Genomic DNA, 144,179 nt, shown 5'->3' on the forward strand with positions numbered 1-144,179 from the left:
TAATATCCACAATTTAATTTCAATTTAAAAAGGACTCCCAGAAGACAATATCTAAGGTCTACCTGAAGGAGGAAGAAAAAAAAGTATTTGGGAGGGAAAAAAAATGAGCCTCCCTTATTATAAGCATTACAAAAAACAAAAAAAATTCAGCCTTCAAAAGCAAGCAGTCACATCACCATCAGTGCCATTAAGCAGCATCTTTTCCTTTCACAAAAAACCCTATAAAAAAAACAAAGCACTCAAAGCCCCTGATTAAGCTATTTACTTCTCCCCACTTAGAAAAAAATATATTTTCAAGACAGAGGCAAAAAAATTTAAATAAAAAGAATCCTTCCCAATTTTGCGGAATGAGCACTCTCTCCTATTTATATTACGTGTGCGCACATACTGCGGAACCAGCAGACATGTCATTTCATACATGCTTCTGTTCTCCTCTCTTCCCAGGCTCTAATAAAAAAATCCAAATGAACTTCTTTGGGTCATGTTTCTGTTTGGAATAATCTCAGACATCTGCATGAAGTTAGTACTATGTAGTTGATGGTAGGATGGGGAGAGGAATTGTTTAAAGCAATACATTTCTAAATTAAACTGCTTATTTTTTCCAGAATAGCAATTTATAAAGTACACTTAATTAAAATAGGGGTTCTTTTAACTTCCTCAACTGCAATTTTGATAGAATCAGAGAATCATGGGACTGGAAGGGATCTCAAGAGGTCATCTAGTACAGTCCCTTGCACTCATGACAGAACTAAGTATTATCTAGACCATTCCTGATAGGTATTTGTCTAATCCCTCTGGAATACATCCACAGCTTGGATGGGTCATTCAGTCCTTTGTTCAGAGCTTCAGTTTGTACTAAAGTTCCTCCAGAGGTAAGAAGCAAGATTGAAGACAAAATGGACTAAGAAGGCAGCTTCATCTTCTTTTGCCATGCAGCCTGTGCTTGGAGTGAAAGCCTTAGAGTTTTGTCCATAGGCATGCCCCTGCCTGCCTTGCTGAGTCAGAAGGTGTATCTGCTTTCTTTTAATAGGTCAGTTGTATAGCTGATAGTCCTTAATGGGCCATCAAGCAGGCTAGGCAGTGCTGATGCCAAACTGTCTTGGGGTGTCACCCAGGAGCATAGCACCAGTTTGAAATCCAGACATGCATACATAGCTATAACTCATAATACAAAAGTGATACAAAACAAATACATGAGATTATCACATCTGGCAAAAAAACATTTTTGAAGATACCTTACATGGTCTGACATAACATTACAATTGTACAATATTGATACTCATAATATCCTCAAGGGTCCCCCAGATTCCATTCAGCTTCACACACCCCTATCCACAAGGCTTGTAACCTTGTCAAAGAAAGTAGTCAGGTTGGTTTGACAGGATTTGTTCTTGACAAATCCATGCTGACTGTTACTTATCACCTTATTATCTCCTAGATGTTTGCAAATTGATTGCTTAATTATTTCCTCCATTATCTTTCCAGGTACAGAAGTTAAGCTGATCGGTCTGTAATTCCCCAGGTTGTCCTTATTTCCCATTTTATAGATGGGGAAAATATAGTGCCATTTTCCAGTCTTCTGGAATGTCTCCCATCTTCCATGACTTTTCAAACAATCGTTAATGTCTTAGATATCTCCTCAATCAGCACCTTGAGTATTCTAGGATGCATTTCATCAGGCCCTGGTGATTTGAAGACATCTAACTTGTCTAACTAATTTTTAACTTGTTCTTTTCCTATTTTAACCTTTGATCCTACCTCATTTTCACTGGTATTCACCATGTTAGATGTCCAAACACCACCAACCTTCTTGGTGAAAAAACAAACAAACAAACAAGTCGTTAAGCACCTCTGCCACTTCCACATTATCTATTTTTTTCCTCCCCTCATTGAGTAACAGACCTACTCTGTCCTTGGTCTTCCTCTTGCTTCAAATATATTTTTAGAATATTTTCTTGTTACCCTTTAGGTCTCTAGCTAGTTTGATCTCATTTTGTGCCTTGGCCTAATTTTGTTCCTACATACTTATGTTATTTGTTTATATTCATCCTTTGTAATTTGACCTAGTTTCTACTTTTTGTAGGACTCTTTTTCGAGTTTTAGATCATTGAAGATCTCCTGGTTAAGTCATGGAGGTCTCTTGCCATATGTCCTATCTTTCCTACACAGTGGGATAATTTGCTCTTGTACCCTTAATGTCTCTCTGAAAAAAGTGCCAACTCTCTTCTATTGTTTTTCCTCTTAGATTTGCTTCCCATGGAATCTTACCTACCAACTCCCTGAGTTTGCTGAAGTCTGCCTTCTTGAAATCCATTGTCTTTATTTTTCTGTTCTCCCTCCTACCATTCCTTAGAATCATGAACTCTACTATTTCATGATCACTTTCACCCAAACTGCCTTTCACTTCCAAATTCTCAACCAGTTCCTCCCTATTTGTCAAAATCAAATCTAGAACAGCCTCTCCCCAGTAGCTCTCTCCACCTTCTGAAATAAAAATGGTCTCCAATACATTCAAAGAACTTGTTGGCTAATCTGTGCCCTCCCGTGTTATTTTCCCAATAGATGTCTGGGTAGTTGAAGTCTCCCATCACCACCAAGTCCTGTGCTTTGGATGATTTTGTTAGTGGTTTTAAAAAAAGCCTAATCCACCTCTTCTTCCTGGTTAGATGGTCTGTAGTAGACCCCTATCATGGGTCTATCATGACATCACTTTTTTTTTTTTACCCCTTTTATCCTTACCCAGTGACTTGCAACAAGTCTGTCTCCTATTTCCATCTCAACCTCAGTCCAAGTGTATACATTTTTAATATACAAGGCAACACCTCCCTTTTTTTCCCTCTGCCTGTCCTTCCTGAGCAATATGTACCCTTCTATACTAATATTCCAGTCATGCATATTATCCTACCAAGTCTCTGTGATGCCAACTATGTCATAGTTGTGTTTACTTGCTAGCATTTCGAACTTTTCCTGATACTTTCCCCATTAGTATACAGACATCTAAGATACTGATTTGATTCACCCCCCTTCTCAGTTCTGTCTTTATCCCTGCTATGACAGCCCATACTCTCCCCCAAAATTCCAACCCTTCTCCTAGGTCTCCATGGTTTTGACTTAACTGAGGGCTTTGGTCACCTGCCCCCTTCGCACCTAGTTTAAAGCCATCCTCACTAGGTTAGCCAGTCTGTATTCAAATCTGCTCTTCCCCTTCCTCGATAGGTGGACCCCATCTCTGCTTAGCAGTCCTCCTTCCTGGGGTCAAGGAAGCGGAAGCCCCCCTGACAACACCATCTTGGCAGCCAAGCATTCACCTCCAAGATGCATATGTCTGCCTGGGCCCCTACCCTTGACCGGAAGGATCAAAGAGAACATCACCTGCACTCTCAACTCCTTCATCCTTACCCCCAGAGTCCTGTAGTCACTTCTGATCTGCTGAGGGTCATACCTTGCAGTATCATCAGTGTCCACAAGGGGTAGTAGAGGGCCAGATGATCCTCAACAATCCCTCCATAACATCTCGAATACAGGCCCCTGGCAGACAGCATACCTCCCGGGATGCCATGTCAGGGTGACAGAGGGATGCCTCCATCCCCCTCAGAAGAGTCACCAACCACCACTACACTACGTTTCCTCCTGGGAGTGGTGGCTGCAATGCTCCCAGCCTTGGGGGTACATGGCTTCTCCTCCTCCACCTGTGGGGGTGATTCCTCATCTCATTGCCAGAGCAGCATATCAGTTTTGCATTACCATGGTGGGTGGGTTGGGAGTAGGGGTGGAGCACGGCCTGCTGCCAGAAGTAACCAGGAACCAGTGTCCTCCCTGTGACAGAGCCATATCTTCCTCCCCTGCTGTCATGACAGCAGTCCTCTCTAGCTGGATAGCATCCTCAGCCTTGGATGTCTCCATATGAATACACTCAAGGAATTCCTCGTGGGCACGGATGCTCCTCAACCTAGCCACCTCCTCTTGTAGCTCCCCCACCTGCTTCCTGAGAGATTCCACCAGCAGGCACCTTTCATACTGGATGGTCCCCCCAGCCTGGCTTTCTGTGAATGGGAAATGCAGGCCACAGTCTCTGCAAATCCACACCAGGATCTGGGTACAGGCATCCAGGTGGTCTGTCTGGATATAGGCGCAGGTGGAGGAGACAGGAGTAGCGTTGGCACTGGCAAGGAGGCCCTTCCTAACCAAGGTGATTATATTGATTCCCTCCCATAAATCTCCTCTCAAGCTGCCCTGTTAGCTAGCTCCCCTTGGTCACTTAGCCCCTGGCTTTTAAGGCCTTCCCTTCTAGGTCAGCCTTACCCCCTTGTTAGTCACACAGGGGGATGGTGATCTCAAGGCTGATCAAGGATGATCCAGGGAACAAAGGTTCAAGCAGTCCCCAGAGACACAATCTCAACTGACCCAGTAACTGAAATAACCTGAAAGAGAAAGAAAAACACAAACAGCCAAGCATACTCACTCGCCCCAAGGTTAGTACTCACACCTTATTCGTTCAGCAGGAGGATCTCCTTCTCCTCCTCTCAAACTCCACTGTTCCAGTCCCCTGTTCACAAGCAGATAATGGGGTTAAAAACCTCTGATCCTTCTCAGCTTCTAGCTGGACCATTTATCAGTTTGCATCTTGACTTTTGTCCAACTAACTCTCAATGGGTTTATGCAAGTCAGTTAAGTCTCAATATTACACCTGCTCATGCTGACATTTTCCCCAATATGGTAAGTATTGAAATGAAACATTAGGGTGGTAACTTTCTCCATGCTTCCAATGCACTCTAAGCTTCCTTCCTTGGCTTTCTAACCCAGCCTCTTCTGTAGGTCCCATTCTCCAGCCGTGGCACTTCAATAATTGTTTTTCCAGCAGCTTGATGCCCCTCCAGTCAGACTCTTCATATAAGGTAGCAGAGAGAAAGGGATTAAACAAAAACCCCTCCTCTTGCTCATCCTGTTACCGAGGGAGGGGAAAGCATTAAATTCTGGGCTGCCCAAGACACCTTTGTTCCTCAAAGGCAGAATTAAAGAAAAAGTATTTTAAGGAAAATCATTAAGTTTCTCATGACTGCCAATGTAACAGATTGAAAAAAGATGTGTGTCTGATAAACAGGGTTTATTAACCCTCACTCAGCTATGTGATTTCCAGGTGGACGATACCTAGCTTTTTCCTGGGGCTTGGGACAGCTGTGTTGGGGAATTAGTTTCCAGCCACATGTCAAATAAGGATTATTGTATGGAGACAATTGAGCTCAGCCTCTGGGAACCCACATTCACTTGTTTGTATACCCAAATGCAACCTGTCTCCCCTACTAGCTGTTTTTGACCTAACCCTCAGATCCAAAACCAGGATATAGAGATGATTCACACTGGGAGTTTACGTCAAGGAGGGAACCAGCATGGATTTGGTCCATGCAGGGAGTCTGAATGCTCTGCTTTGTGGGAGGCACCTCATTGTGTTAGGGGAGGGAGAGGGCCAGGATTGAGTGAGTGGTCAGAATTGAAGAATTTACTTTCTATGAGCAAAAAGCTGCCAAATTATTGTAAGACTGAGGTCACGGACCACTTTTTAAAACTTTTTTTCAAATGACAACATATAAAATATAGATAGTGTGGCTGTTCTTAGAGATTCCAGTTATTTCTAGAAGAGGTTGTGTCCAACCATTCATTTATTCTGAATCCTCAAATTACTGTAATATACAAAATGCTACTCTGTACTCAGAATGGCCAGCAAAACTGTCCAAACCAGCTTGGTATCTGCCTAAAGCTAATGTTCTCATTTGTTTTATCTTATAAAAGTAAAATGTAAATTGCTCTGCTCAAATTAAAGCAGAGCATATCTTTGTCATCTGTGATTTAACATTTTTACTGAAGAAAAATTACAGATTCTAGAGATTTTTACAAGATACAATATGTGCCAATGTTAAGCGTGCAAAATAAAATACATATGTAGAGATAAATATTTATTAATATGATGCCTATACCTCTCAGTCAGCATGATTCTCAGACTTAAAGTAACTGAAATACAGCAAAATAAAAAGCATCACAAGAAAGCTTCAGAATAGTGGGAACATGCATTTGTTTGAAAGATTGATGTGGTTACATGGAGAAACATAGGACACCGATTTTGGGGTTCTCTATAGAAAAATCTCTTCCAGACACATAAGTGAAGAGGTCCAAAGTGATGGCTTTCAGGTTTGTTGCAGTGTTGGTAATGATTAAACAGAAATGAATTTTCATATTCAGTATAGCACATTTCCACTTCAATAAACCAAATTTTTGCATAATCACCTTTCAAACTATAGTTGCCACATTTATTTTCTACCACACTAGGAAAGCATGTTTTCTTCTGCTCTAAGATTTAAAACAGTTGCTTTTATCCTAAAATAAACCTCTCTTTGATAAATCCACTTTAAATTTGGGTTAGAAAATCAACTTTGTCTTAGGTCAGATGTGAGCATGGAACTGTCTCACTAATTTAATCAGTAGACTCTTTCCCTAGCTCTACTTCCTCATAAATTTTGTTAAATACTAGAAATACAGAATTTTGTCCATATGCTTTATCAGTACAAAACTTTAAACAGGGAATAAGAACCTCTACCTGAATGGTTCTTGGTAGTTTTGAGCAGCGTTAGAGAAAGAATCTGCCCTCAAAAGTGCACAGAGTGTAGCCTGGAAAACTGCTGCTGTACTTGCTACAAACAAGATTTTCCCCCTCACCTAGGTTTTTCCTCTCCATGTTATTTAAATAATTGTCGAATCCTTGAACATGACACTAAGTACAATTAATGGTTTAAAGGATTTGCAAAAAGTTATGTAACTGGGCACTTCACTTTGTCCACAGACGTTTAGACAACCTGAAAAGTTAAGGATTGGAATATCTTCCAGTTGTTCTATTAAATATTGGTGTGTTCACAATTTAATGCAGTGATCTTTGGAACGCTATTTATTTCTTGCTAATGGGAGATAACTGCTTTTAATGTGTCCACAAGATGGTGCTTCAGTTGTTTTGTTGCTGTTAGGTGTCCTTTTTTAAAAAACTTCCTTCAGTTCATTCCAAATTCTTTTTATTGGACTGAGTTACATGATTTAGGTGGCCAAATCACATAATACCAATGTTTTCATTCAGTGTTTGTGCCCATAGTTGAATGTGCTCTGAATTGATCTTGTTGAAAAATAAATCCTCAAGTTTCCTCAGTGCAGTGCAAATACTAATATCCTTTCCTACAACTCACTGTCCGCTACCTCTTAAAACAGCTTGCCAACAGCTTTGAGAGAGGGATATTTACACACTGAGATTACTCCATCATACTTAGCAGTAGGACCCAGAATTTTCCCTCCCTGGCTACTAAATAATTAAATCTGTATGATAGATCACCTTAGACAATTTCTTGTCTTATACTACTCTACCTCAAACTTTTGAAATAATAATCTGTGCCACCTTCATCTGGTCACCTCAGTCAAGAAACAAATGGTCAGTCCCTCAGATTGGTCACCAAAGACAGTTTTCACCATATAAATCTTTCCAGTGAGACTGAAAAACGTATCTGTTTCACCCAATCATTATTTTAAAGAAATAAAAATGTTTCAGAACAGTCTCTTTTTCGCTTAGCATCCTAATATTAACTACATTGCATTCTGTGTCCTTGTTAGATAATTTCTTATGGTCTATTTTTCCATTCAAACTATAATATTTACCTGATTTCTTATCTCATTTTCTATATGATCAATTTGACGTTAATTTTTTCCACTTCCCATATTTTTTCACATTACCGCTTATCTTGGTAAGTCCTCATTCCTTTTCTTCAAACACAGTCTGTTTTACTGTAGTTTCTACTGTCCATATAACTATTCAATGCAAGGAGCACACATTTCCTCAATGGCATGTTTTATGAAAACAAGATTGTTCTTGCAAGTCAGATCTTTCTTCTAACCCATAGTGAACAGATATTCTTTTTCCATCTATTTCAGTATGTGACACAGCCTGAACAATTAAATATCTATGTGTTACTAAACAGTGGGAAAATAACCTATTTAAAAGATGATGGTTCATTCCACCCTTTCTGGAAAATCTTTCAGTATGCCTCAACATGCCCAATTACATGAATTCTTTTTCATTCCAATTCACTGGTTGGTTTCTCAATACCCAAAGAGTACAAACACAGAAAACACAAAAACATGGTACATAGCAGTAAAGTTACAGAAGGATGTTTTCATTTTAAAAACTCACCTCAGCAATATAAACTTTGGGACAATTATAGGCCATTTTTAGCTTTACCACAGGGATCAATACTCTCCAATATTGATCATTCTATTCTGCTAGGCCTGACTGCCATAAGAATAAGTTATCACAAGAAAGATTTTTCTCTCAAACCCAAAGTCATCCCAATACATTTCTGTGGATCCGTTTGTTGTAAAGTTGCCTCAATCCAAATTATGAATGAACAGGATAATTTAAATGAGATTTCAAATAAACGAACTTTCTGCCATATGCAAAGATAATATCCTCTATTTTTGGGACTCAGGTGGATTTGATGCAACCCATCACAGTATGTCTTGTCATACTTCAAAAAGGTTAGATTGATCATATTCTCTCTCAAAAACCAGAACCAAACTTGCTAGTAGGATAAAGTGTCAGGAGATTCCAGACCTTCAGTTAGCAGAAAGCTAATCTAAGTCACATTCCAAATGTGGATGTAGTCCACATACTTTTCTAGCACATGTGAGTATTAAAGAGGAGGACACACCACTGAGAACGTCGGGATCCTGTGACCTGTACCCTTGCAACAGAAAAAAGCTGAAGAGCTTATGCTGAGCCTCTGAGGGCCCCAGGTGGAACAGTAACAGACAACTGAGGCTTATACTCTTCAGGGCTTTAGAGATAGCAACTTGAATTAAATTCCATTGTGAACCGGGAGTCAATATGAAGTTCAGTGCACAAGTACAATATACTCCTGCCAGTCTGCCCTACTTAACTGTCAAGCGCTCCACACATACTGCACCAGCTGAAGTTTCTGGATAGCCTTCAAGATTAGCTCCAAGTAGAGCTTTGTTGGACTAGTCCCTAGCCTTGAGATTACAACTACAGATAACCATAATGAAGATCCCACCTGAAGGGGAAAGCATACGATCTCACGTCTAGCATCGGAAGACAAAGTATTCAGGAAGTTTGCATAGAAGTCCAAGAAAAAAAGAGGAATCTAATGAGATCTTAAAACTGTGAGCCTTCAGTAGTTGCAGTGGTTAGACTCTTTCCTCAAAATATATCTTTTGTGTCAATCACCATTTCTTTAATGACAGGTTTCAGAGTAGCAGCCGTGTTAGTCTGTATTCGCAAAAAGAAAAGGAGTACTTGTGGCACCTTAGAGACTAACAAATTTATTAGAGCATAAGCTTTCGTGAGCTACAGCTCACTTCATCGGATGCTCCGATGAAGTGAGCTGTAGCTCACGAAAGCTTATGCTCCAATAAATTTGTTAGTCTCTAAGGTGCCACAAGCATTTCTTTAATGTTATCCAGATTGAATTATGAAATAATGAGAATGTATTTCCCACAAAATAAATGGATAGAGTTGTCTGAAACCTGTTTTGCAAAATAAAGGCTGTAAGGGCAAAAGAATCTATAAAAATAATATATTCCATGGCTTTAAGGGATAGAGGAAAATGTATTGAAAAAAATCCTAGAATAAACATTTTAAATTTTAGCTGATTCCTTGCTCCATTGATTTTATCTCTCTTTCAAATCAGAGATAATATTAAGTGACAAGTTAAGGTGTCACATCTATGGTTCATGAAGAAAACGCCCAATTCCTTAGTATTTTGCAAGTTTACTTTAATCCAAAATATCCTACCACGGAAAAGGACTATCCCCAAAAGCTTCCAATCAGAATACCGTAACGAGGCTAAACCAAATCCTGGACCCAGTTCAACCCGTTGTTTAGACCATGAAAATACTGTAGCTTTAAATTTGAGTAACAGTTTTCACTAAAAACATTTAACAGCAATTTAATTAAATGTATTATAATTTAATATATTTTAAATTGTTACCACTTTAAAGTGCAATTCCCTTCTCAAAGTGACTAAAAATGGGGTACCAGGTTTATTATGCCAATTTCTGTTATCAGTCATGCTCAATGTAGAAGATGTTTTAACCAAATGCAAGCCATGAGAACCCATGCTGGGCTCTCAGAATCAAACTGGGGTCTTTCCTCATGCATCGCCACCAATGAAAGTGGCTTTGCAAATAAAATTAAGTTCTTAATGATGCCTGTGCAAACCTACAGCCTCAAAGGGGGTTGCAAAGATGTAACCAATGGGAATTTAGTAAATAAATGTTGATGACAGAAGCCACAGAATCCAGCTCACTTTCTCATAGCACTGCAAAGACAATAAAAAGCAGTACATTCTTATTTTTGTCACTGAAGTAGGCAGATATGAATCAGAATACATGCAGGGAGCAGCTATGATTGAGCAAGTACCATTTTTTACACAAACACTTTTCAGAGTAGTATGCACTTTATAGAGAAACTTAAGCACATAATCTTAAACTAGATTCGGGAGCATTTCAGTACATTTCTAATATTTACTAACCTTTGGGGATGTTTCAGAAAAACAATATACAAACTCCCCTTATAGATTACTGACTCCCATTCACGATGGTCCAGCATACATGTCACTTGTGATGTCACATACACCACTGAAGAGTAATGGCCAGAGGCAATGTTCAGATTCTTGCCCTCCCTTCTAGGTTTTTAAAAGTTTTGTTTTTCTTCAGTAACAGTACTTTATAGCGCTTTATGGGAGGGAGTGGGGGAGAGAGAGAGAAGAGGAGATAAACAGGATTTGCATTAATCAGAGTCAAGTTCCAGTGCTCTTCCTGGATGATTATTTCATCAGCAGAGTGCATGCTGGGATATGGAGAAGACGACTTGGGAAAAAGACTCAAAAGTAAACCATTCAGAATGTGCTAAAGTGTCCCTCATTAGTTATTTGGGAACCTACCCTCAAATTTGTAACATTTTACAAATATGTGAAATTAACTTTAAAAATATCACTTTTTATTAAATACATTTCTAATGATCAGTCTTAAGCATATACTACAAATTAATTAGCACTACAGTGGGAGACAGACAGATAAAAATCAAGTCTTCCCTTAGATTAAGCTCTAATAGGGTATAAACAAATGACTGATGAGAAGAGAAGGAATAGGAATTATAGGCAAGGGTACTAACAGACCCTTCATTCCCAACTATGTAACAAAGTCATCCATTACAGTACATAAAGCCTCATCTCTAAAAACTAAAATTTGGAATGTCATTTTATTTAAAATGCACAGCATGCAGTGTTTTGCAATTGTCAAAAGGCATGCTATTTTAAATTCTCATAATTCACTGGAAAATGACATTTTAAAAAAATACTATTACAAAGCATTTAATCAAATCCTGACATTTTGGTTTCCACCATTATTATTTGCTGCAATGCATATGATTTAATCTTAAATTGATTTTGATGACTTGTGTTCCCTATCAACATTTCTGCCCTCAGTATGTCAGTCACTAGATTACCCAGCAACAGATTCATCAGGATGCTCTTATTGCCACCTCTCTCCCATGAGCAATTTTCATGTTACTAAAACGTTCTAAAGTGCATGAAGGATTTTTCTTGGAGAAAGATTTATCAGTAATTATTCCACTAATATTTCAATTATTAGATTTGCATGATTTGTACTCACTAAGCCTTTATTAAAAGATTATTTCTTACAGAGTCTGCTATGACTTGGATACCTATTGCAGAAAGCCTTATTCTAGAAACCCATTTTGTAAAACACTAGAATCCTGCATTTCAAACACGTCATTCTATGCACTCAGTTTTGGGATTACTGACAGCCATGACACACATTTCAGCACAATTGTTTTACTTCCCCCACACAAAGGGGTTTTTCTGAAGGGGGGGGGGAGAAAAAGCTATTTACAATTCAGATTCATACAAGTAGTGCCTGTGTAAATAAATTAATACATCATCTTCACATCTGTTTAATTATAAATATTTCTTGAATATGTTAAAACTGCTACACACCTCTTGTTTTTGCTAGCAAAGATCATTAGCAGAATATTGCCTCTTAAAAGGATAAAAAAAGCTAAATGAAAAATATCAGAAAACTACTAAGTAAATTTATATCCTCCAACGTTAGCAAGTTAAAGCAACAAAAAGGCATTTGGATGGGAAAAAGTCCGAAGAGAGAAAAACCTACACACAAGACATGGCCAAGATCATCTACAAAAAAAAAAAAAAAAAAAAAAAAAAAAAAAAAAAAAAAAAAGCGCCTGTTGAAGTTTCTACATCCTGCGCAGTAACTCAACGTATTCTAGGCCAAGCCCAAAGCCAGCTGCATTCAAGAGACTGATCTGATCCTCTGAGGTTATGTCAATAATTGCAACACTGGCAGAAGCAAGCTTCCAATCATGAAACTCGAGAAAAGGGCAGTTCTTTTTGGAGGGATTCATGGGGGGGGGGGGGGAAAGAGACCATATAGCTAGAATATAACAACTGGTTCAAGGTTGGCAGGTAGAACAAATGAAACAAAGCCTGTTCTAGCATTAAACATCTGTATCTTGCAAATACCTTCAATGGCTTCTAGAAGGAAGTAGTTAAATGAGTGCAAATTGATGTGTAAGTTGACAAAAAATTGAAATGGGGAAACTATCTTCTGTGTATTTTCAGGCATTAACATTTGCCTTATAGAAACTAAAAGATCTAAATTCCAAGTCCCAAATAAATTCACCTCTAACAGTCTCATGTAGAAATTATGCTAAGCATCTTTTTGTTGAACTGATCTTCCAAACAAAGTTGTTGATTTTGAATCTAAAGCTGTTCTAGAAAACGAGTCAGTATCAACAGTTCAGGAAGCCTACAGCATGAAGTAAATGAGGTATGGTATTGAGGTGACTGCAGTTTCAATAGCTGTTCCATCTCTGTTTCCAAAAGAGAGTACTCCAAGGATTTCTTCTGTCAAGTCTACAATATTTCCAAATCTACATGTCGAACATCAGGATTGCGTTGCTGAAACAAAAAATATTAATAAGCATAGACAATCAAATGTACCACGATAATGCTGACGACAAGACCTGCCATGATGTTGGCAATAAACCCCTACTCATGGTAACATAGCAATTGTTTTAAAATGAAGACAGACTAATACATTTAATCCATGCTTTAGGCTGCTCTAAAGAATTTGTCCACCAAGGAACATTTATCAGCATGTACTAGAATGGTGACAACTTCATAAATTAGTTCTAATGCTTTCAAAAGTATGAAGCAGCTCATGATTTAAAAAAGGTAATTGGTTTTAACTTAATTTAATTTAAAATATAATTAAAATTAATTTAATTTTTAAAAAGGTAATTGGTTTTAAAGGTAAAAATGTCCAAATGAAAAAAAAATTACATTCCACATAGAAGAGGCACTTTCCTGAATGTCAAAAGTGCATGAAAAGAACTGGTCTATACTATTAAATATGTGGTTTGCATAACAGGTGATGTTTGCTTCAAGTGACATGCTTCACCAACATTTCTACAGGTGACTTTAAATGAGGTAAAGCTTTTTCAATAGCAACATAATTACTGAAATCCCTATACACACTGAAAATAGGATTCATGTTTTGAAAATTACTATTCTTGAGTTTGCTGTTCAAAAATCACTAAGAGCCGGCAAGCAAATCCAACTATAGTCAAAACATTGATTTTGATTTTCAATAGCACCACTCTGGGAAGATAAAATTAAAATTACTTAGAATGTTTCTCAAAAATCCTACACACGCTAGAACACGCTCTTGAACAGCACCTTCTCATGGAGGGAAAAGGCAATCACAAAGGCACAACATTTATCTGGCACACTATGGTTATCATCATGGCTCCATGCTCCCCTTGGAAAATACCATGGGATTTACCTATGCCTGTGGAAATATTTGTCTGCCCAAATGCCTCACATCTTCAGACAAAGGAAATGCTTAACTACTCCAAAAGCAGGAAAATAAATGCTTCAGCAGAAAGGAAAAACATTTAAAAAAAATGATAACCTTATAGTACCCACCAAGGAAATGTACAGAATGGATATGTTCTGTATTAAAGTTTCCTTTGGGGCTTTTCATAAATTTGTAATATCAACAGTTTTCCCATTTATTTCATGCAGACTAATACAATTTATTTGTACATATTATTCCTTCTTTTGCTCAGCCACAAAGGGCATGAGACAGATACCCTGTCCACCTTTTCATCCTAGGAGGAACAGACAACTCTGTTCTTCCAAGCACTAGCATTTTCCCAGATTGTGAGATGTAACAGAATGTAAAGCAAGAAAACCAGACTCCAAAAACAGAACTGAATGTTGAACATCTACTGCTTCCCAGACCTCTCCAATCCACATATACTTTTGGGAATTCCCAGCATCTGCTTAAAACTAGGTGATCACACATCAGCACATAAATTAATGATACAAAACCAGAGTCACACAACACAACTGTCTGACTAGATCTCTGTCCAGCTCAACACCACCACTCTAGAATTTGAAATCACAAAAGGCAAAAAGTGTTAGAGGCCTTGTGATGAATCTATCCATAGTTATAAAGTTATTGTTTGGTATAATGGACAGACCACAAGCTAAATGAAAATAAAAGCATGCCACACCTACCCATCATAACTTCTCAGTTAAGGTTTTAGTAGCCACAATGTAACAACGATGACACACCTTTGCTGTTCCAATTGAAAGAAATCTTTAAATCCTAAACTGAAAAAAAGGATGGATGCTTGTTTGTGTGTCTATTGAAGTTGTGTCACATGGTAGAGCAGTAGTCGCAGTGACAGATATTCTGTTTTGCCAAGAGGAACACAAAAAATAAGATGTATGTAATTGGTGCCCTCTTCATATGCAATGACATCACTTTGATACAACATTAAGTGTATGGTTAAAAATCATTTAAAACTGTTTTGCTTCTCATTACAGCCGATATAGAGTTCAAGGGCCTATAAATGACCTGACATTTTGAGACAACTGTGCCATTTTTCAGAAAATGCAAACAGGTAATATTCCATGGGATTGTAATCAGTAAGTTGTAATGATCTTAGAAAGGCAAGCGACTTGGACAGAGAAAACAAACCACCATGCAAACCACACATGTCAAGCAGACCCAGGCCATGATAAATACTTGTTTTCAAGGTCAGATTTGTTCAATGATACTTAACTGAATTTTGTTCCTGCGTTTCTTATAGGTACAACAAAGCCCTAAATATCAGCAAAATAGGAGCATTCAGACTGACTAATCAGTTGGTAAAAATTAATATTACCTTTAGCTCCTTTTCAAGCCGGTCTACTTCAGCTCCCAGTGTGTCAATGATATTGTCTCCATGTTTAAGCATGAAGGCTTCTAATTCCTCAAGAGTTTTCACCTGCTGAATTTCCTAGCAAGAAATGAATTTGAGAGGTTGGAGGGGAAAGGTAAAAACCAAAACCAAAACGAAAAACAAGCAACCATCAATTTTTAAACATTTTCATGTTTCCTAATGGGCAACCATTTGCCAAAGAACTGGAAAAGGCTGGGCTTCTTTATCATTCCTGACTTTTCAGGGCAGTGAGGATGAAGGATGTAAAACATAGATGGGGAGGAAGATGGGCTGGCAATAAACCTGCATTATGTACATACACATTTTCACTTTTTCCTTTATTCACAAACTAGGTTTAGAGAACTGCACCTTGTCTTTCCAAAAAGTCATCTCTTCAAAAAGTTGGTAAACCTCTCCGTTTTCTCCTAACAAGGCAGAGCAGCTTCTCTCTTTTTGTTCTCTCCTCTCATTCTCTCTCAAAAACATAAGGCCAGAATGGACCACAGTAACCATATAGTTTGACCTTTTGCATAACACAGGCTACAGAACTTAACATCTTCCCTGCTTGAATTACAGCATGTCTTTTAAAAAAATCAACCATTCTTGATTTTAAAATGGACACTGATGGAGAATCCACCACAATTCTTGGTAAGTAGTTCTAATGGTTATTTACTGTCACTGTTAAAAATTTATACCTTATTTCCAGTCTGAATTTGTCTAGCTTCATGTTCCAGCCACTGGATCTTGCCATACTCTTGTCTGCTAGACTGAAGAGCTCATTCTCCATACAGGTACTTCTAAACTGTGATCAAGACAACTCTTATCCATTTCTCTGTTAAGCTAAAATAGGCAGACTACTCTAGGAGCTCAAACACAGAAGCCAGGTTTTCTAATCCTTTAATCATTCTTGTGACTTCTCTGAACCCTCTTCAATTTATCCACATCCCTTCTTGAATTATGCCCACCAAAACTTACCACACATTCCAGTAGTGGTCACACCAGTGCCAAACATAAGCAGTAATATAACCTCCTTACTCTTATTGTATATTCCCCTGTTTATACATCCAAGGATTACATTAGCCCAGGGGTGGGCAAACTTTTTGGCCCATGGGTCACATCTGGGTATGGAAATTGTATGGCAGGCTCATGAAATTGGGATTGGGGTGTGGGAGGGGATTCAGGCTCTGGCTGGGGGTTTGGGCTCTGGGGTGGAGCCAAAAATGAGGCGTTCGGCGTGTAGGAGGGGGCTCCAGGCTGGGGCAGGGGTGGGGGGAGTGAGGGCTGTGGCTGGGGGTGCAGGCTCTGGGGTGGGGCTGGGGATGTGGGGTTTGGGATGCAGAAGGGTGCTCCAGGCTGGGACCAAGGGGTTTGGAGGGTGGGGGGGATCAGGGCTGGGGTTTGAAGGGCAGGAGGGGCTCAGGGGTGCAGGCTCCGGGCAGCCCTTACTACAGGTAGCTCCCGGAAGCAGCAGCATGTCCCCCCTCTGGCTCCCATGTGGACGCATGGCCAGGCAGCTTGCCACACCGTCCCGTGCGCAGGTGCTGCCCCTGCAGCTCCCATTAGCTGTAGTTCCCAGCCAATGAGAGCTGTGTGGGAGGCACTTGGGGCGAGGGTGGCACACAGAGCCCCCTAGCTGCCCCTAATGTAGGAGGCAGAGAGGGGACATGCCGCGGTTTCCGGGAGCTGCCTGTAGTAAGCACTGCGCAGCGGGAGCTCAAGGGCAGGATTAAATCTGTTGGTGTGCTGGATGTGGCCCGCGGGCCGTAGTTTGCCTACCCCTGCATTAGCCCTTTTGGCCACAGCATTGCACTGGGAGCTCACATTCAGCTGATTATCCACCATGACTCCAAGTCTTTTTTCAGTCACTGCTTCCCAGAATAGTGTCTCCCATCCTGTAAGTATGACCTACATTCTTTGTTCCTAAGTTCACATTTGGGTGCATTAAAAAGGTATATTTATTTGCTTGCACACAGCTTATCAAGCAATCCAGATCATTCCGTATCAGTGATCCCTCCTCTTTGTTATTTACCAATCCCCCAACCTAGGGTCATCTGCAAACTTTAGCAGTGATGATTTTATTTTCTTCCATGTCATTGATAAAAATATTAAACAGCACAGGGCAAAGAACTAATTCCTGAAGTAGTCCACTAGGAACATACCCACTTGAAGATAGTTCCCCATTTACTATTACATTGAGACCTATCAGACAGTTTTTTTAAAAACTTTTAATACATGCCATGTTAATTTTTTATTATTCAAGTTTTTTTTTTAATAAAAATGTCAAGTCAACTGCTAACAGAAGTCTAAATAAATTATATCAACACCTACCTTTATCAACCAAACTTGTAATCTTACTCAAAGAACAAACAAGTTAGTTTGACTTGATCTGTTTTCCATAAACCCATGTTGATTGACATCAATTATATTAACCTCCTTTCATTCTTGATTAATTAAGTCCCATATCAGCTGTTCCATAATTTTGCTTGGGATCAATGCCAGACTGACAGGACTATAATTAGCCTGGTTGTCCCATTTACCCCTTTTAAATATTGGCACATTTCTTCTAGTCTTCTGGAACTTCCATGGTGTTCCAAGACTTATTGAAAATTCATATTAATGGTCCCAGCAAGCTCCTCGGCCAGCACTTTTAAAACTCTTGGATGCAAGTTATCCAGACCTGCTGATTTAAAAATGTGTAACTTTAGTGGTAGCTGTATAATGTATTGCATCACAGGTGGCAGAGTAAATGTAGTAATATCTAAAGATTCACTATGCTGCCTGCAGGAAATACTCATCCTTGGCCCCCAGAAAGAGCCAAGTAAACCAGCTGTGAACTGAGGCTAGGAGATGCCAACAGTGCACCAAACAGAAGGAAAGAGCTTAAGGAAAACAGGATGTAACACTCTCTACAGAATTACCAGGCAGACCTCTTGTATAAAGAAAGGAATTTTTCACCAAATAATAAAACCCAAGCTAACAGATATATAAAAACCTATAGATGGTATCCCAATACTAACATGAGTTTTTCTTGGCTGTCTCATATCCAAGGACAGAGCTGGCTAGATGCTTCTTAACTTGTAATATCACAGCCACAGGCGATAAGGCTGAAGTATATTTAAGACACACATATTGCATCGCTAATATAGGCATAGCACAGTATAAGATCAACAGTATTCCTTGGATACAAAGCTAACTTGACTTAAATAGTCTTAACGTTTCCTGCAACATCTCTAAAAACGTACGTTAGTTTTTAAAAATCAAGTGCAAGGAGAGAAATAATGTGCTGCACGATCATAAACCAGACTTGGAAACATGCCACCTCTGGTTCTGATCTGAGCCTGCTTAGTTTGCAAGACCTACAATGATAAGTTTTTGGAGAAGAGATTTCCAGAGAAAATTCTAAGGTGTTGCAGAAGTGGTATTGGCATTGTCACAGGGTGAGCTTGCCTAACTCCATCTGCCTGGCCTTCCTCTGAATCAGGGTGGTTTTTAGAAAAAGCTTTTCAGAATAAGGAGCTGGGAATTATACAGGCAAATCTAGACAGAACAACGACTTGTGAATGTTGGGCAATATCCCGATTATTTAAAATTAGCTTTGTAATTTGACCTGGATACTTTTTTTTGTTTTGTTTTTGTTTTTTTAAACACTTCTTGTAGTAAGAAGGTTTTGTAGTGTTGCTATACACTACTGCTGCATTTAAGCACAGAAGTGAAGGCTGATGGTATGATCTTTGGGTATACTTTGTATCAGGGTGTTAAATATGTAAGGCCATCTGGGATTCTTCAGGATGAGGAGCTATATAAATGCAAAACAATATATCCCATCTACTTGCAAATTTTTCTTTTAATATGCTTGATAATGGGAAAGAAAAAAAAGCTGGAAGTAACAATATTGCTTTATTAAACATACTTGTAGCAGCTGTTCAATGTCTTGCTTTTCCAGGTAAGAACGAGTCACAACCCGTCCATCAAAGTCTACTTCTGCCTTGAATCTCACTTTGCTCAATCCCATGTCTGTGGCTTTAACATCATGAATTGCTCTGAAATAGATCATTTTAAAAAACGTGGAACAACGTAAAGCAAAACAATTAGCTGATGTGAATTCTGGTGTTCACTACAAATTGTCACAGTTCAAAGATTTTATAATTACATAGGGGCACTGTTCCCTTCTGTCCCCCATTACAGCCTCTGAATATTTTCAAATCAAACTCTCATTACTACATATTCCTATGTTTAGTACTGGTTTAAATGTACCAAGTTTTACAAATATGACTGCTGAGCCTGCAACAGTGCATCAAGTCATTTGTAAGAGGGATAAAATGGCTGAGAACTGATTACAGGAGCATTAGGATCTGACCTGGTGGCTAGTTTATTTTTTCCTTTGTAGTTAACAGGTAACTGTAGAGACCAGAAATTTTCCTATCTGTAATTACCATTCTCTGATAAGTTAATAGATAACCACTCCTAGAGCTATGCTCAAAGTGAAAGCTCCAAGTTATCTACTACAGCAAGGGAGTTGTGTGTTTTACTTCTGGAGGAATTCTGCACCACTGTGCACATGCAGAAACATGTTGCCCCATAGAGTCTCTTTGCTTTCCTGCAGAAAAATTGTTTTTCTGGGGAAGCAAAGAAAAGCTGCACCACTGCTCATTCTCCCCTCCCTGAAGGGGGAACGGGAAGTCTGGAGATGCTCTGGCTCCAGGGACATTAGTCCTGGCTGGGTGGGAGTGGAAGAGTAGGATGATGACAATGGAGTTCCCCTTTCTCTGCATGGAGAAGACGGGGCTGGGTCAGATCAACCCTGTAGAAACTTGGAGGGGGAGAAGGCGAGGGGGGGGAGAGGCAGAGGCACAGGGGTTGGGCGGACAGGGGGAGCAGCTCCCCATACAGTGATCCTTCCTCCCACTTCCCGGCCCCATCACTCTTCAGCTATGCGGACAGTGGGTAACTGTACATGGAGCTGCTCCCCATCCGCCCAAGCCCCATGCATTTGGGACACACACACACACACACACACACCCACCCACCCCAACCCTACCGCATTGGGAGCCCCTTGTACCCAGAATCCCCCCACCCCTCCCAAGCCTTACCCCCTGCATTGGGAGCTCTCACCCCTGGACCCCCCACTCCACTGAGCCCCAACCATCTGCACCCTACCTCACACCCCATAAAGCCCCACTTTCCCAACACCCTGCCCCCCCCACTGAGCCCTAATCACCTTCGTTTGGACTCCCCTGCATCCAGAACCTCACCCCACCCCGCAACGAGCCCCTATGCATTCAGATTCCCCCCCGCCCCCAACTAAGCTGCCCACATCCAGACTGCAGCACACAGAACCCTGGTACTCTTGAGGAAATGCTGCACCTAAAATTAAAGATTCTGTGCCAAAAAATTGTGCAAATTTCTACATATTTTATTTGTCAAAATAACACTAACACAACATTATAACGACAGTTTTCAATTATTTCAGTAATTATTTTAAAATACTTGTCAGTAAATAACTGAAAATGGTGTGATTATATTGTGTTATTTTGACAAATAAAATATGCAGAATTTTAAAATATTATGTGCAGAATTTTTAATTTTTTGATGCAGCATTCCTTCAGGAGTAGTGTTTGCTCCTGCCTTAAATGATCCTAGTGGCTCAATCACCAGTTCCTTTAGAGCAAGTTAGAAACTCGTACATACACGTATTTTAAAATTTTGACAAAGTGGTTGGGGGAAGTAGCAGTGATCTATGACAACTTATGTCTTCAATGAACAGCAACCACAGATAAGTCACTTCCTCTCCTTGACCGCTACCATTTGAAACATCTTCACTTTTGGAGAATAAAGGATAGATTCTCCCCTGTGCCAAGTTATATTTGATGCAGGAATAAGTGTCCCTCATCTATCATGGACCTGCTTACTTTTAGATTTTCAAGCTCTCCCCGCCTCCCCCAAGATGACTAATGACACTAATTTACCACAGCGGACTACGACCCCCGTAAGGCCATACACCAGATTAAAGTTGCCACTAGTTGAGCTCTGTCCTGTTCCCGCACCAAGCAGACAGGCTACATAGCAAGGGTAGGAGTGAAATTTGTTAAGAAAGCGCTACTGACTTTATGGCAGTTGAGAGGTGCCAGCTGGAGAAGTGCAACCATATTGCATGACCTTTGCTTCAGAATTGGAGCCAAGAATCTAAAGCTCCAGGGACCACAAGGATCCAAAGATTTTATTACATGGTATGCATGACTCCAGTGAAAGAAGTTGGTAGCTGAGCTCTGTAGGTTCTACCAAGGCATGCTCAAAACTAATTTTAGGAAGTTCCCATCTGAGCCTTTGTTAGGATCATGACACCAACCTCTGTCTGGTTTCTTGATAAGAGCATTGACCCAAGTATAGGGTGCATGTTACAACTTGTCACAAGCTTATAATTTCATGGAAAAGTGTCCAAAACAATGTCTGTCTCTGTTTATACAGTGATGGAATTTTAGAATGGCACAGCCCATGTGGATGAACATAAGGCCTGGAACACATACACTTGTACTGACAAAGTAACAATGATCATAATGTACCTAAGGTTATGTAACTCCTGTGACAGATCTTGCAACTCAGGCAGAAATCAGTGCTTTGCCTAAAGACATATGTAGCCTTCCCAGGAGCCCCAGCACATAGGAGAGAATGAGAGCCAGAACTGCAATTCACATAGGTTGATTTTTGTTTGGTTTGTTACGTTTTTTGTTTTTAAAAGGATTTAAAATGTTTTGGATCAGTTAAAAAAACAAAAATATTTCAAGTAAGGTCAAATCATGCCAAAGGAAATATTCAATTTAGATTTTCCTGACTGAAAATCAAAAATTTTGGCAAATTTAAAAATTTTCCCAGGAAAATTCTTTTTCGTACAATTAAAGTTAGTTCCCAACCAGTTCTAAATATTTTACACTAACTATTTAGATCTCTCTCTTATGAAGTCATCAAGTTAATATTGGCCTTGAAACTACCAAAGTCCCATAGGAAAAAGTTGTCAAACATTATAAGCTGTTATAAAAACACGTCTCCCCTCACACCTGAATGCTGCACCACTAGAAATAAAATTTATTTAATAGGAAAGCTAATTTTAGAAGTAGCACACCTATGAGAAAACAGTGAAGGATGTGGGAGCTGATCAGTATTAATTTATTAATACTGAATGTGATTGGGCATAGTTTACTGTACAGCTATATTAGAATGTTTAGTGTGTGCTTCTGTGGGGGGAAGGGGGCTAGTTTAATAGCAAGCTTAACAGGAAAGCAACCCAGTGATTCCAGATAAAACACATCTTGGTAAATAGATCAGGATTTACAAAACAATATCTGCACTATTAACTATGAAACTGCTAATTCCAAGATCTGACCAAAGTTGCAGTTGTTTTGCGAAAGCTGAGAACTAATAGATCAAAAGGACACCACCTGGAGCAGACAAGAGGATGCTGAATACCAGGGAATAAATGTGATACAAACTCAAACTGAAAATTTCATGAACAAATTGAATTGATGTGATGAATAATGCGAAGAGAAATAATTTTTCAGCTGCTTATACACCAATGCTGGGAGTCTAGATAACAAAATAATTGGAAAGTTTCACTGACGAGAAGGAATTTGATAAAACTAGCTTTACTGAAACCTGGTGGGGCAATTCATGACAGGAATGTGAAAGTCACTGGTTATAACTTGTTCAGACAAGATAGAGTAGATAAGAGAGGTGTTTTGGGGTGAGTGCTCTACATTAGTGATACCATCACCTGTATTATAGTTACCGATAACCCAAAAGTGCAGAATCTTGAATGCATATGTATCAATGTGCTAATTAACAAAGCCTTTGTCACAGAATCAAAGTAGAGAACAGGATGAGTTACTTCTTAAACACTTATTATATGGCCAAAAAGCTATGATTCCACAATCGGGAAAGAGGCCACCTTTTCGCTCAAGTCCATCTGGTTCAGTGGCAAAGTGAAGGACGTAAGTAGAAATAAAAAACTCTCTATATATAACAAATGGCAAAGGGGGGAAAAAAGACAGCAATCAATAAAAATCACAAGTTATGAAGTGCACAAAATTGATAAGGGAAGCTGAAAACATCAGGGACAAACCCATGGTCGGCAGGCCTAAGAACAATGAGATTTTAAAGTATTAGGAACGAAAGAAATCCCAGCAGTGGTATTGACCCATTATTGGATGCGACCCATTATTGGATGGAGATGATAAAACTGTTGATGATCCAGAAAAAGCAGAATTCAATAAATATTTTTTTTTTTATCTTTAGAAGAAAGCAAGTTATTATACTCACATCATGAGGATGTGAAAGTGCTTTCCAGGCAATTAGTAAGAGAGAATTATGTTAGATAAAATCCACTAGTATATAAACATTTATAAGTCAGCAGGCCCAAATGACTTGCATCTAGGGTGACCAGCCAACAAGCGTGAAAAATCGGGACGGGGGGTGGAGGGCTAATAGGAGCCTATATAAGACAAAGCCCCAGATATCGGGACTGTCCCTATAAAATCGGGACATCTGGTCACCCTACTTGCATCCAAATTTTTCAAGAGAGTTGGCTGAAGAGATCTCTGACCTTCTGATGTTAAATTTATAATAAGACTTGGAATACCGAGGAAATTCCAGAAGATTAGAGAAGTACTAATGTTGTGTTAATATTCAAAAAGGCAAATCGGGTAACAACTATAAGCCAACTTGTCTGACATCAATCCCAGGCAATATAATAAAAAAGCTGATACAGGATTCGACTGATAAAGAATTTAAGGCTAAGAATATAATTAACACCAATCACAGTGGTTTTATGAAAAATGAAACTCGTCAAAAAATACCTGATTTCATTCTCTGAGGAGATTAACAGATTGGGTGTTAAAGGTAACTGCACATATGTACAATGCTTAGACTTTTATAAAGTTTTTGACTAAGTACCACATGACATTATGAATAAATAAATATGTGGTAAATAATGTTGACAGGACATTCATACAGAGTGTTTTAGATTGAATGGGCTCAAGTTACCAAGCAAACAAAACACATTTTAGTACAGCCCACTGCAAAGTTATAAATCTAGAAACAAGTAACACAGACCATACCTGCAGAATGGGGGTCTGTACCATGGGAAACAGTGACTCTGAATACGACTTAGAGGTCATAGCGAACAAGCAACTCAACATGAGCTCTCAGTGTGATGCTGCGGCAAAAAGGGCTAATGCAATTCTTGGATGTATAAACAGGGAGGAGCGAGTACTATCAAGGAGGTGATTTTACCTCTGCCTATGACGTTGGTGAGACAGATACTGGTATACTGCAGACAGTTGTGGTGTCAACGTTTTTAAAAGGATGATGAGGGCCTCAAGTAGGTAGAGGATGCACAAAAACAATTTGCGGGCTGGAGAAAATACCTTACAGTGAGAGACTTAAAGAGCTCAATCAAGACGAAGATGGAGAGTTGGTAGCTTGATTACAGTGTATAAGCACCTTTACGGGGAGGAAAATACTGAGTACTAAAGGGCTCTTTAAATTAAACCAAAAAAACCAATGGCTGGAAGCTGAAACCAGACAAATTCGTATAAGAAATTAGCACCTTTTAAAATAAAACAAAACAAAACAAAACCCCAATAGTGAGGGTAATTAACTATTGGAATAAATTACCAAGAGAAGGGGTAGATTCTCCATCTCTTGACATCTTCAAATTGAGACTGAATGCCTTTCTGAAAGATATGTTAGTTAAACAAATTATTTGGCTCACTGCAGGAGCCACTTTGTGAAAGTTAGTGGCCGGTGATATATAGGTAGTCAGACTAGATGATCTAATGGTGCCTTCTGGCATAGAACTCTGAGTAATTACAAGGGGGGGAAAGGAGGAAGAGAGCGAGAAAGAGAAGGTGGGGCAGTCGCCAGTGAGCTATTCACAGAAGAATAAGGTAACAGAGACACAGACTGGCCCTGTGAAGAGTGTCTGAAGCAGTTGAAAGAAAAGGAGTACTTGTGGCACCTTAGAGACTAACAAATTTATTAGAGCATAAGCTTTCGTGAGCTACAGCTCACTTCATCGGATGCATCCGATGAAGTGAGCTGTAGCTCACGAAAGCTTATGCTCTAATAAATTTGTTAGTCTCTAAGGTGCCACAAGTACTCCTTTTCTTTTTGCGAATACAGACTAACACGGCTGCTACTCTGAAACCTGTGAAGCAGTTGAGACCTCCTAAGCTTCAAGGGGATAGTAAGTCTTGGGGAAGAAAGATATAGGTGTGGATTGTTTATTGTGTTAAAATCCTTTTTCTCCTATGCTTTGCAGTGTTCTTACTGATAAGATTAAGCAATACTTTGTTTTAAGAAATCTCTCTTTTCATCATATTAACCACTAGCTACAGCTCCCAACGGTAAGCCTTAGAGCCCTATGAGACCTGCTGAGAAATCACAGTTGGCTCACAAAGACCCAGTCTAAGAGTGGGGGAAATTGCAGGATTCCATCTCAGGACAGGTAAAGCCAAGAAGTCTAACATTTAACTTGGGGAGGGTACACTCTGAGACCAGATGGGGTCAAAGGTGCTGCTAGTTCTGTAACTGCCACACAACTGATTTTAACTGTATAGTTAAACCATCCACCACTAACCATATTAACGTGTGGCTAAGAAATGTTTTATAGAGTTAGTACCCGACGTTTGAATTTTCAGAAAGGACCTTAGAGAGGGGGAGATGTGTTGTAAGCTGGGTTCCCAGATCTCTCTGACCGTGGTTTTCATCCTGTGGTCTGCAGACTCCTGGGGGTCCACAGACTATGACTATGATTTCCAAAGGGGTCTTTTTAGGGAAATTTTTTAGGGGTCCACAAATGAGAAAAGGTTGAAAACCACAGCTCTATGACTACAGCAACCTTCGCAGAGCATATTATTCAAATTTTTTGTTTGCAACCCAAATTATACAGCACTGTACTACTGCAGGAGTACTTGAAATTGAAACTGACTCATCTATTTTTAGAGTAGCAGCGGTGTTAGTCTGTACTCGCAAAAAAGAAAAGGAGTACTTGTGGCACCTTGGAGACTAACAAATTCATTAGAGCATAAGCTTTCGTGAGCTACAACTGTGAGCTGTAGCTCACGAAAGCTTATGCTCAAATAAATTTGTTAGTCTCTAAGGTGCCACAAGTACTCCTCATCTATTTTTGTTGACCAAACCTGACAGTAATACATAAAGACGAACACCATAAATATTCCAGCTACTGATACACAGACAGAAAAAATAGCCATGGGTAAAGGATATTGAAAGCAAGGATCAGCTCCTATTTTATTAAAAATTAAAGGGATAAAAGTGCCAGAATTTTAAGATAGATACTGAAAGAGCAAGGAAATATGACTTTACAGTACAAGACTAATTTTATTTGTGTCTCTTTCCCTCAAAATTCTTGTGCCGACTGCTGTAGTTAATAGTATAGTGCACCACAAAACACGTTTGAAGGCTTTATTTTAGCTAAGCTTTAATTCTCCTGTTTGTCAATTCAGTCAGTAAAATTTTTAGCACAGGAAACCAAACCAAGTTTCTGTCAAAACCCTGATCCTGCCATATTCAGACTGAAAAATCAATGCAAGAGAAGTATCTCTGCTCCTTTGTTTTCAATTACTTAATTTGTCTTAAAATGCCCTTGAACTATTTTTCCTTAGACAAATGTTAGTTTCCTGCTTTTTGATCTACTTGATAAGAGACTTTTTATATCACCAAGATCCTCATCTTACCTAACGACAGGGTCACTTTCCAGTAACTCAGTAAGTCGCTGTAATTGCTCAGGATTAATGGATCGTCCCAGCAATGCTTCCGTGTTGGTGTAGATGAGAAAAGCTGATACAGCTCCCAACAAAGTTCCCACACCTAGAGATCCCAGGCTGTCATAGTAAGGGTTGCCTACACACAAAAAAAAACCAGTTGAAATTAAATTTCACAGAATACTTCGAAAAGTGTAAAAACAAAGCCTTTGTAATACTGAAAAGCAGACAGTATGTTGTCTCTACACAGGAATTACTGTTTCTTTAGAGTATGTACTGGGAACCCTGTCTTTATTTCTGGTTAAGAAAATAAAACTGAATAAAGAAAATAGAAGATTTAAAGTAAAATCTCTCATGTCCCAGGTCCTGGAAGCCCCATGCGCTCCCCTTCCCCTTATGAATTTGTAGACTATCTTGTTAGGTGCTCAGATTCCTGGGCATGGGCATCATGCAAGTGAAAATACCATCAGCATAACCAAAATCTTGAGCTGCTTTGTGTTCTATGTAACGAGTAAAACCTTCAAAAAGAATAAATATCAAGTTAGCAGTAGGTCCATCAGTTCAATAAAGAGGGAGAAAAACATTACTCAATCTTTTTTTTAGAAAAACAGGAATCTCTCTTATTTGCCTTAAAACATGTAAGCAATAATATAAAACAGGACAGCAGCAGAAATCCATCTTGGAATACATTACAGTACTTACATAATGGGCATGTTATACATTTATTTATATTCATTTTTCTGTCTGCAACATTGCATATTTTTAAGTAGTATCCTAAATATAAAGTATCACAAAACATTTTATAGAGGAGTCAAAGATGAAGTAAAGCAAATAAAGCTGTGAGGCAAGTAATTAGTAAAGACCTATAAAGAAAGGTACCATGTTTATCCAGTTCTTACTAGGTCAATTCCAAAAAACCAACACCCTTTAATGGGCAAATAACCCTAATCTCACAGGCTATTGGATCTCTCTGACTCTTGCATGGTGGGGAAGCGAGAGATACAATGCAGAGAATGCACACACTCCTTAACACAGTTTCGTTCTGCAGCCCTTGTGCAGGGCCACAAAATCTGTTATACAGACCATTCTATTTTCCTCACCTATTTTGGCAGATAAGGAGTATTAAGGCTACCATGTATCTTTGGGGCTAAAGTCATAACTTCAAAGCTACATCCTGGGGGAAGGAAATAGGATTTCCTCCCTAAACCTTCCCTTCATGCAGAGTAAAACAGTGCACAGCCCAGTAACAAGGCTGTGCGCAGCTTCCCAGAATATGAGTTTATGTAACCAGACTAGAGAGAAAGTGATTTATATATTTGACTACGATAGATTCTCTTTTCGTAAAAAGATTCAACTACAACTTGGGTTAACTCGAATCCAGTTGAAAGGAAATGGCCCATCATACAAACTTTAAAGTCTGCAAGTGGTCCCATTGGCTTCAATGCAACTACTGGAATGAGTAAGAGTGTGAATGACTCAAGCCCTCAACTCTTCAGAACAGGAAGGCCAATCCATATGATCCTTCAATAGCATTATTAGAATTGTTTCAAGCTATAATCTCACCAATAACAGGGGTTTGAAAAAAGGCATTCAAATGTCTCCCAATTTCAAATAGCTTCAAATCAATATACTTGAAATCAGATTAGAGAGTAATATACAACTGTGGAAGCTCACCACAGTAAAAGCTTCCTCCGAAAGATCTGCAAAGGGGCAGAAAGATTTTCATTAAAATATACTGCTAGAAAATCACTCAGATTCATCAGTTCTGACAGATTTTAATGCAAGCTTTTTTAAAGCAATATGAAATGTAATTGAATGCCATCAAAGAGACAAACAGCATTATTGCAGGAATGGGTTGAAAAGCAGATGTATGAATCATAGAATCATAGAATCATAGAATATCAGGGTTGGAAGGGACCCCAGAAGGTCATCTAGTCCAACCCCCTGCTCAAAGCAGGACCAAGTCCCAGTTAAATCATCCCAGCTAGGGCTTTGTCAAGCCTGACCTTAAAAACCTCTAAGGAAGGAGATTCTACCACCTCCCTAGGTAACGCATTCCAGTGTTTCACCACCCTCTTAGTGAAAAAGTTTTTCCTAATATCCAATCTAAACCTCCCCCATTGCAACTTGAGACCATTACTCCTCGTTCTGTCATCTGCTACCATTGAGAACAGTCTAGAGCCATCCTCTTTGAAACCCCCTTTCAGGTAGTTGAAAGCAGCTATCAAATCCCCCCTCATTCTTCTCTTCTCCAGACTAAACAATCCCAGCTCCCTCAGCCTCTCCTCATAAGTCATGTGCTCTAGACCCCTAATCATTTTCGTTGCCCTTCGTTGTACTCTTTCCAATTTATCCACATCCTTCCTGTAGTGTGGGGCCCAAAACTGGACACAGTACTCCAGATGAGGCCTCACCAGTGTCGAATAGAGGGGAACGATCACGTCCCTCGATCTGCTCGCTATGCCCCTACTTATACAACCCAAAATGCCATTGGCCTTTTTGGCAACAAGGGCACACTGCTGACTCATATCCAGCTTCTCGTCCACTGTCACCCCTAGGTCCTTTTCCGCAGAACTGCTGCCGAGCCATTCGGTCCCTAGTCTGTAGCGGTGCATTGGATTCTTCCATCCTAAGTGCAGGACCCTGCATTTATCCTTATTGAACCTCATTAGATTTCTTTTGGCCCAATCCTCCAATTTGTCTAGGTCCTTCTGTATCCTATCCCTCCCCTCCAGCGTATCTACCACTCCTCCCAGTTTAGTATCATCCGCAAATTTGCTGAGAGTGCAATCCACACCATCCTCCAGATCATTTATGAAGATATTGAACAAAACGGGCCCCAGGACCGACCCCTGGGGCACTCCACTTGACACCAGCTGCCAACTAGACATGGAGCCATTGATCACTACCCGTTGAGCCCGACAATCTAGCCAGCTTTCTACCCACCTTATAGTGCATTCATCCAGCCCATACTTCCTTAACTTGCTGACAAGAATGCTGTGGGAGACCGTGTCAAAAGCTTTGCTAAAGTCAAGAAACAATACATCCACTGCTTTCCCTTCATCCACAGAACCAGTAATCTCATCATAAAAGGCGATTAGATTAGTCAGGCATGACCTTCCCTTGGTGAATCCATGCTGACTGTTCCTGATCACTTTCCTCTCCTCTAAGTGCTTCAGGATTGATTCTTTGAGGACCTGCTCCATGATTTTTCCAGGGACTGAGGTGAGGCTGACCGGCCTGTAGTTCCCAGGATCCTCCTTCTTCCCTTTTTTAAAGATGGGCACTACATTAGCCTTTTTCCAGTCATCTGGGACTTCCCCCGTTCGCCACGAGTTTTCAAAGATAATAGCTAAGGGCTCTGCAATCACAGCCGCCAATTCCTTCAGCACTCTCGGATGCAATTCGTCCGGCCCCATGGACTTGTGCACGTCCAGCTTTTCTAAATAGTCCCTAACCACCTCTATCTCTACAGAGGGCTGGCCATCTCTTCCCCATTTTGTGTTGCCCAGCACAGCAGTCTGGGAGCTGACCTTGTTAGTGAAAACAGAGGCAAAAAAAGCATTGAGTACATTAGCTTTTTCCACATCCTCTGTCACTAGCTTGCCTCCCTCATTCAGTAAGGGGCCCACACTTTCCTTGGCTTTCTTCTTGTTGCCAACATACCTGAAGAAACCCTTCTTGTTACTCTTGACATCTCTTGCTAGCTGCAGCTCCAGGTGCGATTTGGCCCTCCTGATATCTTTCCTACATGCCCGAGCAATATTTTTATACTCTTCCCTGGTCATATGTCCAAGCTTCCACTTCTTGTAAGCTTCTTTTTTATGTTTAAGATCCGCTAGGATTTCACCATTAAGCCAAGCTGGTCGCCTGCCATATTTACTATTCTTTCGACTCATGTATGTATAATCTTGGTGGCGCCACTCTACATAAACTGAAGCTTATGTAGTGCTATCATTAAGGCTACAATTATATCACAGAGGTGGCGGAAGTCATGGAATCCCCAACTTCCGTGACACTGGGGGCCCCCACAGCTGACCAGCCACTGTGTAGTGTGAAAAACTGCTGACTGAATGTGCAACTTAGGGTATACTGAGAGCATGCTGAATAACATCTGCTGAAGCCAGTAGTGGGGGATTCCTGTAGCAGCCCAGCCTCCAAGGGCGACTCCCATAACTGACTGGCTGCCAGCGGGGACCCTGGAGTGTCCCAGCTGCCACCGCTGGTAGAGTCCCCCCTGCAGCTGCTTTGCCGTCATAAGTAGCCGGTCCCCACCCCCGCTGCAGGCAGAAGGATCCCAGAGCTGCTCAGCGGCCACGGGAAGGGATCCCCCACAGCTGCCACTGGCAGTGGCAGAGGGACCCCCCCGCAACTAACCAGCCACCACTGTCGACAAGGACCCCTGAGTAACCCAGCCACTGCTGCCAGCAGCAGAGGGACCCTGGAGCTGCTCAGTGACTGCTGGAAAGGATCCCCCACAACTCCGGCCCCAACTCTGCAGAGCAATGGGGACCCTGCAGCTCCCAGCTGCTGCTGGCAGGGGCAGGACAGAGTGCTGGAGCCTCCTCCCTCCCCATTTTGTCAGGAACGTTTTTAGTAAAAAGTCAGGGACAGGTCACAGCTTTTGTGATTTTTTTTTTTTTTTTGTTTCTTGCCTGTGATCTGTCCTTGACTTTTACTAAAAATATCCACGACAAAATCATAGCCTTAGTTATCATACACCAATCATATATCATACAATAGTGTAGTTTATAAATGACTAATCAGTGGATTAAAAAATTTAAAATGGATGATATCAAAAGTGAAATTTTTCTTTTCCTATCAACTGACTTTGTAGAGTTGGAAGATGGGGAGAGTCCCATAATCCAGATGAAAAAGGTGCATACATTTAAAGCGATTAACAAAGGGAGTCAAAAGGTAAAGTCATACCAAGCATACAAAATAGGAGGATAGTGTCTCAAATTGAGTCAGCCTCAATTTAAGATGGAGTTTTTTACCTGTTAAAGAAGTCAGACCCATGCAAGTAGCAGCCAACGTCACACCCAAAACTGCTGCAGCATCCTCCAACACCACCACGTTTGTACTGGGATCACGACTCTGTCTGACTGAATATTTAATAAAAAGTTACACGAATGCTGAAATCTTAGCTTTGGTACATCATTCACAGTGTTTTGTAAACCGTTCTAATTCTAATAATATAAAAAAATGTATTTAGACATATGTAAAAACCTATACTTTACAGCTAAACTCTTCCGTAAGTGTTCATAAATACATATAACACACAGTGTACACCAATTATGGAAGCTTGTCCAGAAGATGTGTAAAACTAATGGGGAATTTATTCTGCGAAATGCAACAATATTAGTACTCAAGTGTCTAAGAAGTATTAAATAAGGCAATAAGTATATTTTACAAACTGGGTGAAAACCTGTTACTAGTATTCATAATCATATGACTCATGTACAACAAGAGACAGAGTTAATTATACTGTTCTTATTTGTATGCAAATTCAGGTAATAAATCCTATTTTAAATAATGACACATGCCATACTGATATAAAGAGACATACCATATTGATAAAATGACAGACCCTTGGCTTGGGCACTCCTTCGAATTTCATTTATAGCAACAAGAAGTGTAGCTGAAACAAAAGTAATATTGTTGCTAAAAATGGTTAGAGGCAAAGTGACCAACTTTCTACTATAGGAAGTGGGGGAGAAACTCTTGCTCATATCATAGCAAACTAATTATGGTGCTCCTACCAACCATACCAGCAATAAAATTTCTTTGATAAATCAGACCCATGAAGTACAGGGATAAACAAGCTTTACACAGAGAGTAGAGTACAATAATTTTTTTTCCTAGAAATACAATGAAAATTGTAATATTCTGAATTTAAAAATTATTTTTTCATGTTTCAAATGTGAGAAAGTATAAATATTTCAAGAATTCTAATCTTGTATCTACACAGCACATAATATCCCAAAACAATAGTTCTATTAAGCAAAACATCAATATAATATTACAATATTGTCACCAGGAAAGTTTTCTGGCCATCAGTATTGTGAGCAGTGGCAATTCATAAAGAGAAGCCCTACCCATACACTCTTCTCTACATACAAGCCAACCCACTGATGAATACTACTGTCACATAACAGCAAACAGCTTGCTTTTTCAGATTGTGTGCCAGACATTCTTATATGTATTGTTCACATCCTATAAGAGGACTATAGACCTAGAATATACATACGCACACAGACACACACCACATTATATTAGTTTCCTTCCTTTGCCTGAAGCAGAAGATTAAACAGAACACAAGTAAATTAAAAGCAATGAAAAAGTTTACCAGGATGTCAAACATCAATGAAATTGTGAACAACAGAGCTCAAAACTTTGCAGTTCTGTAAGCAAAAGCTTAATAAACAATCACCACAGACTTTTGTGCCTGCATTATCAGCTTAAGAATAAAGCAACACAAATATTTCATACCTCCTTCAGACACCAGTGATCCTGCTAAGATACAATAAGCCTGTAAGTATAAAAAAACGAGTATTTTATTATTTTGAATGTATATAGTTTCACATTTATATAGAACCTTTCATCCCAAAATCTCCAAAAGAACTTTACATACAAGAATCACTTTACCCACAACTGCAATGCTGCATCTCTAGGTGGCAGACAGAAGACTGAACAACCAACCAGATTATAATGCACTACCCAGTATAAGGAGAGAGAGGGAAATTTTTGGCTAAAGACAGCAGGACAACCCATATTCTTAAAAAATGGACTAAAGTATCAGTGTCAATGCAAAGCAGAGAGGAAACTGGTTTAAATAACCTCAGGCATATACACTGAGTTCCACTGAACATACTACCTCAGATGGCTTGATTAACCTTGCTAGGATTCAAACATTTTCTTTCAGGATGTCAAGGTATTTCAGATACTGAGGTTTCATTACATTAAACCATCCCAACCACCCATAGTTTTAAAACACAATAGAAAAAAAATTGACTTACCCAAAGAAGAGATTCCATGGGCTGAGGATGAAGTAAGCCTATGATTCCATGATACCAGGAAAGTCCGGCACCCATCATGAAAATGCCAACCCCACTAATTAGGGAGGCAATATAGCGCATATTTGTGAAGCCATACCTGGGTGAAAACAAAAAAAGTCGTTTAGGAAAAGATGCCTGCAACTTTAAAAATATATTCAGATGCTTGATGATAAAGCATAAACTAGAGCTCCTGATAGCTAATTAAAATACAGTTGCTAAAATCAAATCTAATCCAAGAAAATACTGATGGAAAAGGACATCCAGTTTCTTTAAAATTTATATAAAACAATGTAAATGTTATTTAATTTAGATATTTTTCTAATCCTTTCTCCACACACAGGCTATTTAGATTTAGTTGTATTACTTTAATATTATGTACCATGTTTATATTAATGAAATTAATTTAATTTTTTTTTTAAATTCGTTCAGATATTTAATGAATAGGCTAACATTTACACTGCCTTGCAATGCGGCTTCTAATTGAAATCTTCATGTGCAGTCAGTCTACAAATTTCATTTTCTTTAAATTAATACCATAAAACGTAATAGTTCAGCTGACTGCAAATCCCCAATGTTTGCAGGTTTAAATATTTTTGGTAAAATTAAAATGGCATCGTAATAATGCATCCTGTTAAATGCCACTCCTGATTAGCAGCATTGCAAAAAAGAGACGACGGTGCAGGTGAGGGGCATAATTTGAGGGAAAGGGGAAGACTGTAAAGGGAAAAAGAAAAGGAGTACTTGTGGCACCTTAGAGACTAAAATTTATTAGAGCATAAGCTTTCGTGAGCTACAGCTCACTTAGCTCACGAAAGCTTATGCTCTAATAAATCTGTTAGTCTCTAAGGTGCCACAAGTACTCCTTTTCTTTTTGCGAATACAGACTAACATGGCTGCTACTCTGAAACCTGAAAAGGATCCTGATTTAAAAAAAAAAAAAAAAAAAGAAGATCTTATTCTGAGACGGCTGAATCTGGTAAACAAACATAAATCAGAAGCCGTAGTTGAAGCTACTTCAGATTCTTAGTTGAAGAAAATCTTGCCTGACTTTGTGAACCCAAACAAGACAGAACATTTTAACTAGGGTAACTAGATGGCCCTCGGAGGTGAAAAAAAACTAAAATTTAGGCTGGAACCACAGTACATCAGTAAGACTACTTTAAAATTTACAAAGCAGTAAGAGCATAACCTTAAATCCCTTATTAATATACAAATTAAAACTAGTGTGTTTATGCCAAGAACTTCTTGTTACCATCTCAACAAAGGGTTTCCTTCCAAAGAACAGTGTCTTTTGGGAAGGGGGAAAAGGAAGTCTCATTACTACTGTATTGCCCAAATCCTGCCATCCATGCAGGAAAAAAATCGGAACTACGAACAGCATACTGTATAGCTATCTACTGGAAAAGGTGATAGGGCCCATAAAAATGTATCTTCCTAATAGCAATGAAAATGAAATACAAGTTTCAAAGCTTACAATGTAAAAACAACATGCCAAGTCATGATCATTTAGAACTCTTGAAATTTGGTAGGAACCCACATTTTTCTTATTACTTCCACTGTAAAACTGGAAGTTATTCATTTCAGTTTAGAAAAAATGAAAACATTGGATATACATATGAGTACACCATTTTACTTAAAAAAATTTAAGTTGTCTGGATTAATATGATGGAACAAAAAGGAAAACAAAACAAAACAAAAAAAACTATGGTTCATCTCCTATTCAGAAACTACAACAGATCCTTTAAATAAAAGGAGGGTTGCACACAAGAAATAAAAGATTTTAAGCCCATATATAATTATTGAAATGTAATTATTTATTAAACAAGATAAATTCAGTAAAGACAATGGCCTTACGGATGACTAGGATCTGGTGTCCTTGCAGACTGACTGATGCCCAATGCTAGCAAAGCCTGCATAATGCAAAGGAAAAACACATCTGTAGGAAGTCTTAAAAATATTGACAGTAGTTCTAACTTGAAAGAATATGATTAAATAAAATTAGATCCAACTTGCTGATTTTTTATATGTAGCATTAGAAACAAAAACACATTAGCTCAAATTACAGTAACTTCACAAGAAACATCCACTCCCAGACAGGACAATGTCATCCAAAACTAACTCACCTAAACCTGATTAGTTCTAGCTGCAAGAAGTTTAAAGCAACAATTTAAACAGAAGTTAAGAACATGTTTAATATAATAGTATAAATATTTTTGTAGCATTCTCCACTTGGGTGTAATCAGGAAACAAAGGCTGTTTAATTTAAAAAAAAAAAATCTGTCCAAACAGAAGTTTATGAACAAACTATAGCAATAAGTATACTCATCTCCATTACATTTAAGGCAAACTGAAATTAAAATAGCCTTCATTTACATTTCAACTTCCTAGGTATATATTTAGTTGTAACAAGTCACCCCATTGGAAAAAAATAAAAATATACTGTCTGTGCCTACATCTGGAAAAAACTAATTGTCTGAGTTGATATGTTTCTGATACATTGTTTAGAATGGATTCAATCTGATGGTGCAGTCTTTTATAAATCCAGGCCCTGATACTGCAAAGATTTAGGCTTGTGCTTAACCTTAATCACATGAGTAGTCTTACCCTCGTAGCGTAGACAAGGTCTAAGTCGACCTTACGCAACTCCAGCTACGTGAATAACTTAGGTCAATTTACTGTGGTGTCTATGCAATGCTGGGTTGACGCGAGAAACTCTCCCGTCGATTTACCTTACGCTTCTCGTTCCGGTGGAATATTGGAGTTGACAGGAGAGCGATCTGCAGTCGATTTAGCAGGTCTTCACTAAACCCACTAAGTTGACCCCTGGTGCATCAATCGCAGCAGCATCGATCCCCAGTAAGTGTAGACATGCACTTAATCATATTAATGGGTGTTTAAGAACATGCTATATCTTTGCAGGATTTAAATCTCAGTGTGCTTTATCCATATACACAACTCACAAATAAATACTTGAACAAAAAAAGACATCTCCAATGGCATAAATATTTAACTTTTCTTGATAATTTCCCAATTAAAATTAGAAACGCTCTCCTGCATATACATTGGTAAAGAATACCATTAAAGGCAAACTGTCAAAGTCATTTGGCCTTAAAATTGACCTACTTTTAAAAAGTCATCTGTAAGGTCTTGTCTTTAAAGCTATTTCCATACACGTCTTTAAATATTAAACAGCAGGGCAGTAGTATCATTCCCGTTTTACAAATGGAGTACATGAAAGGCTGTACAAGGTCATTTCTGGCAGAACTGGAAATACAGCCTAGGGGGAAGATTCTATGCTGCACCTCTCCACAGTAATGCCACACACAAGGCACAACCTGAGTTGGTAGTGTGGCAAAGATTATTTTAAGACACTTTTTGCATCACTAATTTTTGGCTGGTCTCAGAGCCAGTGTGGCCTTCAGAGTCAGTTAGAGAAAATCCTCGAGGCTGCTCTAATAATTTATGGCAACCTCAAATCGTAGGTTATCCACAGACCTCTCTGCAGTATAGACCAGAATTGTCAGAGGGTTCCAGTCACTCCCCCCCATAATACATGCTTATCTCTGAAATATCCTACAAGTGGGGCTGCAAGGGGGACAACGTAGAGAAAGCATACACACCAGCTCTATACTGCTTCTACACTGGAAGAATTCTCCCTGGAGCTACTCTGCCCCTTTTCTGGCCCCTACACGTCAGTGGAATAGTATAAAAGGACCATTAATCTGGACCCAGTTCTCTAATATGGCAGATCCAGCTCTCATTTACTTTGCCACACTGCCTTTCAGAACAAATGTATCAAATCTATGTGCTTAGCTGTGCTATATGTAGCCACTATCCCATCCAGATCCAGTAATAGAATCCAAGACACCAGATTCCCAACACTCCTCTGCTATCTAGCAACTTGCTGGGTAAGAAAGGAAAATTTGTCACACCCCCTTCTGGTGACTGAGCCATATAGCAGTAGAAGGCTGTTATCCGCAATCAGTTACTCTTTTAGCTAGAGTGGTAGAGGTCAATGATCAAAAAGAACAGGAGTACTTGTGGCACTGCGGATCTAAGCGTCTTGAATTCATAAATCCTGCTGATGACCCATGAAGGTGCTCAGTGTTGTTCCACATAATACAATTTCTTTATTTCTGCTTCCTTTTAAAAAAGCCTAGCAAATTACATTTGAAATATTACATTAAAAAGAATTAAGGTTGCAAAGTCAGACACTCAAAAGATAGAAAATGCCAGAATTACGGTTACCCACTTATCCTTGATTTGGCTCCCCTTAATATGTATGCATTATGAGATAGCCTTCAATTACATTATCATATCCTATTTGTTCTACAGGACTAATATTCATTGTACAGGATGGACAATGAGTGAGGCAGAAGGTTGCCTCTCTTGTGTTTAAGGCATTAAACTCAGACTCTAGAAAACCGGATTCTATTCCTGGCTCTTCCTATGTGATGCTGGACAAGACTTTTATAGCACATACAGACAAAGTGGCCAAATTAAGATTGTATGGGCATTCTTAATTCTGGTATTTCCTAACTTTTGAGTGCTTAACGTTGCATCTTTAACATTCTTTTAACTTTTTTTTAAATGTAATTTTACTTTATTACTTAGACAACTGGGGGAAGATGAACTTGAGACTTTCAGCAATAGACAGGCTGAAGAGAACAAGTTTGAGGTAGGCTGGTCATGTGATAAAAATGGGAGAAGAATGACCAGAAAAGAAAGCATGGGAAGACGACAACAACAAAGGACATGGAAGACTGACGATACTTCTCTGTCAAGAGAAGCATGAAGAGAAAAGAACTCGAACTCCAAGACCTACAAACCCGTGCCAGAAGGAGTGGCAAAGAACTGTGGGCACCTCTAACCCCATGTAAATGGGAAAAGGAGTCGAGAAGTGAAATGTGATGCGACTTAAACCAAAGGAAAAAAACCAGCCTAAGATATGAGGAGGAAACATGACCTACTGTCTTCTTCTTTGCCTCTCTCCATTAGTTAGAGTCAGCAATGCTGACCTATAGAGCATGCGTAGGGTCCTACCAAATTCATGACTGTGAAAAACATGCCACAGACTGAAATCTGATATCCCCTGTGAAATCTGGTACCCAGCCAGGGACTTCTACCCTATGCAGGGCTTCAGCTGCTAGTCCAGACTGGGGATGGGAAGAGAAGACTTCCTCTCCCCCTGCAGGGGCTGCTCCCTGGGTAGGTCAGACACACCTTTGGGAACTTTCCCTGGCTTCAGGAAGCTCCACAGCTCCAGCTATCACCCCACCAGCACATGCAGCGGCTGCGGCCCCAGCTGTGAGCCCCACATTGGGGCAAGAGACTGCCAGGAAAAACGGACATGTGGTATAACCCACCCCCTCAATACCTTGCGACCCTCACTTCTGCGCTGCTGCTGACATGCCGCTAACTTTAGAGCTAGGATCTGGCCAGTAGCCTTCCTTTCTGGCTGCCCAGCTCTGAAGACAGCACCCCTGCCAGAAGCAGGGCAAAATTAAGGGTGGCAATCCCAGACTCCGCTACAAAAGCTTGGCAATCCCCTAACCCATACCACCTTTTGGGTCAGGACCCCCATGGTTACAACATGAAATTTCAGATATAAACATCTGAAAACAGGAAACTAACTTTAAAACCCCGGCCTTGAAATTGACCAAACTGGACCATGAATTTGGTATGGCCCTAAGTATGCATGATTAGCAAAACGCTCTTACAAAACTGGCTGGCCAGGCCTGATTACTTCGGTTTGAAATCGGAGTTTTCCTTCTCCTAGATCAGTGGCTCTCCACCTTTCCAGTCTACTGTACCTCAGGAGTCTGATTGGTCTTTCATACCTCCAATGTACACCTAAGTTAAAAACTACTTGCTTACAAAATCAGGCGACATAAAAATACAAAAAAAAAAAGTGTCACAGCAGAGCACACTATTACTTTAAAAATTGCTTTCATTCTCACTTTTACCATATTATAAAATAAATCAATTGGAATATAAATACTGTACTTATATTTCAGTGTATATAGAGCAGTATAAACAAGTCACTGCCTGTATGAAATTTTAGTTTGTACTGTCTTTGCTCATGCTTTTTATGAAGTCTGTTGTAAAACTAAGCAAATATCTAGATGAGTTGATGTACCCCTGGAAAACCTCCACGAACCCCCAGGAGTGGTTGAGAACCACTGTCCTAGGTGGACTGTCTGCCACAGCTGATGAGCCTCACCTGAGTGGACAGAGGCACAGAGAGGTGAAGCAACTTGCCCGTGGCCACCCAGCAGGTCAGTGGCAGAGCCAGAAATAGAACCCAGGTCTCCTGAGTCCTACCCTGTATTTTCTCCACTGAACCGTACTACCTCACCTGACACATGGTCGATGGTATGGGAAATTATTAATTTAGAAAGGAAGAATAATACTTCCACATATCTGAAATATAGACAAAAACTGAAACACCAGCAGAAGTATTAGTCCAAACTTCACTAATCAGAAACAAGATAGCTACATAATCTCCAGTTTCTCTCCATTTCCAAGGTTTTAGGCTAGAGTGTCAGTATGAATTCATTAATTAATAATTCTGCTATTCGTTTACAAATTGTGTATCAAATTATGTACATCAAAACACAGGATAATATTAAGAGACAAGCTGGCTACAGCAATACAAGGAGAGATCATTAGGTTCTGAGTAAAAGTGCCAAGTAGAGTAATGTTAACATTGTACTCAGAACTCACATTGTTCCTGGAAGGATCACCAACCCAGGGCTGCTTGCTATATGCCCCCATCATTCTCTGACAAGGTTATGCCTAAATCACCATGAAATTTGACAGCAACTATTTAGTTATCCTTTCTTCTTTAAATGAATTTACTTTTATATTGCAGCCAAAAAATATATTCACATATTACAAAAAATTGCATGCCCATACTATAAACAAATGTACCCTTATCATAGATTAGTCATAACAGCATGTTATGGTCTCTAATATGAATGCCTTGCTTTGCAAGGCAGGAATTATTTAGTAACAAGTTAACTGACACTTGAAGGCATTCTCTCCCAGATGTGACAACAGTTTAGGTAAATAAATTCTTAGACTGATCAGCCTTGACACAGCTAAAATGGCTGCTGAACTTGTTGAAATCCAAAGCTATTCTTACTAAAGTGTAACCTGCTGTTCTACTTTCAAATGAAAAACATGCAAAACCACAGAAATTAACAGAAAAAAGTCCACTAAAGTGTTAAAAGAGGCAAAACCACTGCAATATGCAACAGTTTAGAGCCAGTCTGTGGCAAATTCTAAAAATGGAAACGACAAATTAACAACATCAATGTAAACTAAAAGCTAGAGAACCTGAAGGCTCAATTTTTGGTCTCCAGCCTCTCTCTCCAACTGTGTGTTATTTTACACAACATGCTCCAACAAAGCTTCTCAGAGCAGTATTCTGATACCCTACCTCACCTCACAAAACTAAACGCAATGTGCTACTTCCCCTGTACTTGTCATGTGCCCTGTAGTTTTTCCACCCTAATCAAATCACCACCAAGAGACAGCCACTTGATTTCTGAATTGAGAGCAATGTTCCTATCTGCTACCAACACAACTGTTTCCAGGGTCTGCATTCCTCCTTGGAGGCTAACTATAAATCACTTTAACTTAAACAAGGGCAATGGAAGCACTACTCACCTGGTTGCAAGTGTCTGCTAAAGAATGTATAGCTTCTGAAAACATGCTTGCAGAACCCGTGTAAACCCATGCGAGTAGTTTAAAGAAAAAATTCAACCCATTTCTAAGATTGGAGAGAGAAGAAAGCTGAATTAGCAATATAATATGAAAATTAACATTTGGTATTTTAAATCAACACAGTGAAATCACAGATATTTTGTACAACCATATGCTACCATCAGCAAATAAGAAAACTAAATTTCACCAAAAGTCAATTTATCAGTGATTAGTACATATAGTAAATGTATACACATCTTCTGCAATATTTACTAAATTAAACACATTTTCAATTAAGTGTAGTATATAGGGATATACAGTTAGGATTTTTGGAAAACAACTTTTACAGCAGTTGCATATCATAACCTATACTTTTGCAAGTTGCAATCTTTTGGCCTCACCTTCAAGACACTGCACAACTATTTATAAATGTCAGACCTTTTAGTCCAGTGGTTTTCAAACTTTTTTTCTGGCGACACAGTTGAAGAAAACTGTTTATGCTGATGATCCAACAGAGCTGGGGCAGAGGGGTTTGGGAGGGGCTCAGGGTTGGGGAAGAGGGTTGGGGTGCGGGAGTGAGGGCTGCAGGGTGGGTCCAGGGATGAGGAGTTTGGGGTGCAGGAGGGGCTCTGAGTTTGGGGGGCAGGCTTAGGGCTGGGGCAGGAGTTTGGGGTATGGACTTACCTCATGCTGCTCCCAAACAGTGGTGCCATGGGGGTGCTAAGGCAGGCTTCCTACCTCTCCTTGCACCGCGGATCGTGCTGCGCCCCAGAAGCGGCCAGCAGCAGGTCCTTCTCCTAAGCAGAGGCACGCAAGCAGCTCCACATGGCTCTCACCCACAGGCACCGTCCCTCCACCCCTGCTCCCATTGGCTGGGAGCCGGTGCTCGGAGTGGGAGCAATGCAGAGCCCCATGGGCCCCCTGCCTAGGAGTCAGACCTGCTGCTGACTGCTTCTGGGGTGCAGCTTAGTGTCAGAACAGGTAGGGACTAGCCTGCCTTAGCCAGGCAGCACCACTGACTGGACTTTTAATGGCCCAGTCAGGGGTGCTGACCAGAGCCGCCGCAACGCAGTGCCTTGCGTTCCGCGACCCAGCAGTTTGAAAACCACTGTTTTAGTCCATCCTTGCGACCCTTAGCACAATGGCACATGCCTCAGCAATCTCTTTTTCTTTCTTTCTCCCACTAAGATTTGTGTGCCTTCTTGTATAAAGCCCTGTTTCAATCTCAGTGTGCCAGCTGTAACCTCACACAGTCTCACTTCACTAAGTTCCTTCCAAGATACAAAGGGGTGGTTGGGGGAGAAAGAATATTACATTAGGAAGAAAAAATTAAATGAACTCCTCCCCTCTGAGCGTCCCAGGGTGCTTTGTCTTTCTAAAGATGCTTTCTAGATTACAAATTCTCTCGGGCAAGCACCATGTTGATATTTGTGTCTTCTATGGACCAGAGTGCAGCAGTTAATAATAAAAGTAGTATAATCATTGGCAAGTGTATTTCTAAAATATAAGCTTCTTTCTAAAACATATTATTTAGTTCAACCACTAGCTGTTGGAGACACTGGGTGAAATTCTATGCTCTGTGTTATACAGTCAGACTAAAGGGTCATTCTAGTGTTACAACTTCTTAAATTACTGGTAATGAAAAATGTTCAAAATTGGAATTCTCAAAAGGACACTGCCACGTGGGCTTTTTAATCCTTTATAAACAAAAAAGTTAATGGAATGCTATAGTTGTGGTTTTTTAACAAACAAAAACCAAGACACAGATTATTATATTTCCTTCTGAAACCATAAATCTGCCTCTTGGACATATACAGGATTGCACATACTACTGAATATGATGATAATTTTAAGGCCTTATCTAAGGAATTCCTAAGGTGCCTATCATCTTGTTATTTAAGCGCTAAATACATTTTCTTCTATAGTGCTTTTTATTCAAAGATTTCAATACGCTTTACAAACATTAATTTAGTCTCAACAGCCCACAGAAGTATTATTCCACATTTTACAGATAGGAAAACAGACAGATTAATAAATAACCCAGAGTCACAGAGGAAACCTGTAGCAACAGTGAAAAGAATTAAGTTCTCCTGGCTTCCAGTCCTATGTTTAATTACAAGGCTGTTCTTCCTATCCATAGTGCAACACAGTTTTAGCACTAATGAGCAATGCAAACAATTTTCCTGACTTCTTGAAGCGATGTAATTTTTTGCATTTAAAGAAAGAAGGAGCTAATCTGTTTATCTGAAGATGTAGTAAAGCTGCAGGATTCCTGCCTTCTAAAATGACACAGGAGTCCCACCAGGATTGATGACATTTTACTGCACTCCTCCAAATTCCAGGTTTGGATCGTCTGTGAGGACACAATACATTTGAGGGCTATGCAAAAATCTGCATCAAAATTTGAGATGTCAGAGCCCAGCATAATAGCTAAACCTTTTCCTCAAATGTAAAATGCTTTGAGATCTACCTGTGAAAAGAGCTACATAAGATCTAGATATTATTATTGTGCCATCTGGGTTAGAGACAGTAAAACACAGAGTAGGGAGATTCAGAGAGCTACTCATTAAAGAACCGCATGACAAAGCACAAGTATACTAAGAAACCATTGTAACCCTAAGAGCATCATTATGCCAGAAGGAAAGGAGCTCCCTGGTATCTGTGAGTTTCAGCTGACCTGACCAATTCAGTGTACCCCAACTCAGCATTGTTATAATCTGTATCTCAAAGATGCCATTAGACATGTAAAATGCTAACCAGTAAGCATGAGTCTTACTGGTTAACCCACCTTAACCGTTAACAGCTGCACCAGCCAGCAGGAGCAGCCCCAGACACTTAAACGGTTAACCATTTAAATGAAATATTTTTAAATAAACGGTTAACTTTTTAAACAGTATTTACATCCCTATATATGTAATATGTCACTAGAAAAATAATAACTCATTTATCATACATCCATCACGCAAAAATATTAATGATCAACCCACAAAAGGATTACATGGATGTGTATGACTGAAATGCATTTAAACCATGCACGTCAGAGGGATTTGATCAACGGGTTTTTTCCAGACAAAGGAATGTGGTTCCGGCTGCCTGAGTGCGTCTCCCATGTAAATTGAGAAAGATGCGACCAAAGACAAAGAAAGGAACATTTGCATGCCAGGCAAACAAAGCCATCAGGAGAGCAAGTGGGGAAAATGTGATCATTTATAGAGCCCTGCGTAGATACAAAATTTGTATCAGCATCCAATACGCAAACATGGTCCACGGATATCCGCAGATTTACATGGCTGTAATCATTTAACAATCTCAAGGGGGGGGAGGAGGGGATGAAGACTGCACCCTCAGGAAACCTTCCTATCTTTTGAAACAGGGACAATGAACTTTGAGAGAGAGAGAGAGAGAGAGAGAGAGAGAGAGAGAGAGACAGACTTTTAAAGGTTTACTGGACTATAAAGACAGACGCAGAGAACCCTTAATTTATCCTTCACCTGAGGAGACAAGCATCTTGGGTTCTGTGGGGATCCTGACTAAGAGCTAGTCAGCCATTGCTGGAAAAGGAAAAGGAAGACTGGTGAGGAAACTTCCTTAAACAAAGACCGTAGCTTGTTAAGTTATATCTTAGGCAGTAGAAAGAGAGTGTTTTAACTTTTTTTTTGTTTGTAACCCTTTATCTTTATCTCTTATACTTGAACTCACTTAAAACATCTCTTTTGACAGAATAAATTTGTTTTACTTTTTATCTAACCCAGCGGTTCTCAACCAGGGGTCTGTGGCCCCCTGGGGGTCCATGAGCCCTTTCAAGGGGACTGTGAAGCCCTGCAGCGGAAGCCCTGATCCCCAGCGCCCTCCGTGGGGCTGAAGCCAGGAGGCGCGGGGCTGAAGCCCAGAACCCCAGGCCCTGGTGGTCCCTGTGGGGCAGAAGCCCTGAGTCCATGGGCAGAGTTGGGGACATGGAGGGCATTGCCCCCCACCAAAACTGCAGCACAAGAGCAAGGCAATGCTGGGGGCAGCTCCACACCTCCTCCCCATCTCCTCTCCTAGGTCGGAGGCGGGAAGTGGGAGCCGGGCAATGCAGGGCAGCTGCTGCTCTGGCTGGTTCAGATGCAGCGTTCCCTCATCTCCTGCTGGTGCCCCAGATTGAAGTTGCTCCTCAGCTCCCAGCCCCTTTGCTCCCTCAGAGGCAGCTAGTAAGAGGCCCCCGGGGTGGGGAGACCCAGTTCTGTGGCTGGCAGACCCCTCTGGAAACAGGGACCGCAGCGGAGCCCTCCTAGCACATAGCCCCAGCTACCCCCTCCCTGCACACTGAGCTACTCCCGTCTGCACACAGCCCCAGCTACCCTCCTCCCTGCAACCTGAACTACACCCTGCTGGCGTACAGCCCCTAGCCACCCCTCTTCCCTGCTCCTATAGCCACCTCATGTGCACAAAGCCCAAGCTACCCCCTCCCTGCACCTTGAGCTACCCCATCTGCACACAGCCCCTAGCCATACCCTCCCTGCACCCTGAGCTACCACACATGCACACAGCCCCAGCTACCCCATCCCTGCACCCTACGCTGTTTTCAAACTTTTTGAGCTAATCCCCCCTCCTGTGAGTTATAATTTTTGGTTGCACCCCCCCACCCCCACCCCAACCCCAACCGATTGGGTGGCCTGCTGAGGTGAGTCAGGGGGTGAAGGTGGCACTCCCTCTCTGGACTCCACCATGTGGAGGTGGCTCGAGCCCTGCTGGCCCCTGGTCCCCCCCCCGCCCAAAACAGAAGTCCGAGTACTCCACTAGTTTCGGGTTGTGTTTGCCCTATTTCTCAACAGTTCATCCTGAATTTTGCATCCTCAGTTGTGATCCACTAAGGCACGGTTAAACTACTGTTTCTGTCTCTTTAAAGGAGCAGGAAACTCAGCTTCTGAGAGTGTTCCAGGAGAGGGCTGGACACTGCAGGGAGACTGTTCGGGGGAAATTCAGACTGTGGGTGTGTTGGGCTCACTCTGCAAACAGTAATTGGGGGTGGAAGCCAGGGTGTAACCTGCATGCTTGTGTGTTGGCTGTTGGTGTCTGGGCCGAGAGCCACAGCAGAATAGCATTTAGGGCACCCAGAGTTGAAGTACAGGCAGTGACAACCCTTTACTGGTCTGGGTTGAACCCCAAAATGTCACAAACATCAAGAACTGTCTGGTGTTTGTATGGCTATCCAGATCCACGTGCACTTAGCTAGAAAGCCACACAAATTATAAGGAAAACAAGGTACACCACCACTGGCTTTCACTTGTTTGTGATTTGTTTTTCAATCTTTTAAACCTCCATAAAGTACTATACCAAGTACATGGCAAACAAAATCTTAAACACAAACTGCAATTTTAAATAATGCATCTGAACATTTTTAAATGAAAAATTGTGTTTTTCAGTGCAGTGATAATATGAAAATGGTACAACACAATTCCTTCAATCTTTCCAATAAAAGCTTCTAGAATGAAAACACACATGATAAATTTCATCCCAATTGGTAAGATTTTGGAAAAGTTTAGTATACACCACTGTAAATATTTTAGAAAGTGCCATCTCAAACAAAACAGTTAGACTGACAGTATAATACCCTCTACGAAGCCAGATAATGAAAAATTTATTCCCCCAATATTGTTCTTTTCTTCTAGGCAAATATTGATTTTTTTTCCCCCGTGTTTCTCAAATAGAGCTTGAAATATAGCTTTTATTTGCTGTGTTTATGCACAGATATAATTTGCTGTTAGAGGTCTATGAATGTAGTTGCACTGCATTCTCTCAGCTGGGTCTCCCACAAAGTAAAATATTACATTGGGGCAGAGCATCCCAGCCCATGGTAAAAACTACTGGAAGGGGCTCAGAGGAAGAAAATCTCTGTAAAGGAATGCAACACATCAGTCCGTCTAGGGGTGAGGGGCAGAGTTTGCTCTTGTCAAGTAAGACACAGGGCTTGCCCCCAAATACAGCAACTCCTCACTTAACATTGTAGTTATGTTCCTGAAAAATGCGACTTTAAGTGAAACGATGTTAAGTGAATCCAATTTCCCCATAAGAATGAATGTAAAGTGGGGGGGGGGGAGGGAGGTTCCAGGGAAATTTTTTTTTGCCAGACAGTACAGTACTATAGTTGGGAGGTGTCCCTGCCTTACCCCACGCAGGCACAGCCCACTGGCACTGGAGACAACGAAGCAGGCAAGGAGGCTGAAGGTGCTGTAGGCTAGGAGAAGCATGTTGCACAGTAGCAACTTCCCCTACTCAGCAAGCACCTGGGGGGGGGCGCGCGCTCAACCCTCGGCCCACCTCCTCCACCCCTTCCCCCAAGCCTCCACGCTTAACCTGCCGCTTCTTCTCCCCCCTCCCCCTTTACTCCGCACGCCGAGTCCTCGCTCCTCCCCCCTCCCTTCCCTGCCTCCTGTCCACAGCAATCAGCTGTCTTGCGGCATTCAGGAGAGAGTCGGGAGGAGCGAGGACACGGCGTGCAGGCTCCCCCTCCCTCCCCCGCCTCCTGAATGCCGCAAGCCAGCTGATTACCATGGGCAGGAGGCAGGGGAGGCTGCACGCTGCGTCCTCGATCCTCCCCCCTCCCTCCTGCCCGAGGCAATCAGCTAGCTTGCGATGTTCAGGGGGCAGAAGGAAGAAGTTAGGACTCAGCATGCAGCCTCCCCCCTCCCTCCCGCAGCAATCAGCTGCTTTGCGGTGTTCAAGAGGCAGGGGAGGGGGGGAGCCTGCACACTGAATCCTCACTCCTCCCTCCTGAATGCCGCAAGACAGCTGATTGCCACGAGCAGGAGGTGGGGGAGTGGTGGGAGGGCGCTGATCCATGGGGTCTACTGGTGGGCAGGGGGCACTGTGGGGCGGGAGGGGTGTAGGAGAGCTGATGGGGGGCTGCCAGCTGTGGACAAAGCAGGCAGCCAAACAACGTTATAGCGAAGCGTTGCACAACTTTAAATGGAGCATGTTCAGTAATTGAGCAGGGACGCAAGATCAAAACAACGTTAAGCAAGAGGACGTTAAGTGGGGAATTACTGTATTGCTGGGTCTCAGAGATCCATGCTGAGGACATGTAGGAGGATAGGGCCCATTACATGGAAGCCCTGTGCCTCTGGATTGATTCTGGTTACTGGCACGCACCACCCAAGTCCCTGAAAACTACCAGGCTCTCCCACTAGCCACTGCAGCTCTTATAATGCTCAGAAAGAGCACCACATAAGAGATAAGAGCCTGTTACTCAATTATCTTCTCAGGGATTCTCTGCAGGGCTGGAGAAGGGAGGACGCATGTCGCCCTATCATCCATCCCTTCCACCCCACTGCAGACCCCTAATCTGCAAAGGGGTTCCCTCGAGGTCATGAGTGCCATGATCGTGGTTGCGCCCAATTCCAAGGAGGAAGGGCAAGATTTGTACATGATTTCCTGGTGCAGGAAAGAAAAAGGAAGGGTGCATAATACAGGCCACTCTTTCCCCCCCGTACACACATACAGTGGTGTTATTGTACATTTATTTAACAGAGCAAACTCGAGGCTCAGATTAATTAATAGAATCTCTTGAATGATAGAGAAGGGCTATTTTCAGTGAAGTTACTTTCCTGATCCTTCTTTTTTCTGAACAAAAAGCAGAAGGAGCTGTAAACAAATTCAGGGATATTTCCTATCAAATTTCAGCTTTTTCTCTTGGGGTTATAAATTACTATTTTCTTAATAGTTCCTGCTATTTTGCTCATGTATTACCTTCCATTGGATCTGAGGAAATAGTCACACTTTTTAGAAAAATGAAGTGAATCTGTTTAAAAGATCCACTGTGCTCATCTAAAAAGTTTTATTCTTCCGTGTGGTTGTCTTTTCTTTTTTTTTTTGGTTAGAAATATTTAGTCTTCACTTCCTTGTCTTGTGGGTAAACTCTGTGGAAACTAGTGATAGTTTTCAGTCAGGTTTATTTAAAAGGTAGGGTTTCTGTTTGTTTCACTTAACTCAAACTCCTGACAAATACTTGAAGATGATATCATCTTTGTGAAAAATTCAACACTCCTCCCCTTCTACTGATGGGACCCTTAAGGAAACTCTCCAGCAAAAGCAGAAAAGTTAACCCTCTGACATTTTTAAAGTTTACAAACAAAACAAAAATAAACTTGTTTCAAAAGACATGAAGTTATTTTTATACTTCATACAAGAGCAGGAACGAGCACGAGCTATAAAAAATGTTGCTCTATGCCATTCACCTTCAAGAATTTTGGTTGCTGTTTTAACCATTAATTGTCTAGCTGACGAGGTTCGAAAGTCTAGCCTTTCTTTGATCAAAGATGGAACAAGTCTCTCTGATCTCTAAATATAGATGAATGTACTCCTAAAAGGAGCCTAACCTCTGTTTGTCAAGACATGCAAATAAATCTATTAATTTCAACTAAGATTTGAGTCTACAGACTAAACTCTCTCTCTCTCTCTCTCTCTCTGGAGAGAGAAGAATTTTGCTAATTCTTACTATCAACAGGGTGATCCATTACAGATTATGTACATTGGAAAGTAATGTTTTTAAAAACAAAGAATACTGCACTTACTTTGATAATACTTTGTATATACTTTGAAAATACTTTGTTTTTGTTTTGTTTTGTTTTTTTTAACATTTATAATACTCCACAGAATATTAAAGCTGTACTGTAGCATCTCCTAAAGGTAATTAAATCCTAATGAAACCTAACTGCTGTAGTTTGTTTTATTATTTTACAGAGAAAGGGGAGTGAAATTCATGTTTTAGCTGCTTTTCAGGTTTGCTTTATTATTACGTTATCAGTGGCTTCAATGAGAGCTGCTGGAGTCTCAGCACTTTGGAAAGTCATGTCATTTATTTAACTAAATGCCTAAATATGGATGTGGAGCCTAATTTTAGGCACCCATTTAAAAAAAAAATCTGCCCATGATTTCTGTTAAATAAAGGTTGTTTTCTGGGTCACATTGCTGCAGCAATGGGGGCTCTTCAGCAAATTCCATAGCTGCAGAATTGCAGAGAACACTAGGACCTGTAACTCAAATATACAGACTATTTCCATTTCTAGGATATACAATTTTTTACTCTTGCATTTACAAAACATTTACTTTTTCAAACTTACATGCAAATAGCAACCATCACCACCTTTCCTGGTCCTTTGAGCAACATAGCGCCTGTGCTGGAGCGTGGCTACGTACAGAAATGAGAGAATGCTAAAATAAATTGCTAAACTGAAACAATGAAGTAGTAATATAGCTAAATCCTGGTTTTATGAAAGGACTATCAGTAGTCTACTGTACACCACATACAATACCTACAATATCATGTAGTACTAGAATTCCTGTAACAGCTGATGTATAGCTCTGCATAATCCAGTAGTTTATCATGGACAGCTGACTAGATTTACAGTTTGGTCTCATGCAGAACTAAGATACCTAGTTTTAGTGCAGAAGCTCTCAAACTGTGGTCTGTGGAGCTCTTGGTTATCCACATGATACTGACAACTCCCTTTTCAGCTCAATAGACAGTGTAGGAATAGCTGTAAAGGAGGTTAAGCAAGCATAGCAGCCTCCATGAGAGGCCACTGTAACTATAAACAGAGTGAGGAGAGGAACCAGAGTCCAACAGAAAGAAATGTCAGGTATCACCCAGCAGGACTGGAGTTAGAAGCTTTCTGAACTAGGTTGCTTAGGGAGAGGGAAGCAAAAAAGCCAAAACAAGCTGAGGAGATTTGTTCAAACAGATGAAGGGAAAATGAAATGGAAAAAAAGCAACCAATATGATTCTATAGAATTAGCTTTGTGCATTGTACACATTCAGCAAGTTGCCACAGGTCTGGGGTGGAATCACAATGGGACTGTGATTAGATATCTGGCAGAGGAAGAGATCCACAAACCCGCTCATACTATGATCATATCAGAATCCATTTAAGTAGTATTTTAAAAGTTTAAGATTCTATTACAATCAGAATGATATAAAACAGATACATTACAGGCCATTTATAACTTTCACCAAAATCTTGTAAGGCCACCTATACATTTTTTCCCACATTCTTTTTCTCAGAAATATGCTCTAAGCAATCACACATACACCTTAATGGTGATTTTACCAAAGGAATTTAAATGATCTCTTACCTTAGTATCCCCAAGAAAATCTTTGTACTCCTTTAATAGCTTTTGGTTTCTAAATAGATCTGCAATAAGACAACTCTAGTTACATGCAGCACTTAGAAGTTAAAAATAATTTCAGGATTTCAAGATTTTTTTTTTCTTTACACAAAACTCAGGTAAGTTTGCTACTGCATACAAATGCATTTATATTAAACAAGCAGATCCGGTCAAATTTAGATTTCTTAAAGGATCTGTTTCTTAACAGTACCCAGGCATAACATGGTAAATCCTTAGCACTGGAATTTAAATCGAAAATCATCATCTTTACCAAAAAGCTGACAGGTGTCTTAGTTGACTCATCACGTCTTAAAAAATAATTTAAGTTTGGGGTGAGATTCTGTACGTCATCTCTAAGAGGTGCCATCCAATCTACAGGCCAGGGAGAAAGGAACTATGGTATCCCTAGTCATGGATCAGAACCCCATTTCACTAAGCACACAAAAGGAGCAAAAAGAGGGTCCCTGTCCCAAAGAGTTTACGATCCACGTACAAAACAAGAGAGAAGAGACTGGTGCAAACGGGAATACAAGGATTAATGAGACAATATTGATCAGCCTGATAGGCAATTCCCACTTCAAAAGAACAGTGCTCTAATACAGTAAATGTACACTCGTACAACAGCACGGTATCACTGAGATTTTATTCAGTTTTTACAGTCTTGCTTTCACATTAAGATCTGGAAACTTTTGCTAGTTGTTAAGCTTTCTGGCTCCAACTTTGCAATATTTGGCTCAAATCCTTAAAAACAGTTTAAATTCTTACAATCTTTACAAACAATTGCAGACATCTACTCTTCCCTTCCATTGGGACTACACGTATATTAAGTTACAAAGTTGCTATGTGTTTGCAGGACCAGGCCAGCTTTTTCAATGGTAAACTTGTTTCTATGAACTACAACAGACCTTTAATTTTAAAATTGCGTAACTTGAAACAACCACCTCAATAAATATTGCTTCTGCTATTTTAATTGGCCAGTGCTTCCAACAAGAGAAAAATGGAATCTATTGTAAATACTGAATGGATTGAGTTTTTGTTGTAATGTTATGAATACAATCTACAATTTTGTTTTAAAGGAAAGAGTGGATCATCAGATTACATTCTTTTAAAAGCATTAGACAAAAATTACAAAAGATAAGGTACCATGAATCAGTAGTTCAAATAGCATAAAACAAATAAAAGGCAAGGCTTGAATTGGTTTTGGTATTTTTGTAAAGTCTCACGAAGAAAAAAAACACAAAACCAAAAACTTTGCTCAAAAACCTTTCAGGTTGTTTAACAATAGCTACAAATTAATCCACAAAAGCAAGGATACGTTCAGTTAAGATGAACTCATTTAAACACATCACATACACCTCCTCTGTGTACATTAACAATACACACATTTCTCATGCTCACACTACCACAAAAACATACGTATGTTAGACACTCATATAAGGATGAAGAGAATGAGGTGTTATTCTCCCACAGGGAAGTATGAAGTTGAAGTTAACAGTGATTGATAAAGCATTCTGAAGACATTTGAAAATCCAACACTTACTTTCTCTGTATTCTATCTCTGCTTCTTTACGCCGTTTTCTCTCTTTAGCAAGAGCCTCCGGGCTTCCCCAAACTTCAAGAGATCTGCACAAAGTACAAATAATTTGGAAATCCTTTTGATTTCCACACACTATGTGTCCTAAAACAAAATGCTTTTTGACTACGTAACCCAAGCCTTCATTAATACCAGAGTAGCATAATGGTTTATCAATATTTCTTCTGGAAGAAATCCATCCAGACTAATCTCACATGATAAGACAGTGTAGGGGGAGATTTCAGAGTAGCAGCCATGTTAGTCTGTATTCGCAAAAAGAAAAGGAGTACTTGTGGCACCTTAGAGACTAACAAATTTATTAGAGCATAAGCTTTCGTGAGCTACAGCTCACTTCATCGGATGCATTTGGTGGAGAGAGTTAGATTTCAATTTGGATATATACAATGTGACCCTTCAATTTTGTATATTGTACCGAGTTACTACAACAATGGGAGTAACTTTATAATGGAAAGGGCAGTAATATTTTCCTTCTCTACATGCATTTATATACATGCATGTAGAGAAGGAAAATATTACTGCCCTTTCCATTATAAAGCTAACCTTTTAAAATTATATCTTATACCATTCTCTCATATAACCAAAGTTAAATTACTCAAATTACCAAATAATTTCCTTTTAAAAAAAGTTAGCTTACTTTGCCTCTACGTCTGATCTCAAAAATACAGTGAAAGCCTCAGTGTCATCATGGGGACTTCGTCGTCTGATTTTCCTCAGCTGTTCTAGGTCACTGTTGAAAGATGGAAACAAACAGTGCAACAAAAAACATGTTCATACTACACATAAAAGAGTCAATATAAAGATCAAACATACTGATCCTTAAAAGGATATTATGGTTAAAAATCTACCCTAATTTTTTCCTTAACATGGCACGTTTAAAGAAATTGACAGAAAGCCGAGGGTTTCTACTTAAACACAATCCAGTGGCAATACAATCAGTATAAAGTGTTCTTTAAATTGCTCTTGAAGATCATAATGTGATTTGCTTGGGCTCAAAATCCAAACTGTGGGCCCATATTAAGAACATGGGAATGTTATACCTTAGCAACTGAAAGGAAGAAATTCTTTGGATAAATTAACCCATACTCCCTCTAATTCCCTCTCTGGCAGCTACCTACATGAAAATTAGAGGTCATGTGGCACTTTAAGAGAGCCTAAAGGATTACACCCAATACCCAGGTCATTTCCGCCTCTTTCAGTAACACAGGTCTAAAGCCATGTAAAAACTGTTGCTAAGCAGGTATTTGCTACGTTTAGCTAACAATTTGGGGTTTTGGTTTTTTTTAAACTATAATACACTTTATAGAATCATAGAAATGTAGAGCTGGAAAAAACCTCAAGAGATCATACAAGTCCATTCCTCCACGCTGAGGCAAAACAGTCTCTAGACCATCCGACAGATAACCTGTTATTAAAAGCCTCCAATGACAGAGATTCCACAACCTCCCTTGCTAATCTAGTCCAGTACTTAACTACCCTTATAGTTAGAAAATTTTTTCTAATGGCTAACCTAAATCTCCCTTGCTGCAGATTAAACCCATTACTACTTGTCCTACTTTCAGTGGACATGGAGAACAACTGATCACCATCCTCATTATAACATTCCTTCACATATCTGAACACTTATCAGGTGACCCCTCCGTTGTCTTTTGTCAAAACGAAAGATGGGCAGATTTTCTAAACATTTTATCATTTTTGTTGTTCTCCTCTGGGCTCTCTCCAATTTGTTCACATCTTTCTTAAAAAGTGACACCCAAAACTGGACAATACTCCAGCTGAGGCCTCACTAATGCCAAGAAGATCAGAACAAATTACCTCCTGTGCCTTACATATGATATTTTTGTTAATACATCCCAGAATTATATTTGCTTTTTTGGTAATTGCATCACACTACCGGATCATATAATATTTGTGATCCACTATAACCTCCCAATTCTTTTTCTGCAATACTACTGCCTAGCTGTACGGGGAGACTGTGGCAAACCAGTAAAGTGCCTGAAACCACTATGGCTTATTGCTAACAGCAGCCAAGTCAGCAGGCTGTAAATTAGCCAAGTCAGCAGGCTTAGTTTAACCAAGGCAGGAGGGGAGGGGAGTCTTTGGGTGCAAAAGAAAGGGCAGCTTGACCCCGCATCCTTCCTAATAAGAATTGTGTTGAGATAGCGGATACATGCATTTTCGAAGAGCAGGATGTGCCCCAGGAATGTCTATTGGGGCCTCAAGGCTGCAAACTCTGGAAAAACCCACACCTGGTTAATCGATAATCAGAAGGAACCTCTTACTTGACTACTGAAACTGCTTACTTAACCAGTTTTCTTTAAGGGACATGTCATTCTATTACTAATGTATAAATAGGGGGAAAGTTTGAGGTAGTTGGACTCTCTCTCTCTCTCTGGATACATCTTGCAGTCCCCACCGGCAGACGGAAGATTTGGCCACCGGAAGCCTGCCGCTATGCCACTCGAGAGCCACGCTCAGCTTTGGTAATCATCAAGGGTTGGGGTGTTTTTCTAACCTGTTGTGGATGTAACTGCTTCAGACTAAGTAAAGTTTAGCTTTAAGTGAAAGCACTTGTGTTGTCCTGTTTGTGCCAGCCATGTATCAGTAGGATGGCCGTGTCTCCCCCGATTTATTTCCTAACACCACCTTGCACAGAGTAAAAGTTACCAAGAGCTTTGGGTTGAAAGAACCCCGGGTAACAGCCAGTTATTCCCCATTTTGCATTTGATTTTTCCTTCCAAAGTGTAGTATTTTGCATTTATCTTTATTTAATTTTGTCCTTTTAATTTCAGACCAATTCTCCAATTTGTCAAGGTCCTTTTGAATTCTAATCTCCTGTCCACCAATGTGCTTGCAATTCTTCTCAGCTTGGTGTCTTCCATAAATATTATAAGCATACTGTCCACTCCATTATCTAAGTCATGAACAAAAATACTGAATAGTACCAGACCCAAGAGAGCCCTGCAGGACCAGCAATAGATACATCCTCACAGTTTGACAGTAAGCTATTGATAACTGCTCTTTGAGTATGACTTTTCAACCAGTTATGCACTTTATAGTAATTCAGTTTGCTTATGAGAATGTCATGTGGGACAATGTCAAAAGCGTTACTAAAAATCAAGATACATCACATCTACTGCTATCCACTAGGCCAGTAACCCTATCAAAAGAAGGAAATTAGGTTGGTCTGGCACGATTTGTTCTTGACATATTCATATTGGCTACTGCTTTTTATTCACCGTAGCAATTGTTTGCTGTATTGCTGCCCTCTATAGTTCAAATGGAGTCATTCATAGATACCAACAGGCTGCTCCTTCTAAAGCACGGAGAATATTTGACTACTGAGGATGCAGGATGGACAGACTGCAATGGTTCCTTAGTGAGGAATTCTTCTGATTGCCTGATTCTGTTTCATTTTAAAGAACTGGAAGCTAAAGTCTTTCTCCAGTTGTTTATTTTGTTTACTCATGGTCATGATGAAATTAAATACAGATTGCCTGAGGTGCATAGTTCGGTCAAATTGATGGTACATATTTCTCCAAAACTTAAAATTGAAGGACACTGTGTTAGGCTCCAAGAGGGCAAGTTTCTGGGAAAAATCTGGATTGTATAGAGGATTTAGATACTACTTTTGTTCATCCAGAAGAAATGGCCATAGGGAATATGTTCTCTTTCAATTTTAGTTCTTCTTGCTCTTTTTGGCAGTTTCCAAAGAAGTTTCCAAACTGGCATGAATGGACGTGTTCATGGATCTGAAGGAGAAAAGCTTCATTGTATTCAAAGTCTTGTGAAAACTGCTCTGTGAGATGCCACACACCTTCTAAAAACTGAGTGAACTCTCAAGAGATTTCCTTTGGGTCACCATCAATTGATCACATCTGTCAGAAAATTTGCGTCCAAAAGAGCCAGTCCTTCTCTATTAAAACCAGGAAGCCCTATATTGTTCTATACTATACATCCAACAAGAGAGAGCCAAGGGAACAAACTTGGAAAGTCCTGTCCCAGCGATCAGAGCAGTGAACTAGCACAGTTGCATTTTCAACTGCTATTGCTTTGGCTAAGAAGGTAGCAGCATCCAACACAGCTTTGATATGACAGCCAGCCAGAGTTCTCCAAACCAGACAAGAAACTGTTGACAAAGCTTTTGTACAGCTGACTTCTAAAAGTTTCTGCAGGCTGAATCTCGTTACATGAATGTTTTCAATTCCAACAAACTGGAATCTAATGTTAGTATAGTTGTCTTCATTTTCATACCCTTTACCTGCTGCTCCATTTTCCATTGCATTACGCTTAGGTTGAGTGTCCATGACATACATGTAGTGATGAGCAGGGTTGGCTATACTGATTGCATTCAGCATATTTTCATCCTCCAGACACCTGGCACTGAAACTTTGCAGATGCAGTCAGCCTCTTTCAATGGCAGCCTCTTTATCTCTGTGATAATATAACACTGGGAATCTTCCTTTGCTTCTAAATTTGGAGCTACTTATCAACCTATTCTCCTCTAGGTGCTTATAAAAACTGATTATTTAATCATTTGTTCCAATATCTTTCCAGGTACCAAAGTTAGGCGGATTGGTCTACAATTCCCCAGGTCTTCTTTGTTCCCCTTTTTAAAAGGTAGGTACTACATTTTCCCTTCTCCAGTCCTCTGGGACCTCAGACATCCTCCATGAGTTCTCAAAGATAATTGCTAACAGTGCTGAGATTGCTTCAGGTAGTTCCTGAAGCACTCCGAGGTACACTTCATACAGCCATGACAACTTGAATATATCTAACTTATCTAAATATTAACTACCCTGTTCTTTCCCTATTCTGGCTTGTGTTCGTTCCCCTTTTTGTTAATATAAACTATGTTAAGATTCTGGTCATGGTCACAATTAACTTTTTTAGAGAAGACTGAAGCAAAATAGGCATTCAACACCACAGCCTTCTTGGTGCAGTCAATTAGCAGCTCTCTTTCTTCACTAAGTAGTAGACCTATGCTTTCCTTTGTCTTTTTCTTGCTCCTAAAGTATTTATAGAACCTCTCCTCCTGCCTTTTGTGCCCCTTGCTAAGTATAACTCATTTTGTTTCTTAGCCTTTCTGATTTTGCTCAGATTTCTACATGCTTGTGCTATACTTTTGTACTCTCAGTTAGGAATTTGTCCCTGATTCCACTTTCTATATATTCCTTTTTGATTTTCAGGTCATTAAAGAGCTCCTCATGCCACCAAATTGGCCTCTTACTATTCTTCCTATCTTTCCTTCACTTTGGGATAGTTTTCTTTTGTGACTTTAATATTGTCTCTTCTAGAAACTGCCAGCTTTTCTGAACTGCTTATTCCCCTTACATTTCTTACTGTGGGACCTTACTTATTAGTTCTTGAGTTTGTTAAAGTCTGCTTTTTAAAAGTCCATTGTACTTATTCTGCTGCTCTCACTTCCTTTCCTTAGAGTCCTGAACTCTATTTCATGATCACTTTCACCCAAACTGCCTTCCACCTTCAGATTCACAATTCCTTCCGCTAGTCAGAATCAAGTTTAAAATGGCTGTCCTCCTAGTTACTTCCTCCACCATCTGAATCAAGACACTCAGATTATAGAAGATGTTTATATATAAAATAGGAATTAATTTGGTTTTATCACAGTAACTAACCTATGGTCCTATTATTTCTGTCCAGAACTTCCTATGTAAAAGCCAACACATTTTTTTCAAATTAATCTGCCTATAGAGAAAATAAATTTATGATAAACCGATTTCACTTAATTAAGACCTCTGGCTGGTCTAAGATACTGGGGTGATAAGACAGACTCAGAGCAGAAACAGAATTTAAAAGTTTTCATAGTAGCAGCCGTGTTAGTCTGTATTCGCAAAAAGAAAAGGAGGACTTGTGGCACCTTAGAGACTAACAAATTTATTAGAGCATAAGCTTTCGTGAGCTACAGCTCACTTAAAGTTGTAACTGCTATAAAAATCACCAAACTTTCATATTTAATGGAGAGTGAGTCAAGGTAGGTGAGGTAATATCTTTTATTGGACCAACTTTTGTTGGTGGAAAGGACAAGGTTTGGAGCATTACAGTACTCCTCCTCAGGTCTGGAGAAGGTACCCTGAGTGTCAGAGCTAAAGACAAGGTGGGACATGTTGTTAAGCAGAAGGGTCATCTCTATGAGTGAAACCCTTCTGCTTAACAATATGTCCCACTTCGTATTTGTCTCAAGACTCTCAGGTTACATTCTCCAGACCTGAGAAAGAGCTCTGTGATGCTCAAAAACCTTGTCCTTTCCACCAACAGAAGTTGGTCTAATAAAAGATATTACCTCATCTACCTTTGTCTTTCGTATCCTGGGGCAAACGTGTCAACACCAGCACTACTACTGCAAACAACTTATTTAATAAAGATCAAACAGGATTTTATAAATGAGATCACACCTTTGAATTGTGTTGTTTAAATGGATGCCAGCAATGGATGACAGACACTAAAGAGAGTTAAATATACATTTAAGTAACAATAACCATGGTCCAGAATGATACATGTGATTAAGTCAGGATAATAGTGAGAGTTAAGTCTTAATTTGGCAACATATAATAAGCATTTGTAAACAGATACAATATTAAAGTACCTGAAGTTTAAAATGAAGCTTCTTATGGCTTCTAAGTGGGGTTTCATATTTTAGAGATTTGCATGGTTTCTAACTACTGCTACAAGGTTGCCTGTGCCCCCTGTGAAAAGATGGCTGTCCCAGAGACAGCATTTTCTCTTCAGTGACTAATGGGATTTGCACTTCTTGGCATGCAGAGTCAGCACTCTAGAGAACAGGAAGGATAGAGTTGTTGGAAAGAGAACTTAAATGAAGTTCATTTTGTTTTAAAAGTATATATATTAAATTATTACAATGCCCCTTTAAAAGGGTAGGAAAGAGTTTGAATCCATCAGCCACCATGATTGCAATTAGCTTGAAACTTGGTCATTTTCAAATGAAGCATCAGCTCAGTCAGTCTACAATTTATTGTGTATATTGGAGCGGCGCCTAGACATTTCAGTCAGGATTAGTGACCCATGGTGCTAAGCCATTCTTCACCTCTGAAACACATATGAACAAGTCAAAAATATATAGACAATTATACTTTAACTCACTTAAACTACTGTACCTGGATTTAAGACAGAACTCATTTATTGCTCTGACACCAGTGATGAAATTATTTTGTGTGTATTTTGGTCCATACTCTCTCTTTTTAAGAACTGCTTTAACTAAAAAACAAACAAACAAAAAAAGTATTATCAAGTGTAATTAAAAGTCATATGGAGCATGCCCTGAAAGACAATTTAGCCCGATGTGAAATCATGAATTTACCCCATTTAAATGGAGACATGTAAATTCTTCCTTCCTGCTAGGGATTCTGGGATAAAGACATTTAATGAGAGAAATAAAAGAGGAAGGTACTCTGATAGAAAAATTAATAATTTTCTGGACAGAATGGAAACAAACATTGTTAAGAACAGAGTAATTTAACTTAATTTTGACATTTAATATAATAAAATTAGCTATTCTGGCAACAAAAAAAGCAGATATAAACATAAGTTCTAATCAGTCACTGGTGGCCAAAGACTTTGAAAATTATTTTCTAATCTCAGTAGTTAATTTTGCTATTGCTACAGATCTTTTCAGACCTAAACCAGACCTGAAACAGACTGTACCCTCCACTTTATTTTTTAAAATACTCCACCAAATACTTTCCAGAGTTCTCTCTTCAAATTGCCATACTGTGCTTTGTGGATTATAGAACAGTTAAAAGTACACATTCCTTATTTATATGTATGTAATATCTAGCGAGGAGATTCTACTATAAACTTTTCAGAATCCGATGCACAAGCAGGAGACCATGAGAATACATACAATTTTAAATGCAAATTTATCTTACTTCCAGTTATGCCATTCTTGGCTGCTTGTCAGCCAAGTATAATGTCCTTACAGTGATTTTTAATTTTAAAATCACTATTAAGTTTACTTCTGTTAATATTTTAGGCAGGTCACCATTAAAGAACAGTTACAGTTGATGAAGTATAGTAGGTGTATTAAAGGAGAACAGAGATCTTTGAAAATTTACAATTCATAGATTAAGGCCAGAAGAGACCTCTAGGATTCTAGTCTGACCACCTCCAGAACAAAGGCCTTAAGCCTTCACCCAGTAATTTCTGCATCAAGCCCATAACTTTTGCTGGAACTATAGCATATCTTTTAGAAAGATATCTAATCCTGATTTAAAGTCTTCAACTGATTGAAAGGCCACCACATTTCTTGGCAACTTCTCCAATGGTTAACTATCCTCAATGTTAACATTTGTGCCTTCCTTCTGGTCCAAATTCTGGAAGCTTTGAAGCAAAAGGTTTCAGCTGACACTGAGCAACCCACAGGCATTACAGATTTCAGCATTTATTTACAAAAATTCTCGTGTATTTATGGTATTCAGTGGATTTTTTAGTCTACAACACTGTTTTAAAGTAAATGTTCAGCATCTGATAGTATGTGCTGCATCACGATCTACCCCAGATTGCTCTTTGGATCTAATGGACACTAACACAGAGTTTCTTTGGCAGTGGAACAGAAAAGAACAATTGTCAAATAGAGAAAATGGCTCTTGCATACTTTAGTTTTTTTCTTTAAACAAACCCTTGAACAAGTTTAACAACTTTCATATCTTGGGATATGCATTAGCAACAGTTCACAAAGTAATCACTCAATATTTCAAAATAGAAGACAAATTTGAAAAATAATTAGTTTTAAGTTTCCACAGTAATGTAATAAAAAAAAGTTTAAAAAATTATTTAAAAACAACCCACCAAACATCACACAAATTTTAAGGTGAAGAGTGTCCCCTTTTAAGAGTTTTCAGTATTTTGTTATTTCATTACTATTTGTAACAGTAAATATTTAGGATACAATTGTGCCTAAAGGCCTATACAGTCCCATTGAGCTGAGCATCATACAAATACAAAAGAGGGAATCCTTGCCCTGAAGGGCTTACAATTTAAAGACACAAAGGATGCGTCTTCACTAGGAAAAAGTTGTGGGTTTGTTTGCTTTCCAGTGAGTTAGCTATCTCTTTATACAAAAGACACCTTTCCTTAGCAAAAATAGGCCCACACTGAAGGTTAGAGGATGTGAACAGAACATACAAGGAAATGAGTAGGGTGAAGTATTGACACAGATGTGTTAATCACATGTACTGTAGTTGGGGGAAGAGGGGAGAAGTGAGGGTTAATTGGGTTTAAAGTAAGGAAGTAGAAGAGGAGGAGGAGGAGGAACAGGCAGAGTATCACCTGTCTAGCCAGGATCAGCAGCCTGAGTTTTGTAGGTATTGGAGCAGAGGCAAGTCTTAAAAAAGGATTTAAAGGAAGATAAAGTAGCAACCATTCAGATTTTATCAGGGAGTTTTTCCCATGCATAAGGTGCAGAGTGGTTAAAAGCACAGAAAGAAAAGGAGTACTTGTGGCACCTTAGAGTAACAAATTTATTTGAGCATAAGGCTTTCGTGAGCTACAGCTCACAGCTTTCAGAGTAGCAGCCGTGTTAGTCTGTATTCGCAAAAAGAAAAGGAGTACTTGTGGCACCTTAGAGACTAACAAATTTATTAGAGCATAAGCTTTCGTGAGCTACAGCTCACTTCATCGGATGCATTACAGCTACAGCTGTAGCTCACGAAAGCTTATGCTCAAATAAATTTGTTAGTCTAAGGTGCCACAAGTACTCCTTTTCTTTTTGCGAATACAGACTAACACGGCTGCTACTCTGAAATCCATAAAAGCACAGAACTGGTAAGTAGCAAAGGCTAGGAGTAGTGGTGGAGATAAGGCAGCAGTCAACATGACAATAGGTTAGATCAGCTAGGTAGGCTAGGGTTAAGTTATGGGAGGTATTAAAGATAAAGACAAGGAAGCTTGTATGCATTGCAGGTGTAGAGAGGAAACCCCCTGGAAGGAGGGGGCTGACATGGTCAGAATGACAAACCAAGAAGGTGTTTTAGCTGCAGCATTCTTAATAGACTTGATGCTGTTTTTCACCATGGTAAGAGGAGAAAGGAGGGCTTGAGGCTAGGAGCAGGGAAAGAGATCAAAAATCTCTGTTTTGGCCATGCTGAGTTTTAGATGTTGACTGGATATCCCTGAAGACATGAAAGACAGGCTGAGATACTAGACTGGATGAAGGAAGATAAATCTATACTTCAGCTTTATCAGCTTAAAGTGGCAGTTAAAGCCACACTTATGGCAGCAACATTATTTCTAATTATTCGCTCCATCTCCGAGTAGCTCTATTTTCAGAAGACATTCTCTAAAATAAACAGACACCAAATGGAAAGTTGATATGTGAATGTTTTTCCACAAACAAGCAAGCAAGCAAGCCTAAGACATGAACTACCTTACACACTTCCTACTTACTCATGGGCCTCCTAATGTTCAAAGGTGATTTCCTCCAAGTCTTATAACTTCTAAAGTCGGAAAGATACCTTAAAAGGAAACACCACACCCTAACAACTGTAACATTGCAACATAACATACATGTTTACCTTTTATTTGGATTGGCTCTTGCAATAGAAGTGGTTTTTGGCCTGCACTGCTGGTATCCCGTGCTGTAAAAAATAAAAAACCCTCACTTCTGATTCATGTAAACAATTATAATTAAATAAAATAAAAGACTATTGTTAGCAAGGCCAACAGAAAATTGCACAAAGTTATATTATCATCATGGAAATTAAAAAATTGACCACTTTTAGCTCATTGTACTGTATTTGTGAATACTCTCAGATAATGTGATTTAGATAATGTATAGATAATACACATTAATTTACCACTGAAAGTTGAAATTTGATATTCAACAAAGTTGTTGGGGTTTCACTGTATTGTAGGCTATTTGAAAATGGTCACGAATCAAAATGTTTTCAGCTGCATCTTTATAGTTCTGGACAAACTATGCAAAATTTTACCATGTAAGTAGTAAGAATTGAGGTTTGCACCTACTACCCCATTAAGATAATGAAGTCTAAAACGATATATTTTCTGTCTGTAGAAAATATCACAAATGCTTTGGTTTACTGATTAAAAACCATCTAAAGACCTGGAAACATTTTAAACAAAAGAGTTAAGATTTTGAAGAACACAGTAGCTTATGAAAAATCAAAATCCAGATTTTTTTGTGTCATGAATTTCTGTTGAAACTGGACAACAGAAGTATATTAGCTTGTAATTGGAATTTGAAGATATAGTTACTCCTCATCAAAACACAGACAATCAAAAGTTGTTTTACTAAAAAAAGAGAATGGGACACCAAATAGTAAAAGGGAAAAATATGTATTTCCAGATAATAGACTCATTGCAAACTATCAATGTACAGTAATTTGAATGGTTTCAGAGTAGCAGCTGTGTTAGTCTGTATTCACAAAAAGAAAAGGAGTACTTGTGGCACCTTAGAGACTAACAAATTTATTTGAGCATAAGCTTTCGTGAGCTACAGCTCACTTCATCGGATGCATCCGATGAAGTGAGTTGTAGCTCACAAAAGTTATGCTCAAATAAATTTGTTAGTCTCTAAGGTGCCACAAGTACTCCTTTTCTTTTTAGTAATTTGAGTGTGTTCTAATCACAAAATCAGAAATGTTATCAGATAGTTCAAATGCATGTCTGAATATTTATTCTGAAAATCACCATCTTAACTCACTGTAACATCAGAATAAAATCCTTATGGTTCCAAAAAACAGATCTAGCACTGTGTTTAGTACACTAGCACTGGATGTTTGCCACACATCTGCTATTGATAGCAAAATTAAAACTAATTTTATTGAAACTGAAGCAATTTGGAGTACTCAGAAGATCTTAAGGATTCTTCAAATAGGTCTATGTTGCTTAATGAGAAGCTCCTGACTTAACATCTGATTTGAATGATTCAAAAGTCAAATGTTCTTATAGCTTTGGCTACACAGCTACTCTTAAGTCAAGCAAGTAGCCATTAGATATAACAGGAACTACCAAGAAGGTCTAACATGGTCTGAGTATATTTTTTTTGGAAAAAGACAGAAGTAACAGTAAGAAAAACACAAAAACAGTTTCTAACGTATTTGCATTGATCTTGCAGCGAGTGAATTTGGAAAAGCCTTAAAATAACTCAGCCCCTTTCTTCCTGTTGAAAAGTGTTACCTGCTCTCTGGATAGCCTGAAGAACAGCAATGTTAAAAAATGGTTCAAAATAAATAAGATACTCTTTGCTGTTCATTTATCATCACACTTAAAAACAATGGGTATTAACAAACTATCATTCTTTATATGCACAGACAAGATTGTCTGGCATATTTGCTTCCAGAGTTTGCCAGAAGTCACCCTCTGTTGTACAGATAAACTTTTTTCTTGTTCAAAAACGTATCTCAGTGACATTATTTAAGGAAAGGTTATGCCATAAACTTTCATAGGAAAAAAATAATTATACATCAAATGTTAAGATTTATATTTGACTGTTCAGACAGCATTAAGTACCCTTTTAAAATATATTACCCTGCTCTGGAGACTTGACAACAAACACAATGAACCAACAAGAAAAGAATGGAGTATTAGAATTCAGAACTGCTGATCTTTGGGCGGGCAGAGATTGAGATGCCCTTTAAACATTAATAAATTAATCTTCAGAATGCCCAGTCAGGTAGAAAAATATTCCATTTTTTACTTATAGGGAAATGGAGGCACAGGAAGGTTGATAGACTTACCTAAGGACATAATCACTAAAAATTGAGGTTACTTACTTGTAACTAGAGGTTCTTGGAGATGTATGGTCCCTATCTGTATTCCGCATGTGGCTACACATGTGCTCCACATGCTTGAGACAGGAGATTTGTAGCAAGTAGTGTCTGTTGATCCGCACATAAGCAGTTGCTCTCCCTGTTCTCGCAATCAAAGGCATAAAGGGCAGAGCGGACCAATGCCTCTCCAGTTTCTTCTTACCATGAATCAGATAGGATATGAAGCAGAAGAGAAGGAGGGCAGGTAGTGGAATACAAATAAGGACTACACATCTCGAAGAACCTCCAATTACAGGTAAGTAACCTCCATTTCTTCAAGTGCTGGTCCCTATGCTTCTTCCACACCTGGGTGATTGGTAAGCAGTATTAAAATAAGTGGAGGGCATGAGGATGCAGTTGGTATGAATGCCCCCACAGCTGCAGATGCTGAGGAAGTCTAGACCAGAGCATAATGCTTCATAAAGACATGGATGGACCTCCAGGTAGCCGTCTTACAAATACCCAGTACTTGGTACTTCTCAAAGCGATGCCATTGAAGTTTTATTCGCTCAGAGTGGGCCCACACCCCATCCGGGGGAAGAATATGTGCCAACTGATAACATGGAAATATGTATCTAGAGATCCACATAGAGAGTTTCTGTGCCGATAATGTGCCCTCACCATCGCTCTGCTATTGTGACAAATGGTCTTCGTATTTTCCTAATTGCTTCTATTCAATGCAGAGAAGAGGACAAGATCCTTTCGACATGGAGGAAGTGCAGCCTCTTTTCCTTGCTGGAAAGAAGAGGCTTTGGGAAGAATATCAGTAAGCAAAGAGGCTGGCTCATGTGAAACTCTGAAATAACCTTGGGGATGAAAGGAGATCTTTTCTCTATGAAATATGGCATTCTGTAGGTTTAACACGAGTGCTCCCAGTTTGCTCACCGACATGGCCAATGTGATGGCAACCTTCCCAGAGAGGTGTGACATGGACCATGTGGCCATTGATTCCAATGGTGATATGGTAAGAGCTGACAGTACTAAGTCCTATGGTGGTATAGGTTGACACTAACAGGAAGGTCCTAATGAGACCTTTCAAGAATCAAATTGTGATTGAGTGAGTAAGATAGAGTGGCCTTCCACTACAGGATGAAAGGCATTGATAGCTGAAAGTCCACCTGCAGCAAACTAAAAGAAAGCCCTAACAATTTGAAGGATAGAAGGTAGTCTAAAATGACAAGGACACCTGCTGATTCTGGTGATAACTGATTCTGTTGTGGCCAGGTACAGAAACACCTCCATTTAGCTAAACAGCATTTTCTAGTGGAGATTCTTCTGCTGTTATTAAGGATAGTTTGGATGGCCTCAGATCATGAACATTCCAAAACGGATCACCATCCAACTACCAGGGCATGAGATCAAGAAGGTCTGGGTTGGGATGTCTGATCCTGCCCTTGTCCCAAGTTAAAAGATCCAAAAAGGGTTGAATACAGCTAGGATGACATTTGTAGAAATTCCAGAAACCAAAACTGCCTGGGCTGACTGGGTGTGATGAGGACAACCTTGGCACTGTCACGGTGAATTTTGCCGAGAACCTGAGGTTGCAGGAGGATAGTAGGAAAGAAATACCTCAGATGGTCCATCCAGAATAACACAAGGGCATCATCCCTGGAGTCTCGGCCTAAGGATGCTCTGGAACAGTAGAGGTTGAATTTCTTCCTTGATTGTGATGAGAATAGGTCCCAAGATGGTGTTACCCACTTGGTGAAGATTTCCGTCAAGGAGAGAATTGTGTATTTCCCACTTATGGTCTATAGAGAAGGGCCTGCTGAGATTGTCCGCCAGAGTATTCTGCACATCTGGTAGATAAGTCACTGCCTCTATACTCAGAGGAAGAGATTTTGCTCCTCCCTGTTTACATAAAAAGCCCCGTCCCGTTGTCCAATATTAGGTGGAGAGACTTTATGAGGGAGAAAAATGTGTTGCAGGCTAGAAAAACTGCCCTCATCTCCAGCAGATTTATCTGCAATCTGGACTACCATGGGGACCACGTACCACATGAAGTGTGATTGTCCATGTGTGCTCCCCATATTATGGGTAATGCATCAGTGATTAGGATTGTGTCAGGGATGGGTAAAAAAAAAAAAAAAAAAAAAAAGGGACTTGCACTTGCACCTGGTCTGGTTTCATCCACCATACGAGAGAGGCACTAACTTCTGGTGGGATTGTTGCACTGGTATTCATGTTGTCCTTGTTTATTGAATAAACAAACTGCAGCCAGGCCTACACGCAGCAAATGCAGAGTCTGGCAAACAGTGTTATGTATGTAAGAAAAGGCAGACCCTGATTGTGGTGCAAGATTTGAGCATGACTTGATTTATCAGGCTATGAATAGCCTGAAATAGGTCTTTAAGAAGGTAGGCTTTTCCTGAGGATGACTCTAGGTCACTCCGATAAAAATCTATAGTCCTTGTGGGAGTCAAAGTGGAATTTTCTCTGTTTATGCAGACCCCCAGTGATGTCAGAAGGTGCAGTAAGACAAGGATTACCAACAGATCCTCCTGACTTGATTTACTCATTAGTAGCCAGTCATCTATATACAAGAAGATGGTGCGGCCATTGCACCTCATCTGGGCCGCCCTCACAGAGAAGACTTTCGTGAAGAGCCTCGGTGCCGTCACCAGCTTGAATGGAAGTACTCGGAATTGGTAGTGCTTCTGTCCTACCAGGAATCTGAGGCATCTGGTTTAAGACTGAAGAAAAATAAGACCTTAAAGCAACTGTAGGGAGAGTACTCCAGTAGGAATTCCAGGGCCATACAGTTTCACAACAGTACAAGTTGCCCATGGGATTCTCCATCACATTAAATGTTATATAATTTAATACTTGTGGCCATTGCCAGATTAACAGTTCTACAGGGTGAAATCCTCTATACTCAGAATACCAACAGCTTAAACAGCAGATTAAGCTCTCACCATTTTGCCTCAAGCATGAGGGGAAGGAATTACTACTACTCAGCATGTTCAATTTTTATGCCAATTCAATCTTTAGCAACAACTCATTTTATACAAGTAACTAAACAGGTTGGAAGGAGCAGATTGCTAAACTGTAGAGGCATCCCATTATCTAATCCCTTGAGCTATCGAATCCCTCTCCAACATTTATCATTTATTTAAAAATGTATTTACAAAAAGGAAACGTATCTAAGTTTTTACCCATGCTTGTTCACTGGAAGTCTTGATATACAGGAGGAAGGTTTGACTATTTCCAAATTCTGCAGCTTTAGCATAACAATACATGCAGTTGTACACTGTGATCTGTTTTTAATTGCATAAAGTAAACTAAGAATAATTTGCTGAATAAATGCTCTAATATAGCTGCTCCTTTTAAATATAAAACAGGTGAGAACCACGTCCCATACGTTCACACACTACAAGACTACTGAGATGGAAACAAATGTCAAGCACACCAACCTGTTCCAGCTTTGTGCACAGCTCCTTCAGGGCCCAGTACAGGACCTTTTTTCTGACCGTCAGAAGTGTAAACTCTCACTTGACTCAGTGATTGGACTGGTAGACGACGGCACGGCAGTATGCGAGAGAGACTTCCACATTTCATCGAGCCTTGCCATCCTGAGGGGAAAAAAGGTTTACAAATACCAGTTTGAGAAGAAAAGAGAAAGCGTGTGTCAATAGGAGTTGCTCAGATTAGTTGCGGAAGTTAGCTTTTAATAAATATTTTTGCCCATTTCACCTGTGCTCAAATTTCGTAAACTCTATACAGCTAAAACTAGTCCTTTCACCAATTTCCCAACCTTCTCCTGTCTCCTTCTCAAGCATTTTAACACACAAATATACTGTCATATTTTTTGCTAAGTTTCTCACATAGCCTAGTCCTTTGAAACACTGCACGAGATTATTTTTAAATTATCTAACAGAAAGCTACTTTAAGATTGTCTAACTGCTCGATTAAACGCTATTTTAATCACCCTCTGCACAAAACCGTCTTTATAATGAGCAAAATACTTGGCAGTCAGAGAGGATATCACAGTAGAATGACAATGGCATACATTGCAAAACTATTAGCAAGATAATCCTAACAGTTCTGTCCTTTAATCCCACTTCCCACACCCAAAAACAAATATTCTAATTGACTAAATATGTAATAGATGTCTGCAATTCAGGTATAATATCTTAACCCACAACATAAAAGCCACAATTAAAGTGTGATTCACAGTGTGATACATAAATATTACATACAAACATTTTCCTCTGTGTTTGCAGAGAGACCACACTTACTAGGCAATTGCTAGTGTTAAAAGACTGGCCCAAAGTATACCAAATTTACTGAACACAGTTCTGGTCCATCAGCATTAGCAGCCAACTTCTGTTAAGCAACATAAGCCAGCAATCAAAGCATCAACAAAATTAACAGACTCTCTCACACAAAATGCATACATCTCTCCTCTGCAAATATAACTTCATCCACCACTGAAATGCAACCACCTACTTAAAAAAAAAACAAAAACAAAAACAAAAAAAAAACACCTGGTGTGGTGTCTTTGGGAAATACTTAGAAAATCAAGTACTGCTAATCTTACTTGCATTGCATATAACTGGACATTAAACAGAGGACTACATGATTATTACACAAGTCATCTCACAACACAATCATAGAGGTATGTTTGGTAAAAGCATGCACTCCATAAAAATTCCTTACAGTCTTTTACATACATTATGTCCCACTACAGCTAGAACAGGTACATATGAATATAAGTGTACTGTACACAAAATATACATAAGTTATATTAATGTCAAAGTGATTCAGATAATAAAAGGCCTGTAAATACCATGCCAAAGTGCAATATGCTCTGCTAAACATGTATCTAATAAATTAAGAAATTACAGAAACAACACTTTATGGTACTTGACAAATGCATACTTTTAAACCCAACTATATTTTCAATGCATCTACATTTTGGGGGCATTTCACATTCAGTCAAAGAGGAAACCTCTTGATAATGGACTAAAATTATTCAGCCATTACATTCTTGCTTCAAATTATTATCTATTTTCAGAAACTGTCTGTGATATACACTGGAAAGTTTACTCAAGAGTACTAGGCAGCTTTTTATATAAAACAGCAGTACAACATTTCTTTTGGAGAAAATAGCTATATGAAAAGATATGGATTCTACAAACACAAGAAACTAGCTTGTTCAAAGTGCTATATTTAGAGCTAGAGCTATTGACCAGGGTTGGGAGGATCACTCTAAAACGCTACCGTAGACATACCCAAACAAGCTCTTCTCCCACTAACAACCACATGATCATAAAACTGACCAGCTGCAGGTTTTTATTGCTAGTGAACTCAAAGGACAAGCAATTTCTGAACCTTCTGCTCATCATATAAGAATATATATAAATGGATTTTTTGTTAAAAATATTGGGTTTCACAAGCTGCGAATGTGGCCCTAGACATCACAAAGATTAAGTACCTGATCTACAGGAAGTCATCATGTAATTTACTCAATTACTTCCTTTTCATAGAAGTTCAGATACAAAAAAGACCTCTTAAGTCACATTAGTTTATCCCCCTTAACATTCAGTCCAGAACTGTTTCCTCCAGTTTATTATCCAGTACTTTTATGCAGCACTTTTTGCCTCATCCCACACTGATTATTTCAATCCATTTCAACGGGGAATAGGTGGGAGAGGCTGTTAGCAACACAGCACAGCAGACAGGCAATTTTTAAATGACAGAGGTCAAGCTGAGAGAACACTGGGGGTGCTCCCTTCAGCACAGCGGGCAGAGAAAAAGTGAGGCTAAGGGCTGCGGAATACGATTTACGATGGGACCTCGGGAATGCGCTGAGCTGGTGAGAGGGAGCACTGAAGAGGAGAGGATAAGGAACAAAGGGGAATATGGGAGTGTAATTAAAGACCACCAGGTTTTGGCAAACTGGGAGAACATGACGGATCGGGGAGTGGGAGAGACAGAAGGTTTAAAGAGGGTTTTGGAAATGTAAGACTATGGGGGCAGTCTAGGGGGGATAAGATTAGGGGGCCTTTGGGGAGGCACTGCACGGGGGGAAAGTGTGGGGAGCCCAGCTCACGGGGGCAGGCTACGACGAGGGTCCGGCAGCGTGACCGTGCAGGAGGGGTAACGTGGGGCGAGACGCCCTCGGAGAGCCGTGGAAACAGTGGCTCCGGGCAGGGTGGGCGGCGCCCAGGGAAAGGGGGCTGGAGGGCCCCCACTCACCGTGGCAGACCCGGCTGAGCTGCGCCGCCTGGCACCGCAGGTAGAGGCAGCGCCATCCCCGCCTCTGGGCGGCCAGAGCCGGCATCATCCTCGTCCGCTGGCCGGACTCGCGCACGCAGGGCCGGCGAGGCAGGCAGAGGCAGCCTCTCTCATTGGAGCGCCCGGCGCCGGCCAGCCGGCGGGGGCAGCCCCCAGAGCGGCGGGAGCGGGAGGAGTCGCGGGACCCGGATGTAAAACGGCGCGCACTCGGGGCCGCGCCCGACCCCACGCGCCTCTGCTCTCGTGAACGCGCAAGCGCCAGGAAGGGGGCGCGCATGCCCCCAAGGCCAGGGGGGAGGCTCTTTGTGCGGCGGACGGGGAGGCGCCGTGGTTAGCGCAGCCGCCGGGGACGGGCGGCAAGCGGCGGGTTCTAGTCCCGTCTGCCCGTTCGCTCGCTGCCGGGTGGTGGGGAAGGCGCTGCGATCACCTCCCATGCCCAGCCCCGTAGAATGAATTGGCGACCGTGAGGATTTTGTTCGCCGTGGAGAAATTTACCCTGCGGCCCATAATACCCCTTTACACCGAAAAAAAAGCGTAATTCATTAGGGTCTGGAAAGGCCCAGTACCAATTCACACCCTGTCTGCTCCTTCCGTGGGTCCGTCCTCAATAACGGGAACGGGGACCTGCCCGGCCCATAAAATTTGGCAAGGGGTCTGCCCCACGGAGGTCAATGAATCTAATCAGGGGCATAAACTTAAAACAGATGTGGGTGGGGTCAGGCTCAGAGCCCCTGTTAGTAATGGCTAGTAAACAGCTGGAGTGGCTACTTCCCTCATTTTCAGTATAAGTTCAGTCCCTATAACAGTATTAAGACAACAAGGTGAGGGCACTTGATTAAAGTTACCCAGCCTTACACCCTAACACTGGTTTCACGGGTATAGCTTTGTTGTTGTTGCTGGCGGTGGTCTGCCCTCTGCTATGGCCTGCTGTATTAGGACAGGCATTAGTTACAATAGGGCTGACATTTCTTTTTGTCAATTTTAATGTAATGTAGGTTGTTCGTATTTTAAAATTCAAACAGTAACACTTAGTATTCAGAGATATACACAACCTTAACTAATTAATCTTCTGAATGGCAGGGAAGTATAAATATTACCATTTTACAGACCAGGAACCTGAAGCAGCAAGTTTATGGCAAATGCCTACAGCCACAGAGCAAATCAGTGCCAGATACTGAATTCAAAGTCAGGAGTTCCTGTTTCTCAGACCAAATCTTTGTCTGCCAGACTATGCTACTGCAAATAACAACAACAGTAACAGGAATGAAAATAGGTTTCAGAGTAGCAGCCGTGTTAGTCTGTATTCGCAAAAAGAAAAGGAGTACTTGTGGCACCTTAGAGACTAACAAATTTATTAGAGCATAAGCTTTCGTGAGCTACAGCTCACTTCATCGGATGCATTTGGTGGAAAAAACAGAGGAGAGATTTATATACACACACACAGAGAACATGAAACAATGGGTTTATCATACACACTATAAGGAGAGTGATCACTTAAGATGAGCCATCACCAGCAGCAGGGGGGGAAGGAGGAAAACCTTTCATGGTGACAAGCAAGGTAGGCTAACTCCAGCAGTTAACTCTACTTGCGCTACATTGATGACATCTTCATCATCTGGACCCATGGAAGAGAAGCTCTTGAGGAATTCCACCATGATTTCAACAATTTCCATCCCACCATCAACCTCAGCCTGGACCAGTCCACACAAGAGATCCACTTCCTGGACACTACGGTGCTAATAAGTGATGGTCACATAAACACCACCCTATATCGGAAACCTACTGACCGCTATTCCTACCTACATGCCTCTAGCTTTCATCCAGATCATACCACTCGATCCATTGTCTACAGCCAAGCGCTACGATATAACCGCATTTGCTCCAACCCCTCAGACAGAGACAAACACCTACAAGATCTCTATCATGCATTCCTACAACTACAATACCCACCTGCTGAAGTGAAGAAACAGATTGACAGAGCCAGAAGAGTACCCAGAAGTCACCTACTACAGGACAGGCCCAACAAAGAAAACAACAGAACGCCACTAGCCATCACCTTCAGCCCCCAACTAAAACCTCTCCAACGCATCATCAAGGATCTACAACCTATCCTGAAGGACGAGCCATCGCTCTCTCAGATCTTGGGAGACAGACCAGTCCTTGCTTACAGACAGCCCCCCAATCTGAAGCAAATACTCACCAGCAACCACACACCACACAACAGAACCACTAACCCAGGAACCTATCCTTGCAACAAAGCCCGTTGCCAACTCTGTCCACATATCTATTCAGGGGACACCATCATAGGGCCTAATCACATCAGCCACACCATCAGAGGCTCGTTCACCTGTGCATCTACCAATGTGATATATGCCATCATGTGCCAGCAATGCCCCTCTGCCATGTACATTGGCCAAACTGGACAGTCTCTATGCAAAAGAATGAATGGACACAAATCAGACGTCAAGAATTATAACATTCAAAAACCAGTTGGAGCACACTTCAATCTCTCTGGTCACTCGATCACAGACCTAAGAGTGGCTATCCTTCAACAAAAAAGCTTCAAAACCAGACTCCAATGAGAGACTGCTGAATTGGAATTAATTTGCAAACTGGATACAATTAACTTAGGCTTGAATAGAGACTGGGAATGGATGAGTCATTACACAAAGTAAAACTATTTCCCCATGGTATTTCTCCCTCCCACCCCACCCCCCACTGTTCCTCTGATATTCTTGCTAACTGCTGGAATTAGCCTATCTTGCTTGTCACCATGAAAAGTTTTCCTCCTTCCCCCCCCCCTGCTGCTGGTGATGGCTTATCTTAAGTGATCACTCTCCTTACAGTTTTCAGAGTAGCAGCCGTGTTAGTCTGTATTCGCAAAAAGAAAAGGAGTACTTGTGGCACCTTAGAGACTAACAAATTTATTAGAGCATAAGCTTTCGTGATGAAGTGAGCTGTCGCTCACGAAAGCTTATGCTCTAATAAATTTGTTAGTCTCTAAGGTGCCACAAGTACTCCTTTTCTCCTTACAGTGTGTATGATAAACCCATTGTTTCATGTTCTCTATGTGTGTGTGTGTGTGTGTGTGTGTGTATATATAAATCTCTCCTCTGTTTTTTCCACCAAATGCATCCGATGAAGTGAGCTGTAGCTCACGAAAGCTTATGCTCTAATAAATTTGTTCGTCTCTAAGGTGCCACAAGTACTCCTTTTCATTTTGCGAGTACTGAAAATAAGTACATATAAGTGTTATCGATCTTTTCTGCCACAGCTCCACCTTCTCCTGCTTGAAATCTCTCTCAGAACTGACTGTCTTAAGGTTACAGCTCAGCTATAGCTTTAATAAAATGAACAAATGTGTGATGGGTTTAGTCACAGAGACTCCCGTCGAGACTGTCACTCGATGAGCTGGGATACCATTGAGAACAAGCCTCCTGCCAGAACAGGCGTCCCTCCCCTCTTGTCTTGCTGAGTTGGACAGTCCAGTCAGCTCCAGCACAGACCCAGACGTTGGGCTATGCCTCTCTGCAGTTCACTGAAACAGATTCACTCAGCCCAGGGGCTTCTCAGTTAACAGGGACTTTCCAAGCACCCAGTGTTCAGTCTTTCTGGGAGCCTGAACCCCAAATAAATCTGTGTTACTCTGTATAAAGGTTATACAGGGTAAACTCATAAATTGTCCACTCTCTATAACACTGAAAGAGAGATCTGCACAGCTGTTTGCTTCCTAGGTATTAATCACTTACTCTGGGTTTATTAATCACAAAAGTGATTTTATTAAGTATAAAAAGTAGGATTTAAGTGGTTTCAAGTAATAACAGACAGAACAAAGTAAGTCACCAAACAAAATAAAGCAAAAATATATAAGTCTAAGCCTAATACATTAAGAAACTGATTACAAGTTAGGTTTCAGAGTAGCAGCCGTGTTAGTCTGTATTCGCAAAAAGAAAAGCAGTACTTGTGGCACCTTAGAGACTAACAAATTTATTAGAGCATAAGCTGCATCCGATGAAGTGAGCTGTAGCTCACGAAAGCTTATGCTCTAATAAATTTGTTAGTCTCTAAGGTGCCACAAGTACTGCTTTTCTTTTTTGATTACAAGTTAATATCTCATCCTCAGAGATGTTCCGATAAGCTTTTTTCACAGACTAGACGCCTTCCTAGTCTAGGCCCAATCCTAGACCCCTAGACAACCTTAAACCACTACCCCTGGTAGTGGGGTAGATAATAGGGATTCATCAGTGGCCCCTATACAATGTGGAAACGCCAGGTGTTCAGAGCTGTCAGTAACCTCCTGCGCATTGCCAAGCTTTATGACCCAAGACAACAGTACCCTCTCAATAGCAATTCATCTCTCCATGACAACAGCTTTTATTTACCAACACCAAACTGGTTAGCCACTTATGAGCTTCTGCATGGTGATGGCGGCACACTTCTCCATGCTGAGAGGAATTCTCATATTGATGCTCTGCTCCTGCAACTCCAGTGTGAGCGCTGCACAGATATAGCTATAGTCCTAGGGTGAAATCCTGATCCCACCAAAGTCAGTGGCAAAATTCCCATTTAATTTAATAGAGCCAGGATTTCACCCATGATGCTCAACATAAATAACAGTTCTTGAATAGTTATTTTAAGCTTGTATCTCAGGATATGAAAACAGTTTTAGATACCCAAACATTTGTGTTCAAGTCATACCTTGAGCAGAGTGCAAACTGATTATTGTAAAAGATCATTGCAAATGTCTTCTCCATTATGAGATGAGAAAGTGAAAGTTGGACCCATTACGCTACCATCAGAGATCTTCAGTTCTTTGATGCTACTACAGCATTACAATGTTCTAGGTTATTACTTCAAACTACCTTTTGTGTAAAATGTTAAAAATCTGGGTTGCATATGAAGGAACACAGACGTTTCTATTACATTGTGAATTTTGCTTGAGAAAGGACTGCCAAGGAAAGAAGGGCTTGGCTGCATGTTAAAACTTAAAACCAAGGACCAGTTCCACGAAGGAATTTAGGTAGTGTAATGCAGAGTGTCACAGGGCCTAACTTTTAGATGCCTAGAAAAATCACAGGAACAACACTACCATTCACAAAACCTGAATTAGAAATCTAAGATCCATATACAATGGATTTAGAGAGATAGGTGCCTTAAGATGCAATCAACAAAAACCAACATGTTTGGTGGGACTAGCCAATGGGAGATGTTGACAACAGTGGTGTGTGCTAAGCCCCACCCCCTTATGGAAACAGGTGCCAAAGTCTGGACTGTAGTGAGGCACCTTTCTCTGCATAGTGATCCATTAATGCAGAACCCATCTCCTGGAATCAGGTGGCTTATGCACCTAGGTAGTTTCTTACAAGAATAAGTTAGGTGCCTCCCTCACTCGGCACAAAATGGCCACAAAAGGACTTGATGGTGCCCATCTTCTAACTTTTAGTCCAGTGGTCAGAGCATTCACCTGAGATGTCTGGGGTTTAAACAGGTTTTGTAGCTCTGGGCCAAAGATCTGTAGTTACAGAAATCTTATCCACTAAGGGCCTGATCCAAATACATTGGCGTCAGTGGAAAGACTTTCCTTGATTTCAATGTATGTCAAATTAGACCTTAATTGAACTGCCTCTTTGACCATAACAGCAAGAGGGAATCATGGCAAGGAGTGTAGTACAATGGATGTTTTCTTTATGCTACCTATCAAAGTCCTAGATGCCACAATAGATTTCATCAGGGGAGCCCCCTCTCTTATTTCTTCTCTCTTTGCTTTGGAGGCATTATGAGAATTACAAGAATGAGGAGTGTACCCTTTATTAAGATAACAGAATAAAGTAAAAAGATTTTCAAGACAGAAAAAAAATTAAATATAAACCCAAGACAGGCTGTTGAACTGCTGGGTTATAGATAGTATAAAAATTAATACCAGCATAAAACACACATGCAGACAGACGTAGAGATAGGCCCATGAACACATCCCAATATGGTATTTTTCCTAAATTGCTGATATACAAAAGCAACAGATAGAAACGGGGAAGGTAAAAACTTGAAAAGCTAGTCAAGTGGCCCAGTCAAGCAGCAGCAATGCGGGGTGAGCTAGAACTGTGTACTCACACACTGCAGCATCCTCCACCATGGTAGGCTGGGCCAACCCCCACAGCAGCAATCAGTCTCTCTGTTTTGTACAAACTAAAAGTCACCAAAAATATTATTCCAATGGCACTTTAATATAGAATAAATAAGTAATTTTCAGCTAAAAGACTTTAAGGCTATCCAGAGGATTCAAGTAATGTCATAAACAGGAGTGGGGCTTGCCTGGGTTGTGTAATCACCAGAGAGCCCAAGGAGCTCCTTAGATCTTATTATTAACATTATATAGACCTTTTTTTTTTTTTTTTAAGTTGCTGCTTCTCCTTCTTGCTCTTTCCCCTCCTTCATTCCTTCCTTCGTGTCCTATTCCTTCCTTCATCTTTCTCCCCCTTTTTGCAGACTGCTACAGATTGTTTTAATTGCAGTGCAATTGGAGCAACTAAAGTCAATGTAGCTTTGCCAATTTATACCAGTAAATGATCTGGTCCTATGTCTTTATCATCATTTATGATTTTTAACTTAATTACTCAGTGGAGTGATCTGACAATCTGCTGGTGAAAACTTCGCCTATACACTTTTATGTAGAATGTGTTGTATACAGAAGCAATGTGCTGAAATTCACCAGAGTGAACACAAAGTTCTCCAGTGGCTGGGCACTAGTTAACCCCTGTTTATTTCAAAATATTCCTTTGCAGAAGTTTTCTTTAATAATGCTGGCAACTAGGCCCCAAATGCCTCACAACCTAGTAAGATAACTAATTACCTCACTCACTCTCAGGTTGTATGTAAACATGAAGTGAGTTGTGTTTGGGTTTTATCCCAAAGAAATATCTTGCTATCTCTTCCCCGGATCCTTTGATCAGTACTGCACACTAGCAATGTGATCATATGTCAGTTATGATAGAAAAGAATCAACTTGACTGGGGACAGAGATTGAGTGGCAGCCAAAAATTGTTTGACGGCCCACTGTAAATCTGCTAAGGCTGGCTCTTGTCCCCACGCAGGGCCTAGATCTAGTCACATGAATAAAATAAGCAGGATCTGGTTCATAGTCACATTTAACGTCAGATTTGGTTGATATATTTGTTATGGGCAGATTTTTATCTCAGTTACACTGGTGTAAATTCAAAGCAACTTTACTAATTTCAGCAGTGTTACCCCAGATTTAAACCCATGGAAACAGTTATCAGTATTTAGCCTTATTTCATTACTGTCCAATGATCACCAACAAGCAACCTCTTACAGATTTACAGAACAGGACCTTGATCTTGCAAACACTTATACACATGCTTAACTTGAAATCAATTGGGCTACTCACAGTATTAAGGTTAAGTATGTGCATAAGTGTGTGCAGGATTGGGGCCTAAATCTTTAGCTGAGATAAATCAGCATAGCTCCAAGCTGATGATCCAGCCTTAAGTCTTTATTGACATTTGTGATTTTGAACTTAGTTCTTCGTTTCCACCATTAAACAAAACAATAAATTACATCAGTTCCCAGTATCTTGCACTGTTTTGTAAACAAGAGGATATTTTTTATGTAAAGTTTCCAACTAGTAACTCAACTATACTCAAAAGAAAACTGAGTTCTAGCAGCAAGAGTTCCTTTGCAACTAAACATTGTAAGATTGCTTTGAAATCTAGGAAAAAAATTACACGATTTGATTTTGACATCAAATAATACCACAGATGTGACAATAAAGAAGGAGAGAGCAATTTAATTTGTGTTGAAATAAATACTAGACATACAAAGCTCATACAGTGAAAAAGTTGCAATAAATTACAAGTGGAGACATTTTGCTCATTCATTGAAGAAAGCCCTTGATATTTCCAATTTCATAGCATCAAATTTATCATTCTTGCTGATTTAAGCAGAACACAAAACAAATATGGATCCCAGTGCTTACTTTCACAGGTACTGGCATGGATAATTTACTACAGTGATCCAATTTGGAAATCAATAGGGACCAGTAAATCACTGCATAAAAGAAAGAGCGAATGAGGTCCTTTTTCCTTAGTGTCAGCAGGTTGTGATTATTATGTTTATTAGATTTTCTTGAAAGGGCTTCAGATTTTCTCAAATATGCAGGAGAACTTTATTTCCCTTCTGAGCCCTACATTAGCATTTGTATGCCTCAGTCCTTGAATAGAGGAAAACAATTTTTCAATTTATTTTAGAAATTTACATAGAGTGGATAGCATAGATGGGAGCAATGAAATTCTCTTACCTGTACAATATTAGCAATTGGATCTGGCTTTTGCAGAAAAGTTACTAAGGAATGCTGGCATGCTCTAGAAAAGAAGCTTTTGAAGCTTTATTTCATTACATTGATAATGTTCTTATGAAATAAATGATTGTTTAAGGTCCCGTTCTTAAAAAGAAAAAACTTTAAATTGTATGCTTTTCGGGGCAGGGACTGTCTCTTCCTTGTTTTTGGGAAGTGTCTAGCAGTTAGGATACTGTTGCAATATAATATTTCCACAACGATTGTACTCTCTCCACAAATATTGTACACCCCTTTGTTCAAAATGAGCCAGTATAAGTGATTACAGTAAAACATCATGGGTCTGATGTCTCATATTCTTACATACCAATATTCATGGAGTCAGATTCTCTGATGCATTTTGATTCTATTGGAAATAACAAAGAGGGAGAGAAGTCAGGGAGGCAGTTACGATTCCCTTATTTTTCTAGCCAGCTCTGTGCCAGCCATAACCCCTGGGGAATTTAGAACAAGCTGCTCTAAATTCCACCAGCTTGCAGATGGTCGCAAAGTCACTCTATGATATGGTCACTTCTCTCTTACTTTCTACATCAGCTCTGCGGGCGTAGCAGTATTAAGAGCTGGCTACACTTGCTCACTGACTGCTGAGGAATTGCAGTTTCTGCTTCCTTTGTGCTGCTTTCCAACAGGACTAAGATAACGTGAACTAGGTGCCTTTTAGTTCACACCAGCTGCGTGCACATGGGGGGGAAGGGTGGTTTCAGCATAGCATGCCAGTGAGGGCTGCCAAACACACCTGTAATCCAAACTGGAGGACTGCACAGACAAGCCCTAAATCTCAGGTTTAGGCACCTGAATCCCAGTTTTAGGCTTCACTGTGAACCACAAAACTCCTGCCAAACACTAGGTGCACTATTCACTCGACACGTACATTTTTAGGGTAAAAATTCCCAGGCACCTATGTTTCTGCTTCTGAGAACACACACTGTTCCCTCACTCTGGGCAATTTAGATGCCTATCTCCTGCCTGTGCCCCAGAGCAATCCACAAACCAAGAGAAAATAGGCAGCAAATGAATGTCTAATTCACACGCAGAGCACAATCCAGGCAGTAGGCATGCTCAAAGGCTGCCTACCAGATTGAGTCCCATTCAAAATATGGATGATGTGGGGGTGCCTATCATTTAGTTTAGTGCTTAGCACACTCACTTGGGATGTGGGACACCCAGGTTCAATTCCCCTCTCTGCCTGAGAGGGAGCAGGATTTTAACAGAAGCCCAGCACCTCTAACGTGGACGGCAGGTACCACAGGCAGGGGAAGGCTGTGCCTCCCCAAACAGCTCACACTCCACCCCCAGGTCACCTGCTTCCAGTTCCCTCCCTTCCAGGTATGGCCAATAAGCTGAGGGAGCAGGCCGGTTGGGGCTGGGGCCACACCATGCTGCCCATCTGTCTGCCTGGCACTGGAGGCGCTGGGACCATGCTACCTGCCCAGCAGTCCAGGGCTGGGAGTGTTCTGGCCGTGCCACCCGCCCAGCCCACTCAGGCTGGGGGAGCGGGACGGTGGCCATGGGATGTGCGCGCTCCAGTCTCTCGTGAGGGAGGAAGGGTAAGAGGGGAGGATCGGGGGGAAGAGCCCTGGGGCTAGCCTCCCACAAGGGTGGGTTCACCTGCCACCCATGACCTCTCATATGAGTGCTCTGCCCCCTGCGTTAAAGAGTTATAAGGTGACCAGCACCACCTCCTCCAGCCATTGTGTGGAGCAAGGCAGGCATCTAATTCATTCCCACAATAACCTATTTAGGTGCCTAAGCCACCTGACCACATGAGATGGGTTCCCATTCACGGATCACTAAACAGAGACAGGCTCCTCAGCAGCCAGTACTTAGGCACCTATTTGCATGAGCGGACAAGGCTCAGCATTCCCCAATTGTCATCATACCCCATTGGCTAGCTTAGGTGGTTCTTCACCTAGCCTACTGGCTTTTGTGGATTGCATTCTAAGTTGACTAGCTCTCCTCATTCTTTGAAATAGAGAACCTAGGTACCTAAACTCAGGCTTTGCGGATCGGAGTATTGTTCCTGTAATTTTCTACACATCTAAAAGTTAGGCATTGTGATGCAATGACTAAGTCACTTTGTGGATCTAGGCCTTAATGTCTTTTTTAGAACAGGAACAGAACAATCATTTCTGTTACTGAACGGAAGGATGATCCAGTTATTGGGCCACAAGCCTGGGACTTGGGAAACCTGGCTTCAGTTTCCTGTTCTATTACAAACTTCCTGTAGGACTTTGAGAATGTCATTTACTCTCTCACTTCCTCAGTGCCCATCTGTAAGAGGGGAATAATATTTCCCTACCTCAGAGGGTGTTGTGCATTAAAGATTGTGAGACACTCAGACACTACAGTAATGAGGACCATATAAGTACCTAAGCAGCAATTATATATGCACATCATCACAAAATACCTTTAGCATCTCAAAAACAATATGAAGTACTGTTTAGGACAGAAATTGAAAATACATGGTGACTGAAAATAGAATATTCTTAAAGAACAGAATTTAAAATATCTTAATTTATAGTGCTCCCCTTTATACACTGCAGAGTATTTTTTCATTTCTAATGAGATGATGATACATATACAGCTGAAAGTACAAAGTGGAATACAAGTAGAAGAAATCTGGTTAGAGAATAGGAAAATGACAGGTGTTTATACAACACCTATTATTTCGTTTAAAAAAAAATCTGACACTGCTCATTTCCCAACTGTATGTTAGAGACTTCTCCAAATTGGTCATGTAGCTTTAGTTTATGTTTATCTAAAGAGGACTGAAAGAAAGGTAATCTGATGTTCCTCAACCAGTTCTCTCCTCTGTATACAGCCATAAGAATTTTTTATTATGAAAAGCTAAACCATACAAAACTCCATCTGGTTTCAGAAGAGTTATTTACGTTAGCACAACCTACTTGGTCAGCCTAAAAACCTTTTATTGGAATTAGAGGTGAAATTTGTTATGGGTAGTCACGATTGGAACCTGAGTTTCACACATTAGTTGCAAAACTTCATTCTGATGTGTCAGACAGTCATGTGTGATAGGCTCACCTACTCAGTGATGTGAAACTATACCCATGGGTTCAGCAGACAAACTATGATATCCCTGGCACATGATATGCTTAACTTAGTTATAATTTGGAAAAAAGTTCACACACAGGTAATGGTGGGAAACAGGTAGTAAAGGGACAGAGAAGCAGCTTTTTTTAAAAAAAAACAAACACAACAACTTTCAACAAGAATTTCCAACCTTATTTTCTTAATGGTGGGAAAACACTGTGTTTGTCAGATAATAGGTATTATGAGCATTGACAAAGGATCAAGAACACTTGCTGGAAAGCATTGGCTTGTAGTTTGCAAACAAAATGAGGGGTCAAAACAACTGCCACTACTTGGGTGTCCTGCGAGTATTGTGAAACATTGACTAGCTAGGTTGTTCAAGCTAAGGGCAGAACTATGCCTGCAGTTTTGTCCAGCTGTATTTCTGTGCTATATGCTAAATCTGGGTAATACTGTGACAGAGTAATAAGAAAACCTTCTACAAAGCATGGGGCATTAGTCAAAATAAATCACAGGCATGGAAAGTTTAATAACCAATTTCTAATAGTTTACTCACAATTTTATTTTTTTTTTAAATTAGAACCAAACCAACCCAGTTAAATCTTTGAAAGAAAGAATCATCCCTTCCTCAGGCCTGCTAGCTCTGCTCTTTCTAGCCCTTTCATCTGCTTCAAGTTCTCTATTCATTGCAGACTTACTCACTTATTCACCCAGCTACTCTCCCACATGGTACAGATGTTTTAATAAATAGGCTTAATTCACCACTGTTTTACTTCATTTTACACCAGCATAACTCCACTGAAATCAAGTGAGTTACACCCATGTAAAAATGAAGTAAGTGGTGAATCAGGCACGTCATTAGCATATAGTCCCCTAGCTGGTTCAGAATTGGACTACAGAAAACAATGTGAAATGAAGGTTTCAATGAATTTATGCAAATTAAATACCAAGGACCTGAAAAAGAGCTGTCACTAGAAATCTTAAACTGTCGACCAATAAAAGATATTACCTCACCTACCTTGCATTTCTCATATTCTGGGATCAACGCAGCTACACCACCACTGCAAAGGACTTTATTCACCTTTCACTTACTCAAGTGTACATCAGGAGCAATTCCTCTGAAGTCAGTGGCATTACAGTGGTGTAAATGAGAGGCTAATCATGCCTCAAGTATGTGCATGACATTTAAGAATGATATACGTTAACTTTCCAACAATGACATTCAACAATGTCCTAGACACAGCATACTGCTGTAAAAAAAACAAAAACAAACAAAAAATACCAACCCCCCCCCCCCCCCACAACAGCTAGGCTCAAGAGCAGATTTAAGTTTCTATTCTTCTGGCTAGAAGTTCTTGGGTCCAAAAGATTTGACACTTAAGCACCACAATTTAAAAGAAAAACTAACATTTTTCTTGAAAGCTGCCTTCCACCGTTGTGAACACCAGTGCTAATCTTTAAAATCTCGCTTTCTTAGGATAAGTAAAAAGATGGTTCCAAAATAAAGATGGATCTAAGGATGTGTCAGGACTCTGATCTGTGTAGCATTTAGATTAGAGTCAAGTGCAGCAATGGGAATAGATAGAGAAAAGCATGCACACAAAAAATTGCACACTCTGCTCAACTTCAGGACTCGTCTCAGAATATTGTAGTTACTTTACAAAGAAGAAAAACTAGAAAGCCATCTATTAGCAAACTATCTTTTAACATTCATTTTATTGCTGTAGAAATTTTAGTTTTTATAAAAACACTCAGATCACAGGATACATAGATATTGAGGATGGCTGCAAGTCTCAGCAGCTGTACCAGAGTATAGCATGCAGTTGCTTCTGCACAGTGTGTAATAGTTCCATAAATAGCTAATTATGCTCAAAAAGCCAAGGTCAGAGCAATCAAGTAAAATTATTCACATCATTTTTGTCAGTACCTGGAGGTTGAGCAAAAATGTACAATGCATGGCTCCTGACAGAAACTAATGACTGACAAGTCTAAACTACATCTGCAACATATGTAAGGAAGCTAGATAATCACAAGGAAATATTTTGACTTAAGGAGCAAGAGTTTTCCAAATATTTAGTAGAAGGTCTGATCTGATCATGCAATAGTAAAGGACACTGAATTATAAAGGAGAAGCTCAACGAATAAAATTTAACTTCTATGCAACTAAAGTATCAATTGTATACTGTGCCTACTCCCCCAAACATCAGATCTAAATTTTAAGGAAACAGGCTAAATTCAGACAAATGTAATTCCTGGTAAAAAGAATACCTTTACAATAAGGAAGTATGCTGGGTGAATGTGTAATCAGCACTCCATTTCACATGCATTTCTGAAGTCAAGATATTTAGTAGTGTTATTGTAGAAACAGATTGATTTATGTCAAATTTTCTCTACAGTAATTTGTTTCAATAGATGTCTGACCAGGTACAATCCTTTACATAAATTCTCCATCTCAGTGAGGTTCTTAGAAACTGAGAAAAGAATTCATATAGCACTAGCTACAGATTAACCTATATTTTCTAAAAAGCAGTGATGCCTTAATTGCTAGTCTCACCTTATTTAGAAACGAGCACTTGCATTTGCAATGATAATTTTTTGCACTATTACATTACACAATGACTTGAGGTGGGTAGGAGTTTAAACATTGCATCTTCATTTTATACAGAAGCCCACTGGTCAGTGAATGCACTATAGTGACAGACATTCATCACATAGAAACACAAGCTCACTGTTCAGAGAGTTTTACATGGTCAGATCTTTACGAATTCTCCCAAACGCAGGATGTGGAAGTATGAGGGCATTAGGTGATCTATTGGCATGTTCACTTTTAAATGACATTAAAAAGCAGACTCTCCCCCAGAAAACTGTCAAATCAATCACCACAGTTCATGAGATTTTTAATCCATTTGATTACCTCCTAAATGGGCCATGTTTGCATTCATGAGTGGACTACGTGAATTTAAACAAATTAAGTGTACTGGGTATATCTGGAGTATGGAAAAGAATACTGTTCAAAATGTACTGTATATGTCCGTATGCCAATTGCTATCCGTAACAGACTACAAGTTATGCTGTGGTAACATCTTACAGTAGCTATGCATACAGCTAGGGTTGACTAAAATTCTTAAATACACCTCTGCTTTCAGTAGGTCTATTTTATGGGGAAAACGGGAGAAAATTCTCTGTTAACCATTTAATTTTCTGTTTAACATTCTGCATAACTGGGTATTTTTTCCTTAAAATAATTTCGGCTAAGATGCAAACACATACTTCCACCAATTAGCAATACAGCATAGTAATATTTTCTTGGAAACTTAAGACTTACTTGTGAGACAATGTACTGAATATCTCAGAGGGAAGTGTATAGACAATTTTATATAAACTAGAGTGAGATCAGTGTAAAAACTGGAATTTATAACCATTAGCAGAAATGCCAGCTGCTCATAATGTTCACAATATATACATACACACACACACGTTTCTGAAAGTTAATTATGCAACTGTTGGTGCCAGTCTGCTTATAAAGGAAATGCTACTGAGGCACAGTCTTCTTACAAAAAGTGGGCACGAAGGCTTCATTATTAGGTGTTCAACAACAATCCTCAGCTCTGTGAAAAGAGTCCTGAAAATAATAAAACAATTCAGAAATATATTTATATCACAGTTGTGTTCATCAGCAGTTATTAAATCTCAAAACAGTCTTCAATTCAATTATTCAAGAATCTCATATTAGACCCAAAGGTAGCTAGAAAGCATCTGAGAACAACATAGTGTAATAATTTTATGTGAGAGAGAAATGTTCAGTGTGGACCTGATAATTCTTGCCCCTGAAATTCTTCAGGTTTTTAAAATCACTTTTGCAAGCTACTTCAAACTTAAAAGGCAGCCACAGAGAAAAAGGGAGCACCATGAAAGACAGGCGATAGTTTTTTGCCAGGGGAGAGAGGTGGTGGTGGTGTAGAAGGTGCAAGCAACAGAGCAAAGAGACACCAAGAAAGAAAGAGACACGTCCGCGTTCTAGAACCTCTTCCCCCTCCTCCAGGAAGAAAAACTGCATGGCAACACTCTCACAACAGAAACAACTCAGAATATCCTGTAAGTACCAGGGAAATCCCAGTTCATCTCTTCAGGGCACACACTTAAGCAAATGAATCAAATATAATGCTGCACTGTTTTAAAGGATTTTTTAAGATATCAAGGCTTGAAATGCTTTCCTGGATTTCTGTTGAAAGACATCAATTGCAAAACGGAATGATTGATTTCTTGTCGTATACTGTACTTTTGAGGTTTTGGTTTTCAAACTAGTCTGTGGTCACAAAACCCATCCTGGAACTGAGGAGCTTCCCTTCACAAAAAGCTTATCTAAAAACAGCCATGAGAAACCTTTTCACAATATACTACTTGTACAACTACAATTTAGTGAAGGAGAAGAGCAACCTCCCATTTATGGTGCTGTTTGGAAAATGTAATTTTGAATTGGGGTTGTTTTTTTTAGCCCATTTACATATGAATTACATTTTTAGCATGTCACATTTTAGCATACTACTGTGCAGAAGTTTTAATACATTAATTAATTCTCAAATCAATGTAATGCTTACCGGCAATATGGATTTCTTCGGGAGGAATAACGCAATGTAAGAAATCTATAGTAAATGAAAGGCTGAAGCAAACTCCCCTGGCCACTGAAAGGAAAGGAAAAAAAATTGTTCTGAGTTTTGTCATCACAAACTCAGTATGTTTTGCAATTAGAAATAAGGAAACTCCATATATTTTATATTTTGAGGATAGTCAGATGATCACATTTGTTTGAGAATCCAGATTTGACAACAAAAAGCAATAAGATATCTAGAAATACCAGCATATTCATATCCACTAAGGCTGAAAGTTATAAAATAAAAAGCAACAACTGCATGCTACACCATAATTGAAATTTTAAAAACACAACGAAGGAAACGCAGCATTGCTGTTCTCACATTAAAATTAGTATTTATAAATAAGTGCTTTATGCGTCCAATTTTCAAGATATGACAAACACAGAAGTGAATGCAAATGCCTATCTAGTTTGAACAGGAAATTCCATGCATGTGCTTGCAAACTGGTATTCAACTGACCAGGTACATGCATAAATACTTGATTTGCATGTCTGATTATGGTAATTGCTTGAGACACCAAGCATGGCATTTTGAGTCCTTTCCACAGAAGCTATTCTTCACAACACTCCTGCATGCTGTCAAAATGCATATTAAGGCTTAAAAGTCAATTCTATATACAAGATACTACATATACTTAATGGGGTTTGGCAGTGGTTGTTCTGGGACAACACAAGTTTACTACATTTTACAAACTTTGCATCAACTTGTTCATCATTAAATTCTTTGCTACAGTATTTCACACATTTTTACACTGCAATAAAACACTAACAGCTGGCCCACATCAGTGGACTTGGGCTCTTGCGGCTCAGGCTGCAAAATTGACAATTGTAGATGTCAAAGCCCAGATGTTTACAGAGCAAGTTGACAGGCCCAGGCCAGTCATGGGTGTTTTATTGCTGTGTAAACATACCCCCAGGGTTTTATTTAGTGGTAAGAGACGGGGCATCCTGATTTAATTTCAGTGGATGGAAAATACGATCTACCACATGTGTAGCTTAATATCAATGCAATCTGATTTGTGAAAAGCTTGCTCATATATCATTACATTAAGACGGGGGGGGGGGGAACTACGGCCTGTGGACCACATGCGGCCCGCAGGACCCTTCCCTCTGGCCCCCGAGCTCCTGACAGGGAGTGGGGTCAGCACAGTCTTGCAGAGGAGCCAGCCCAACTCCCCAGCAGTGCGGTGAGCAGGGCAGAGGCTAGCCCCTGGCCCCTCCTCTTCTGCTCCCCTCCCTCCCTGCTTCCCCAGCGCCTGGGCAGTGTGGCTGCAGCTCCGGCCAGATGGCACAGCTATAGCGCTGCCAAACCTGGTACTTCAGGATGGCATGGTCAGGGGGCGGGGAGCAGGGGGGTGGTCAAGAGGCCTGGGCCCTGCTGCTGCCAGAGACTGGGGCAGAGCAAGCCAAGGCCCCCCTCCACCCCCAGCATGCTTGGCCCAGTCCACAGCAGCCAAGCCCAGACAGGGAGCAGCCAAATGAGCAGGGGAAATGCACAGGGAAAGGACTAAGCCCCCTTTTTCCCTACCCCACAGATAACTTGGGGCAAGGAGAGCAGGGAGGGTTGGATGGGGGGGCCCAAGGATCAGTCAGGAGGTGGTGAGCATGGGAGATTGGATGGGGTGGGGGTCCTGAGGATGGTAAGTACGGGGGACTGGATAGGGGACGGGCATCCTGGGTGGATGATCAGGGGGCAGAGCAGGGGTATTTGGATAGGATGTGAGAGTCAGGGGTGGGGAGCAGGGGGGGTTGGATGGGGGCAGGGGCCAGGCCACGTCTTGCTGTTTGGGGAGGCATAGCCTCCCCCAGCCTTCCCTACCCAGCCCTCCATACAATTTCTGTACCCAATGTGGCCCTAAGGCCAAAAAGTTTGCCCACCCCTGCATTAAGAGCTCTGAAAATAATGAACTATATGCAAGACTATTTTTCAGTAAACTGGATTTCTTTAAATATTTGAAAGGCATCTTTATCCCATGGACTATGGAAATTTGAAGTGTAAAATAAATTGAGCTGCAGTGGGGGAAAAAACATGCATTTAAAAAAAAACAAAGCGTGTCCGTGTGCTTTATAGGGATTTTAAGAGGTCCAAAAGGAGATGAGATGTTTTAAAATGTTACTTTTAGACCAGATCTCAAATGATTTTTAAAATAAATTTCAGCATCTGAAAATAGGGTTTCCTAATCAGTTAGACAAACACTATGTTGTATGACTGTGACTAAAGACAGCAACTGCTTATCTCTGCACCATGTCCAAGAAAAGTTGTATTAAACACATTCCCTTTCTTTTTGCATAACAGCTAGATAGGCTCATTATGTTCTACACCAGGATCAGCTTGCCTAAGATGTTTTCTTCAGCACAAGCCACATTCCCCTCTTGAATTTAAGTCTAACTTTCTACAACTACAGCATAATATTTTGAGTAATAGTAATCTTCAGAGGTAGCTATCCTTAAAAAAAACCCACCACCATCAAAACGGTAGTATAGCTTATTTTCCTGTACATTTTATAGAACAGAGCTCTTTAATAGGTCATTCTTTGGCTCACAAAGCATCAAGGAACACACAATGTAAAAGGATCAGACCATTTGCAACACTAAAGGTAGGCATGAGTTCTCATTTGACTTCATAAGTGTCCTCAGCCTGCCACACTGAGGAATGAGACTTGCTAGACACAATTCTTCAGAGGACATCTCAGAAAGTCCAATATGCCATTCCTAAAAAGATTTAAATCTCATTTTTAAGAGGTAATTCCTCAAACTGGCTGGTTGATGTAGCCAGAGGAACAACAAAAATCTAAGTTATATGTACATGAAGAATGGGTTGGAAAAAATCCTTCCAGATTTTCTGCCTGTGTACTAAGAAATGTATATGTCCATGAAGATCCCCACTCTTTCTGCTAGAACCTGGTGATGAATGGAAAATGCATTTTCTGTGTAGAGACTGAGGCGGAGTCCTTGATTTGATATCTATGAGAAATTTAGTCACATTTCACCAAAGCTAAGCATGCTGCCAAAAAAAAAAGTATATGGTATACTCAGAGACTATGTTGCCCTCCGATAGTAAAATAGGAGAGGCATGGAATGGATGCTGAAGTGCTAGCTTTTAACTTCTACCTGCTTAGCTACACGCTCCTATAAATATTTCACATCCTAATCAAGCTTTTAAAGATCATGAAACTATGCAGAGATTGATTTTGGGTTTTGTTTAAAAAAATACAAACAAAGATTTACTTAGTCTTGGTGCATCTGCCTTATATTTGGGACAACTTTAGATAGTAAATTTGCTGGCTGAAGAATTTATTGGAATCTTGATTTAGACACTTGTTAAAATTCATTGCCCAACATTGTGCACCCACATGCTACGCACTGATTAAGGTTGTGATGTTGCACTCCATTATGATTTTATAAAAATATGCTAATAAGAACATAAGAACATCCCTACTGGGTCAGACCAAAGGTCCATCTAGCCCAGTATCCCATCTTCCAACAGAAGCCAGTGTCAGGTGCCTCAGAGGGACTAATCAGAACAGGTAACCATCAAGTGATCCATCCCCCGTCACTCATTCTCAGCTTCTGGCAAACAGAGGCTTGGGACACCATTCCTGACCATCCTGGCTAATAGCCATTGATGGACCTATCCTCCATGAATTTATCTAGTTCTTTTTTGAACCCTGTTATGGTCTTGACCTTCACAACATCCTCTAGCAAGGAGTTCCACAGGTTGAAGAAATACTTCCTTTTGTTTTAAACCTGTTGCCTATTAATTTCATTTGGTGACCTCTAGTTCTTGTGTTATGAGAAGTAGTAAGCAACACTTCCTTATCTACTTTCTCTACACCAGTCATGTTTTTGTAGACCTCAATTATATCTCCCCTTAGCTATCTCTTTTCCAAGCTGAAAAGACCCAGTCTTATTAATCTCTCCTCATATGGAAGTCGTTTCATACCCCTAATCATTTTTGTTGCCCTTTTCTGAACCTTTTCCAATTCCAATACATCTTTTTTGAGATGGGATGACCACATCTGCACAAAATATTCAAGATGTGGGCGTATCATGGATTTATAGAAAGGCAACATGATATTTTCTGTCCTATCTATTCTTTTTAACTGCCACTGCATATTGAGTGGATGTTTTCAGAGAACTATCCATAATGGCTCCAAGATCTCTTTCTTGAGTGGTAACAGTTAATTTAGACCTCATCATTTTATACGTATAGTTGGGATTATGCTTTCCAATGTGCATTACTTTGCATTTATCAACATTAAATTTCATCTGCCATTTTGTTGCCCAGTCACCCAGTTTTGAGAGATTCTTTTGTAGCTCTTCGCAGTCTGCCTGGGTCTTAACTATCTTTAGTAATTTTATATTGTCTTCAAATTTTGCCACCTCACTGTTTACCCCTTTTTACAGATCATTTATGAGTATGTTGAATAGAACTAGTCCCAGAACAGACCCTTGGGAGACACCACTATTTACCTCTCTCCATTCTGAGAAGTGACCATTTATACCTACCCTTTCTTTCCTATCTTTTAACCAGTTACCAATCCATGAGAGCACCTTCCTTCTCATCCCATGGCAGCTTACTTTGCATAAGAGCCTTTAGTGAGGGACCTTGTCAAAGGCTTTCTGAAAAATCTACGTACACTATATCCACTGTTTCCCTTTGGTCCACATGCTTGCCCACCCCCTCAAAGAATTCTAGTAGATTGGCGAGTCATGATTTCCCTTTACTAAAACCATGTTGACTCCTCCTCAACAAAGTATGCTCATCTATATGTCTGACAATATTGAATTTTATTATAGTTTCAACCAGTTTGCCCAGCATTGAAGTCAGGCTTACAGGCCTGTAATTGCCGGGATCACCTCTGGAACCCTTTTTAAAAATTGGCATCACATTAGCTATCCTCCAGTCATCTGGAACAGACACCGATTTAAATGATAGGTTACAGACTACAGTTAGTAGTTCTGCAATTTCACATTTGAGTTCCTTCAGAACTCTTGGGTGAATACCCTCTGGTCTTGGTGACTTATTGCTTTAATTTAATTTATCAATTTGTTCCAAAACCTCCTCTAATGACACCTCAATCTGGGACAGTTCCTCAGATCTGTCACCTAAAAAAAAAATAAATGGCTCAGGTTTGGGAATCTCCCTCACATCCTCAGCCGTGAAGGCCGATGCAAAGAATTCATTTAGTGTCTCCACAATGGCTGTATCATCCTTGAGTGCTCCTTTAGCAACTCGATCATCCAGTGGCCCCACTGGTTGTTTAGCAGGGTTCCTGCTTCTAATGTACTTAAAAAAATTGCTGTTACTTTTTGAGTCTTTGGCTAACTGTTCCTCAAATTCTTTTTTGGCCTTCCAATGCTACAGTGTTGGGGCACTGTGGTGTTTTTCCTGCCACCGAGATATTAAATTTAATTATATTATGGTCACTATTACCAAGCAGTCCAGGTATATTCACCTCTTGGACCAGATTATGTGCTCCACTTAGGACTAAATCAAAAATTCCCTCTCCTCTGGTGGGTTCCAGGACTAGCTACTCCAAGAAGCAGTCATTTAAGGTGTCAAGAAACTTTATATCGGCATCCCGTCCTGAGGTGACATGTAGCCAGTCAATATGGGGATAACTAAAATCTCCCTTTATTAATTATTATTGAGTTTTTTATTTTAATAGCCTCTGTACTCTCCCTGAGCATTTCACAGTCACTATCACCATCCTGGTCAGGTGGTCAGTAATATATCCCTACCGCTATATTCTTAGAGCATGGAATTTCTATCCATAGAGATTCTATGGTAGTTTGATTCATTTATGATTTTTACTTCATTTGATTCTACGCTTTTTTTCCCCACATATAATGCCACTCCCCCACCAGCACGACCTGTTCTGTCCTTCCGATATATTTTGTACCCTGGTATTACTGTATCACATTGATTATCCTCATTCCACCAAGTTTCTCTGATGCCTGTTATATCAATATCCTCATTTAATATGAGGCACTATAGTTCACACATTATTTAGACTTCTAGCGTTGGTATATAAGCACTTTAAAAACTTGTCTCCTTTTAGCTGTCTGCCATTACACAATGTAATTGAATGGGACTCTTATTTGACTGTTTCTGATCAGACCCTGCCTGTATTTTATCATTTTCCATCCTCTGGTCCTCACTAGGACATAGACATTCTCTATTAATAGATCCTCCCCACCTGTTGGCTTTCTCCCAGGCCTTAGTTTAAAAACTGCTCTACAACCTTTTCAATGTTAAGTGCCAGCATTGGGTTTAGCTGGAGCCCAACCTTCCTGTATAGGCTCCCCCTTTCCCAAAAGTTTTCCCAGTTCCTAGTAAATCTAAACCCCTCCTCCTTAGACCATTGTCTCATCCACCCATTGAGACTCTGCAGTTCTGCTGGTCTAACTGGCCCTGCGCGTGGAACTGGAAGCATCTCAAAGAATGCTACCATGGAGGACCTGGACTTCAATCTCTTACCTAGCAGTCTAAATTTGGCCTCCAGGACCTCTCTCCTGTCCTTCCTATATCATTGGTACCTATATGTACCACAACCACCAGCTCCTCCCCCGGACTACACGTAAGTCTATCTAGATCTCTCGAGAGATTCACAACCTTCGCACCAGACAGGCAAGACACCATGCAGTTCTCCCGGTCATCACAAGCTAGCTACATTTCTAATGATTGACTCTCCTATTACTAATACCTGTCTCTTCCTAATAGCTGGAGTTCCCTCCCCCAGAGAGGCATCCTCAGTGTGAGAGAAAACCTCATCATCATCTGGAAGGAGGATCCCAACTATGGGATTGTTTCCCTCTACTCCAGTTAGATTCTCTCCTTCCCTGGGAGTTTCATCTTCCTCAACAGCACAGAGGCTGTCAGACCAGGAGTGAGACCATTCTACTGTGTCCCAGAAAGTCTTATATATGTACCTCTCCGTCTCCCTCAGCTCCTCCAGTTCAGCCACTCTGGTCTCCAAAGCCTGTACATGGTCTCTGAGGGCCAGGAGCTCCTTGCACAGAATGCACACATACGCCACCTGCCCATAGGGTGCTGCACTGGGTGCAATAAACTGGGTAGCACCCACTCTGTTGCTGGACTTCTGCCTGCATTCTCCTTTTACTCCTGCATCTGGTTCCTTTGTTGTTGCTTTGTTTATATCAAGGGGTTGTTTTTGGATTTTAAGTTTAAAGAATGTTGAGTTCTAGCCCCAGCTCACACTCCCCCTGTAAACTCCCTCACAAAACTCCCGTTAGCTGCTCCTGTTTGCTAGCTGCTCTGGTTGCTTAGGAGCGAGTGTGAATATAATGTAACTGGAATATGCTTCATGCAAAAGGTCTCTTGTAAGGCGTCATTACAAAGCTTAAAATCTGCTGAGTATGGTCATCCTATTTGTACGAATGTATCATTCTTGTATCTGAAACTAGAAATATGAAATATAACTCTGAGGTCCTACTGTATTTATGCAAAGTGTGGGCCATTAATGGTGGTTTGAAATCTTGATGGCTCCCATCAACTAGGACAATTGGTTGTAAATGGCTCTGTTTACTTGCAAGCCTTCCTGTGAGTCAGGCCACAAGAATGAAAGCTTGGGATCTCACAGGACATATGACCATGTCACCTGGTATTAGAATCCATTTAAAACCTCGGGCTTTTCCATTTAGAAGGAGGGGTGGGGACCCAGAGACACAAAAGATTCCCGCTTTGTGCCAAAGCTATATAAAGGGGTGAAACAGAACAAAGGGAGGTTCCAGTCATGAGAAATCCCCTAGCTACCACCTGAGCTGGAACAAGGACTGTACTAGGGGAAAAGTATTGGGCCCAGACTAGGAAGGAGTCCAGTCTGTGAAAGAAGCTTATTGGAACATCTCTAAGGGTGAGATTTCATCTGTAATCAGTTTCTTAACGTATTGGGCTTTGACTTGCGTGTTTTGTTTCATTTTGCTTGGTAACTTACTTTGTTCTGTCTTTCAAAGTAGCAGCCGTGTTAGTCTGTATTCTCAAAAAGTAAAGGAGTACCGGTGGCACCTTAGAGACTAACAAATTTATTAGAGCATAAGCTTTCGTGAGCTACAGCTCACTTCATCGGATGCATTTCGATGAAGTGAGCTGTAGCTCACGAAAGCTTATGCTCTAATAAATTTGTTAGTCTCTAAGGTGCCACCGGTACTCCTTTACTTTTTGTTCTGTCTGTTATTACTTGGAACCACTTAAATCCTACTTTTTATACTTAATAAAATAACGTTTTGCTTATTAATTAACCCAGAGTAAGTAATTAATACCTGGGGGAACAAACAGCTGTACATCTCTCTCTATCAGTGTTATAGAGAGTGGACAATTTATGAGTTTACCTTGTATAAGCTTTTTACAGAGTAAAATGAATTTATTTGGAGTTTGATTCCCATTGGGAGCTGGGTGTCTGGGTGCTAGACACAGGAGCACTTCTTAAGCTGTTTTAAGTTAAGTCTGCAGCTTTGATGCGCGTGGTTCAAACCCTGGGTCTGTGGTGGAGCAGACTGGCTCGACAAGGCAGGGTTCTGGGACAAGGCAGGGACTGGTGTGTCTGGCTTGACAAGGCAGGGTTCTGGAACAAGGCAGGGACAGCCTATGGCTCAAGTTTCAGAATGACCTGTGTGTGGACAGACCTCTACGGAGGATCTTCCTGCATGGAACCCCACTGACATCAACTTTAATGGATAGGCTTGTAGCCTCTATGCTGAAGTTAATAGGGCTCTACAGAGATGCAGGAGATCACTGAACGATCAGGTCCACAAGGAGATAGGCCTTCAATCATAAAGACCTTCAATCAAATTCTTCAGACTGTGGCCATGACTGCTTCTGGCCACATTTCCTAGCACAGTGAAGTCCCAACCCTATTTAGACTTTTAAGTGCTCTACTTAAATAAAAGCATCAGTTTGTTTGTTTGTAAAGCTAAAATCCCAGCTACCTTACCGTTGCCATGTGTTCCATTACACTGACCAAAGTTCGTCAACTCTACCCAATCAATTAATGTACGGTCAAATCTCAGTTTCTGGTATTCAAACAAAAAACACAAAAACACACAACACAATGCATTTAAAGTCTATTTCTGTGATCTGTGATGAAATGGCAAAAATTCACTTGGATTTAGCAGAATGTATGAAATTAAATAATCTAACTTTGTCAGATGTTTAGCTAGAAGAAACGAAACGTATCTGTCTCTATAAACAAGTTACGGGACCGATCCTGCAATGATCACACAGGCTCCACACCTGTACCCAGGTAGAACTAACTGCAAGATTGAGGGCTGGGGTAGGAAATGTTCAAGTATGGAAGTCAATATATTAGAAAATGTTTTCTGTAATTCTTACCTAAGAAGCATAAAAACTGTAGCTGGCATCAGGAAAATTTCATTGCAAGCAATGAATTTTAGAATATTTTGTTGATTAGCATTTAGTTTCTCTAAAAGACTTCTCAGGAAAGGCAGACTATTCAAACCTCTTGCCTTTAGAAAGGGAAACAATAGTTAGAGTCAGTTAGGTTGTCAAGTTCTGTTCTTGCTCTAGTTTTAACTCAAACACTCGAATGACAGTCAGGCATACTAATTTCAGCAACTTTTGAGACCCTACTTAGTTACTTGAAAACTAATAAGATTTTAGGATCCTCTAAAGGATACTTCAAATATAGGGTTCTTGTAGAAAGGAGAAGCATTGCAAAAAAATACCCCACATTTACATACTTCCCAAACAATTAATCCTAACACCCTCTGTGAAAGGCAATTAACATCTTCCACTTTCCAGCTTTATCCACAAGATGTATGGAGAAAAGATGTGATTTTGGGAAAAGTAAAAATCCAGTTTTAGCCTTTTCCACTTTAGTTACAGATGCCATAGTGATGGCCAATAGCTTTATTCTGATCACTAGAACAAAATATGCACCAGTAGCATACGGAAAATGTAATTTTTGAAAAAAAAAAATTCCAAAGGCGAGTGTGTGCGTTATATAACTAAAACAACATCGTCAGAATTTGGAGCTGAGAAGCAGCTTCTTTAAATATTGTTTTGCTTTCCAACTGCATTTTAAGCACTTTGCTGTTTCACCTATTGAAACAGCACTTGTCTAAGTACAGCTGGAAGTGGGTCCACATGCAACCCACCATAATCTGTTGCAATCAGTTATCTCAAGTAAATTGATTGGGTTCTCAACTTTACCATATCATGACCCCACATTGGAACACAAAAGTGTTTCAGGACCACTCCTCCCATCTAGCCATAAAGAAAGACGATAATCACAACCCTTTGAAATGTGTTTACAATCCCTAGGTACAAGCCATTTTACAACAAAAAGTACTGAGCAATATATTGCACCATACTTACATCAATAACCTTCTTTGTATATGTGGCAGCATGAAGCAACGAGAACAGCAGAACTGGGAAAATACTCACTGAAGTTAGCAATAAGGAAAATTATAGGCCAGAAAGTATTTCAATACATTTATTCTGAATGATGAATATCATGCCAGCATATCTATATAATACAGTTGTTATAGCATGAAGCATTATCCTTAGCAAGAAGTTTTCAAAATCAGCAACAGTTGTACAGAGCTCAGAGATATGTATAGCAGTTCTCTCTATAGCTATGTTTCCATTTGAAATAAATAATATTAAAGAGGATGGGTGCATAATCAGATAGCAGCCTCTTTTGTGGTCTTCTGAAAAGACTTAACTGAACTAGTTTTAACTGTGAGACAGACATCACACACAGCTGTATTACTGGTGACCCAGACATTTCTTGCTGTGTTTTGTTTCCATCAAGGATTTTGGGCAAGTCACTTAATCTCCTCATACCTTGGCTCTCCATCCGCAAAGTGGGAATAATAATCCTTCCTTTCTTTCACTCTTTCTTGTCTATATGGATCGTAAACTTTGTCTAGCATAATGCAGTTCTGCTCTCAAATGAGACTTCGAGGCACTACAGTAACAGAAAAAAGTTATCAGCAAGACAGAGTCAGCAAATGGAGTTTACATTTTTCTTCCTGAGATGAATCAATGGAATGAATTTAGGAAGATATCTAGTGTATTGTCACCACAACAAGAAACTTTTTATGATCAACCTTTACAACAGATACAGAAATGTAACAGGTGTAAGGGGCGTAAACTAAAGCTCTCTTGTTCCGAATACCAGAGACAGATTATTACTGCCTGGCATCTCTACTCTCTAGAAGTCAATTTGAATGTTGAAGTAGATCAAAATACATTCCAGACCTGCTTTCTGGTATTGTTGTTACAGTGTGCATTCAAAACTTCATTCTGAAGCCAAGGTCACAGAACTGTAAATTAAAGTCCTTTGCATAACTGACCAAGTGTCTGGCACCGAAGTGAAGGAAAGGGCGCTTATCTTCATGTGAACTGACTGCTTAGAGTCTGAAGCGTTAACAGAAGATGGACAGAGTGCACTCAGATTAAACAAGGTGTTAAAGATAATTATTCAAAAGCTAGTCTGTACGGTCAAAGTATCATAATCCTAGCATATATTACTTAATGGTCAGGAATTTTTTTTTCCCCCATAAAAAAGTTTACTCTGGTATATACTTGACTCTAAGAGCCACTACAGCATTAACTGGCAACAGTGAAAGCATGAAATCCCTTAAGAATGGTTTACAATGCTGTTTTAGACAAAGAATGGCATCACACTTCCTACTAACATACTCTACTTCACAGTCCCCCACCACAGCACACACAGCTTCTACTGGTTCAAGATGGCAGAGTCAGATGTCTCTGCTGCCAGGCACATCTTAGTACAGTGAAACAATAAATAAAATAGGTAAATATGAAGAAGGAAGATAATCACTAAATTCCTGTTGCTTATCAAGCTGAAAGCTACTATTCTAAAATTCTCATTAATACAGTGAAAATAAAATTTATCTAAGTAGAAACCTCAATAGCTCAAATCAATCATTTGATTTGGTACCTAGATAATTCACATGCAGCCCATAGTGGTAGTGACAGAGATATTACCATCCAATGGCTGTTCAATGGATTACATGAAATGAGTTTGTTGTATTACGGCCATAGTCCCTGAGTCTCCGCAAAAAACAATAATAATTGCCTGGAAACAGAGACTGAAATGTACTTTCACCGTAAAAGTGATCACTCCAGGTAACGGCCACATGGGAGAGATTCACTATATTGACTATCCTTAAAGCTAAGTTTTTGTCACAGATATTTTTAATAAAAAGTCAGGAACAGATCACAGGCAATAAACAAAAAATCCACAGAAGCCCGTGACCTGTCCCTGACTTTCACTAAAAATATCCCTGACAAAATGGGGAGGCGAGTTCAGCACCCACTGCTGCTGGGGCTCTGGGGTCCCCCACTGCTGCAGTGATTGGGAGCTCTAGAGTCCTCCCGTGTGGGGCCAGCTCTGGGGGGCCCTGCTGCCCACAGCAGCTGGCAGCTCCAGGGGGTTCCCCACCACCAGCGACTAGTGGGAGCTCTAGGGTCCATGCAGCCAGGGGGGGGCTGAGCTGGGCTGCTGCAGGGTCCCTTTGTCCCAGCAGCTAAAAGTTTAGGGGGCTCCCCCCCACGGCCGGGCAGCTTCGGGGGGTCCTCACCACTACTGGGCAACTGCAGGGGGTCCCCCAGCCACTCCCAGTGGCTGGGCAGCTGCAGGGGATTCCCCCACCAGGGCAGGGACTGGAAGTTGCGGGGGGGGGGGGGGGGGGAGGTCCAGCTGGGAGCTCCAGCCCTGGGGCAGAAAATGTTAGAGGTCAACAGAAGTCATAGATTTCATGACTTCTGTGACCTCCGTGACATAATCATAGCCTTAACTATGCTGTATGTTCTATGGATAGCAGCCACACTTTAGTTTTAAATCAATTTCTCAAATCACAATGAAGACTGCTGTGGAAGAGAATAAAGTGACACAATCCTCACACATGGAGTAATGTTTAAGGTAATAATAATAATAATAAGTGAAAGAGTACTTAAAGGATACTTGTAACGGGATAAGAATTAACGAAGATGAGAGAATACAAAAGGTAGTGGCAGCTGTCCTCCAACAAAGCTTGGGCCAGGAACGCCCTGCTTAGCTGGAAATGTGGTAACCTTTGGTGTAATCGAAGAGCACTGGTAAGTGCATTTGCAAGCAAGGCACGTTGATAAAAGCTAGCTGCTTCATGCAACCTGTAAATTATCAGAGGAGAGGTTACCATACAAACCATCCTCCCTTAAGGATTGCATCATAACTGCACAATACTTGAAGCTATTTCTACTATCACAGCCAAGACAATGATTAGTATCAATTTGTTTAAAAATAAAAAAATAAAAAAAAGTTATGTTTACATAACATTGCTGATGTGCATAGCATTCAACATTACAGAACTACTGAAAGCATTATTTCATAGGAATATAGAAAAAAAAAAAAAAGCAGTCTTCCTAGTCAGTTCCAAGGAAACAAAATTAAAGATTTTTTAGGAAAGAAGTTAAAAATAATTTTAATAAAATATCTAACAGCTTAAATTCTCAAACTGTTTTGGTGAAGTGAGAAGTAAAAGTTAAAACTTAAGCTAAAAACAATCTGCACTCATTTCTTTACTACCTATGTAATCTTTGGGAAATTGAAAGCTTGCATAAGCATAAGATAAAACTTAGTTATTTTGTAACATTCAAACAACTGAAAATAGTACAATACATACCCTAGAAGGGGCAGAACAAATAAAGCTGAACAGTAGACTGTGAACAAACGGGAAAGCCACATTGCTGTGTCCAACTTGTTAGTCATCAGAAATTGCTATATTGAAAAGAAAAACAACCAAACCCCCACAAGTTGGTGTTGAAACATTTAGTTACAGCCAAGCTGGACATTCTTTCCTATTTTCAGTAATGCATAGTTTATCAGGAGACTTCCTTTATATGCCAAGACCAAATTCGCTGATATTCGCCTACAGAGAGTTTATTTTGCTACTTATATTGTAACTCAGTATAGAGCCAGTCTTCCAATAAGTTCTGATCATATTAATTCCTTAGCCCAGTTGACTCTCCCAAGTCTCTGTATGGATGCAAGCATCCACTTTCTTGGCTATAACCGAAGTCTACACTTCCTATCTCTAGGGCCAGGTGCTCGGGTGAGGACTTTAAAGGTAGAAATGAGAGGAAGAACCTTTCTATTCTGGGACCAGTTGGGGCTGGTCTAAATTATATCAGCTGGAACAGTCTCCTAAGATGCACTTGATTGAGCAGAGATCGCCTAGATCATTGCTATTTTGCGCTCTATCCGCACACTTCCCACCCTAGACATGCTCAATGTGCCAAAAGTGCTGTAAACAGGTAGTGTGAAACCAACTTTATGCCACTCAGGGATTCCTATATGTCAGGGGAAACCCCAAATGCCCCATTTAGAGCAGCCTTCCAGTTGAAAAAGCCTGGGGCAAAGATCTGGCCTGAATACCTGTGAAGAAGTTTGAAGATTAGTTCCCATCTCCATGCACTTGTTTTATTTTGGACACAGTGTAGATAATGCAGATGTGAGCTGGGACCATTAACTGTGAAATAATTATTGAATATTTAAAAGTTACAGGTGTCTTTATTTTACGATCTGTTCACTTATTTGTATGTAATGGTTGCAACAGATGTGTACAATTGTATTTTAATTAAGAGACTTTGAAAAAGCATTTACAATGTAGTTTGTGATAAGAATTTTTGTTTCAATTTCAAATTACATTTTAATGAAGAGTTAATTCAGATTTAGGCATTCCCCTGCAATGTCATGAACTGAAACAGAGTGCATGTGAACCGGAAAGTGAAACTTGTGTATTTTTCCTCTCAAAACTGAAGTGTACAAAGTAAATAATTAAAACAAATGGTCAAATTAGATATTCAGTTTTCTTTTTCACCAATATGAAGTTTTAGTAATACATGTAGTGTGCATATGGGTCAGTTTTACCTGTCAGTGATGTTGCTGGAATAGCAATTTTAAACTCTACAAGAGGACATTAACACAATGAGATGGAAAAGGGATACTGTAAGAAAGAAGTCCACCCAAAGCCAAGACTAAACAGCTTGTCCGGTAGGAAATAAGGCATGTTTTTATAACCTTAAGGGGGACAGCACAAGTTGTAGTTTTGAACATGTTAGCAGATCAAGGTGAACTCTAGGAGAGAATTTGAACCTTCACCAAGGAACACAGTTCAAAACTACAACTTGCCCGGTCTAGCACAGGATTTTCAAACGTGCTGGCTATCACATTTAAAACACCTCCCTAGTTGTTTCCTAGTAGGGAGGAGCCCTCACTGACAGGCAGAGGCCTCAGGGATTCTAGTATATTGGAATATGGTGGTTACCCAAAGCCTGGAAACAATTAACACAACGGCTGGGGAGAGCAAGAAACAGAACTGCCTGAAGATGGTGGTGGAGGGAGGAAAGTGCCGAGCTTAAGGGAATAGGCCCAGCAGCTCACAGAGAGGCAGGCTTGAAAGCAGAGAGGGTGTCTTTGTCTGTCCGTACAGCGCCGGGCACTGTGGGGCCCTGGGGCACTAGAACCAGTGATACCCCAAGTGGGGGCAGATCTGGGGGAGAATTCAGCTCGGCGGGGCGGGGCGGGGCGGGGCGGGGGACTTGGGAAAGGGCTAGAGAGACATCGAGAAGGGGAGGGGCTGCTCACGGCGAGGCACAGGCGGGAGGAGGCCAGGGCGGAGAGCGGACCCCAGCGCAGAGCACGGAGGGGACGGTCCGCCCGCCCGCCCGGGACAGAGCCGCCGGGGCCGCTGCTTACCACCGCTCCGCCGCCGGCGCCACCCTGCATGGGCCCGTTCTGCGCTGTATCCGCCATGGCCGGGCGCTCGGGACACGCTCTGCGGGCGACAGAAAAGGACCATGAGCCGGGGGGGGGGGGGGCGCCGCGTGGCCCCACCGGCCGAGCGAGCCAGGGGCTCCGGGCACGGCCCCGCCGCTCCCCTGCGCCGCGCCCAGCCCTCGGCGGGAGGAGCCCCAGGGGCCCGGGCCCGGGCCCGGCGCGCTCCAGGGCAGGGGGCACCTACCAGGCTGACCCGACACCGAAAGCTCCCGGCAGGCAAGGGGGCGACAGCCTGACAGGCGAGGCGGCCCCGACCCGGACGTAGCAAAGAATCAGGTCCGGGTTCGGCGCTGGGGCATGCTGGGTAACGTAGGCAGCGCTGGGAGGGCCGCCCCCGCTGCTGTTTGACGCTGGCGGAGCCGCCCCGCCCAGCGGGCCACGCGCAGTTCGCGAGGCAGCCCTGGCCGGCCAGGCGGCCTCTAAAGCGGGCTCTGGTGCCCGCAGACCTCGTGACACCCCCCCCCCCCCAGCCGCTGGGCCAAAACGTGTCATTGCCCAGAACAGCCAGTGACATCATGCTGGTGTCGCTCCTCTGTGACGTCGCAGCGATCGCCTTTCCCCAGTGACGTCACATTGCTAACCTCACCTCCACCCCGTGACATCCCAATGATGTCACATCAATCACTTCTCCTCTGCCCCATGACATCACTGCAATTGCTTCACCTCCAACCTGATATCACGGTGATCACTTTGTGTCAGTGACAGCTCATCAACAAGTTAGCAGATCACCTCTCCACCCCATGACATTACATCAGTCACATCACATAACATCACAGCGATTGCCTCACTTCCATCCCAGTGACATCACAATAATTGCCTCACCTTCCCCTGTGACATCTCAGGGATCACCCTGTCCAGTGATATCATCTCCACCCAGTCATATCATATCAATTGCCTCACCTCAATGTGGTAACATCACATCATCTCATGGGGAAGGATAACATTGTATGATTATATACCAATACAGCATGGTTACATTTGGACCATCTTGCACTGATCTGGTGACAGAGTGACATCATCTAAACCCACATCAACACCTCATGCCACCATACAATCTCACACCAACGAATTGTAATGGCAACATAAAACTTCATACATACACAGCATGACAGCACTTTGCCTATGCCAGATTGGCATGGTGGTATTAATGCATCATTTCATGACAGTGTGGTGCAGTGACAATACCTCATAGATGTGACAGATGTGATGCTATGGAAGCATGGAATATGCAAAGACTATTGCATCAATTTTATAATATTATCTGTATCTTTATGGGCTGGCTCAATGAGTGAGTTAAAAGGTGTTTCCTGTCGGAACTATAGTCAGTGCGGGGATAATTAATGTAAATCCCTAATGCAGGCAACAAGTCTGTGGAATTTTCTCCACCTGGGGAAATAGCATATACTGGATTGACCTAGTTCAAGAGATGTAGCCAACAAAGAACTGCAAACTGTATAGAGAAACAGCCCTGATTTGGGAGAAGGAACACACTCAATCCAGGAGTTGATATAAAACTGTAGCCAACAGAGACAGGACCTGTGGAAGAGTCCTGAAGTACTTTAATATCAGTAAAAAAAATAATTTTCCCTCTGTTGATACTCATACCTTCTTATCTGTTGGGAATGGGCCACATCCACCCTGATTGAATTGGCCTCGTTAGCACTGACTCCCCACTTGGTAAGGCAACTCCCATCTTTTCATATGCTGTATATTTGTACCCAGTGATGAGCTGCCAGAACCTCAAGAACCGGTTCCTTCACTCACTCCGGGTCTTCGGCGGCACGTCCTTCAGTCCCTCCGGGTCTTCAGGGGCACTGAAGAATCTGCTGCCGAAGATCCAGAGCGAGTGAAGGACCTGCCACTGAAGTGCCACCGAAGGCTCGGAGTGCTGCTGGGTCAGTAAAAATTCACACGGGAGCCTCCCCAGCCGAGAGTTCAGGCGGGACGGACAGGACGGTCCCGCGGGCCACATCTTGTCCGTCCCACCTGAGCTTCCCCACCCCTTTAACAACAGGTTCTAATCCAGCTTCAAAATTTAACAATCAGTTCGCGCGAACCAGTGCGAACCAGCTCCAGCTCACCACTGTTTATACCTGCCTACTGTATTTTTCACTCCATGCATCTGATGAAGTGGGTTATAGCCCACGAAAGCTTATGCCCAAATAAATGTGTTAGTCTCTATGGTGCCACAAGGACTCCTCGTTGTTTTTAATATCAGTGTGTCCATGTGCACATAGATGATTGCTTGGTAAGTTACACCTGCATATGAAGTTTTTATTGTTTTTACTATATTTTTTCTCTGTACTGCTTTTGTTCTGAATAAATACTACAGAAAGCTGGCTGGTCACTGGCTAACCCTGTCATTGCCCCTGAGAGAACAGGACTGCAGTTACTGAGCTAAAGTCAGACCTGCTGAGATAATCACTGTGAAATGCAGGAATCTACAGCCTGAAGCTCAGTTCTAAAGGGAGGGAGTCATAGTATTCTGCATGGAGAAGGTTGACATAGGGCTTAGAACAAAGTCTTGTGCCCTCAAGGATGCCCGATGGGATCAGAGGTGCAGTTACCTTGGGAACCTCGACAATAGCCTCATACCATGCTAATGTACTGATGTTATCACATACTTCATACCAGTACAGACAGTGACATGAGTTCATAACCTCACACTGATGTGATACTACAACATTAGTGCATAACTTCATGCTGAAATAAGATAAAGTGACAGTGTTACTGCATAACATCAACCTTTCAACAAGAAAGGGGCTCAATATGGAGGGTAAACAACTTGTAAGGAACAAAATGGTGAAAGCAAAAATTTCCTTACAGAACCATCTCCTACACCTTATTTATCCCTATGTAAATCTGAAGTAACTCCACTAAATTCAGTTTCTACTCAAGAAAAACAGACTCAGGTCCTCACCGTCTGGCACCTTTGCATTTCACTTTTCATCTTCTGACATGATTTGAACTCTTGTGGTTTCTCTCAATGATGTGTATGAGGTTTCCCTCCTGGTGACAGAGATTTTGGGAAAGAAAGCCATCTGCTCAGATTTCTAATATTTCGAGATACTTAAAATTACTCTTTATTAGTAAAAAGGCCTATTTAGATGGCCAAATATATTGGAATCAACATCAGCTAATCAGAGTAATTTATGATTTATGATAATTAACTCTGAGGATTGATTGGAAAAGATTCAGTAAACCAGGAGAGTGTGCAGTGAAATACCTAGATAGGCAGGGAGTAAAAAACATTGGCAGCTAATAACAGTTATAAGTAACGCCTTGAGCCGATTAACAAAGTTCAATTGAAAATGTAGGACCCAATTCTTCACTTATTTGTACCTTGTGTAGTCACTTACACTTGGATAAAGTGAGTGCAAAGTGGGCATAAGTGCAACACTTCTCTTTTGGTAGTGTTTTACACTCATTTTCCACAGGTGTAAATGATTACCCACGGTGCAAGACAATGCAGAATCAGAACTGTAAATATGGCCAAAGAGGTTGCACAAGGGTTTTTGTATTCAGTAAAACTAAACATAACCAACAAAAATGTGTATTATGTTAAATTGGAAATTTCTACTATATATCCTGAGCTAAAAAGAAAAACTGATGTGAAATTGGAATTAAGGTCATGCATATGGACCAGTAATTTAAGGATAAAAAACATTCCAAGACTACTGTAATTATCCCCTTAAAAACATTAAAAATCAGAGTTTAAATCTAAACTTAAAAGAAATCCAATCATGTTCAGGTATGGAAATGCACAGTTAAGGCAATTATATACCTTAACTCTGCCCTATAGTGATGTTATGAGAAAAAAACCTAGTCTATCTTTACAAATCATTTTTATCTGATCTGAAACCACAAACACTAAAGCCCAGATTCACAAAGGCACTTAGGTACCTAATTCCCATTGAAGTCACCTAGGCACTTAGGCACCTAAATACATTTATGAATGTAGGCCTAGAATACCTTAATCAGAATCATATGATTATTACCTGTCATTGATAGCTCAGAAATGACTTAATGTACACACACAAAGTACCCACCTCCAATATCTGCTTTATCTGCTGCTTATGCAGACTGTACAGTCTCCCTTTATTACAAAGAATATTATAGATTTAGCTTAGTCCCATACAAATCTGATGTTATTTCATTGTTTATTACCAGACTGTAATGACTTTGGAAAGTCCAGACCTTGACATTTACATTATGGAAAACTGTGTGAAAGAAATGAATCCCACATACCTTGAAAATATCACACATTTGGGCCATGACAAGTTGAGAGCAATTCTCAAGTTGTGTTTCTCTTGTCTTGGGTTCATTTTAGTTTTTCTGTGGTATTTTCCTTTTTTTTTTTTTGTTCTTCCATAAGTTTATATCTATATCAGTCGTTGCTTCTAATTTGATGAGAGTCTCTTCTCTTGAGCTTCCTGGACAACAATACTGTCCCTTTTAATCTGAGGGGAAAAAAACAAAGTGGTAGCTTAAGTGGTAGCTGTCTCAACTATTGGTTTTCCCCCTTTCCTATTTCCTTTCTGCTATAATGTTGTGGACTGCACCGCAAAGAAGGAGCAGGAATTGATTCCTATGTTATTACCGATTCAGCTCTCGACCATCACAAGAGGATTCTACTATCCCATCAATCTATCAATTTTCTCACTTCTGCCTCCATCAGTTGTTTGATAGAATCTCATAATAATTGCTAAGTGAGGAGTTATTTATCTCATTGGGAATCCATTCCCATTCTCAGTAGGTGGCAGCAGGACACCTTTGGCACAGTAAATTATACAGAGATGGCATATTTCATTTGAAATTTTAACTAACACATTTCCTTTTGTTTCCCCTCAAGATGTGACTATAAGCCTATCAGGCTAGGAGAAAGCAGTGGGAATAAGAACACCCAGTCTTCAAACCCCACACTGGACAACAAGGGGTCGAGGACTGCATTGGGTTCAGCCAGCTCCGACCCGCCACACCTGTAAGGCGTGCACAGGCCAGAAGAGAGGCTTTTAAAGGGAGCAGAACAGGTCACTTGTGGGCAGACTAGGGAAGAGAACGGACCTTCAACCCTCAGCTCCTGAGGAAAGGGATGACTGAAGGCAGGAACTTCACAGACAACCACTGCCTGAAGGCCCCTCCCTGTGGGAAGAGAGGATCAGATTCTGATACACACTGAGAGGAAGTCGTTCTCCTCTATCTCTTTTAACTCCATTTATTTGTATTAATTCCCCTTGATTTTTGTTTATGGACTACCCTGGAAGGAAAGAGACTGTGAAATGACCGGGCCAGAGGGCCAAGTCATAGGAAGAGGCAGAGCAGCCAATAGCAGTAGACTTCTACCAGAGAGAGTGCTGCTACGCCATGCCCGGCCATGAGGAGGTGCCAGCGATGAGTCGATTCCTTCACACGTTCTCTTAAGTTATAAAAAAGTGGACATATTGGGCCAAATTTTGAGCTGTGGCTTCTAATTTTTAAATTGCAAAAATACATACACCCATTTCCACCATTCCAGTTTGTACTTACAAAAACCAATTTGTGTGCATAAATATGGGTTTAGCTCACACATATAATAAAATAATAATACTTTGCATTTATTTGGAAACTTTAATCTGAGGCTCACAACAATGCTGTGAGTTAGGTACAGACTGGAGATTGTCGGCCAGAAAAGTTAATGATTTGCCCATGGAGATACAAGTCAGTGGCAGGACTGGGAATATAACCTAGGGTTTCTGACTCCCAGTTTTCTTATTTAACCCAAAATCCCTACTGCTTCCATACAGAGTCATCTGCAAAATTGCATATGCAAATTTAGAAGCCACTTTGGGTATGTCTACACAGCAATATAACCCTAGGGTTAGTGGTACTTGAGTCAATTGACCCACGTCAGGAAACCATGGGCTTGAGCATCTACATTGCATTTTACCCCTAGGTTAAGGATTTTCTGACCCTTGCTTGAACCCCAGGCAATTACCCTGCTTCCTACTTCCTAGTCCCAGTCCTGTTTGCAACCCCCTAAACCCGTCCCATGACCACCCTAAGGGTCACGAGCCCCAGATTTAAAAACATTGCTCTAGCCCTACAAATGTGTTGCATAGTGGGAAAACTCTACTGCCCCTCAGTTTCCTAACTGTGATGATGGTATTGATGGGGCTCAGGTGCCCATAAGGAGCACATGAGTGCACAAACTGCATAATCAGCTCCTTTGGTGACTGTCTCAATAGAATGACTGCAGTTTGAGAAGGCTTTATACTGAACTATCACCTAATCTGAGAAGTGGGCTCTCCACCTTTACGCCGAGTCACATGGGTAGGAAAATGCCTATGTGCAGCTGTTCTGAGGATAATTAGGACATTAGTCTCCAGGGTTGTCAAACTATTAAAATGAAACTTTGCAATTCTTAATTTTTACCCTGGGATGTTCAATGAAGGTGTTTTTGTTGATTGGTTTTTTTTTTTATTTTTGTCTATTTATTTTGAAGTTTGACAAAACATGTAGGTTTCAGAGGAAAAACGCACACACACACCCCCCAGCCTGGAAGCTGCAGAGCAGTGAAGTGCATCCCCAGGGCTTGGGGTACAGTGTGTTCCAGCGCCCCCTGGGGATCCCTTATCCCTGCCCCTGCTGCACCCCAGGAGTCAGGGCTAAGGGATCCCCAGGAGGCTGTGGTGAGTTTTAGGACTGGCATCCACTCACCACCCTCACAGTGCACGCTGCCTTGGCACCCCTGCAGGCAGGGGCAGTTCAGGAGCAAGAGTCAAAGAGCGGAGAAGGACCAAGCGGCTGCCTTGCAGGGCGGGTTAGCGGCACAGCCCTCGGCTCTGCATGGCTGGGGGAGGAATGACCCCCAACATCCTGGCAGCCAGGAGCCGCCTTCCACCTGTCAACTTTGCTTCCTGCTCCAGGCCAGCTCCAGGCAGCAGCAAGGAGGAGCTGGAGCTGGAAGGGGGAGCAGGCTCAGCCAGGCAGTATTGGTACTTCCTGCTGCTGCGCTGGCTGCTTGCAGGGCTGCTCTTCTGCTGCTGAGAACTCTGGGGTACACCCGGAGGACTTGTAGGCCACAAGTCAAGCTGAGGCTGTGTGCACATAGGAAAACAATAGGGCTCAGATCCTAGGTCCCAGCTTAACACAGACTCAGATCCTCCAGCCCTGCAAGGTCCTGGGACCCTAGGTCTGAGCCCTAGGTTAGCAGAGTTGGTGTGTGGATGCTCAAGCCTGGGCTTACATTGCTGTGTAGACACACCCTTTGAGGCCCAGTGAGGTTTTTATGGTTAGTTTACTTTTAAAAACATATATGTATTTTTACTGTGAGAGGAGCATTACAGACATTATAGAAATATTTTATAAATCCATTATTATAATAATTAATCTTACACATCCATAATAAAATATATTTATTATATATCACAAGTATTTAACCCCCTCCTTTTTCTCAGCAAAGGACCTTGCCACTATGTTCCATGCCTGTCAGGAACTCAGATGGCTCCGGGTGCGGTAGCCAAGCAACTCAATGAGCTGGCTGTTCCCAATAAACCCTCACTAAGTAACAGTGCTCCCTGATTGGACAGAAGGAACAACAGCTCACCATTTAAGCCTTGTAGCAACAGCAAAGCAGTGGCTGCTCCATGTGTTTCATACCCACAGCTGCACTAGTCCTGCTTCCTGTACCAGCCCTTGCTCCAGCCCATGCCTGCTGCTGCTCCGGCCTTAGTCCCTACTTCTTCAGAACTCCTGGTTCCAAATCACTGACTTGTCTCCTGGATCACTACTCCGGTTCTTCCCTCTGATTCTACTCCAATCACTAGGCCAGACTTCTGTTCCAACGACTGGATCACACCACCTACACTTTGGTGTAGGTGTCTGTCACCTTTGAACTTCTGCAACTCACTCTACCTAGGGCTGAAGGTAAACGCAAGATGGAAACTACAAATTGTAGAGCAGACAGCTACCTGCTTATTGAGGAACAAAGGATGGTGTGAACATATCACATTAGTGCTCTCTGACCTCATCTTGCTCCCTATTTATTTGTCTTGTGGATTTAGGACAAGGACCTCACACTCAAGACCCTTAATGTCTAGGACTGGGCTGTCTCAGGGATTACCACCCATTCAGGACTATCCAAGAAGGCAACATGGGAATGTTACAGTTTGTCATGCCCAAATTAGGATTCTTATTCTGGGTGCAGGGTCAGAGCATTCTTGATAGTGGGAAAACCTTATCTCAGCACATTAGATGGAGCCTAAGCTTTTGTTCAGATCTATACACAAAATCCATTTCTTCAATAAGTTCTTCCACCAGAAAAGGTATCTCCTTCCATGGAGTTCTGAGTTTAAAAGAAGAAAAGAAAATATCTGGAATGCAGAGTATGCATATTGGCTTTTTTAATGAGAGCTGATGAATTAGACCCCAAAATGGCACTACTATATAAAGATCAAATGCAACCAGACCATTTTTCAATCAGATCATTCTTTAAATCACAGTCACATCAGGCATTAGCCAAAAGACTGTTATTCTCCTTTGTTACCACCTACCTGGTTGCAAAATATAATAGAAAAAAGTCAATCTAGGTAAACAAAATATTTAGCTGTCATTTATTTCTACAGTGTTTATTGGGATTTATCTCTCCTAGTGTTTAAATGGAAATGAGCCGAAATTTGTGAAGAGTCAAGAAGAATATGCAACACTGTCTTGAAACAATGTCCTCTGTTGAATGTTAGCAATGTATTTCTACATTAATATCACTTCTAATAAACAAATAATTTAAAATTAGGAAATATCATTATCAATATCTTTCACCAAAATGATTTAGCATAAGAAAAATAACACCTGTATTTCCTTCTACTGGGTTACTATACTGTTGGTCAAAACGGATATTAGTCAAGAAGTGATGACGAATATTATCTATCTGAATTTCCATATCAAGATGATATGCTCCCTTCTATTGCATGATTCAGAGGAGAGCCAAATCATAGGAAACTTCCAGAAATGGGGCTGGTAGGCCATATGAAGATCAAAGTTAAAGGTGATTACTAGAATGACATTTTTAAAGAGAAATTTCAATACAAATGGCAGCAATTATCATTTTATTATTAAATACTATAGGAAATTAAATGTGCAGAGTACATTGTAGAAAGAGAAATCATTACACATCAATAAATATTTAAAATGCAGTCACTGTACTAAAATATCTAGGTGATGACTGTAAAGCAGGATTAACTGCTACTGTACAGAAATCCCCATGCTAATCAAGATATTGTGCTTCACGCAGCAGCAAATCCACCAGTTATATTTCATGCCCCTATCACGGCCCCCCCACCCAAAATCCACAGTTTTTTATGTGCAGAGAATCAGTGGAGGGGAATTCATGAAGTTGCAGGTAGTGGGGACAGTGTCACAGAGATAGCATGCCTCTTCTGTGCAGCTAGAGAGAGTCTGCTCAGCATCCATTCATATAAATGGAGAGGATGATCCAGTCACCGTGATTAAATTGTTCAGCTCGTGTGATTAAATACATTTTGTTATGCTGAAAAAAATTAGTACGTTCCCTGAGCACTTTGGGCCCACTGAAGCCTGAAGACATCATTTCAGTGGCACAGGCAAGGAATTACTGTATCTTAAGGCTGAATTCTTGTCATTATGTTCGTGCAAGTGCTGAATAAAATAATAAAATATTATTTTATGATAGCAAGATGAAATCAGATTCAGGTCATGTCTTCATCGGTCTCCATCCCAAAGGATGACCATTTTTTGGAGCACACCATTGGTGACAATATAGATAGTCCCTAGTAAACCATTTTTAACAAGATTTTAGAGTCCTTATTGCAGATTATTTGTTATATTCAATAATTTAACATTGAGCAATCTGGAGGAATTTTCTGACAATTATAAAGTTGTCAATTGTAAGGAAATAGTGTGTCATGTGGAGCGTTTTCCAATATTTGTTTAGGAACATTGGGATTTTGAACATAACATAGTGGTAATTTTTATTCCAAATATCTGGGAATAATGTCTTCCCCACAATGTCATTGCTTCCATACTAGCAGAGGTGTAAACTACTTTTAATGTATTGTCTTTCAATTTATACCTATAAAGAAGTAATAATGTAACATTTCACTTAGTGCTTTTCAGCCAAAAGTCTGAACTAGGGCTGCCAAGCGAGTAAAGAAATTAATCACAATTAATTGCGTGATTAATCACACTGTTAAACAATAATAGAATACCATTTATTTAAATATTTTTGGATGTTTTCTACATTTTCAAATATATTTATTTCAATTACAACATAAAATACAAAGGGTACAGTACTCACTTTATATTTATTTAATTACAAATATTTGCACTAAAAAAACAAAAGAAATTGTATTTTTCAATTCACCTCATATGAGTACTGTAGTGCAATCTATTTATCATGAAAGTTGAACTTACTAATGTACACTTATGTACAAAAAAAACTACATTAAAAAAATGTAAAATTTTAGAGCCTGCAAGTCCACTCAGCCCTACTTCTTGTTCAGCCAATTGCTCAGACAAATAAGTTTATTTACATTTGCAGGAGACACTGCATTCTCATGGCACTGTTGTAGCTGGTGTTGCAAGATATTTACGTTCCAGATGTGCTAAAGATTCATACATCCCTTCATGCTTCAACCACCTTTCCATGCTGATGACGGGTTCTGCTCCATAACGATCCAAAGCAATGCAGACCGACGCATGTTCATTTTCATCATCTGAGTCAGATTCCACCTGCAGAAGGTTGATTTTCTTTTTTGGTGATTCAGGTTCTATAGTTTCCTCATCGGAGTGTTGCTCTTATAAAACTCTGAAAGCATGCTCCACACGTCATTCCTCTCCGAATTTGGAAGGCACTTCAGATGCTTAAACCTTGGGTCAAATACTGTAGCTATCTTTAGAACTCTCACATTGGTACCTTCTTTGCGTTTTGTGAAATCTGTAGTGAACGTGTTCTTAAAATGAGTAACATGAAATATATGGAAGAATGCGGGTAAACCAGAGTAGGGAACATACAATTCTCCCCCAAGGAGTTCAGTCACAAATTTAATTAACACATTATTTTTTTAACGAGCATCATCAGCATGGAAGCATGTCCTCTGGAACGGTGGCCGAAGAATGAAGAGGCAGACAAATCTTTAGCATATCTGACACGTAAATACCTTTCAATGCCAGCTACAAAAATGCCATGCAAATGCCTGTTCTCACTTTCTGGTGACATTGTAAATAAGAAAAGGGCAGTATTATCTCCTGTAAATGTAAACAAACTTGTTTGTCTTAGCGATTGGCTGCACAAGAAGTAGGTCTGAGTGTACTTGTACGCTCTGAAGTTTTACATTGTTTTGTTTTTGAGTGCAGCTATGTAACAAAAACGATCTACATTTGTAAGTTGTACTTTCAAGATAAAGAGATTGCACTACAGTATTTGTATGAAGTGAATTGAAAAATACTATTTATTTTGTTTATCATTTTTACAGTGCAAATATTTATAATAAAAAATAATATACACTTTGATTTCAATTACAACCCAGAATACAATATAGTGTATATGAAAATGTAGAAAAACCTCAAAAATATTTTTAAAATGTCAGTTGGTATTCTATTGTTTAACAGTGCGATTAAAACAGTGATTAATTATACTTAATTTTTTAATTGTGATTAATTTTTTTAGTTAATCGTGTGAGTTAACTGCGATTAATTGACAGCCCTAGTCTGAACCCATTTAATTATGCAGGGTAAATATTTTTACAGATTGAGAAACTGACTCACACAGAGGTTAACAGACTTGCCCAAGTTCACACAGTGAGTAAGTTGAGTCTCCTTTAAACACTTATGCGTGTGCTTAATTTCAAGTATGTGAATAATCTCATTTACTTCAGTCAGAACCTTAGGTTATAAACGTTCTAGGGAAAAGATTGTCTCTTATTCTGTTGGTACAGCACCCAGCACAATGAGGCTTTGGTCACAGCTGGGGTCTTTCAGCATAATAAAAATAATAGCAATAAAGGAAAGAGCAACAAAGCTTGCATAATAGTAGAGTTACCAAACATCATGCACCATTTATTGATTAGTTACCTCAAAACATTTCACTGGTAACCACTGTATTAAGATAATTCTCATGTTAAAGTACAAAGCAATCATGGAAGTCTAACACAGAACAAAAATGAATAATGAACATTATTTGTGACAAAAATAGTGGTTAGTAAAAGCATATAATATTTCGCAGGGCTTTTTCAGTGTTATTGACATTTTAATTTTTCTGGCATTTACAGTGCTATAATTGCATGATAGCTCGAAGGAATTTTGTGGTATTTTTCAAAGAACAGCAGAGTTTACCAGAAATTCTTTTTTTCTCAAAACTGTTAAGAGGACTTTCATGCTTTTTATCTATTCTTTTGAAAATGGAAAGCACATGCCATGTAATCATGACTTCTGGGATTCTGAAAGACCAATAAAAGAGACACATTGATACCCAGTGAATAGAAATACAGTTATTGCATTTTGGATTTGATCTGTTCTGGGTGTTCTTTATACTCAAATCATAATTTTAAAAGGTTGTTTTCATGAAACCTTTAACATTCCTAGTTATCAGAAATCTAATTTCTTCCCACTGTGTTGACCAGTGTGAGCAAAAAATTAAGTTTTCTCCTATTCTATAATTCGTTATATATGTTAGATGTATCATAATATCATTGAGCTCTCTGATGTGAAAAATAGTAAAAACTGATGTAAAGTATGTATATGTTGTGTAAGAATGGGAATGGCTCTTCGATTCCATTGGTTTCTAAAAACTTTTTTCAGTAATGCTATCAACTGAGATCACTATGAGTAAAGTTATTAAAAGATACTATCAAAATGTGTCCTTTTTAAAAAGGAAGAATAAAAGTCTTAAGACTATTAGAAGAGAACTTGGTAGTACAGGGGTTAATCCCCCATAACCTCTCGCCTCTGGAGACCTAGGTTGAAATCTTTTTTTAGGATCACAAGTAAAAATCAATTTACTGTCCTTATCATTGTTCCCTGTAGATGTTTGTCCAAGTCACAAGCCGCCACACAATTCATTGTGCTTGTCAATCTAAAAAAATAAAAGCTACTAGAAAGGGCAATAGGATGTTTTCTAGCTTGTGGAGTAACGTGGCCAAAGTCACAACTAGTCTGTGCCTCAGTTTTTCCAACTGAAAATGGGGATAATAAAACAAACCTTTGTAAAGTGCTATGAAAGTCTCAGATTGAAGAGACTAAGGGCAAAGATCTTGGTCCTGTTCTGGTACTTTGTGCCATTCTGGCACTGTAAAGGGGCTGTAGAACCAGCTTAATCAGAATAGATGGTATAAAGTCAGATACGTTGTAGAACTGAAGTAGTGACTCCATACCACCACTGCTCATAGAACCATAGAGAGTGTGGTCAGGAAGCCTCTGAGTTCTGTCTATTCCATACTACTTAAAGTTGTGGGCAGCTGAGCATACAGGCAGCTTTTGGGCTGTTCTTATTTATACTAGAGCCAAACTGGCTCTTGACCAGCACTAGGACTAAGGAGTTGCAAAGGTGGAATAAAGCAATCGTTCTCGCTCCCACACCTCAGAACTTGTACTGAGCATAGGTTGGCCTTTTCAACCATAGGACTCTATATACATACTTACTTATTATTCATTATTTTTATTTGCAGTGGTGTTATAGCCATGTTGGTCCCAGGATATTAGAGACAAAGTGGGTGAGGAAATATCTTTTATTGGACCAACTTCTGTTGGTGAAAGACAAAAGCTTTTTAGCTTACAGAGCTCTTCTTCACGGCAAAAAGAGCTCTATTTAGCTTGAAAGCTTGTCTGTTTCTCCAACAAGAAATTGGTCCAATAAGAGATATGACCCCACCCACCTTGTCTGTCTATTATTTGTATCATTCACTTCATGAGGACTCAATTCTAGTCTTTCTGAAGATTAAACTGCTATTGTCTTCAATATAAATTTCACCAGCATAAACTCTCCGAGATCAGTATCCAGGATACATTATTATTTTTATTAATCATTTATGCTACAGGAGCAATCACAGGTCCCAGTCAGGATGAGGGCTGCTTTGTACTTTGTTCTTCAGCAGAATCTATAGCCCAAGGAAATTCAGTTCCTACTTTAAACCTTGGCTTCTGAGAGGTATTTGGTTGAATTTTAGGCAAAAGTCTGATATTTGGCTTGGCCAAATAAGTTTTCAAAGGCAGATTCAAAGTTGAACAAGTGGGAGAAGACCCTCCTCACTGTGCCTATAAGAAGGCTGCCTCAGTCACTATTGCTCCCATTCGTGGCCATTTTCTGTCAGGTTCTCCCACTGTTGTTCTCTTCTCATCCCCTACCTTGTGACAGACCTCTTCTTCCCACTGTCTTTCTTATTGATGTTTTTTCCCATTCCCTCCCTGGTTTCAGGACAGCGTCCAAGTTAGGAGTGAACTCAAACACCCTGCAGGTGTTTAGGGAGGCTACTTCTCTCCTTTCTTGATGCAATCTGTAAGTTAAAACAAACATTTTAATACTATCCACAAACTTTGTTTACAAGAGGCAAATAGGAATGTGATGGTGCCAACTTTCTTAAGATGTTGCAATGTACATAGGCATTATACAGCAGACCTTGATTGCTAAAGGAGACGAAGCACACGAAGAAAAGCAGGGCTCACGAATACAAATGTAAGGGGAAGAGCATTAATTGTACATGAAACTTTAAGTACACGGACACATCTCACCACACAAATATCAGAAACAGGATGACACTGCTATAGTAATATACTACAGCAAGTGTGATGAGCCTGGGCTCATCCTTACCAACACAATCTTCAGGCAAACCAACAAATATAAAACTTGGGGGGTGCCTCCGAGATCAGAGTACTGGCACCTGATTGACTATATCATTATACAGCAGAGAGACATCAGGGACATAGAGATTACCACAGCAATGTGAGGAGTAAATGGTTGAACTGACCACTGGATGATCAGAACCATTTTCAGTTTGTGTATTGTTGCCTCTCAATGAAACGGTGCTGAACAGGTTAAACCCAAACTGAATTTAGTGATGTTGAAACATCCATTTCATCAAGAAATACTCAGGGACAACACATAGGTAAAAATTGCTAGCATTACATCATCACCCAATAACACACTTGAAAAGTGGAATATATTCAAATCAGCCATCATTTTTGCAAACTCTAGGTAAAAATCAAAGGCAGCACAAGGAGTGAGTTGATGAAAATGATGAGGAAATCAAAAAGATCCTCAAGGAAAAGAACAATGTATTTATGTCTGGGCAAAATGACAAAGAATCAACATCAAAGAAAGAAAAATTCAAATACCTGCAAGCCAAGGCTCAAATATGGCTTTGTGTTCTACAAGATAACTGGTGGGAAAAGAAAGCAGAAGAAATACAGCATTATGCCCATACAAACAACACCAAGTTGTTTTATTACTCTCTGAATTACTCCATTTATGGCCCATGAAAATCAGGACCAGCTCCACTAAAGAATTCAGATGGAGCTGCCTTAATAAAGAACAAAAGAGGCATCTCTCTAAGATGGGTGTAGCACTTTACTGACTTACTCAGTCATCCCTCTTCTGTCAACCCACAGGCTAGAGGAATTAATCCAGCATCCCACACAGGAAGAAATTGCCAAATTAGCTACCGCTAAGAAAGGGCAAAAAGCTGTCAGACAAATGACGGCAAGTAAATCACCAGGCAAAGACAGCATACCAGCTGAAATCTGTAACTTGCAAGCTACAAAACGGTCTATGCAAAATTATCAAAGATAGCTATCAATCTGAGAAAATTCCTCAGGATTTCAAAGACGCAATCATAGTTACGCTATACAAAAATAAAGGCAACAAATCTGGTTATGGCCATTATGCGGGTATCTCCTTAGTGGTAAAATCCTTGTTCATACTTTGCTCAGTTGGCTTGCAAAACAGTCTCAAAGAAGATTCTGCCAGAGGCCCACTTTCAGTATGGATTTAGCTCAGGTTGGAGCACCACAGACACTGGTTTTGTTTTTGAGACAGATTGACAGAAAACATGGAACTGTATTCTGTCATCACTGATCTAAAATATGCATTCAACATATATGCAGAAATAGTCTAGAAAATTCTAGGAAACTATGATGGCACCACCAATTCATTAACATCACATGTCAATTCCATGAAGACATGACTGGTCAACTACTCTCACATGATGGCTGCTGTGAAATTACCCAGGGTACAATCTAGAGTGTTGAACAGCTGTGTCATCTCAATTCTCCAGCCCGGGGTGCCTTTTACACTGCTTTGCAGTGAGAACAACCACTCCTGGTCTGCTCACACACAGCTGCCAGCATGTAAATTACTCCCAGCTCTACAGGATGAGTGCTATGGCCAGCCCCTCTGGAATTACACTTCGGAGCCACAGGAGTAAATTCCCAGTCCCAGACTTTCCCTCAGAAATGTGTATCTTGTACTGCCCAGCCCCTTCCTGGACAACACAAGCTCATAGAAAGCCTGTCATTTTATTAATAGAAAATGATATGCACAAATCTTGTTATCTCAAATGAAATTCTCCCAAACACTTCAATCCAAGCACACTGGTTTAGGTAAAACAATAAAACAAGTTTATTTAGCTCCAGAAAGATAGATTTTAAGGGATTACAAGGAATGAGGCATAAAAGTCAGAACTGGTTACAAAGAAATAAAAGGTAAAATACAGCTAAAAAGCTAAGGGAATTCAAAGCAAAAGTCTCTCTCATCACATGCTTCAGCAGTCTTACTGGCCGGATTCCTTTCAGAATCTTACTGGCCAAACCCTTCCTTCCAAACCTGTTTCTTTATTCCTCAGGAGTTGCGGCTGCTGTGGGTAGAGAGAAAGGGAGGAATATTTTGGGGCATCTTATCTCCATTCTTATACCTTTTTCTCTTCTTTGAGAATCATCTCCAGCTGGGGTTCAGGAGACAGAAAGTCTGTGGGGACAGGAACCTCCAGCTGTTTCTTTGCCAAGATGTAATTTTCTTGCTCACACCCTTTTTCCTGCCAAGAGTGGCCACTTAACCAGGTGAGAGTCCATTTGATTTCGTTGACACCGGGCTGAGGCATCATTTGGCCTTTTCTCTCTGAGGAACTGGTTTGTGGCTGCTTCCCCAGATTTTGGAATATGTCTTGGAATATGTCTTAGTAACAGCATACAGTAGACTCTTATAACTTTACATAAAATGTTGCCACACATATTTTGCCAGGACAAAGATCAGCAAATCACGAGTTTTCAAATGGCACCTCACAAGGCACACTTTGTACAAAATGTATCATAGACTTGGAAAAAGGGTGAACTTAGGGGGGCAGACTGTCACAGCCACCCTGAACCATTCCCCATATCTAACAGAGTGAAACAAGGCTTCATGCTTTCACTGGTCCTCTTTGATAGCCACTCTGAATTATGCAACTGACAGTTTTCAAGCCCTGAAGAAGAGCTCTGTGTAGCTTGAAAGCTTGTCTCTTTGATCAGTAGAAGTTGTCCAATAAAAGATATTACCTCCTCCACCTTGTCTCTCTGATCTTCAAAAGGCCATCTGCATAAGATATAGATGGAAAATTCTACAATCTCTGAAGGCTTACCTCAAAGACAAAAGTTCTCAAAGAACTCATATATGAAACTCATATATATATTGTAATTATGTTGTACTTAGTCATAGTGAAAATGACCTACAGCTTATCCTTGACAGGTTCTCAGAGACAGCTAAACAGTTTGGAGTCACTATCAACCTGGAAAAAATAAAGTCTTTTTCCAACCAGCCTCTTCAACCACTACCACTGAGCCAAACATCACCATTGATGTTACAAAACTAAAAAAGTCACTCTAGCAAGACAAAGTGTCAAACATTAAAATCCTTGAAAGAGCATGAAGAAGGCGCATTGAGACAACGATTATCAAAACTTAGCTTAGATGGACCGGTCATGTTATCAAGATGGTTGATGATAGATTCCCCCCCAAAATTCCTCCTGAATTTCAGGAAGCGCAAGGACGGTCAATGTAAATGCTTCAAAAACAACCTTAATCAGAATCTCAACTCATGCAGCATAAATATTAATAATTTTGAAGATATGGTCAAGGACAGACCTTAATGGAGAGCAACTATCAATAAAGGTTGTAAACACTTTGGCAAAGACAGATGCGAAAAACTCACTGCAAAATTGGCCAAGCATCATTCCAAGTCTACACATTCCTATGCGACATCTGTTCAGGACATTGCTCATCACAGATTGGACTATACAGCTACAAGAGAACACACGAGATGACCTGGCATCATTGTTGGATATGACAGCCAGCCAACCCCCGTGCATACAAAGCCAGACCTCTGAAATGAAAGTTGTACTTGCAGTCGGACCTAATTCAGACTCCAGCCTTTCAAAGCGAAGTAGCTAGTGTTTCTTATATTTCCTCTGTTTCACTGGTTTCAATGCGCTGTCTTTCTTGGATGTACTGCCCCGAGCATATACTGCGCCATTTGTAATGATTTATTAGCTAAGAAATAAAGCATGACATGTGGGTATGGCTACCACGAGATAATCACAGCCCTAGGGTGAGATTACACTAGACATAACCAAATCCTTCCTAGGGGTGTGATTATCTCTTGCCAATCCTACCTTCTGAAAATGTCTTCCCACTTCATGTGATTTATTTATTTAACAATTCGAGGTAGAGTAATCAGGCAGACTATGGTTTTAGTCCACTGTACCTACATTCCCTATATTCTAAGCAAATAGGATATTCCCCCCTATACTAAAGAAAGCCTTTAGATTTGGGTCTTAAATCTGAAAGTCAGTGAGTCTGGTCGTTCCCTCCTTTACACAAACGAAACGCCGATTGAAATCAATAGGAGCAGAGTAATAAGAGAAGGATCAGGGCCAGCGGCTATTCGTTTAAATACAAATACATAAAAATCCCTAAAGCTCTTGTTGCAGATTCGTTAAAAGGGATCTGAACTCTTTAAAAAGACCTAAGCCGTCATGTTCGGTGTCCCTTTCTGTTTCAAAGTGAATCTATAACTCAACGCTGAATGTTCATACACACCTTGGGTGAGTAAAACTGCATTTATTTCAAGGGATTTTAGTACGCAGATTTGGCTAAATACAAATTTTGATTTAGCAGACTCCTGCCATTGATGTTTGATCGTTTGTCTTTGTCTGAGCTTCCCCCGCACACATCACACATTTCAGTCTTCCGGAGTCTGGTGCAATCTTTTTGAAGACTTATCTCATAGCTGTAGCTGTGTTGACACTATTTCTGAGCTATTTTGGGTATACACATAACTACAATTCAAAAATAAGATAGAACCCTCCCGCTGCACTTCTGGACTGTACTTCCTTATTGCCTTTCTCTTCCTTACTACCGCTATTTTGTCCAATCTTCCCTAGATCGTCTTTCCAAAGGAAAAAGAAAAGAAAAGAAAAGAAAAGAAAAGAAAAGATCACCCACTGATGTGTTCCGTCTGGGGAAATGGGGCGGTATAAAGAACGCAGTTGATTGAAAATAGTTCTGTTTGAGCGTCTGTTTTGGGGACCTTTGATGCATTCGGATCAGAATTGAAAGATGTGTCTCCAAAATCAGCTCCTTTTTAAGCATCGTAACCAGATTTTATCCTAAGCACCGGCTAGAGGAGGCTGATGTTTGAGATTTCCTGGCTACTGCATGGACACCGACACATTTGTTCTGATTTCAGTATGGTAGCCAGGATGGGTTCTGTCTGGGTTCTGTCTGTCTGTCTATACTTCTGATAAATATACATCTGAGCATTTATAAGTGCCTGGTGTTAAAGGCTTATTGTGACCACAATTGTGACGGAACCCTACATAAATGTGTTGAGTGAGAGAAATGAAAAGCTTCGCTTTGTCTTACTTTAATAACTACGGTGTTTGTGATTATTTTTGTGAACGGCTTTCCAGCTCATGTTCCCTAGTAATCGCATCCTCTCGCCAATGTCTTATGTTTTATATGAATGTGAATCTATCTACTGACTCATTAAGAGAGTGGTAATTTTTTTCAAACTATCAAATACATTGAACAATAATAAGTAATAAAGACATTTTCCATTTTAGACCTGGCAAGTACGTTTCCCCATTCAACCACAAGAGGGCCCCTTGGTCCTCTCTTCTCTTCCGTAATTGATGGAGGCAGCCTCGAAAGATAATTAGTTTTATGTATATAATATTTGATCATGAAAATATTCTTTGCCTTATCCTAGCAAAGGGAACTGTAATATATGTTTAAATAGTTAATTTTTATTACCTGTTCGAATTGTTTTACCCATCCTACCCCCAAATCATTGTAGCATCAACTGAAAATGTAGGCAATGCAATGTTAAATCTAATTTTTCTGTGCAAAACCTAATTAGCCATTTTAAAAAAGGTTAACGCCAGCGCCTCAGACGGTTTTTGTTTAATAATCCTATTACTGATGGCTCATCATGTATAAAATGGTGCAGGAGGATGCAAAGTTTCCACTTGTTTATAAGTGTATCTCGGAGAAATGCATGAAATAATCTATAGCAGAAGAGCCTGGTCAGTGCGGAATGGCAAGCAGTCACCTGAAACGTAAGTAGGCACCTTTCCTTCGGCTCTTACTGTACATGGAGAATATGAATGTTGTATCTGGCTACAGATTTGTTTCCAAATACCAGCAATATTTCCCCCCGCATTGGCATTCTAGAGGAACTCTTGCTTGATTTTTTTCCCTCCCCTGCAGCGGGAGCCTCTTCCCCTTGGAGAAGAGATCCCTTGGAGGACTCCTGCTACTTTTGGGGAGATGGTGCCTGGACTGAAGAGCCCCCCACTGCTCCCCCCCAAGAAAAGTGGTTATTTCATTCCGGTCCCTGCAATGTCCTGCCAAAAGAAACAGAACAGGGAGGATTTCGCTTTTCGATCCCTTCGACCCCGTGCCCAGTTCCTCGGTTATCCAGCAAAGAAATCTCAGCCAGGCAGCAGGCACCTGGCTCTATTTCTTCCAAGCTCCAAATATCACTCCTCCATTAAACCCCGAAATACTGGGCGCTGCGGGGAGTGGGGGGGAGGTGAGGGAAATAATTTTAAATCCTCTATCCAGCCTTGTCTATTTCTCTTTATATTTAATTATCCGTCACTATCGTGAGTCATAAAAGTTAGCGTATAAAAGAGTGTAGGAAAGTGAGTGAAAGAAAAGGGAAATCGTCATGGCACTGCTTTTGCAGCTTTTAATGGGCAACCAACTAAAATTGTGGCTTTACTTTATATGTACACTATGTGGACTAGCCCTCTCAGTGAGTTTGTAAATGGACCTTCAATGGCAATGGTGCTTTTCCTACTCCATAGACTTGTAATCGTTTACTTAAAACTCTGGTCAAAAGCCCCCACGAATGTCAGTAGACAAAACACTAGGAAGATGTTTTGTTTGACTGAAATACTTGTCAGGGTAAAAAACTGAAGCGCGGGTCCGGGAAAGCGGGGAAGGTTTATGAACAATACATATTTTTGAATTGTGAAAGGTGTTCTTTTTAGTAACCGGGGCTCGGTGCGATCTATGCTTTGCTTACGGGAGCTCCAGCATAAAAAGAGGTGGTGGGGAACTAAAGCGTCTCTTTATGCTTTGGGTAAGAATCTAAAGAGACGGCGGACTCTTTAGTGGTAGCTTCCTCTGACAGGTCATTGGGAAGGCACGTTGGTTTATTCAGGGGCGAGGGGGACGGGAAGAAATATTAAAATAACGCCCACGACAATGGTCTGTAGCGGAAAAGAAAACTCCGTTCTAGAGCGCTCGGCGCTGGTCAGAATCTCCGGCGCGCCAATAGTTCTCAACCGATCGAGTGGTTTCTCAATGAACATGCATTGTCTCCAGTATTCGACGGCGCTTATTGAAATTGAAGTAATGACTGGATGCGGGGGGGGGGGGTTTAAGTCAAAGTTGCCCCAGTCTCGGAAACACCTCCAGCTCCCCAGCTATCCAGCACCAAGCACTGCCAAAGGAGCTCCTTAACTTGTGCACAGAGATCGCAGCTGACAATCTTTGTTTTAAACCCCTGCTGATGTTGTTGCGCCAAATCCTCCCACATCAGACAAAATATCTGCATTTTCACCCAAACGAGAGCAATTACTAAGGAAACGGGCCCCTCTCGCATCGCCTTTTCCTTCTGGTCCATTTGAAAACGGATCCATCAGCGGGTACCAGGCGTTTAAGGGAGAATTTCTTAAAGGGCATGTGGGATGGAAACAAAAGGCTGCCATTCACAAGAGAAGTCAAAGGCACTAAATAGGGACATCAAAAGACTCCCAAAATAGGAATTCGGATCCAATCGAAAAATAAAAGAACCTGATTTCTTTTCTTATCTGAAACACACGGATGAAAAGCCCTAAAGCAAACAGCCAAAGAAAGCGATTTTTTTTCAAACAGTAAGAAAAGGGAAGAAGGAAAAATAAAGAAACAATCTTATGAATGCATTTCCTTGGACTTTAAATGAGATGAATGAAAACATAATATCACCAGCTTCCACAAGACAAACCTCATTAGACTAATGTCTTTCATCCCGTCAGTTTTGTGCCTTACCCTATTCCCGGGATAGAACGGCGATTATTAGGTATACAACTAAAGTAATATGGGACAAACACCTTCTGCCTAGGTAAATAGATCCAACCATCGATTTAGCTATGTAGCTCTAATCTCTCGCTATAGATGTAGGTTATATTTCAGGACTTGGGTTTTAAAATGGATCACTATGAAATACTCTGAATTATATGTTTCAAGTATTTCATTGTGATCCATTAAAAAACCCAAGTCCTGAAATACTACCTATATCTATATATTCGCAGCATTTCATATTGACTCATTTTTTAAAATAAATAAATCCTGAAGTTGTAAAGAGTATATACAACAAATGCGCCTCCGTTACAGCGGCTAGAATTTCTGTCTACACCAGGTGTGCGTGTGCCTGTGTAGTTATAGAGATGGAAGGAAGATACATCTAATTCGATCGTAACGTAAAACTGATTAAAAATATTATTTAAAACGAAAGAGAGTGCACATGCTGCTCCTAGTCATGCGTTCCCCTTTTGCACAAGGGTAACGCATATCATTCCGTGTCCCCCCGCACCCCCCCAAGAACAAAACATTCCTTACGAAGCAAAGATTTTCTCGGGCGATTTTGTTCCTTGAATTGGATATTTTTAGAAGTCTCTTTGTGCAGCCTTTGAAATGATACACAACAGACACATTCCCAGCTCATAGCCAGGCGCCTTCCTTCTGCAGAGTGGGAATTATTCTGGGCTCAATGTGTGACACACATTCGAAGGCTAATTGGCATGGAATGATACGGATTCAACATTGCTACTCAAATCCAGTGACTTTCCTGTTTTTGAAGCCAGAGTAAAATAATAGATTAAAGATCAAAGAATGGCTAAGGGAGTTACTCTATGCCGAGTCTACAGTCCCGATCCTGCTCCTACTCGCAATGATTTAAGTGGGCGCAGGATCTCTCTGTTTAAGGCTTCTCTTCCTTAGGGGGCTGAAGTCCCTAGCGATCGGGGAAAGTTTGACACAGCGACAGCCTTTGGTTTGGCTCGTCCCCCTCCCCCATCCTTTCCATCGCCTCCTGCCCGGATAAAGCCCTTCTTGACAAGGCTCCAGGGCAGAGACTTCCCTTTGGTCTCAGTGTGTGTTCTGTAAAGTTGTGACAGATTATTTGTAAAGGGAGGGGTTTCACAGTTTGATGAAGATATAACACACTCTGGACCATCCATCCTCCAGGCCCATTCATCAGGGGCAAAGAGAGAGAGAGAGAGAGAGAAACTTTCCCCCTCTTCCCTTCTCCAAAGCAATTCATCACTGGAGTTGAATTGAGTTTTGTCTTCAGCTAAATTCTCCCTCCCTGGACCTTTGCTAGGAGCCTCGCGGCAGCACCTCTAGGTTTATGTCACATTCCCATCTCTGGGCTCCCCGAGCAGTAGGACAAAGGATCTGAAGGAGAGAGCCACAAACGAGAAGAAAGGGGTCGAACCTGGTGTTTCCATCACTACACAATACCGCTTTCTTTAGTAAGGTGCTTTGGTCGGTTCCACCCAGCGCAGTCACACAGAGAGACTGGGGGCCCCAAACTCCTGCCCTGTTCCATTCGACCAGGGAACTTTCAGTCACACTCACTCAGCAAAGAAGGACTTGGAGACGTGGGAGTGGGGGAGAAGTTTCCCCAGAGCTCCGTGAAGCTGGTTTCTTCCTGATAACCGCTGGGAGGAATTAGAAAGGTGCCTCTCCTCCAAGATAAAGTCTTGCACAATTGTGTCTTGACAAGACGGGAGACAGCATGTTTCTCTGGCAGATAAACGACGCCATATAAACATTTGTCTCGCCTTTATAAGGGAAGAGCAGAGATTCCTGGAGACTACTTATGTAGGGGTGGGCAGGATAGATAGATAGATAGATAGATAGATAGATAGATAGATAGATAGATAGATAGATAGATAGATAGATAGATAGATAGATAGATAGATAGATAGATAGATAGATAGATAGATAGATCGCCTTACTTCGACCTAAACTTCCACTACAGAATGACTGAAAAGACTGTAATGGATGAGGAGCTCCGAGGGCAGTCTTTTGTTTGGGAAGGAGTGATACTCATTGTTTGTCGTCGCAGAGAAAGAGAGGAAATTAATTGCAACCAATTAATAATTAATCCAATTTAAACAGCTTTATTATCTCCCCAGAACGAGGGGGAATTTGTCAGATAACCCCCCGAAGACCAAATGTCAAGTTTAACCAAATAGTTATTGCTTTATCAAACAGCGTCTGCAAATATATTAATCAAAAGCAAATATGTCCTTTGTGCGGCTCATTTGCCGGTAATGGATGGAGATGAAGATTTGCCGATATTATTGTCTGTCATTCAGTCTAACAAAGTGAACATTTATTGCATATATATTAAAAATTATCCCTTAATCGAGCAGGGCTGGGGTTGAAGTTATTGGAGTCTCGATAGAGGTGAGGTCCCCTTGGATAGAAGCGGGGAGGGCCCCTTCTTCTCCTTTCCCTGCGAGTCCCTTCAGAACGAGTTTCAAAATTGCTTTAATCCACCGCTAAATTGAGCTGTTTTACTAACTGTCCACAACACCCTAAACAGTCTGAAGAGCTAATGGACGGGATGTTAGAAAAATAGTGGACGTAAGGCACATCAGAGGCGATACATTAGCCCAGGAGTGATGGCCCGGGACCTAGCAATGGGAAACAACTCCTCTTTGTCTCCCTCTTGGTTACATCATTTTCTAATTAGGCATAAAATTGTCTTCATACACTGGTATCGCTGGCTTCATAAACATAACCATTATGGTTCATAAGGATCCCATTGTGGGGAGCCCTTCTCAAAATAGAAAAGGATTTGGAGAGGCCCGGAGAAAAAAACATCTCCTTTGTTTTCTCTTTTGAGAAGATGGATGGGCGATGTCACGCAGCTGATTACTTTGGACTATTAAATTGTCAGAAAGGAAGAATTTCCCTAATAATAAGGGTTTATGGGGAATTATAGAGTTGGGTTCAGGGGGAGACAGATCGGAGACTAACAAGGAAAAACCGAAAAAGGGGGGGGGGAGAGAAACTCTAAAAGTAAAACGGATGGGGAGGGGACATTGCCTGTGTAAATCATTATTTAGTAAAATAAAAGGAATTAATCTAGGAAAACGGACATAATTTTAGTGCTAGAGCTTCTTCTGGTAAAATGGTTTTTCAATAAGGATTTCTCTCGCCCCTCCCTCTTTTGAGGGGGGAATTCTGGGGGGGGGGGAGCCTGAAACACTCGCACGTCAAACGCTTTTTTAAAACAGCAAATTCTCCCATTTGTCCCTGTACAAGGGCCAACGGTTTCTCCAAATTCTGCTGCCGCCCCAAAGCAAAAGCAGACTGGGCAGCTTTACCCCGGCCATGAATGGCAGGGCCGAGCAAAGCCAGCCTTAGCTCCAGGCCGTAAAGCCAATTCAGGCCGCGCCCTGGTGGGAGCACGGCGCTAACTGGATGGAGATGGATGGATCTGCTGCGAGCCCCCGACGCGGTGTCAGACCTGGGACAATTACTGTCTCCAAGCGGATGGACAGACTGACCTCGGCGCACTGGCCCACTGGCGGCCCTGATGAGCTTATCTGCAATTTGCTGGATTTAGTTTACAATAACCCGACTTGACATAAATAACTCCCATGCTGTGGCTACGCCTGCCTGACCTCCTGAACTAGTGCGAAAACACTGCTGTATTGAGCCAGGGGACAGGTTTTTAAGCTATTAAAATATAAACAAATTTCGAGCTACTTCCCAAGCCAGTTCTGCCCAAAGATTGTGGTACAGGTTCTTTATTTCATCCGTGCCCAAGCGGACGGGGAGCTTCGATTTCTCCTGGGTTAATTTTTTAACCACTATCTCTTTCCTAATTCTGTCCTCCTCTTCGCTTCCCCTTCACAAGACGTGAACCCACCGGCTACTCTGCGAAAGGCCAAAGCACGGGCTAAATATTTAAAATGTGAGCTTTGATTTAAAGCAGCCCAACGCCTACGCTTTTAAACCGGATTGCGGAATAAGGGCCTCGGAGCAGATGGGATAAGCAGACTGACATGGGTTTATAGACGATTCCCCTCCTGCACACTCACATCTCCAAATACAACAAACCGGGCGCTCAGACACTACGCTGCTGAAGGCCTCGTAAGTATTCTGAGATCACCAGAGAATTCGGACTGAAGACAGCTTCAGCTCACCCCCTGGGGTTCAGTTGCACATAGGGGATATAGCGACTGGTCCAAAGCCCACCGAAGCCAAGGGGCGATTTTTTCATTCACTCCAGTGGGCTTTGAATCAAGCCCATCACCTCGTGCGATTCCGTTTCTACAGTCGCTACTCAAGCTCCTGTCCCAGTGAATGACAAACCTGCAGTCTCCCCTGGAACTGCCCGGAAGGTATTTGTGAATAAGGCCCTAAAGATATGGCCCGGACGGAATAAGGGCTGCAGGGTGCGGCCCCTCTTGAGAGCCCTCCATCGGGAACAGCAGATGGACAACTTCACCACTTCCTCAACCTCACTGGAGTATTTGTTCGATCTGAAGAGTCCCTGTACGAGGAGGATTTGAGATCACTGTAGATCAGATGCGGCTCTATACAATTACATATGTGTAAGCAGATACTGAAGTTTCTCAAATCTCTTTTTATTAACTGGATGCAATATAACAGCTATGGAAGAAAACCTGCAGGCCTGACAACGGAGAAGCAAGCAGGACCTTCACACTACATTGTAAAAAGCACGTCTCTCATGGACTCCTTTGTTCCTGTCCTTTCTGAAAGCATGGGGTTTGGCCCGAGCGAGTTTGGAGACCTTAACCCAATGTCTCGCAACACATCTGAATGCTGTTATCTGAGTGACAACAGTAGGGTGCACTGGCTGCAACAGCACAGTTTACTGCATGTGCTCAGTAGCCAAATGTGAAATTAAATAACTGTCCACAGGAAAAAGGCAAACAAATAGTTTATCCACACGATAGACCAACTACCTACAGCATGTCATTTTAAAGTGAAAAATATTGAATGACTGAAATGCTGAAATACACACAAACATCTACCTGCATCTCTGTAGATACTATTTATTTTTAAATGAGTAAACGAACAAATAACATACCTAAAACACACCAGAAGAAGCCCCTGAAAACAGAATTGTACTGGGGAACCAGTGTGTCACTATTGTGAGGTGTTGCGACGCCAACTAAAGAAACATTGCGTTTTTCATTCAGTAAGAAAAAGTGCCTATTTTATCGTAATAAGTTTCCACTTTGATCTATTACCTCTGAGCTACAATTGCTGATCACATGATCTGGCTATTTGGGCCCTATTAAAAATGTAGGGCTAAAACAGCCCTACTAAAATACGGGCTTGGAGTTCAGGCTTCTCACACACCGTTTGTTGAAACAAGATCTTTGTTTCGGTCCTTTGGAAAGCTCGGCGCCTAACTATAGGAAGGGAAGATGGGGAGGGGCATCAAGAGTGCAGGGTGGTGAAGAAAAGAAGCTTTCCCTGAAAAGTCCCCTCAGAGTCCTTGTAAAGCGGCTCTGGTGTTATCCATTTAACGTGGCATATGGAAATCTTTCCGCGGATCCGCAATTAAAGGAGCTCCCCTTTATGCTTTTATTCTCCTGTTAACTTTTGTGTTAAATGTTAACAACCTGGCCCGAGCTATTATGGCGCTATTACCAAGTGAATGTTGACTCCAACCCGGACTTCTTTTCGGTCTATTCTGAGGCTGCCCTCCCACGCAGATTTATGTATTTTTGATATTAAATTCTTTCTCTCATTAAGGCTGCTCTCTTGTTGACTTTTATTGACCCTCGGCCCCTGTCCCCATACTTTTCCATATTTAATACTGAAACATTTTTTCCAGTGCCCTCCCCTCTTTGTTACCTCCCGGTTGACTGCTGTCCCTAATGGCATGTGCTGTTTGCTCTGTTGTTGAACTTGGTAGGGTCACATAGTCTTGTGCTGTGATATCCTCTGCATTTCCAACCTTGCTATTTTGACGAGGTGCCTTGTATAACAAGCCTTTTTCCCCCTAGCTACCAACTTCCTAATTACTTAAACAAACACCTTCCCTAATGATCCCCTAGGCTTCCTAATCCCTTTCGGGTTTTGTTTAGCTGAACTCCTAATGCTCTGCCTGTCCTACTGGCAGCTTGGCCTTTCTGACCTGAGACATCGCAGCTCTTCTCCTTGGAGCGGGTTGCCTTGTCCAGCTCCTCCTGGGCCAAAGGCCAGGCTCATGGGAGCATTGCATGCCACCAGCTGCTTGAGGTGACACTGAGTTACAAAGGAAAACCGCAAAGGAAACTTCAGCTCACACAGGCAAATGAATGTGTTCATTTATCTCTCCTAATTCAACACTTTGCTTCATGCCTCGGCCATACAGCTTGGCGGATGGAGAGAATATGTAAAGGAATAAATGTCCTTCCCAAGAAAGATTGGCTCACTTCTTGGGGCCGGTCTGTTCAGTATCATTATGTGACCAATTTCCAGAATTGAAGTTGCCTGGTGTTTTGATTCTTCCCTGCCTGTGCATTTGTGCCCTGGAGGTCCCTTCAAAATGGATACTAATTGTTGGGGCTGCACACTGCTGGCTGCTAAAATGCCCCAGGGCTCCAAGGACCTGCTCCTCAATGGCTTAATTGACAAGGACTTGTCTGTATTTAGGAGCAGCTGGTCCAAAGCATTGGCACATCAGTGCAATCTTAACACAGCATCCCTAGCCTGGAGGAGTATGAGGGTAAACGTGGTTAAAATGAAGGAAGATTTATAGTCGGTCCCCTTGGGTAATAGGACAGAAGACAGCTACCAAGATTTTGCCCTAGTAGGGGTTTCATTCATCAGCTTCCCAGCCTTGGTAACATGTCTAGGAGCCACGTTCCAGCTATTATTAATAATAGGAGGTGGCCATTTAGAACAATTAGGCAGGTGACAATATTCCACAATAATGCAGAGCCCTAAACAAGACAGGGGAGCCACAGACGAACAAATCTGTCACTGGATAACACTGTAGCTGCTTCCCTTTGGTTTTAGTGTGATCCAAGAGGCACTGAGCTCTCATTTATATAGAAAGTTTGAAGCCTGGAGTTAAATGTATTACCAACTAAATTATAACAGGCATCATTTTACAATGCTCCTATGAGAAAGGGGTATTTTGTGGAGATTGCGCTTCAAGCCTCTTTAGGGTGCAGCTTTCTATAAGGAACTGTCTGCATTAAAACGTAGATCATTAAATTTAAGCCATGTTTTAGTTTTAAAACGGAACTGCGATTAGGAGTCCAACGTATTTCATTTCAGGGCTATAGAGCCACAGATATTTTCATTTGCTCCTTTAAACCCCTTTAACTTGCACAATTCGTCTTCATCCGATTTAAATATTGTATTTCTAAACTCGACCTGCTATTTTGCCATAGAGGGTTATTCAGCTTTTTGCAAAGGAGGTGTATTGCATGGTTTAAAATTAAGGTGGTGGTTGTTACTACAATCTGTGGGAAATACTTTTATGTTCACAGAGTTCGCCTTGTGAATAGGGATAATAGGTTTGGGATCTTCATTGAAATTTGAAGTTTTTAAACAGAAATTACCTAACTTTTGCTCGTTTTCTCAACTTTTTTTGCAGGAACAATGCCAACATTGAAGCCCTCGGTTGGAGTCTGCACAGTTGGAGATCTTTGGTGCCATTTTAGACATCTTTGGATTTCATCAATCAAACTGACTGCAATTTTCCATAAAAACCCTGAATTTGGGTCAGAAAGTGGGCAAAGCAGATAAAGATCATTCGAGCTGTCTTATGAGATGATAAATAGATATCCTTTCAGCCCAACAATGCAAGAAATGCAGTTTTGTAATTCACTTCCTTGGTTTTGAATGAAGTGAGTCGAAACAATTTATCCATGTTTTCCCATGGTTTAGAAGATGTCTTTACATACTTGTCAATAGTAACTTGACCTTTTCCCCCACTGAGTTACCAAGTGGTATGTGTTTGTTTGCTTGTTTTCCCCAAAGTATAGAAAAGGTTTGTTGTTGTTGTTTTTTAGAGACAAAATCAATAGATTATTTCTTCCTATCCTAAGACTAAGCAGACGGTAGGTAGCCCATATCAAGCTTAACTGTGTTCTGTTGATGATTTGCCATGTGCTACTTTCGATACACGAGGTCCAAGCTGGGTTTCATACAAACCTGTTGAACTTGCTCAGAGTGTATTCTTGAACTTGACGAAGGGCCTTTTGAATAAGCCGAATGAAGAGACGCCCTAAAAGAAATCAAATCAGATAAAGAAGCCTCAATGGGTCTTACCAGTCTGCCTCAGACCATCGGGGGGGGGGGGGCGGGGAATGGAGCTGCTTGAAAACCTAACTGAAAGTGATCTTTGAGTGGATAAAAACACCCCAGTTTCCGTTCCTTTTTCTCACAGTAAAACAAATATTTTAAACCTAGTTAGATGCTGCCTGCCGCATGGCTCATGCTCTGTTTAGCCCGTATTCTCTTTCTACTCTTGACTCTGCTACCCACAACTACTGTTTGGTTTTAACACGTCTTCGGTCATTGTATTTCGCCAGATTCCTGGCCTGAACTTTTCTGGAGGGAAACATCTTGCATAGAAATGTAGTATGACTGGGACAGTCCAATTGGTCGTTTAGTAAACACAGGTGTGCATTGTGTACAGACGTGCCATTACATAGGTATGCGATGTATATGGATATGCATAAACACCTTTAATAATTATAGTAATAAAATAGACCTCGCACAGAGCCATGGATCTTAGGGTGCATTTCGAAGGAAGTTGAGTATAATTAAACCCATTCTACAGGAGGAGAAACGGAGGCATGGAATGTTTAAGTAACGCTTCCAAGGTTAGAAAGAAAGTCAGTGGCAGAGCAGGGAATGGAATCCACCTTTCTTGACTCCCAGTCCCAGGTCCTATATAGTGGAGCAAGCTATGTAACCTCCATTGATCAAATACATTCAGCTAAGCAGTGGATTCTTTTGAGCATTCCAGAGAAGAGCAACAGGAAGGAGTTAAGGTCTAGAAAACATGACCTATGAGGGAAGATTGAAAAAAAAAAGGGGGGGGGGATTAGTCTGGAGAAGAGAAGACTGAGAGGGGACATGATAATATATTTCAAGTACATAAAAGATTGTTACAAAGAGGAGGGAGGTAAATTGTTCTCAACCTCTGAGGATAGGACAAGAAGCAATGGGCTTCAATTGCAGCAAGGACAGTTTAGGTTGGACATTAGGAAAAACTTCCTAACTGTCAAGGTGGTTAAGCACTGGAATAAATTTCCTTAGGGAGGTTGTGGAATCTCCATCATTGGGGATTTTAAAGAGCAGGTTAGACAAACACCTGTCAGGAATGGTCTCTACTTAGTCCTGCCATGACTGCAGGGGACTGGACTAGATGACCTCTGGAGGTCCCTTCCAATTCTATGATTCCATCCACCTAGCCTCTGTACTTAGCTAGTTATATGGTAGTTATATATACTCACTTTCCCCCTACAACTAGGAAACAAAGAGAATACACCCTGCTGGGGAAGGGGAGGACTTAATGAGTCTTTTTCATCTTTAATTCCTATAATTCTACGATTTTTTGTTAACTGCTCTTGTGCACTAAAAGCTATAAGAAACACAACGTCTTATAAACATAAATAAAGTGCAATCTAATATAGATATAGTATAAAGTGAACCTATTCCAGCAGCCAAGTCTCCTATTTAAGTCAATGAGAGTTTTGTAGGAGTAAGGACTGGAGGATTATTTCAATATGAACTGGAAAAAACTTACGTACTTTCATTGGTTGGGAACGATGCAGGATAGTGACTTCTCTTACCCACTGGTTAATTATAATGAGGGTAGATCTCTGAAAAATCACTTGTTTCTTCCACCAGCTCTGTCATCTACAATATACATAAGAGAGAGAGAGAGAGTGTTTTTTCCTCAAGCTTTTTCTCGCTAGCCTTGAACACCACAACACTACTAAGTGCTAAACACTCAGTTAATGGATAATGCAGCCTCTGACCTGCAATGTACAGCTTCCTCTCACGCATCTGGTGAAAGCTGCTTTTACTATTAATTACATTTTGTAACATAAGCTGAGGCAGGGTTCCTATTAAAACAACCCTGAAAAAGTTTCTCCAGAAATGCCAGTGTTAATGCTAGCCTGGGTCCCCACAGCGGGCCTTTCACTTCTTTACTCTACTCCCCAAATTACCCAGACTTTTGTTAAAAATTAATAGATTCTCTGCTATTTCACTATCTCGATAAATCCAAGACAATAGGGTAGTTGTTATGGACCCCTTTTCAGTACTAGGAAAATAATGTTTTGTTTGCCAGGGATATATTTTAAAGGCACTGGTGTATGGAATTTAAAATGAAATGCTCCATTCCACTCACCAGTGCGTGGCGTCTGCCAAGAGGCTAAGCAGGTTTTTCACACACTAGGGTTTCATGGACATCACGTCTTTATATGCTCCCCCCCCCCCTTCCTCTTACATTGAATAATAAGCCAATCCTTGTGTGGCCAGGTGTCTCTACTTATTCTCATCTCTAAGGAGAATCTTTTTGGAAAGTTTGGTAAAATTCCATCTGACCATGACAAAAATGATACCCCCCCCCAACACAAGTTAAGAAATATTTTATCTGCATTTTTTTTTGCAAGTGGATATTAAAATATTGTATTACCACATGTTTCAAATTGTCATTGATGTAGGAACAAGAAAGCTATCTGTTTGAAAATCATGTGCCACTTTACAAATCCAGGCTGCTATTTCTGGTAAGGGCCAAATAAAAGCTCCCACTAAAGACATAGGAAGCTTTGCACTGCAGGACAGACTGGGTAACAGAGTATTGTGTGGTGTCCCAGATACACACGTACATATGACGGTCTATGTACATGTATGTGCCAACTGGGGAAATAATGAAGGCTGCTGGGTTTATTCTAACCATACCTGAATGTAGTAATGGTTAGAATAAACCCAACTGCCTTCATTATTTCCCCAGTTGGCACATACATGTGCATAGACCGTCATATGTACGTGTGTATCTGAGACACCACACAATACTCTGTTACCCAGTCTGTCCTGCAGTGCAAAGCTTCCTCTGATTTTAGTGGGAGCTTTTATTTGGCCCTTACCAGAAATAGCAGCCTGGATTTGTAAAGTGGCACATGATTTTCAAACAGATAGCTTTCTTGTTCCTACATCAATGGCAATTTGAAACATGTTGTTATACAATATTTTAATATCCAGTTGCAAAAAAAATGCAGATAAAATATTTCTTAATTTGTGGGGGGAGGAGGGATATCATTTTTGTCATGGTCAGATGGAATTTTACCAAACTTTCCAAAAAGATTCTCCTTAGAGATGAGAATAACAGGCTAGATGATTCACTTGCACACACTTTGCCGGGGATACTGATTTCCTTAAAGTAAATGGGAGTTTTGCTGTTGACTTTCAAGTGAGCAAGATCAGGCCTTTCGTTGGCCCTACTGAATGTGTTACCCCTCACTGTTAGCTTTCTTTCCCTTAAACACGCAAGTAAAATCCCCAGCCATAATTTTTTTGGGGGGAGGGTACACATTGAATAAAAATATCAGCTGAGCTCCTCTGCCTCTCTGAGCAGGAAAGCCGTGTTAGAGATTTGCATGGACCTGAATAAACTCAAATATCGGTGTTGATCTCTCTCTCTCTCTCTCACACACACACACATTTGGCCTCAGAGAGAGCTCTCAGAGGCATTATAAAGGTCAGAGACAGTCACAGAAATAAATGCTTGAGCACAAGTATTACTACCCCCGAATTACTTACTCTTTGCAAGTGTGAATCCTCGAACAAATTTCACCACTAAGCCCCTTTAATGTAGAAGGGAAGAAGTAACGGTGAAGCTGCTGGATTTATGGGTCACCAATGTGACATGTAAAAATTAATATTCCCCTCCTTTACAACCCCCCAAATCACCTGAGTGAAAGGAGACCGCCCTGACTGCTTTTCAAAGACATGGATGAACTCTGAGGGAGGTGCATATAGCTATCATTTAATTCATAAATCCGACATAGTCCGACCAAAAATGGGGAAGAGAACACAGATTTTCGAATATTATTATTTGGTACCATTGCAAAAGCATTGCCAGCTTGCATTTATAAATCGGGAGAGCGGGGGACACGAGAAACAAATTGCAGCTTCGAGACCTTGTTCTGGTAAAGGTCTCGGGTGGAGATATTTTGTTCTAGGTAGTTTCAATGGTAACTTGTTTTCTATGGTGTCCTCTAGTTATGATCAAACTCCAAAGGCCTTCATGTAAACAGATACATAGAACGCTCCTTTGACTCTCTACCCGGAGTCATTTTGTAGCGTTTAATTATCCGGTGATTAACACAAAGTGTGAATTCCTGAGGCAGAGATTGTGTGCTATGTGTTTGTTCAGCGTCTCGTACAAAGGCTCCTGTCTCGGGCCTTTGGACATCACTGTAATAGAAACACATAATAGCAGCATCAGATTCTAATCTCCAACCGAGTTGCTGATTTCCCATTCACTCAGAATAACTGGTATATGCCAGAAAAAGCAAAGTCTAGAATTTGGTCCGTTGGGTGAAAGACACCCCCCCACCCCGATACATCTAGACAAACCCAGGAACTTGATTCTGCCTCGGGATATGTGCGTAGCTCCCACAGGAGTCAATGGTAGCTGAGCACATGCATCCAAGGGGAGAGTCTGGCTCTGGATGTGCCTCAGAATCAACGTGTCAAATTCAATTTTCATCTGTAGCTTTGAATTAATCGGAGTGTTTGGATTGGCGCATTGTCGCGCTTTGTTTTCCTTGGGCTCTTTCCATCTGTTTGACAAACAGATATTTGAGGACATTTTTTGAAAAGCAAAAATTGTTTCCCCGGTTGCAAAAGCACCTAAAAAGCCATATATTTTACAAGGTCTATTTTTTCATCCTGTGCTACGCGCAAATAATGCCCTGCCAACATTAATGGGCGTTATGAGAATCTCTCTCTAGAGATTTAGGGAGAAAATCTGCCTGATCCCCGGTCTTTCAAACGCAGAAATAGGAGCGGCTCAATGAACCCGTGTTATCTCAACGTGCATGCATGACCGGCATTGCTCTGCTCCTGCGGATCCGTCCTACTGCCCTGTGCGGGATTCATAGTCCTAACCAGCCACACGGGCGTGTGCGGGCTAGAGTCACTCTCTCCTCTCGCCGGCGGGCGGTGGGTGGTGAAAGGACCCAAGGGCCTGCTCCGTGGCAGCCGGGCTCGCGTTCAGCCAGCAGCGAGCTGGGGGTGTCCGGCTGGCCGCGGGGACCCCCCCCCCAGGGCTGGGGAAAGCCGTTCTGCGGCCCGCCCTTCGCTCCGCGCCCGCTGGAGGCTCTGGCCCGGGGCCCTGGCCAGATCCCCGCCCCGTGCCGAGGGCTGGGACCGGCCGGCCGGAGCGCCGCGGCGGCTGCAGGACGAGCTCCGTACTGCCTGTGCATGTTAATCAGGCGCCGGGGAAGGGCGCGGAGACAAGGGGCTGCGGCGGGAGACGCGCCCTGGCCGGGGCACTCGGTGCCACTCACGCCGGCGGGGGGCTCGCCGCTCTCAGCAGCCTCGCTCCCCGGTCTCTCAAAGCCTCTTTCAGCCGCGCTGCGGGCTCCTCACCGGAGGAGGCTGGCGCTGCATAAAAGCGCATTATGACAATTATCATATCAGGCGGCGCAGAGCATGCCCGCGGAGGCAGCCCGGCCGCTTTCAGGCATTGAGCCCCGTTCAGCTGGGCTGGGCTGTAAAGAGCCATTTGAATTCGGAGCCTGAATGGAGCAGCCGCAAGAACAACGAGGAGAGCAACAGAGCTCCCTTTATCCCGCCCGCCACGGCCCCTGCTTGCTCATTCCCTGGCGCTTGCACCTTGCTCGCTCATGGGCAAATGCAGAGAGCGCTGGGGCGGGGGGGGCGGGGGGGGCAGCGAGTGAGCGCCAAAGGCCCGTGTCGCTCCCATGCTCACTCCCAGCGGATGGAACCCGGCGGCAGAGCCCGAGCGCTCCCGTGCACGCAGCACACGGGCCACCAAGGGCCTTGCATTTGCTCCTCGGCAAACACAAACAGCAGAACCACCCTGCCCGGCCCCGAGAGCAAACCTAGACCCACGCACGACTTGAAGAAAGCAGCCGTCCTGTTAATCCCCTAGCGACCGGGTCTCGAAGTGACACTGTTGATTTATTTCCTTGATACGTGCCAACCCCATTGCGCTGCTGCGGTGACATTGAAGGACCCCGCAGGTTTACAGGCTTCGTTATTTACCGTCCACACTGGCGAAGACGCCGCTGAAATAACCCCCCCCCCCCAAAATGAAATAAATTCATCCAGCGCTGACTCTCTTATATTTTGCTGAACCTTTTAACACCCCTCCCCGGCCCTGCCATTTTCGTGACACAAAACCATACGAGTCAGCAACCCGGTTGGGCTTTGGCAGGTATGATCTATGGAGGCAGATGAGCCGAAGTGCTATTCAAAATATTGTGCATTGTGTTGGTAATCGCCTTTCACCGAAGCCAGTTTGTGACTCTAATAACCCCTTTTCATATTAATAACGCCGAACCCTCCTCTCCAGTGCTGTGCTGACGGGTGTCCTGCGCAGGTCTCTCAAGCAACCTGTTCACACTGTGATCTCAGGCGCTTCTTCTTTATTATTTTGGTGAGCAAGCAGGTGCTGTTAAAACACACGCACGCATTCGAATAAACGACAGGTTTGTTTGCGCTGAATCTGCGAGCATGAAGAATTGTTTAATTTCAGGGGAAAGTGAAAGGGGCTGCTTATGCCGGGATGTGACATTTCCTGTGGTGAAGCCTGCATCGGCTGCTAATAGAGATCTAATTGATGGGTGAAGTCCCATTTCCGCGCTCTCTCCTTTATTGCTCCATCCAGTCTGTTGCAAAATATAACCTTAATCTGATTTAGCAATTCCTCCAGGATTCGGTGCAAGTTTACAGCACAGAAAAATCGTTATTAAAAAAGTTAAAGTACAGGCTTAGATTCAGCGCATTGCCGTTTAAAATCCTACCCCGGTTCCTGACATTTAACACTTTCTCTTTTTGTAATAATGCCATTTTTATTATTCATATCAAAGGGGATCGGTGCTAATGTACCTCATGCCTCTTTGTTTTAAATGTAAATGTCAACATTTGAGAATTAAATTGCCTCACTTAGGAGAATGACTCCGTTCCCCACTCACATTATAACGACTTGATTGGGTTTGATCAGGCTTATTAAAAGTATTTTTTCTAGGATTTCTATTACTGTATAACCGTCTTCTACATTTCCAATGTATTTTGTGGATTCGGCGGCATTAAGGTTTAGTTAATTCAGTACTATTCTAAGTGATTATAGCAGGATGCACTTACATGTTAAGAAAATAGTTTCTGAGTTGATGCAACCATCCTAGCAGAAAAATTTATTGCAAAAATCATTTATCAGCACGGACTTATTGTTCTGTTCTTCTTGCTCAATGCTCGAAATAATACATTGTTTTTTAAAATGGACCACGTACATTAATGCGAATGGAGAAGATTTTTTCTCTCTCTCTCTCTAATGTGTGTGTTCATATTTTCTCTTTACTTGTCAAACAGCTGTAAGGAAGTTAAATGGTGCCCCGGAAGAATCTGTAATTAAAGAATAGATATCCTATATACATATAAATCAGATTTGTTTAAATATATATTCAGCATTTTGAACCCTTCTCTCTTTTTTTAACTGTAATTTTAGGAGTCAGAGCTCATCTACATTGTCAATTTAAGGAAAACACCTCGGTCCATTGGTACCGGCCACACAGTGTATTACAAAAGCACGGAAAATGGGTGCAGCTGGTAACATGAAAGGGAAAGGGTAGTTCCAATTTTCAGATCCCCTGACAATCGCAGCCAAATGCGCTTGTTTGGTAACTCGCGCTTTAAGATGAAGACACAACACTCATTCTCAGAACCTAGATTTTCTAGGAAGAGGCCCTGAGCCCTTGGAGGATCTTACAGAATTAAGCCCCAGCCGGAGTGTGTGAAGCAGTCCTCAATGCACTACCCCAATCGTAACCATATGAAAACCTTGGGAAGCTTCGCTGCCTGGACTAATATGTGAAGTCAGTCGATATAGCAGCGCAATTCCTTTTACGGGATTCTTTTCCTCAATGTTTTTGCGGCCTTTTTCATCTCGGCAATATCAGCTAGTGAGAAGGAGTGTACAGGCATTCTGGAGCTATACAGCCTCTCTTCAGTGCCCCTGGATGGGTTTAATGAGGCGGAACACTATGAAGGGGATTTGAACTGGTCTAAATGATTGATGAAGCCAGGGGCAAGGCTGAGCTTTTTCCGGATAAAGCCCCATACATCCCGTCATAATGGCTGGATAGTGGCAGGGCTGGGCTCCTTCAAAAGCCGTGGCCTAAACGCATTGAGAGAAAACAGGGAGGGAAGGTGCTCTGTTGTTACCTAATCAGTTTGTGCACTGAGCCACCAGCCGCCTGAAGCAGGAGAGCGCTGGAGAGCAAGTGACGAGGGTGAAAGGGGACGTATCTGACACCCCCCCCCTCCACCACCCCCTCTCCGGTGGAGGGAGGGCTGAGATCCAGCTGCCTGAGAACACAGCATGGGACTAGGACACTCGCTCCAGGGAACTGCCTGAGACGGAGGGGGACAGAGAAAGGAGCCTGAAGAAAGTCAAAGTACAAATGGAAAGTTCGCAGCATCTTTAGCGCTGGACAAAGCTGGGTTTCCCCTCCCCTCGGAACACGTGCGTGGCCCAGTTGGTAATTTACCAGGGGAACATTTTGGTGATTGATGACGGTCTCCACTCCATGTTAGAACAGATCGTTATTTAGCAAAGAAAAGAACGCCTTGAAAAATCCTATCCACATCTATTACATAGGCACAAGGATGCTGAAATTAAAACAATACACACATACAGCCCAAGGGTGTGTCTCTCTAGAGAGATGCACAAGAACCAGTGTTGCTGAAAGTACAAGAGGACAGATTTAAATATATGCAACCGTTTAAGGAGCTGAGCAAAA

At 41.0% G+C, this 144,179-nt stretch overlaps 2 protein-coding genes, 1 long non-coding RNA gene and 1 pseudogene across 5 annotated transcripts; all 4 read right to left on the reverse strand.

Moving 5' to 3' along the window:
• Window positions 1-12,629: 12,629 nt before the first annotated feature.
• SLC30A9 (solute carrier family 30 member 9) lies at window positions 12,630-73,006 on the reverse strand. Of its 2 annotated transcripts, none has more exons than XM_038398255.2 (18): window positions 72,648-73,006; window positions 69,860-70,018; window positions 64,191-64,253; window positions 60,777-60,876; window positions 54,278-54,370; window positions 53,590-53,672; window positions 52,017-52,075; window positions 51,005-51,072; window positions 41,868-41,970; window positions 36,048-36,103; window positions 34,155-34,290; window positions 33,628-33,667; window positions 32,705-32,776; window positions 32,133-32,240; window positions 27,109-27,274; window positions 19,272-19,401; window positions 15,326-15,439; window positions 12,630-13,046 (listed from the first exon to the last, which is right to left on the reverse strand). In XM_038398255.2, exons 1-18 carry the CDS (start codon window positions 72,961-72,963, stop codon window positions 13,002-13,004), a joined length of 1,911 nt encoding a protein of 636 aa, XP_038254183.2. In that variant the 5' UTR covers window positions 72,964-73,006; the 3' UTR covers window positions 12,630-13,001. The 2 variants fall into 2 exon arrangements, 1 of the variants encoding a protein (XP_038254183.2); XR_006281114.1 differs by lacking the exon at window positions 12,630-13,046 and adding an exon at window positions 17,690-18,041 and having other exon boundaries at window positions 72,648-73,000.
• On the reverse strand, window positions 56,769-59,456 carry LOC119854497 (annotated as a pseudogene).
• Window positions 73,007-80,469: 7,463 nt separating the features above from the next.
• Window positions 80,470-85,368, reverse strand: LOC122460056. The gene is made up of 2 exons (XR_006281115.1): window positions 82,522-85,368; window positions 80,470-82,479 (listed from the first exon to the last, which is right to left on the reverse strand). It is a non-coding gene; the product is annotated as an uncharacterized LOC122460056 (long non-coding RNA).
• Window positions 85,369-85,806: 438 nt separating this feature from the next.
• TMEM33 (transmembrane protein 33) lies at window positions 85,807-105,076 on the reverse strand. 2 transcript variants are annotated; one of them, XM_038398256.2, is made up of 8 exons: window positions 104,777-105,076; window positions 104,512-104,590; window positions 102,437-102,531; window positions 101,737-101,924; window positions 99,117-99,184; window positions 98,112-98,245; window positions 88,704-88,787; window positions 85,807-87,727 (listed from the first exon to the last, which is right to left on the reverse strand). In XM_038398256.2, exons 2-8 carry the CDS (start codon window positions 104,566-104,568, stop codon window positions 87,598-87,600), a joined length of 756 nt encoding a protein of 251 aa, XP_038254184.1. In that variant the 5' UTR covers window positions 104,569-104,590; window positions 104,777-105,076; the 3' UTR covers window positions 85,807-87,597. The 2 variants fall into 2 exon arrangements, with proteins under 2 accessions (XP_038254184.1, XP_043369855.1); XM_043513920.1 differs by lacking the exon at window positions 104,777-105,076 and adding an exon at window positions 103,189-103,282 and having other exon boundaries at window positions 104,512-104,534.
• Between the last annotated feature and the right edge of the window lie 39,103 nt (window positions 105,077-144,179).

This window comes from Dermochelys coriacea, chromosome 4 (assembly GCF_009764565.3).
Source record: "Dermochelys coriacea isolate rDerCor1 chromosome 4, rDerCor1.pri.v4, whole genome shotgun sequence".
NCBI classification, from domain to species: domain Eukaryota; kingdom Metazoa; phylum Chordata; order Testudines; family Dermochelyidae; genus Dermochelys; species Dermochelys coriacea.

Coding starts and splice junctions, on each gene's coding strand:
- TMEM33 (XM_038398256.2), bottom strand. CDS start 104,568: ATGGCGGATACAGCGCAGAACGGGCCCATGCAGGGTGGCGCCGGCGGC. Junction 101,925..102,436: donor TTTGTTCTGCCCCTTCTAGG/GTATGTATTGTA, acceptor GATAATTTACAG/GTTGCATGAAGCAGCTAGCT. Junction 88,788..98,111: donor ACAGTTTTTATGCTTCTTAG/GTAAGAATTACA, acceptor CTTTCCTTTCAG/TGGCCAGGGGAGTTTGCTTC.
- SLC30A9 (XM_038398255.2), bottom strand. CDS start 72,963: ATGCGCGCCCCCTTCCTGGCGCTTGCGCGTTCACGAGAGCAGAGGCGC. Junction 53,673..54,277: donor AGATCAGACGTAGAGGCAAA/GTAAGCTAACTT, acceptor TACTTTGTGCAG/ATCTCTTGAAGTTTGGGGAA. Junction 52,076..53,589: donor AGAGATAGAATACAGAGAAA/GTAAGTGTTGGA, acceptor GTCTTATTGCAG/ATCTATTTAGAAACCAAAAG.